Here is a 144,179-nt window from a genome sequence, read left to right as displayed (position 1 = left end):
GAGACTTCCATCTCTTCGCAAAACTATGTCTACAAATATGTGTGAAATATATTAAATCTAAGGCGCTGCATTCATAGTCTGTGCGACTGGTCCCGGCGGAGGTTCGAGTTCTCCCTCGGGCATGGGTGTGTGTGTTTGTCCTTAGGATAATTTAGGTTAAGTAGTGTGTAAGCTTAGGCACTTATGACCTTACCAGTTAATTCCCATAAGATTTTTCGCACACATTAATATATATATATATATATATGACAAATGTATGCGACATGCGCGTTTGCGGGCAAAACGCTACATAAAAAACTAGAGCCAAGCCGCTGCACCAATTTCAGCCAAACATGGTACACATTACTTAGTAATGGACCGGAATATTGTGGCGATAAGAACTAGCAATTTCGTATTTGGTTTGGGATGATACGTCGAGAGAAAATGGGAGCAGGAAGAGATGGACAGACAGAGAAAGGCAAGTAGGACGTGGACACAGCTGTGAGGGAGGAGGGGGAAATGGACAGAGAAAGAGGAGAGGAGGTGATGGACAAAGGGAGGGGGAGAAGGTGGACAAAAAGGAAGGAACGGAGAGGGGAAGAGAGCAGGTGGACAGAGGGAGGAAGAAGGAGAAGATGGGCAGAGGGAGGGGAGGAGCAAATGGATTGAGAGATGTGGAAGAGGAGATGGAGAGAGAATGGGAAGATGGGAAGAGGAAGTGGACAGAGAGAGGGGGAGGAGAGAGTACGAAAGAGACGAAAGGGGGGGGGGGGGAGGAGATGGAACACTGGGTACTCAGTTAGTTGTAAACATAACCTGCTGTATTACCAAGTTGTGCCTCAGTATGTCGGCGATGTCCTTTGCGTACAGTGGCCAGATTAGATCGTATGTTACTGATTATTTCATTTCGTAATAGGCACTAGTTTGGCACTTCCTGCCGACGTTAGTAGTACACATAGTTATCAATACAAATATTAAGGTTGAAAGTTTCGGTGTAAAACCATTCGCTGTAGAAAGAGAGCTACAGGTCGTTCAGGATTTGCTGGCCACTGTGAAAACTCGCGTGGTGGGAAGCCGTGGACATTGGCTGCAGAGGCCAGCATACGGCATTAGGAACAGCGACGCCCAACGCAAAAGGCGTCGGATACGATTTCCGAGGCTGCATGGTGCTGGAGTAATGTGGCGCCTCCAAACGGTAAAATTAAAAACTGCCACTCACTAACATTCTGCACCGCATTACTTCACCTGATGCGTCGTCACATACTTGGATCGTCCTTGCTTTGCAGCCGTCGAGGTGGAGGAAATGTTGCCCCTCAAGCCTGTCAACAGTGGTTCCCCTGAGGTCGTGCTCTGTGTAACGACGTTTGATGTGACGGAGCACTGCCAAATTCAGCTGGTCCCAAATATTTTATAATGGATTATTTTTCCATTTGTTATACCATTACATAGAATTCGTATTGTTTGTATGACTCCTGCCTCCTGAAAGAAGGCGTACATGAGGCGCGCGCTGTGTGCTTTTATGTTATAGTTTGAAAGGGGAAACCATCATCACAATGCTAACTGTACAACTGGGTAGTAGGTTGGACCATCCTGCCCTGGAACAGCCCTCAAATACTTACAGTAACAATGAGCTTTTAAGCGTCCTGTTCGTTCTCCTAAGCTCTGATGTGTACCCAGACGTATGCCCATAATAAAATTCCCTCTTACATATGAAATTTAGAGCCACGACATAATGTGATAAAGCTTTGTAACTGCATCCTGAAAGAAATATGCCAAAAGAAAAATTGGAGTAGCTTACTTTGTGTAACGTACCATTAATGGGCATATGTAGACAGTTGATTGAATTACTTGTACTAAGTTGCGGTAAGCATATGAATAACGTGAACGTAACCCACTTTGTACCAAAGCTACGTCCAAGGGGCATTCCTGGTGCAGTTTCTTAGCCTAAACCTTTCTACTGAGATATATTAAAATACAAAGACCTGACGCAATCACGTCCGCCTCGGTAGCCGTGCAGCCACAGCGGCGGATTACCTAGCGTAGGGGCCTGGTTTCGATTCCCGGACGGATAAGAAATTTTCTCCGATGGAGGATTGAGTGTTGTGTTATACTTACATGCCTATCGTCATAATAGAGGTTACTATTGAGCTGGGTAAATGGGCAAGTACCGAAAGCCAATAAACTGAAAAAAAATTCTGAGCCCTCCCCAGAATTGAAGGCTGACTTACCTTCTATTGTCTAAAACCATTCATAGGAAAATATTCGAGATTTTTCATTCTTCGCGGTTTTGGAACGGAAACGTTACGTGTAATGGCAGAAAGTACATCACACTTAACAGTTCAAAGCCTACTGCAACTCGGTCGAAAAGAGATCAGAATTTTAGATTATTGGTTAAACATCACGGATAAACCTACGAATTTTTAAATTAATATATATATATATATATATATATATATATATATATATATATATATATATATATATATATACATCCACAAGGTGATTAAGGCCACCATGACCCACATAATACCCTAGCATAAAGCACAATGAAATATTTAAAGAAGAGGTACCTTGTACAGGGTGGCTAGAAAAAGTGTGAAAAGCTTGTAATGGTGACGCAGTGGAGGTTGTGCTGAGAAGAAAGTGTTCAAAACAATTCAATAAGTTGCGACGGTTCCGAGTTATTTACGGTTATAGTTATACAGTCAGGTCACAGCGCGCGCAAATTCAAGCACCCTGCGAGAGATGGTGTCGCCGAACGTGTTCTTCGTTCTGTTTCCTAAAACGGGCTTTTGCTCACCCAGTTTAAATTTATCACTTCCGAAAAAGACACATTTTGATTGGTAATGAGTGTTTTAACGAGCAGTAACTCACGGGCCCACATACGTCTGTGTATTACTGCATTCTAGCACTTGCAAGTGCTTGAGTATTAGCGTACAATGGCCCGACTGGCTAACTTCAGTGTTAAATAACTCGGGAACAATTGTTTATCAGCACAAGCTCCCCTGCAACGTCCTTATGACACTTTCAGACTGCTTCTGATCACGCTGCATGCATCAGAAAATATAAAAATAAGCTCATTCAGTACGAGTGTGATGCATTCAAATGCACAACTATTCGGGTGTATTAGCATTAACCATATTCTGTACAGTGCCTAGAAAGTTACTCTAACTTCGAAATACGCTAAGCTTTGCAATACAGATCAACGAATTAGCATGCATGTATGACATGACATCTGTGAATCAACAAAAGACGTTGATTCAAATTCCAGTGACGTGTTACTCAAATATGCAGCTTATTGCTATGTCAGCACATCTTCCATCCATTCAAAACAGCCAATCGGTCTTCTCGCCTCTCGTTTCTACGTCGTAACCGGCATGTCAAAGAGCACCCTGCTGGCATCCTACTGACCCCAGTCAAGGACAGTCATGGTTTTAAAGATGGATTGCTAGCTACAGAGTACGATTTGCAGAATAACTGAAATTTCAAGTCACTAGTGAAAATTGCAATTTCATATACATGAAAGAAAGTCATTACTGAAAGTTGTGATCTTGACAGACAATCTTCGAGCTACGTCCGACGTTCTTACGTGATATCGTCCCAGAACGTCACTCAGTAATCTTTGGGATGAATCGGTGGGGCAGCGCTCCGGCTAGCCTCATCCACCAGCTCTACTAAGTCACTGCTGGAGTACTAATTATCATTTTCCGGGTTTTACTGTCCCCGTTACTACATATCGATAAAAGGAACATCGCACTGATTTAATTTGCGACAGTCTGTCGAATGGACATGTAAAATTCACCTTTAAAAATCATTTGGTTTGTAATAGGAAACAAACCGACGACTTCCGTCGACATTAGGGGGTCACATGAAAGACATGACGAGCAGTACTTGTTTCGGTTGAATCGAGTTACACATTGCAAAAATAAAATTACAATTATCTGGCGAAATATCAGAAGAATGCGCCAGGCGGCTCTTAGGAGAGACACCCGCTTTATACTAGCTTAGTGCCCGAACCTTCGCACACAAGGACTGTATGGTATGCACAGTTTTCTTTTTTTTATCGTCGAATTTGTATGCTTCTACGCTCATTGGACATATGTAATTCTATACATTGTGCCATAGAAGGTGTCTTTCGACTGTTCTATTATACCTAAAAATTTACGCACGTCCTGTATTGCGTTTCACCTGATTTGCACGCAGCTCACATAACGTAGCTGTCTTGCAGGTGCTCTAATCTCTTTGCAGTACGGTCGCCTGACCGTACAACATGGATACCAAAAGAGATCAATAGGGAACGCTATTCTTTAAGGTAATCAGTCCAGACGTAAATCAATCCACGATGTTCCAGATATTAGGCAATGCGTCATTACAGATGACAGTCCGTAAAGTATGTAAACTCAATTTTATTACGACAAGTGGGATTTAAAAATAACTACCACACTCATCAGAACCTGAGTTAACTAACTGTGCCACTTAAGTTATTCCAGCACGTAAAATTCACCTTTAAAAACCGTTAAATATTCTTATGAACGAGATATTTTGAGACAATACGTGGACTCCTGAAATTCTCTGACAATTCTAAGTATTCTTCTTCTTCAGCTACTGCCTTTGTCCCGCATCACGTGCAGGGTCAGCAAGGTTATGTATGGGTCTGGCATGGTTAATTTTAAGGCATGCCAGATGCCCTCCCAACCGTCACCCCTTACCCCCTGGGGTGGAATAAGTGTACCCCTGCTGTCTGTGTACAGCGTAAATCATGAAAGAGTGCGAATGAGTTTCAAATGTCTGCGAGTCGTGTAACTGAGGTGGGACGTGGGAACCATTCCGGTATTCACCTAGTGGGATGTGGAAAACCACCTAAAAGCGACATCCAGGTTGGCTGGCACACTGGCCCTCGTCGTTAATCCGCCAGCGCGCCTACCCGAGTCCAGGAAGCAACTCATTAGCGCTCTCGGCTAACCTGGCGGGTTGGCAATTCCAAGCATTATTGCCCTTTAAAAGATTCCCCCAAACCTATGAAACGTCGTTCCTGATTCGAGTTCTTTATCATAAACTGAATGTTGAACTAACCAGATAGTAACAACGCGATTAACAGCGCAAGCGCTCTACGGATACTCCAAAATTCACATCGTACCACTAGCAATTTCTGGTTCTCAGGATTGAACCTTTTTTTCCACATGTTAGAACTTCAATCGACATGACGAACATTTTTGTTCTGGATCTGGATTGAAACCAACCACCTATGGCCTGACCAAGACTCTATCACAGCAACGTTTGTCAGTGAAATATCGAAGTTTGCACCAGCATCAGTTAGCAAATAACTTCAAAATTTTTGTGCTATGCTCAGAATCATGTCAAGACTTTTATTTCCCCGTTAACTAACCAACAAAAACGTTTAGTACAATCAAGTAACAAAGCTCATGTTTAAAACGAAGTTTACGCTGCAAAGGTTTGTGAGTGGGACACGAACCCAGCACGTAATCACATTGTCAACTATATTAAGTCAGATGCCAGATGTCGTACGTTTTCACCAAAAGCGAAATGTCTGAATCTGAAATGTGGATTCAATTTTTTTGCCAGTCGCACCTGGCACCTACGACGGCTGCTTTCTATCCATGAATTGCTTGCTCACCAGTAGTGAGATGTATGCATATTTGACTACAAATCACGGCATCTACCGTTTTGTTGACAACATATGGGAAAAGACACATTAAAAATGAAATTATTTATCATTAATAGTTCAGCGTGATTTTGTTACGGCTTGAAATGAAAGCATGAATGTTTTTTTACTGCACCAGGACTCGAACCTACATGTGTGCCTTTCGTGGAGAGCTAGAGGAGTTTGAATCCTGAGGAAAACAACGAAATTATCGAATAATGTCGTTCCGTGTGGGTCAGATAACACGTAAGAGGACATCGGAATTCGAATCCCAGTCCAGCGCCAGACTTTTCAACGTGTTGAGTAATAAAGTAAGAGCCCTTTGACCTGAAATGACCATTGTCCCATTAAATAAAATAAAGTATCTACTATAAGATAGCTCACTGCCGACAGGGTTTCTGTTTGCCACGACTTCCGCCTATGCTATGCCCCAACCGAAGCCGGCTCTGCCCCGATTGGTAGCGAAGGGACGTTATGTTTATATCGCGGATTTTGAACTACGGCGCAAGTTCAAGTTGTCCACTTGGCATTAATGGAGGTATATTTGTTTAAAATACGTAACAGATGTGGGAATCGAACCTATACCACGCAAATAAGAAACTATAATCAATCCACGAGACTACAGGAGCCGACATTTTCTGCGATTATGATTGTGTCGTAACGTGCGACACGCTTAGCTTACACATTAGACGCGGTGAAGCAAATTCAGTTCTCTCTTAGCTGGTTAATTATGAGCAGGCTTCAGACAAGGAAATTATGTTAGTCTCATGTCAGACGCTTTGAGCCGTCATACCCTAGATTCGAAGCAATTTTGAAATTTCAAGAAATCTGTTAGTTCTAGAAGTACCACTGCCAAGAACGAGGTTATCAAATGCTTCGATCATTACTGCCATTATCGCTATTCCGTTTCTAATTCTGCTGCTGCTACAGGCAAGATTGGGCGAAGCATTTAATGCTTCTTGGTCATTTTTAGAAGTAGCTGCGCAGATATACGCAAATACTTGGTTCGCGTTGTATATTACAAACGCTATGTAGATGATACGTTGCTTCTTATTGATGGACAAGAAAAAGAAAAAAACGGTTCAAATGGCTCTGAGCACTATGGGACTCAACATCTTAGGTCATAAGTCCCCTAGAACTTAGAACTACTTAAACCTAACTAACCTAAGGACAGCACACACGTCCATGCCCGAGGCACGATTCGAACCTGCGACCGTAGCAGTCACGCGGTTCCGGACTGCAGCGCCAGAACCGCACGGCCACCGCGGCCAGCAAGAAAAAGAATTTGCAGAAATAGTAAATAAATTTAACAAGTTACATGATAAAATTGAAATCACTGTGGAATAAAAGAAAAATGGTGAACTGCAATTTCGCGACCTCAGTATTAGGAAACAAAATGGTAGGCATGTTTTTAAAATATTTAGGAAACCAACCACAACTGATGTGTTGGTACAAAATAATTCCTGCCATCCTAATAGCCAGAAACTTTCTGCCTTTAGATCTGTGATAGATAGAGCCTTTAGAGTCCCTATGAATGAAGAAGACAGAATGACTGAGTTGCACATCGTGAAACAACTAACCAGAGCTAACGGATATCACCAAAACGTTGTCATTAAATTAATACGACAGAAACAGCGCGCGAATGCAAGGAAGAATACCGCAAATAATATTACGAGAGTCACAATACCGTACTTCGGTGATATTTCGCAAAAAGTGGCTAACATTTTCAAACCTTTTAAAGTTGATACCGCTTTTCAGACCAATAAAACGCTGCGATTTAAACTAAGAAATAATTTACAGCAGGAAAGCTGTGGTCTATAAAATTCAGTGTAACACGTGCAAGGCAAGCTATGTAGGCCAAACTGGTAGGTTCTTTAAAGTACGTTACAAAGAACATAGCGATGCTTTCCGGCTTAGTAATTTCAAAAAGTCAGCTGTAACCACGCATATTTGGGAAACGGGACACCCCATGTTGGGAACAGATGAGGATCTCGTTATTTTACATAGACAGGACAAAGGCAAAAATCTGGATCTGCTAGAACAGCTGGAAATTACGATACATAGCGTGGATAATCATAACACACTGAATGAACAGCTAACTGGTGATACAAATAACATTTTCAAGCATTTCAATGGTTTCTTTTAGTAACTACATTTTTAACAATTGGCAGGATACCATCATTCATGAGGTCCTTGTAACATGTATACGTTATCTGTTTGTATAGACATCTCTGTGACTTCCTTGTTTACTTGCGCGTGAGCTCAATCGCCTTTCAGTGTCGTGTTTGGTTACGTGGTGTGGTATCAACGAAGACGCACGGACGGTTTACGACGATAGAGGAGAGAGCAATGTGGTTAGATGTTCAACACCATAGTTGACACCATTTTAGAGTTTTTTATATTTTGACGACTGTCTCGAGATGCACCTTGGAAGACACGGCTGCAACAAGGGAAGTAGCCACGATGTTTTAATTTTATCATCAATTTTATTGTGCGTGGTGCATATTCCATTTAGAGAGTTTTAACAGGTTCTTTTACTTTTTATTATTCTGATGATGGAAGCTTGACTTCCGAAACGCGTCAATCTTAGTGTTTTACACTATAAACAAGTGGTTGAGCCGATATATTTTTTAACATTGACGTTCACAACCACGACCTCTCATCCAGTATGGATAAAATCAAAAAACTATTTCATTTATTTGTGCTTAGCAACGCCCCTTGTAGAATGTTAGAACTGACGGTAAATACAACTCTCAAAGTCAGAGAATGTTAATATCTACAATTAAATATCACGATCTTTCTCTCCAGATGACTTGCTCAACGGCACCTATTTTAGGTACTACAAAAAGAAAATATTGCAGAAGATCAACTGTTTTCCGTTGCAATAAACTCATTTTACGTGGTCCTAGTTCCCATTTTCGCAGAATTACTGAAACTGTATCCAGTTCAACCATGCACAAAAATATCACAACGTTGCAAAACTGACATCCTTACGCTTACTCGCCAGCCAGAAATTCTAGCACTGCGGAAAACCAGTTCACTTACTGGGCTCTATAACTACACTGAAACAATAAGCAATGCAATGGATACGAATTGTAGAATTTAATAGTGGCGCGGCTTTTAGTTCTGTATACTACCGACCTAAAACGGCTCTGCATCGTTTCAGGCCCCAGGTGTTGTTGTTGTTGTTGTTGTTGTGGTCTTCAGTCCTGAGACTGGTTTGATGTAGCTCTTCATGCTACTCTATCCTGTGCAAGCTTCTTCATCTCCCAGTACCTACTGCAACCTACATCCTTCTGAATCTGCTTAGTGTATTTATCTCTTGGTCTCCCTCTACGATTTTTACCCTCCACGCTTCCCTCCAGTACTAAATTGGTGATCCCTTGATGCCTCAGAACATGTCCTACCAACCGATCACTTCTTCAAGTCAAGCTGTTCCACAAACTTCTCTTCTCCCAAATCCTATTCAACACCTCCTCATTAGTTATGTGATCTACCCATCTAATCTTCAGCATTCGAAAGCTTCTATTCTCTTCTTGTCCAAACTATTTATCGTCCATGTTTCACTTCCATACATGGCTACACTCCATACAAATACTTTCAGAAACGACTTCCTGACACTTAAATCAATACTCGATGTTAACAAATTTCTCTTCTTCAGAAACGCTTTCCTTCCTCTCTACTTCAACCATCATCAGAAATTTTGCTCCCCAAATAGCAAAACTCCATTACTACTTTAAGTGTCTCATTTCCTAATCTAATTCCTTCAGTATCACCAGACTTAATTCGACTACATTCCATTATCCTCGTTTTGCTTTTGTTGACGTTCATCTTATATCCTACCTTCAAGACACCATCCATTCCGTTCAACTGCTCTTCCAAGTCCATTGCTGTCTCTGACAGAATTACAATGTCATCGGCGAACCTCAAAGTTTTTATTTCTTCTCCATGGATTTTAATACCCACACCGAATTTTTCTTTTGTTTCCTTCACAGCTTGCTCAATATACAGACTGAATAACATCGGGGAGAGGCTACAACCATGTCTCACTCCCTTCCCAACCACTGTTTCCCTTTCATGCCCCTCAACTCTTATAACTGCAATTTGGTTTCTATACAAATTGTAAATAGCCTTTCGCTCCCTATATTTTACCCCTGCCATCTTCAGAACTTGAAAGAGAGTATTCCAGTCAACATTGTCAAAAGCTTTCTCTAAGTCTACAAATGCTAGAAACGTAGGTTTGCCTTTCCTTAATCTAGTTTCTAAGATAAGCCGTAGGGTCAGTATTGCCTCACGTGTTCCAATATTTTTACGGAATCCAAACTGATCTTCCCCAAGGTCGGCTTCTAGCAGTTTTTCCATTCGTCTGTAAAGAATTCGCGTTAGTATTTTGCAGCTGTGACTTATTAAACTGATAATTCGGTAATTTTAACATCTGTCAACACCTGGTTTCTTTGGGATTGTGATTATTATATTCTTTTTGAAGTCTGAGGGTATTTCGCCTGCCTCATACATCTTGCTCACCAGATGGTAGAGTTTTGTCGGGACTGGCTCTCCCAAGGCCGTCAGTAGTTCTAATGGAATGTTGTCTACTCCCGGGGACTTGTTTTGACTCAGGTCTTTCAGTCCTCTGTCAAACTCTTCACGCAGTGTTATATCCCCCATTTCATCTCCATCTACATCCTCTTCCATTTTCATTATATTGTCCTCAGGTACATCGCCCTTGTATAGACCCTCTATATACTCCTTCCACCTTTCTGCTTTCCCTTCTTTGCTTAGAACTGGGTTTCCATCTGAGCTCTTGATATTCATACAAGTGGTTCTCTTTTCTCCAAAGGTCTCCTTAATTTTCCTGTAGGCAGTATCTATCTTACCCCTAGTGAGATAAACATGTACATCCTTACATTTATCCTCTAGCCATCGCTGCTTAGCCATTTTGCACTTCCTGTCGATCTCATTTTTGAGACGTCTGTATTCCTTTTTGCCTGCTTCATTTACTGCATTTTTATATTTTCTCCTTTCATCAATTAAATTCAATATTTCTTCTGTTACGCAAGGATTTCTACTAGCCCTCGACTTTTTACCTACTTGATCCTCTGCTTCCTTCACTACTTCATCCCTCAAAGTTACCCATTCTTCTTCTACTGTATTTCTTTCCCCCATCCCTGTCAATTGTTCCCGTATGCTCTCCCTGAAACTCTGTACAACCTCTGGTTTAGTCAGTTTATCCAGGTCCCATCTCCTTAAATTCCCACCTTTTTGCAGTTTCTTCAGTTTTAATCTACAGTTCATAACCAATAGATTGTGGTCAGAGTCCACATCTGCCCCTGGAAATGTCTTACAATTTGAAACCTGGTTCCTAAATCTCTGTCTTACCATTATATAATCTATCTGATACCTTTTAGTATCTCCAGGGTTCTTCCATGTATACAACCTTCTTTCTTGATTCTTGAACCAATTGTTAGCTATGATTAAGTTATGCTCTGAACAAAATTCTACCAGGCGGCTTCCTCTTTCATTTCTTACGCCCAATCCATATTCACCTACTACATTTCCTTCTCTCCCTTTTCCTACTACCGAATTCCAGTCACCCATGACTATTAAATTTTCGTCCTCCTTCACTATCTGAATAATTTATTTTATTTCATCATACATTTCTTCAATTTCTTCGTCATCTGCAGAGCTAGTTGGCATATAAACTTGTACTACTGTAGTAGGCGTGGGCTTCGTGTCTATCTCGGCCACTATAATATGTTCGCTATGCTATCTGTAGTAGCTTACCCGCATTCCTATTTTTTATTCATTATTAAACCTACTCCTGCATTACCCCTAGTTGACTTTGTATTTATAACCCTGTATTCGCCTGACCAAAAGTCTTGTTCCTCCTGCCACCGAACTTCACTAATTCCTACTATATCTAACTTTAACCTATCCATTTGCCTTTTTAAATTTTCTAACCTACCTGCCCGATTAAGGGACCTGACATTCCATGCTCCGATCCGTAGAACGCCAATTTTCTTTCTCCTGATAACGTCGTCCTCTTGAGTAGTCCCCGCCCGGAGATCCGAATGCGGGACTATTTTACGTCCGGAATATTTTACCCAAGAGGACGCCATCATCATTAACCATACAGTAAAGCTGCATGCCCTCGGGAAAAATGACGGCTGTAGTTTCCCTTGCTTTCAACCGTTCGCAGTACCAGCACAGCAAGGCCGTTTTGGTTAGTGTTACAAGGCCAGATCAGTCAATCATCCAAACTGTTGCCCCTGCAACTACTGAAAAGGCTGCTGCCCCTCTTCAGGAACCACGCGTTTGTCTGGCCTCACAACCTCCGTTGTGGTTGCACCTACGGTACGGCTATCTGTATCGCTGAGGCACGAAAGCCTCCCCACCAACGGCAAGGTCCGTGGTTCATGGGGGGACAAAGTCATACTGACACAAATAGTGTGCTCGTACTGCCAACTTCATTGTTCGTTTTACTTGATTTTGTAATCACTAAAAATAAAAGTCACAAGACCTCCCAACATGCAAAATTTCATTTCGTTCCTTCTATTGCTTTTGGAAGATTAGCTTTCTGGACAGTAAGCTTTTTCCCTTCTACCCAGCGAATTGCGCCAAAGGCGGCCAGTAATCGCTTCACAAACTGTTATTTTGTGCTGATAAGAAGATTTCATTTAAAGTAGTCGTAGGTGACGGAATTTATTTTAATCTAAATATATCTTAAGCGGCTACGTTCACATATTTACCGAATAAAGCTTATTGTCCAGGTAGAATAAGGTTTAAAAACAAATTCTGCAGAGACTGGGCCAGATCGGTCATTTCTTCCGATAGCATTGTATTACAGTTAGCCAAAGACTCATCACACGTTGTGTTCCTGTAGTTGTGGAAGTCATTAGCTGAAACCGATTTTAGCATCTAAGGGTGTGGTACTGCTAAAAATACAGAACTATTAACAACCGAAGGCTGACTGGTGATCCTGAGACACAGGTGTATATGTAACAGGGAATCCAGGGGAGATCGTCTGTCTTCGCCTCCCTCCAATGACGAATGGAAGCCATATACACAAATATTTACAATACTAAGTGTACTTTGAACGTTAAAGCTGAAGCTGTCCTTGTAAACTAACAATTCTTTGTTTACAACGAATTAAAATTCGTAGAAGCGGCAGAATTCAAACCCAATAACTAGAGATTACAAACTCACCGCTTTACATACCCGTCCTACCACTTTTATGTAGCGCTGTTACAGACTTCTGTGATATAATATTTGAGGTAACGAAGCTGGCTAAAATACGATAGCAACATGACGTGGATCACAAAGGCATGAGTCTGAATTTTAACTTTAATTTATAAAAATGGTGTCATTGTTATTACTACGTATAGCAAACGAATACATTACACGATATGCTAAACAATACTCACGAGGACCTAATTTATTAAATTCTTTTTCAAAGCATGTAATCGGGAATGAATTTTACTTCTGAGGCGGAGGAAGTGCTCTCCGCCTTGTATCGCACGTCGTTTCCTCCTGCCTTGTCAGCAAGTCCTTACTTGAGAAATGACACACTTCAAGGAATTTGATAAAGATCGTGTTCTTTTGGATTATGATGGATATTGTACCAGCTCCATTTCCCGTACCCTTCGATACAAAATATTTACGATGCATCTTTAGGAGAAGAGGATGGCGGAGGAAGGCCACGTCAACAGTCATCGTTTTCCTAGACGTCCACTGAGTATCAATACCATAGTATACTCCAGTGATGTACACCCTTTCAGGACCAGCACAGAAATTAGGAACATCCTCCCGGTAAGTGCGAGGAGATCGACCATTCGTCGTTGTCTCAACGAAGGATGGTATTGACAAAAATCTGCAGTTAAAGAAATGTTGAAGGAGAAACATAAGGCTGCCAGATTAAACATCGTACCGGCGTTCTGAAGGAAATCTCTTTCGTACTGGAAGAAAAATTATATTTACGGTGGAGAATCTGTTTTCTACTGCACCAGTTACTTCAGTTCCATGTACAGCAACAAACTGGAGCGACATTCGACAGCCAATACGTCCATCAGAGGAAAAGCTGTGGCCGAACTTCAAAATGGTTCAAATGGCTCTGAGCACTATGGGACTTAACATCTGTGGTCATCAGTCCCCTAGAACTTAGAACTACTTAAAACTAACTAACCTTAGGACATCACACACATCCACGCCCGAGGCAGGATTCAAACCTGCGACCGTAGCGGTCACACGGTTCCAGACTGAAGCGCCTAGAACCGCTCGGCCACACCGGCCGGCTGTGGTCGAACTGCTGACAGAGTTGAGGGATGGACATCAGGAAGTCGTGGCGGCGTTCTGTGACAACTGGACGATCCACCTTCTAGTCATTACTGTTGCGAATTACTGGGGAACATAATGCTTCCTTCCCTTCGTCTGATAGAGTGGCGATCAGTAATAACACAATGATCTAGCAAGCAACAATTACCTCTACACACATTTTAGCAGTAAACGTGTGTGGTCAAGATTTTTGTAGCCATTCAACTGGAATTTGATGTAGTGATATGTTATTGTATGTCCTCGGTTTTCGTCTGATACACGAAAATCAGTACGAAGTATAATTATGAACAAGAAGGTTCCAGAAATACCTGTGCCCAATACCATACTTAGCATTTTATGTTACTCTTTCAACTGTTCAATGTGCTGCGTCATAGCGTTGGCATCAATCTGGCCTTGTTGTGCAGTGATAAGGACGCGTAACGACTGCAGGATGGAGGAATCAAGGGAGTTGTTTAGGTAACGCAAATTTTGAGGACCCAATAGTTGGATAGGTGTTTCTGCCCTGTAAATTAGTGGTTAAGATGAGGTGACAGTGGTCGAACTGGTTATGGTTGTGGGATAGTGAAATCTCATGCCTGAGAGAACACGTAATCCAGCATTAATTATCAGTCCACTCCCGGGGAGTTCAACATGTTCGATTGTAGTAGCTGCACCATGGTCGAAACACTGTGTAAAGATATGTCGGTTGGTTAACTGTATAAAGCCAGTGTTCTCCTACTTGCTCGAAAAAATATGGCGTAGCAGTTAGTACATCATGCGGGCAATTTGAGACTTTGTTTCGCTCAAAAAAATAGCTGGGATCCCCATTAATCGGTGTTCACTTCAGTGAGACGTGATGGGCACGTGGCAAACTGCTCTATATGTAATTATTTAATTCTGCAGCTGTAATTACTGCAGCAGCATTCGATGTATTACGGATTAGTAATACTTGACTTGTTCGAAATGGTACAAATTTTGTTAGGTTGTCCCCATTTCATTTGGAAGGAGTGCACTGTATAACAGTCACAGACATGTTTTGCCTGTCGCTGAGAAGGAAATATGAATTCGTAAGTTTACGTCATGTGTGTCCACTACTACCTTAGCTGAGTGGTATTACTGTGGCAAGTGTTCCCTATCTGGAGGGAAGATTAATTGTAGTGATTCCAGTAACTGTTTATGATTCCCAATCAATATGAATCTAAAGTTTGTTGCCGATAGTAAAATTAGCGATAAATATCCCTGTACTTCCTGGTGGATGGCTTCTTTGACGTCTTTTGTTGTTAGCCATGCAGCCCTATACTGATCGGTGAGTAATGGAAGTAACCTCGCTACAGAGATTTTTTTATTCTCTATATCTAGTCTGGTTTGTATTATCTTTAAGTCGACCTTCAATGCTACAGTGGTAGCGTGTAGACACTTATTCCATTCTTGCGTAACGTTCCTAATGACATTGGTGTTATTGAGCAATGCTTGTTCTAAGTCATTTAACCTCGTGGTGAGCCTTGTTGAGACCTGCTGTAACTGTAACGCTCTGTAATGTATTATTGAACTGCTTGATATCGTCGTCTTATGCCGTGCCGAAATTCCTTTTTAATAATTTATCACCTGCATTCATCCACCTTGTTAATCGTTTGACTGAATGTGGCACTTATCCTATTCGACGCCATTGGCCTCGTAACTGGTCGTATGAGTACCGCAGAGTTTTTATATGCACTTGCTACCTCATCTAATATCTCCGCTTTTCTTGCAACTGAGTGTAAGGTACTAAATTCTAGCTCTAATCTCCTAAGTTCAGTACGTATCTGCATACCTGCAAACAAGAAGAATAGTGCCATGACTAGGTGGTAGAAGGCGATACCTGCAATATGGCAAGTAGTGTTGCTATACGCGTCGTATGTAATTATGATTTTATGGCAAAAGAAAATTTATTTTACTCTTTGTATGACCTAGATAGCGTGTACTGGATGACTTGTACTTATTTAGGCACACAGTGTCTAATCATATGTCGGTGCTTCCTATTATTTAAAACTCAATATTCCCCTTCATGTATTTTGCTAATTCCCTTTTCTGTATCTGATTCCCTGTTACTACATTATCGCTAGAATCAGTAGTATATTAAGCTTATTTACATTTTCACTAGAATGGTAGATTTTGTATTGTGGATGCGCAATTGACTGCTTGTGGCAAAAGATTATATGGGCCAACTGCGTTTTCCGTGTTGGTGGATCAGCGGTCTTCCATGCCCGCGGTCCAGCACGCTTCAGAACAGTATTTGCTACTGTTGGTGGCATTACAGCTGTTACACCCTAAAAATATTTCAATTGGCTTGAATAAACAATGGTTGTTTTTTGGGTAACTGTAATCTGACGTTATCTGGTGATGTTATTTCGATGTTTTGGAAGGATATTTGTGGTAACATCCTATGGGACCAATCCGATGAGGTCATCACACACTATTTAATCTAACTTAAACTAACTTACGCTAAGGACGACACACACACCCATTCCCGAGGGATGACTCGAGCCTCCGACGGAGGTAGCCGCGTGGACCGTGACAAGGTACTTCAGACTACGTGGCTAACCCGCGTGGCACTTGTAAGAACCCTGGTAATTTGTCACAAATTTTTTGTCTTTTTTTAGCAACATAGGGACAGAAAAACCCATTGTCCAATTGTGAAATCTGGATACTTAGCATGTACATTGCCTAGTTTCTCTTACCGTTCTAATTAACTGGTATTTGTTATGTGTACTTTTGCCACACGACCTTAATCATTCGAGTAGTTTTTCTGCTTCTCCATTCTTTGCTTCTTTGGGCTTAATAACATCGAATAACGACGCCATATTCCTTCCATAAATAACTTCATAAGATGAACTGCCCATTCTTTCGTGTGTTTTGGCGTTGCAAGTACTTACACAGTGCTGAATGATGATATCCTAGTTTTTGTGTTGGTCATTGATAAAACAATTAAGCATCCTTTTGATAGTGTGGTGGACCCTTTCTATCCATTCCCTTGCCTGTGGGTGTGATGAGGTCATGCATAATTTATGTACCTTCAGCAAATGGAAAAGTGGCTTAGTGAGGTCAGACATGAAGTTACTACCTTGGTTGGTTGTAAGTGCTTCTAGTGCACCGAATTTTAAAATCCAGTTACTGGCCAAAGCCCATGCAATGGTGTTTGCCTGTTCATCAGGGAGACTTACCATGGTTATATATCTTGAGAAATGATCTTTAATCGTCAGTATGCACCTAGTCCTGGCTGTTGTTTTATTAAAGGGACTATAAATGTCCATTCCACCTAATTGAAATGGATGTGACGCTTCGGAGAGTCTTTGTAACTGTATAAGTTGACAGCAATACTCAGCTCGCTGGCCGCACGGTATGCAATTGCTCACATATTGTGCTACATCATGCTTTCTTGTCTCGCACAAGAAAGGTTCAGCAATGCTTCTTTCAGTATTTCTTTGGCCACCTTGACCTGAAAGAATGTAAGCATGCGCCTCCTGCATGACTTCCTGTCAGAGGTGTTTGGAAACAATGATTCTCAGTCCGAGTCTAGTTGTTTGACATAGGATCCGATCCTATAGACAAAAGTGCCATTGTGCTATGCATCTTTTGCAATATGCATCTGAAGCATGTGCTTTTGCCATTCTTCTGCATCGCAACCAACTGCTTCTAATACCCTTTCTACTCCAGTTTATGAATGACTTGAAGGTCCATTTCGGAGCACCTGGGGCCCAATGTGTCAAATGACTTGATGGGTCTTTCAGCCCAAGTAACCACTTGAGAGCAGCATGGTTCGTGATTATCTTGAATTTATTCCCATACAGATAGCACCTGCAATATTTTAGACCTTAGATGACACTCAGAAACTCATTTTCCGTTGTTTAGTAATTATTTTCTGCTGTACTTAATTGTCTGGATGTGTAGGCTACTCTACATTCTAAGCCATTAATATTTCGATCCAAAACTGCTCTGGTGTCATGTCCAGATGCATTGCGGGCCAGGATGAATTCTTTGCTGAAATCTGGATAGATTAATACAGGACTTTGTGTTAATTTGTATTTCAATATTTCAAATGCTATGTCACATTCTTCTGTACAGTGAAATTTAGTACCTTTTTTCAATAACTGTGTGAGAGATTGTGCTATTTCTGCATAGTCTTTTACAAATTTTCGATAATAATTTGAGAAGCCTAGAAATTGCTTCACTTCCTTGATACAGTGCGGTGTTGGAAAATCTTTAACTGTGGTTATTAGCGATGGATCGGTTTTGATTCCATGTTTGCTGATAACATGGCCTAAATATGTTACTTCCTTCAATGTGAAGCGACACTTTTCCAAATTTAATGTTAATTTAGCGTCCTGATACACTGGGAAACTTCTCGTAAGTGAATCACATGCTCCTTGATTTCTTTCGAAAATCCGTATATGGCATATGGGTATATCACGCATTGTCGAGGTTTTAACCCACGTAAGACACCATAAGAAATCTTGGGACTGTTGCAGGGGCATTTTTTAATCCAAAAGGCATCCTTAAAAACTGCCAATAGGCTGCAGGGATAGATAAAGCAGTTTTATGTCTGTCCTCTGGTACAACTGCTATTTGATGGTACCTGCTCCTCAAGTCAATCGTAGAGAAATATTTGTTGTTGCCGAGATGGTCAATGGTATCTGCTCTATTCGGTAATGGATACACATCCGAAACTGTTTTGCTATTTAAATCACAACAGAATCTATAACGTTTTGCACCGTTAGCAGATTTCTTTGGCACAATTACTACGTTTTCCCTGCATGGCGAATCCGAATATTCTATTATAGGATCCTTTAATTGCAGATCTAGGAATTCATCAAGTAACGGTTGTAACTGTTGGGGAATTCTGTATCGTCTCCTACAAACTGGGGTGTTGTCTCTTGTTGGAATCTTGTGTTGTGTGATTGTCGTCGCTGGTAGCGGCCCCTGTGAACTAAACAGATCCTGAACTACGTCCAACACTGCTTCTGTCATATCCAGTTCGTGTCGTGTTAAGTGTCATATCTTCAGGTGCAATGCGGTTTTGCAGATAGCTGGTTTGTCGCTAATGTCTAAGTCTGACCAATCAAAATCATCCTCCTCTGCGGCACTTACATTAGTTATTAACATTTCCTTTCGTTACTCCTTGTCTTCTGTCCCAAAATTATCCATATGCGGCGGTACATTCTGTACTTCATCAATTCTAGCGGTGCGAACAACACTCCTGCGCGCAAAACTATGTGCTGCCTCTACATCACTTTCCTCTAATGGTTCCACTACGCATAGTGTGTTTGCTGATAAAGCAGCATCAATGTCTACCGACAGTGGCTTTCCTGTAGCAAATGATATTTTATCCCACGAATCTAAGTTTACGAACATTACTCACAGTTCAGTTGATTCATCTTTCCAGGGAGAGGTATCTTACGGCAGAACGTCCTTGGCAGCTGTGCCACCTAATCGAAACAATATGCTGCTAAGTTCCACTGTTTGCTGCGCGAGGTTGATGATGGCGTGATGTTTAATCAGGGAACCTAACCCTAGGATAACATCACATTCGTCGCTACCCTTGATATGATTTCCACAACCTTCTGGAATCTTACACCCTCAATGTGAGTGACGTACAGTCTGCTGAACACCTCCACCTATACCACAAAACTTATATCTTGGAGGGTCATATCTCCTGACTTTAGTGCACTGTTTATTTATGACATATGTGAACTCCATAATAATAGTGTGCGTAATGAGATTCTCACTCTGCAGCGGAGTGAGCGCTGATATGAAACCTCTTGGGAGATTAAAACCGTGTGCCGGAACGAGACTCGAACTCGGGACCTTTGCCTTTCGCAGGCAAGTGATCTACCAACTGAGCAACCCAAGTAAGACTCACGACCCGTCCTCACAGCTTCAAGAAAAGAGGTACTGGCGTAACTGAAGCTGTGAGGATGGGTCGTGATTCGTGCTTTTTTTGTCTAAAAGGGGGCCCGCCAGATTTGTTAACCACGGATGTTGATGAGTCTGAAGTGCGCTGTAGAAATGTACGTCATGCTTCGGCTACCCGAAAGTAACGCAGCGGGTAATGTTCCTGGATATCACGCTGGCAATCTAGGATCAAATCCAGCATACATAATTTCTAGTTTTTTTAGTACTAAATTATTTTTGTAATAGTAATTTCATTAACATATCAATCATTAAATCAAACTTTCTTCGAATGTGTTTTGCTTCTGCTACAGAATAAACTACAGAATTCTCTTACCCGCTGTTGCTTGCACCACCTGCTCTGACAGAACATAATTTGTCGTAGAAGCAACCGAAAAACAAATTCGTAAAACACGACTCCTATTAGATGGAAATTATTGCCTTGCAGGCAAACCGTTTTATTCAGAAGTGCTTCCAGAAAACGAAGTTTGTTTACATTCAAAATGATTGTTATTTCTTCGATCAACTTCGATGAAAACCCTGCGTATGTGATTATTCCTGTGAAAGCATATGCACTATATTGACTTAGAATTAAGGAATTCATTTTTATGAAAGCTTCCCTGGAAACAATTTCTCTACTAGCAAGTTAGAAGCGTTTTGGAATTTTTCGAGAAAAATGTAACCTGCATATAACAATAAACATCACAGTGTTAATGTGGAGTACATTTAAATGAGATAGTATTTACGGTACAGATGGAAGCTTTTCTTTCATCTACAAGGATTTGATTGCATAGCGTCTAATCAGACTGTCCTCCCCAAGAATCAAGATAACATTATCCAAATATTTGGAATTTTAATTGCAAAACACAAACGGAGTATACCTTTGAAGAAAGTTTGTTGTAACGAAGCATTTGTTAAAGACGTTACTATGATGAGGATGATTATTTCTAAATAATTTAAAGTGATATACATTATTTAATGTTCCTCTGTAGGATGAAATTTAGAAAAAAGAGAGTACACGGGCTATGGCTGAACCTGTAGCGCCAGCGTGATGGCCGTAAACTTACCTACTGTGCTACTTCTGCGTGCCCGAAATAGTACTAATGCTGCAGGTGTAGTAGATATGCATAAAATTTCAATTTTGATTTTCTCGAAAACTAGGAGTCAACCTAATAGAAGCAGCTAGCGAGGAACTCTGGACAACTACTTATACAGTATATCGAAGATTAATCAATATCCGTCATTAACATGTATGGTCGTCCCTTTGTAAGTAAAGTATTACGGAAGTTGTCCATGTTTTAATTGATTAATAGTAATTAAAATGTTGTCTTTTAAGTGAAACTGATTACCAGACTCAAGATATACTGACCTCATGCTTCAGCTGAAGTACATCAATTGCATCAAAAGATTTTTACAGAAAAACTGTCAAAATTACGGAGAGTGCAGTTCTCATGTCAGCTTTGGCAAGAGTGGTTTATGGAAGCCATCCCCTGCAAATACCGTTACGTTATTGCATATGAGACGTAATTCAGACTTCCAGTACATGTCAGTAAAGTTGGGGATAATTTCTACAACAGAGACTAAATACGAAAACGTGAACCACGCGCAGGAAGATAATGAAGTAAATATACATATCAAAAATTTTTGCATCACCTCGGTTCCGAGAGTGCCGGAACCTGTAGAGAAAACGGGAAACTGGAAGTGAAGTTGCGCATCAGGCAGCCTATTCCGCACTTTTTGAGTCGTAACACGACGTCCTGTGGCCGCACGAAAAGCATTATTCAACATGGTGGCATTGCTGTCAGGATTCCTCTGAGCCATAATGCATAGGTAGCGGTCATCCACTGCAGTAGTAGCTCTTGGGCGGCCTGAGCGAGGCATTTCATCTACAGTTCCCGTCTCTCTGTATCTCCTCCATGATCGAACAACATTGCTTTGGTTCACCCCGAGACGCCTGGACACTTCCCTTGTTGAGAACTCTTCCTGGCACAAAGTAACAACGCGGATGGGATCGAACGGCGGTATTAATCGTCTACGCATGGTTCAACTACAGACAAGATGAGCGGTGTACTTCCTTCATGGTGGAAGGACGAACTGATAGGCTGTCTGACTCCCTCCGTCTAATGGACGTTGCTCATGCATGGTTGTTTACATCTTTGGGTGGATTTTGTGTTCAAATGGTTCAAATAGCTCTGAGCACTATGGGACTTAACTTCTGAGGTCATCAGTCACCTAGAACTTAGAACTACTTAAACCTAACTAACCTAACGACATCACACACATCCATGCCCGAAGCAGGAGTCGAACCTGCGACCGTAGCGGTCGCGCGGCTCCAGACTGTAGCGCCTAGAACCGCTCGGCCACTCCGGCCGGCCAGGATTTTTGTGTCATCTCTGAACAGTCATAGGGACTGCGTCTGTGATATAATATCCACAGTCAACGTCTATCCTCAGTTCTGGGTACCGGGGTGATGTAAAACTTTTTTTGATGTGTGTATAACAAAAAAGATCATTAGGTGTTTGGAGGATAGTTTTAAATAATTCTACGTACTGGCCGAATGTGTGTGATTCGTTTCTCAAAACCAACTTTTGTCATCTAGAATCTAAGTTATAACAAAGAAAGCAGTTTTCATCTGAAGCAATCGATTCGGAATAGACTGACTGGCCACAAATGAAATGAGCGGTGAGTTCAACAGAATTACACTCATTACAATTAATGGTTCACAAATCGGTAGACAGGATGTACATGTACAGACAAACAAATGAAGACAATTTCAGGAAAAAAAATTAATGATTTATTCAAGATAAAGAGCTCCAGAAGTTGAGTAAGTCGATAACACGAAGGTCGACCTCCGACCCTTATGCAAGCAGTTATTCTGCTTGGCAGTGATTCATAGAGTTGTTGGATGTGCTCCTGAGGGATATCATGCCATATCGTGTCCATTTAGTGAGTTAGGTCGTCAGAATCCCGTGCTGGTTAAAAGGCCCTGCCAGTAATGCTCTAAATGTTCTCGACTGGGGGTGACCCTGCGAACTTGATGGACAAAGTAAAGTTTGGCAGGCACGAACACAAAAAGTGGAAACTCTCGGCGTCTCAGGGTAGGAATTACCTTGCTGACACCTAAGTCCAGGATGGCTTGCTATGGAGAGCAACAAAACGTGGCGGAGAGGTCCTGCTGTGAAAAGAAACGGCACCTCAGTCCACTGTTCCTGGTTGTCTGGCCGTATGGCGGGCGACACTCACTCTGGTATCACACTGCCATCGGGGCGTCTCCACACACGTCTCAGCCGGCCATCGGGTCTGAGTTCAGAGCAAGACTCAACAGTAAAGACAATTCAGTCAACGAGATTCCAGGCCGAAGACGCGTCTGCAGACACCCCCGGGTGCGGTGGGGTAACAATCTATAACCCGCCAACGGTTCGAAAACCAGTAGCGAAGAATTGGGGTGTCATTTCTTTTCAAACCATGACCCCTAGGGTGTCACCCGCGGCGCCATTATAGCATACCAGTACGTTGACGATATTCTGCGCCACGTTTTGCTGCCCTTCATTTCACGTCATGCTGGGCTTACGTTTCAGCAAGATATTGCCCACCCTCAGACCGTGAGAGTTTCTACTGCTTGTGTTCATCCTTGCCAAAGTCTGTCTTGGACAGCGAGTTCGCCGGCTCTCTCCCCAGTTGAGAACATTCGGAGCGTTGTGGGCAGCGCCCTCCAACCTCCTCTGGATTTTGACCATCTAAAGCGTTAATTGGAGAGAATTTGGCACGATAACCCTCGGGAGGACCTCCAACAACTCTCTCAATCAATGCCAAGTCAAATAACTGATTTCATAAGGGTCAGAAGTTGACCAACGAGTTATTAACTTGCTCAATTTGTGAAGCTAATTCTCTTCAATAAACCACCTAATCTTTTTGAAAGTATTATGGTTTGTTTTTCTGTAAGTGTAAATTACATGTACCAATTTCCGTCCCATTTGTACAATTCCTTCCTAGTGCGTCGGTAGTTTTTTTCTTAGAGTGGATTACAATATATCTGTCCATTTGGTGCAACAGCATTCAGGTTGAGTTAGTACAGTTTTTCTTTTCTAAGGAGAGGGGAATGCTGCCGTTCTCCCCTAAAAATTGCTGGCTATGCTGTTGTTAATACTCGATTCGAGTACGGGTTTCTGTTTTGCACTACAAACGCGGGTGCAGTCGTGACTTGTGGTGGGCTGCAGAGACCTTCAGGTTTTATTGGCGGCTGCAGTTCCCGGAGCGCAAACGACGCTTCAGGAAGCGGACTCGTCCCATCCTGTCTGGGCAACCGCGGCCGAGTTCCCGGCCCCGCCTCGGCTGCTCGCAATCAGCGGAAAGCGGTCTGCCGACACGCCAGGCGCCGGTGAAAACAAGTGAACAGCGGCGAGCGAACGAGTCCTCACTCTGATTTGTCTGGTCCCAGAGCACGCTTCGGTAGACGTCCATCAATAAAGATTTCTCGTAAACTAAATTTTAGCGAAGCAACTTATATCACTTAACAAAAGCAAGTCTGCTCCAGCCTGTATACCAATTAGGTTCCTTTCAGAGTACGCTGATGCAATAGCTCCATACTTAACAATCATATACAACCGCTCGTTCGACGAAATATCTCTGTTCAATGACAGGAAAGTTGCGCAGATCACACCAATATTCGAGAAAGGCAATGAATGAAATCCACTAAATAACAGGCCCATATCACTGTCGTCGAAATGCAGCAAGATTTTGGAACATATACTGTGCCCGAACGTTATGAAATATTGATACACAGTCAACACGGATTTAGAAAATATCCTTCTTGTGAAATACAACTAGCTCTTTACTCACACGAAGTGCTGAGTGCTACTGACAAGGGATTTTAAATTGTTTTTCTAGGTTTCCAGGATGTTTTTGACACTGTACCTCACAAGCGGCTTGTAGTGAAATTCCGTGCTGAAGGAATATCGTCTCAGTTATGCAACGGGATTTGTGATCTGCTGTGAAAGAGGTAGCTGTTCGTAGTAACAGATGGAAAGTGATAGAGTAAAATGGAAGTCATTTCTGACATTCCCCAAGGTCCTCTGCTGTTCCTTATCCGTATAAACGATTTAGGAGACAATCTGAGCAGCCGTCCTAGGTGGCTTCCAGATGATGCTGTCGTTTATTGTCTAGTGAAGCCGTCAGAAGATCAAAACAAATTGCAAAACTATTTATGAAATATATCTGTATGAAGCGAAAATTGACATTGACCCTAAATAATATGGTGTCATCCACATTAGTGCTAAAAGGAATCCGTTAAACTTCGGTTACACGATAAATCAGTCAAATCTAAAGGCCGTAAGTTCGACTAAATACCTGGGAATTATAATTACGAACAATTTAAACTTAAATTGAACAGAACACACAGAAAATATTATGGGGTAGGCCAAGCAAAGAGTGTGATTTATTGGCAGAACACTTAGAAGACGTAACGGAACTACTACAGAGACTGCCGACACGACGCTCGTCCATCCTGTTTTGGAGTAATGCTGCGCGGTGTGAGATCCTTGCCAGATAGGATTAACGGAGTACACTGATAAAGTTCAAAGAAGGACAGCACGTTTTGTATAGAAGAGAGAGTGTCACGGACATGCTACAAGATTTGGGGTGGACACCATTAAAAGATAGAAAGATAGCCGTTTCTCGTTACGGCGTGATCTTGTCACCAACTCCTCCCCCCACCCCCCACCCCCACCACTCCGAAAACGGATATATTATTTGACATCGACCTACACAGGAAGCATCGATCATCATAATAAAATTGGGGAAATCAGAGCTCGTAAGGAAAGATATGTGCATCTGTTTTTTCCACGCTATGTTTGAGAGTGTAATAATAGAGAATTATGGTGAAAGTGGTTGCATGAACCCTCTGTCAGGCAGTTAAGTGTGATTTGCAGAGTATCCGTTTAGATGAACATGTAGATAACTTTGTTTTCGTTACTACATTCAGGATATACGGCTCTCTGCGCAAACAGTGGAAATGAATGCATGACCAAAGAAACCATACACTTTTTGTTTCGCTGCGTTTCTTAACTATAGAACATTAAATGGGGGAAAATGTTACGTTCCCACTAAGCCATCGTAAAGTGCATTGTTCCAGATTTTATTCAAAGGATGATATAATTCGTAGGCTGTGCATTAGATAGTTACGATTACTAGATCTCCAATGGTATCGAATGACAAAACAAATTTGCTGTTAACTGTTACTGTTTATTCATATCCACAATGCTTTCAAAGGTTAAAACCTCCATCAGGTGGCTTTATATGAGTTAACAGGACATGTGTGTATTGTCACGACACTGGATAAGTTGTGTAACTGACTAGTGGAGAAACGAAACATTTTTTCAGAACAAGGTTTTTGGGAGGTTTTTGACTGAAACTAAACGTAATTGTAAATGTGAAAATAAGAGAAGTAAACAGTCATAGTCTCCTTTCTCACTGGTAATAAGTCATATGTAAACTGTTACATTTTGTAAAGAAAGATGGTACAGTCGTGCTCAAAAGTATCCGAACGACCTGAATTGCGTTTCGCCTGATTCGCATGCAACCCACATAACGCAGCTTTCTGGCAGGTCCTCTAATCGCTCCTTAGTACAGTCGTTTGACTATTGAAAATGGTTCCAACAAGTCACCACTAGAAAACACTGCTCTGTATCGCAATAACTCAAGATGTAAAGTAATACTGCGATACTAAAAATAACAGGGACCACCTTATCACAGGTCCTTAAGGCTTGTAAGCTCACATTTATTACAAGAAATGACATACCTGAAATGTTACCACTCTCATTATTACGTCAGATAGGTAATGCACGTAGTAAGTTCGTCGTATTCATGAGTTCGTCTTCAAAGTAACATACCGTACTTATTATTTAAAACAAAATGACATTAAAAATTTAAGTTTTTCACGAGCAGCTAGTTGAGAATATGTATGAACTTCAAATGACACGACGAATCGTCTCGTTCTGCATATGGATTCAAACCCAGGTCATGTAGACTAAGCAAAGATTTCGTGACTGACGGAAACTAACAGTCATTCCTGATTAGGCATACAGAGAGTGATACACCGCGATTTTAGACAACTTAAAATTTATAACGCAAACATTTTAAACGGACGCGAATTCCTACCCAGCACTTAATGTCCCTGTTAAATATTGCTTCTCAACAAGTAACTTATTTGAAATGCCCTGAGGTAAAGCTTTGTGTTGGACAGGGATTCGAACCCAGAACCTAATCGGATAGATATCTAAGCACAATCAACTGTGACATATTGGATTTTCTCGGCAGTAGCTAGATGTTTTAACTGAAATGACGAGACGAAACATTAATTTTTTCCTTCCAAGGACTCCAACCCGGCACCTATCGCTGTTATATTCTAGGGAAAGCAAACGTTAAATATGGGTTTGTTGCACCAGCAGCGACATGTGAGCATGTTAGAACTAGAAATAATATGACGAAGAGTTCAGTGCTGACTGGGAATAGAGCCCCACACATATCGTTGTTGACTACACACAAAGAGACGTCAGCTACCGAATTTTTCTCCACCAGCAGCTCGGAATAACATCTTGAACTTACAGTGATCTCGCAAATGGTTGTGTGTCTCACTGGGAGTCAAAAACGTCAAATATCGTTAGTATTGACAACGAATGAAAATACATTAAAAATCGAAATTATTATCCACCAGCAGATAGGTGTTCTCATGCTAGAGCTTGATAATACATAATTAAATCTTTAGTGCCGGGCCAGGATTCGAACCCATTCACGCGCAATATGTGGAGATGTTGAGGAATCTGCAGTTTTGAACAAACAACAAATTGTAGCCGAGCTGTATTGTCACGAAGGGATCAAATTCCGCGTTAAGGGCGGTCTGAGTCGCATTCCCAGTTCAGAACCAATTTTATCGACATACAGAAGCTGAGATAAAAGATGGAATAAGTGTCCTGTGAGCCTACATAGCGTTTGTTTCGTCACTAGAAATAAATAACTAGTATAAGAAAGGTTACTGGCGAAAGAGTTTCTACATGTCGCCACTCCAGACTTTATTGTGGCTCAACCTAAAGTCTACTTGGTAGAGAAGGTGTTGTGTCGGTAGCTGGGCCGACACCGTGAAGTTGAGATGGCTGAAAATGAACTCTAGACTAACGCTGTAGCCGATAGGGCACGCACGGCTAAAGCAGACGGGCGTGAAGTCTGGAACATGAGAACTTATAAATGAATAAGAAGAAAAGTATGTAGATGCTTATTACTTATCTTTTATTTAGTCCTTGGAATACATCTCTCTTGAATACTCGTAAGCTATAGGCACTGATACAAATGGCGCCTTGCTAGTTCATAGCCATTAACTTAGCTGATGGCTATTCTGTCTCTCGGCTAATGAGAGAGAAAGGCTTCGTACAACTGGGTGGTAGCTAGGTTCTCGTACAACTGGGCTGTAGCTAGGTTCTCGTCCAACTGGGTCGAGTGCTCTCTCGTATCACGAGACCTGCCTTGGTGATGGCGCTAGGTCTGCGATCACAGTGGCGACACGCGGGTCCGACATGTACTACATGGACCGCGGCCGATTTAAGCTACCACCTAGCAAGTGTGGTGTCTGGCGGTGACACCACATTCCTCCCCCGCAAATCGGCGAACGGTCGTGTGATAAGGCTTCCGCCCGCCGTGGGGAGGACCACATGTTGACGTATGCGATGAGGTGGGGAGCCTAACAACAGGCGAGGCTGTGCCACCCGCACCCGGCCATTCGGTCCGAGGGGAGCAAGGAAACGCCTGCAAAACTAGTCCAGGGTCCACGTCAACATGCGGTGTATGCGCCCGTAAAGAGACAGGAGTGACCGAAGGATCAACCTCCATTGCGTCGGGGTAGCCGACGCGCGATGACGTCATGTGGTCCGGAGCGGGCGGGAGTTCCATGGCGGAGGACAGCTGGTCACGGGAAGCGATCGGCGGCGCGTGACCCTGGGAGGCGCTTGGCGGCTGCAACGAAGCGTCGAATGCGGGCGGCGCCGGCGGGAGAACAAGCGGCGGCGGCGGCGGCGGCGGCGGCTGCTGCTGCTGCTGCTGCGGCGGCGGCGGCGGCGCGTCGCCATGGGGCCAAATGGAAGGCATCGTCGGTAACACCTGGGGATGAGGCGAGCCAGTAGATGGGTCCCCAGGGCGCTGACCGGACGGCACCGTCGCTGAAAGCAGACGGGGAGCGGCAGAACCCGAGCGACGACAGAGGCGCAGCTGATTGAGATGCCGACGCACCTCACCAGAGGCCCCCAAAACCAAATACATCGCGCGGCCGAGGCAGCGAAGAATGCGCCCTGCGAGCCAACGCCGTGAACCTCGATAGTTGCGATAAAATACAACGTCGCCTGGAGCAAAAGCAGGAGTCTGCCGCTGCACAGGAACCTGATGCGGCGGATGCAGCAAAGACATCAAGGTGCGATGAGGACGACCGTGGAGCAACTCAGCCGGCGAGCGACCATCTCGGGGCTGAGAGCGATACGAAGACAAAAAGAGCAACAAAGCGTCCTCCCGAGAATGGGACGCTTTCAATTTCAACATCTGTGACTTGAAAGTCCGGACCATTCGTTCAGCGGCACCGTTGGACTGAGGCGAAAACGGCGCGGATGTCAGATGTTGAATACCATTGGCCGGGCAGAATGACTGAAATTCTGCGGACATGAATTGTGGGCCATTGTCGGAAACAATAGTCTGCGGAAGACCTTCAATGCAAAAGATAGCAGACAACGCTTGGATGGTGGCGGAGGACGTCGTGGAAGACATCCGGACAACAAAAGGAAAATTACTGAAGGCGTCGACCAGAACCAACCATCGAGCATTCCAGAATGGACCAGCAAAATCAATGTGCAAGCGTTGCCAAGGGGAAGTGGCTTACGGCCATGCAAAGACTTTCCGCGGCGGTGCGGATTGTTGTTCGGCACACGCCGGGCACGAAGAACACATATTCGTAATCGCAGCATCGATTCCGAACCAAGTACAGTGCTGACGAGCAAGTTTTTTCGTTCGCACTATACCCCAATGGCCTTGGTGAAGAAGCCGTAAAACAGAGGACTGTAACGAACGTGGGACCACGACTCTGGACTGATCATTATCAGAACGCAACAACAAAACACCACGTCGAACAAAAAGTCTCTCCTTGTGAGCAAAAAATCGGCGAACCAACGGATCCTCGATCCGAGACTTTGACAAAGGCCATTGCGTAGCAACAAAACGTAAAACAGTAGCAAGGACAGGGTCAGCAGCTGTGGCTGTAGCGACACGACGAAAATCAATCGGAAACGATTCGACCACTTCATCGGTTTCCGAAGCAATGAACATGCAAGCAAGTTCGGAAGAATCGAATGCTTTATCCTCAGCAACAGGCAAACGGGACAAAGCATCGGCGTTTCCGTGCTTAGCAGTGGACCGATACAAGATATCGTAGCGGTACTGCGAGAGGAAAATAGACCAGCGAATGAATTTCTGCGCTGTACGTGGAGGTACAGGCTTGGTCGGATGAGAAAGCGATGTCAAAGGTTTGTGGTCTGTGATGATGGTAAAGTGACGACCATACAAGAAATCATGGAACTTAGTAACACCAAACACGAGAGCCAAAGCTTCTTTCTCTATCTGTGAATAATTTCGGTGCGCAGACGAGAGCAATTTGGACGCAAAGGCAATAGGGCGATCATGGGAGCCAACTTTGTGCGCAAGCACAGCACCGATCCCGAAATCCGATGCATCTACCATCAACAAAAGGGGTTTCTGGGGATCGAATGGCGTAAGGCAAGTATTAGAAAGCAACGCCGATTGCAACTGGCGAAAGGCGCGTTCGCATTCCGTCGTCCAGAGAAACGGAACACCTGTACGGCGTAAGCGATGAAGCGGAGCTGAAATGAAAGAGGCATTGCGCACATATTTATTGTAATAATTAATTTTACCCAACACACTCTGTAGCTGTTTCACATTTTGAGGGGAAGGCAATTCCTGTATGGCACGGAGGTGCTCTGGACTCGGATGTATGCCTTGGGCATGAATGACATGTCCCAGGTATGGTAAGTCACGAGCAAAAAACACACATTTGTCCTTCCGCAAGCGAAGACCATTTTGCCGCAAGACCTGAAATAAAGTTCGTAAGTTCGCAAGATGATCTTCTTCTGTCTGTCCGGAGATCACTATATCGTCCAGATAGTTTGCTGCAGTAGGGACCGACGCACAAATAGTTTGTAAATATTGCTGAAACAAGGCAGGGGCGGATGCACACCCGAATGACAGTCTTTTGAAGCGGTACAATCCAAGATGCGTGTTAACCACCAATACGCGCTGGGATTCGTCGTCCACCGGTATTTGCAAGTACGCATCGGCTAGGTCCAACTTTGAAAAATATTTTCCCGGGCACAGTTTAGCAAAAAGATCTTCCGGGCGGGGCAAAGGAAAAGTAGCAGTCACTAGCTGTGGATTCACCGTGGCCTTGAAGTCCACGCAAAGTCTCAATTTTCCGGAAGGTTTTGGCAAAATTACTAAGGGTGAGGCCCAGAGAGAAGCTTGCACACGTTCAATTACACCCTGTGATTCGAGATCGTGTAACGTTCTTGCGACCTCATCACGCAATGCGTGGGGAACATTGCGCGCCCTGAAAAATTTCGGTTGCGCGTTTACCTTCAGTTCTAAATGTGCTTCATAGTTTTTAGCGCAACCTAAGCCCGGTGCAAAAATGTCTGCAAATTCGTCACACAGCCGAGAAACACTGTCTGTAGGCACAGTCTGATTCACTGATAGGACCTGATTTACAATAGACATGTGAAACAACTGAAACAAATCTAGACCAAACAAGTTCACTGCAGAAGAAGAACGAAGAACGTAAAATGACACAAGTTTTGTTTGTCCCTTGTATGTTGCAAGAAGGCTGCACTGTCCTAACACAGGAATTTTCTGTCCGGAATATGTAGTTAGCTTAACATTTGCGGAACGCAACGGAGGTTTGCCCAGTTGTTTGTACGTGTCGTGATTGAGCAATGAAACTGCAGCTCCGGTATCGAGCTGGAATGGTATCACTTTGCCTTCAAATTCTAAGTCCACAAAAAGTTTATTGTTCTGCTGACGACAAGAGCGACTGTTTTGTGCAATTGGAACAGACACTGGTACAGAATCACTTGCTAATTGACGTGATTTCCGGCGACGTCGACGCACAGTTTTTGTGGGACGAACACAGTTACTGTTAGAGAAAGTGTCACTGGACGAAGTGGAATTAACGACATGAATGTCCATAGGCGAAGGTCCACGAGCCTGAGTGTCCTTGGTTCGATTCCGGCGCGAAGCAAAGGGCCTGGAATGATTGTGATTGTCTGATCTGAGCTTTTTCTGGCAAACACTTTGAACATGTCCTTTCTTATTGCAGAAAAAGCAAATAGCTTGGCGTGACGGGCAATGTTCACGCGAATGTCTAGTAGCACACCGCGGGCACGATTTCACTGCATTTGTGTGCTGGCGCGGCACACCTGGCTTAGCGCGCGGCGGCAGCTGTGCGGACGGCCGCGAGGGCAGTTGACGGGGCCGCGTTGCGCGAGCGCGCCCGGCGGGCCGGTTAATGTTACACACAGCTGGCGAAGTTTCAAAAGATTCCTGAGCACAGTCAAGTGTGTCCTGTCTATCCAATATGTCTATCACTTGTTGAAGGGAGGGATTAACTAGTTTCAAACTTTGCTCCCGTATGCGAACATCAGAAACGTTCTGTGCAATTGCATCACGCACCATTGTATCGGAATAAGAAAGACCACAGTCACATTCAAAGGCACAGTCCCTAGTAAGTCCTTGCAATGTTGCTACCCACTCCCTATTAGTTTGACCGGCCGTACGTTTTGTACGAAAGAACGTATACCGTTTTGCAACCACATTAACTGTTTCTTTGAAATAGGCATCTAATGCAGACAAAATTTCCTCGTAGGACAGAGTTGCTACGTCGCGTCGGGGAAACAATTTCACTATCACACGGTATGTGGACACACCGACACAAGAAAGCAAAAACGGCTGCCGCTCATTACCTTGAATTCTGTAGGCAGCGAGGTGAAAGTTGAACTGGCGAGACCACTCTTGCCACGTCTCATCGGCTGCCACGTATGGTCGAAAGGGAGGTGCAACAGCGTTTAGTGGCAGCGGGAGCGAAGAAGCGGCGGCGGCCGCATCGGTTTGAATGGTACGTTGACCCTGGACGAGCTGTCCAAGGGCATCCAGTAACGCCTGCGTCTGCTGATTCTGCAAGCGATAAAATTCGGACAGTACATCTGGAGAATGTGGCGAAGCCATGACACAAATGTAAGCAATCAGAAAACACTTTAAATCGTCGCCAATGTTGTAAACGAATTAATACAAACTCTTTTGCTCGTCGCCAATAAATGTTGTGTCGGTAGCTGGGCCGACACCGTGAAGTTGAGATGGCTGAAAATGAACTCTAGACTAACGCTGTAGCCGATAGGGCACGCACGGCTAAAGCAGACGGGCGTGAAGTCTGGAACATGAGAACTTATAAATGAATAAGAAGAAAAGTATGTAGATGCTTATTACTTATCTTTTATTTAGTCCTTGGAATACATCTCTCTTGAATACTCGTAAGCTATAGGCACTGATACAAATGGCGCCTTGCTAGTTCATAGCCATTAACTTAGCTGATGGCTATTCTGTCTCTCGGCTAATGAGAGAGAAAGGCTTCGTACAACTGGGTGGTAGCTAGGTTCTCGTACAACTGGGCTGTAGCTAGGTTCTCGTCCAACTGGGTCGAGTGCTCTCTCGTATCACGAGACCTGCCTTGGTGGTGGCGCTAGGTCTGCGATCACAGTGGCGACACGCGGGTCCGACATGTACTACATGGACCGCGGCCGATTTAAGCTACCACCTAGCAAGTGTGGTGTCTGGCGGTGACACCACAGAAGGAATATCATTTTTAATGTGAATTTCAGACCACAATGCCATTATAACTTCTTCTTCACTTGGTGTAGCCAGAAGAGAATGGAATCTGTCTCATCCTATCTAAAATCATTGACCGAAGTTGGAATCGAACCCAGACCATAGATATATGAACCTATCATCAGCTCAACAGACCACCAAATCCTCTTCTCAGCGGCTCATTTTTCTATCATAACGCCGTTGTACCACACTGACTGAGAATTCTGACACACAGGCTCCCTGTATCAATTTGCAGCATCTTCAGTAAATTCATTTACTTGGTTGACCGAATCACCATGAACTAGCTGCCTCGGCTACAAAGTGCATGCATTCATCTTTATTTTGAAGTCACCAAAATAAAATCACGTAACTGCCACCAACACAGAACTGGCAACAGTGTAGGATGCAGAAATTTAAATAGGAAGTGTTCCTTTCCACTTGAGCTACTCTATTGCGCTATCTGTTTGTTGAAAACGTCGTGCCGTGCAAAAGAAAAGGTATAACTGTTTGTCTCTCATAAGTATTGACCTGGCGATATGCATTATCCCACAGCGCTGTGGAATGCACAAGTTCTGGATGAATTGTTGTTGACTTCTAGAGGTGTTATAGCTACGTGTCAGCTAGTGGCGTAGTGGTAAGAATCGCGCACGGTACATAAGATGTCGCGAGTTCGAGTACATTCACTGCTATATTTTTTAAAACGCAATCTTGCTGTCTGCTAAATTATCAATCTAATGGAACTTGTAACATAATTCCCTTCACTTCTCAACCCAAAACAGTCGTATGTGGAAAAAGGGCTAACTTCTGCAACATTTTGTTCATTTCAGTTTGAATAGACAGCCAGACAGTAGATGCATCTCGAAAATTTTGTATTACGTATGGGTAGAGCGCATCGTGCCAAAATTCGTCGGAGAAGTATTTTCTACATTAGCTGTCGTCTGGTAGTGGCATTTTATTCTTCTTCAAACCTTGTTTGACAGCTTTAACTCAGAACAAGTTTTCTACATGCATGTAATCTATAAACTGCATGTGCATTTTCAGACTGTTATAGATAACATCAGAGAATTCGCATATATCGTTGATGATTAATTTTTCTCTCATATTTACTATTGTTTTAATAACATTAAAGGAAACCTTGCGAAAATTGTGAACTGTATTATAAAAAATGAAATAAAACTACCCACGATAACCTTACGACGAAAGTCTGTTTTAATAAAACTGAGTATCTGTACACAAGCGTGCCTCTTTCGTCATGAATTGGTAAAATACTACTCACTTAGATTTTGATTGGGTCTGTGTTTAATTGGTATGCTGTGTCATACTCAACAGGTATGCAAATGTGGCATTTCGTAAATAAAGTTAAGTATTCCTAGAAACCCAAAATTTGCTTGTCAGCAGCGGAAAGAGGCGTTACCTGTTGTGCATCATTGTAAGTTATTCACCATTGCACTATGAGCCTCAAGTGTTTTCTAGCGATTTCCTTATCGATGTTTGATCTGACTGCTTGTAGCTCTTTCACAGGAAGGATATAAACGCTACACACAGTGATACTGGAACTGCGAACCATATCAGACGCTTTTTCACAGGTCAGCACGTTACCACAGAGCTGGCGAAGAGGTATGTGCCTCAGCTTCCTCTTACGAGACCAATAGTGGCTAGAACTCGTAAACCGCTATTTGAAGGACGAGATTATTTGCGATTTCCAAGTGCAACGACTTCCCTGGGCTGAAAACCGTAAATTTACAATCTTTTGTTACACCTCAAGCGATAATAACTCAGATTATTCAATGGAAATGACACGAGAAATCAAATGAACTTTGAGGCTTAATTCCGTGCACACCAGGAAGTAACTCGTCGATCACAGAGTTGCCAAACGTACATTGCCTTGTTGCCAAATCTCAGTTACAATACCAGCAGGAAGAAGACGAACCGATGTGATCTTACAGCGGGCTGGGAAGTGACCATAGCTGGTGTCTCCAAGTCGCGGCTGCTACGCCCTGGAATACGTAATGCGTCTGATTCGCATTTCTGTAACTATGTTTAGGGTTCAAAAATGGTTCAAATGGCTCTGAGCACTATGGGACTTAACATCTATGGTCATTAGTCCCCTAGAACCTAGAACTACTTAAACCTAACTAACCTAAGGACATCACACAACACCCAGTCATCACGAGGCAGAGAAAATCCCTGACCCCGCCGGGAATCGAACCCGGGCGTGGGAAGCGAGAACGCTACCGCACGACCACGAGCTGCGGACTAGGTTTAGGGACTGGAGCGTAGTTACTAATAATACTCAGGACTGACTGAAACTAAGCATCATACATCAGTAACTCTCATAGTTGTTTTTATATTTCTTTCGTAAGTGTACTCAAAACTAAGAAATTCATTCACAGACGTTTTCGTGCCTCGCCGATAGTCGAGCACAACAAACAAATAAAAATAAAAAAAGAATGTGTGTGTGTGTGTGTGTGTGTGTGTGTGTGTGTGTGTGTGTGTGTGTGTGTGTGAGACAGATAGAGAGAGAGAGAGAGAGAGAGAGAGAGAGATAAAAATCAAAAAGAATGAGAGAGAGACAAATAATCAAAAAGAATGAGAGAGAGAGAGAGATAAAAATCAAAATGAAAGAGAGAGAGGGTAAAAAATTGTAAAGAAATTGAATCATGATATGTAAAGGAATCTTTCATTATAATGACACGGTCCACATCATTAAGAAATATTGTATTCATGATCTATGAAACAAGAATTAATCTAATGCAATCTAATCTAATCATATCATATTGATGACTAGTGAAGAGTCATGAATTACCGATGTTTTTGCCAATACCAGTAACCAAATCTAAACTTGAAAATAAAAGGCGACAGTTTTTGTAATAAACCGGGACTTCTATCAACACCCTTACGTCCCTGTTAACTAACCACGAAAGACGTCTGATATATCTCTCTTCTGAAGTAACAAAGTGTGCATGTATTTAAAGATGAAGTGCATGATGTGGAGTTCTGTGACAGAGATACGAACCCAACACGTATTCGTATTAGTAACTAAGTAAAATCAAATGTTACGTATCGGATTTTCTTACCAGCTGATAGGTGTTTGACTCTAAAATAAGGATACAAACTTTTGTGCCTAAGCGACAATCGAACTGCACACCTACCATGCATCCATGAATGTAGCATAAGTATCAGTTGCGTGTTTGACCAGAAATAACGACACCTATTGCGATTGTTGGCAACACATGAACAGATATTAAAAATGCACGTTAATTTTCACTAACAGGCCGGTGCGCACGTGATAGGGCTTGAAATGAAATTATGAATATTTTTGTTCTGGATCAGGATGCGGACCCATATACTTACCTTTGGAGGAGACCTAGAGAACACTGCAGTCTTGAGAAAAGGAACGAAATGATTGAACTATACTGTTCCGAGAGATTTAGATCCTCGACAGAGGAGATACGAATTCGAATCACAGTCCAGCACCAAATTTTTCAACGTCTCTAGTTCAATAAAGCACAAGTAAAGTAAGAGCCCTGTTCCTTTAAATGGCTATCGGTTCACCTAATAAAATAACATTTTCTAATGTAAGTAAGTTTACTGGCGACTGTATTTCTGTTTACCATGACTTCCGCTATGTCATTTTCCAACGTAAACCGGCTCTGCCTAGTTGGTAATGAAGGATCGTGATGTTTAATGCGGAGTCTGGATTATAACGTCTTTCTCTTGATGTTACCAGGGGTAAAGTAAATCTGCTTGTGCCTCTTAAAAGTAAATGCCTGAACCCACGCATTCCACTTGTGATAGTTCGTTCCGTCAGACCATTGTGGCCACATTTCCCAGCCCCAGGAGTGTGCTGTAACAGGTGGTGTGCTTAGCTTACAAAATTAGTCACGGTGGAAAAAACACTAAAGTGGTTAAGTAGAAGCAAGCTTCTGAAGCGCAGATTATGCTATTCTAATGTCAGCAGGATGTAAAGACTCTTCCAGACATCATAGGCTCGATGTGAAGCCATTTTGAAATTTTCACAAATTCAGCAAATTTATTAATTCGATAAAATCTACTGGGATGTGTAAAGTTACCGGATAATTCGATTATTACCGTCATTATTACTATAATTTTCTTCATCCGGCAGCTGGAACACTGTACTTGAAGATCATTTGATGCCTTTTGTCACTATAGAAGTAGTTTCCCAAGAACAGGTTCTTTCCCTGTCTACGGAATCCTTTTCATGTTAATATCAAACATCAGTAATAACTCGTAGATTACATTAAAACTAAAGTAATTGATGAAGACGTTACTTGATAACAAAAACGCACTGCCTTTCTTCATTTTCTTGCGCCTAGAAATGGCTATCGAGTACTGCCAAACCAAAAACCAAGAGATCTTACTGCCTACCGATATACGTCGCTGTCAGTTCGTCCATATGATTTGGTCGACATGACCTATTTCAAGTTGTGTATGACAGACAATGTTTTAGAAAATCAATTGTTTTCCTTTTTAATAAACAGAGAGATTTTCATTCTAAGCTATCCAAGTACAAAATTTTCGCAATATTAGTTCAAATTTAATATTCGCTTCTATAATGTAGGAAAGTATTTCGCAGTTGCAAAACTCGCATCCGACTCATTGACCTTACACTTAGTCGCTGACCATATATTCTATCCCAGAGTGACACCAGTTTAAGTAACCTAATGTAGCGAAGACTGTTTGCCAGAGCTCTTTCTCGCCGGAAAATATGCAATTCACTCATTGGGCTCCATAAGTACATTGTAACAGTAATTTCTGTGTGTATGCAATGCATACGGATTAGAATTTAGTGGTGCTATCTCTTCCACTTCTATATATAATATGCCTGACCTAAACGGGCCTTTTATCATTACAGGCCCTGGACAGTGCAACATCATATTGATAAGAGTAATGTGCTTATACTGACAACCCGACTGTTCGTTTTACCTGAATTTGCACTCATTTAAATAAAACAACATGACCTTCCAGTGGGAGACATTTCGTCACCCTTTTCCTTCTGTGAAATTTGTCAGTAAGGTTTTTGTCTTCCAACCAGTGAAATGTGGTAGAGTACGGCCGGTAAATGATTCACAAACCACGATTTTGTGCCGTTAAGACGATTTATTTAAACATCACAAGACTGCACATAGGTGCAATCGATTTCGAGGTGCAAAGTGTTTATCTTACTTTTGTGACAGGTGGTCATAAGTGATTTCCAAAGACTTTTTATTGTACTGAAATAATCTTTTGTCACAAAGTAACAAGGTAAGTGTTTTATTTGTATATATTTTGTAGGAATTTTATCGTGCTGGAAGATTATACACCTGAATGTTTGACACAACTGGTAGAAGAAAACGCTGCATATTAACCAAACCCCGCGCCTCCTCCCCATATCCTCCTATGACACGAGCACGGGATTCTCCTCGTATACCGCTACAGTGCTGTTCCTAGCACAACTGAGAATTGGCAACACCGTCACAAACATTAGGCAACACTGTGACAGGGCAGTCACTTCCGCGTATGGTACTGAATTGACTCGCTAAATTCACTTGATATTCCCTTTCCATTTGAATGACTCGTGTTGTATAATCCTTATGTAAACTAAGACATTGAGACAGAAAATTCAGTTTTTGCCTAAATAAATGCTATTCTTCACATAAGTGACAACTTTTATTATCTTTCACGATGCGTTAAGAGGCTGAGCGACAAATACCATGATGAGAGCGGCGTACAGGCAGCAGTGTGTCCGTAGCCCGGTCGTACCGCCCGTGTCTCGGGTCAGAACGGCTTAATCAGTCGTCAGTTCTAACTGCGGTAGGGACAGCGTCTGTGAGCTTTTTTTCTGATATATTTTATGGAGCTGCGAATTTCCATAAAAAGTTCTGTATCGAAATCGGAAGGAAACATTTACCATCAAATCCTCTTGGTAGCTCGACTCAGTAAGTTGTGTTAATGGTCATAGATCTTGGCTTTCTGACTGCCAAGCTGCTTCGCAATACCAGCGTCTCTGAAGAAATTCGAATCGACCATCAGTGATAAGAGTTTCAATATCATTCTTCACTTAAGACTCACATGCCAGGGTGATAAGTATGAAGGAAATGAACCTCTTGATTACTATAGGGCCTCTATGCTAAATTTCCACAGTAGCAGTTAGGAACTCCCTGCAGACATTTGCTAACAGCGGCTCTAGCGACTTACTTTTTCTCTGGGTAGCTTCAAATTTGGACAATTTTGTCCCCTAAAATCCACTTGAATATTTTAAATATCATTTGTGAACAGCGTTCACTTCTCCATTAATTAAGGTACAGATTTCAAAACAAGCAATTTTCCTGAGTAGCTATATAGCACGTTGTGATAGGTATTGACACAATATTTTGCATCCATTGAAAGGTGGCTACACTGAGCCGCAGCGTCAGAGATTGCGCCGAAGAGTTTTATTCCGCCGCCTCCACTGGTAGTGCTTGTTGAGAAGTCGCAGTAGTCGGTCGTTGTTGAGATGTGGTGGTAGTTAGTGCTTTGGAGAGAGGATGTTGATACCTGTACTATTTGAGGCCATGTTGTGTGCAGATGTTTTGATGGGCTAGACACCAGATGCTGTTCGAATGGAGATATTGTAATGATCAGAGTACTTTTCGTCAACATATATAAAGGTAAAGAAATTTTTTTTATTTTTTTATTTCAAATGTGTGAAACAATAATGCCCCTTGGTCACAGGTTCAGTCAACAAAGCATTTGGCTCGTGTTCTTGTATTAGACTGTATTTCTGGTTTCGATGTGCAATTATAGTATTTCTGTTTATTTTTTTAACTACTTCAGTATAAATGGTATTTAAAATATCTTGTCTTATTGAGGAAGAACCGTGCCAGATGTGTACGTTGAATCACACTTCCACACACAGAACAGTTACACTTGTGCTTTGGTTTCGTAGGTTTTATAGTTGCTGGGGACTTAATTAATTGTGTTAACGGAAATTTTCTTTCATTCTTTGTTGTTATTCTATGCAGTCAGATTGCGGAGTAATACTAGTCAGGGCCAACCGTTTACGAGACTTCGTAGCCGGACATACAGCGACTAAAATTAAAAATATTTGCATTCTATATAATTAAGCCCCCATGCACGTGGCGACCGCTGCTTCGGATCGTCCCTTGGAATTCTTCTGATTGTAAAAATCGCAGATAGTAGTATTGTTGTAGTAATTCGTAGTTTAGTAATTGTAGTCTATATTGCATGTGTAGATTTGGTAATTGTCACTCTTCTAATGGTACTTTTTGCAGAATTTAATTTTTGTTGTCTTGTATACGGGTTTGACAATTTTGTGCAATTGTGAAGGTTTCAATTGTTCGTTAATCGTAATTGAGGGAAGCATTTCGTTAGAATGGCATTGTTGGGGATAAAGTGTCATTGTGTGTAATTTTCGTATAGTGACGAGTTCTGTATGTTTTGTAAATGATTACGCGATCGATGAAAAAGGCAAAAATGATGGATAGTGAGAATGACGAAATTGTTAACATGGCGAACTCGCCAACACAGGAGAACAGTATGATGAATAATGAAGTTGAAAACAATTTAATAAGTCGAGAAAATAGTCCGGAACCATTTCAAAATTTTTCACAATCAAAAAATTTTCAGAATACGAGATTAACGACAGAAGACTCTGGAATAGTATCGAACACGGATAGCTTTATGGCTATGCCGAAGGAAGTTAGTTTTGTGGGAAATGTTAGAGGCGAAAAGAATTTCGAACCAGTTAATATGGAGCAGTTGATGGGTGCTATATTAAATTTGGGATCACGGATGGAAACAATGGGATCACGGTTAGACTCACAAATAGGAACAATTAAAACTGATATGGGAACAATGGAAACACAGTTAAGATCTGAATTAAAAACAATGGCATCACAGTTACGATCTGAAATTAAAACTGATATGGGAACAATGGAAACACGGTTAGACTCACTGGGATCACAAATAGGAACAATTAAAACAGAGATGGAAACAATGGAAACACGGTTAGATTCAGGAATAGGGACATGTTTCAAAAACATGAAAGATGAATTAAAGAAAGAAATTAGAGAAGAAGTACAACTGATTTTGAATGCTCACAAAAATAGACTAATTTCAATAGAAATCAGACAAAAGGAACAGGATAGAGAACAGGAAGAAAGAGATCGCGTGATAATACAAAAATTTTCAGAGTTAAATTTACAACGTGCACACGATAAGGAAGAAATATTTGAGAGAATCGAGGAATCCGTACCAAATGACAGATTAAATAACCTAACACAACAGTATGAACAGTTAACTACTAAATGTGTTAATATTGAAATCCGAGTCGCGACACTTACGGAAGACGTAAACAAACAGAAAGAACAATTAGGTGACTTATCGGAAAGAGTTGAGGAGATTTCAGATAAATTGACAAGTCTTAGCTTAAATGGGGACAGAGATTCGGATGATACAGCTCCATTACCATTTGCAGGAACTGAAGAGTACCAGAACATAAATAAACATGTTGAAAATCAGGGAAAATTTAATGAACGTGTTAAAAGGGAAGTTGAGGCATTACGAAAGCAAGTCAAACAAATTGAAGGCGAAATCGTAGGAAAAGATAGCAGAAGAAATTTAGAATCACAGATAGCAGAGGAGTTTGAAGAAAATAATTTGTTTCATTTACGGGATGCAACAAGAGAGCGCCAGGCGCGCGAACTTGACAATAATCGACATTCGGACTGGGACAGACGCGGTAGGTCTTAGTCGCCACGAGGAGAAAACTTTGACTATAAACACTTCTTAACTGTTCGGAAATTTAAGATCTTTCGCAATTCTAAGAACGACATACATCCATGTTCATGGATAGATCAATTTATGTACGCACTTCCATCAAATTGGCCACTAAGTCACAAACTGGAATTTATGTGTGGATATTTAGAAAACGAACCGGCTACGCGGATGCACGCTCTTATTAGAGATTGTAATAATCTAAATGATTTTTATCATGCATTTCTATCGGCATATTGGTCCGAAAACACGCAAGACAGAGTCAAACATAGTCTTATTATGCAGCGTAATTTTAAACAGTCTGAGTTCCGCACGCCGGCAGAATACTTTGAAGACATGATTCGAAAGAATCAATTCCTGTCCAACCCTTATAGCCCGACTGAATTAATTCGCATTTGTTTAACTAAGCTGCCACAATCCATAAGACAAATTGCTTTAGCTGGAAGATGTAAAGACGACATTGAGACTTTTAAGACTTTGCTACAAGAACTTGAGTATGACAACGACGACGGGACTTCTTGTAATTTTTTCAGTAACGGTAATCACAATAGATTTTCAGAGAAAAGGGATAGTGATCGGAACGGGCGTTATATGGGTAATTTTGAGAATGACAGACGAAACAGACAGGACAATAGATACCAGCCTTATGACAATAACAGACGTTCTAACAGAAATTACACAGACAATTATAATAACGGTAATTCCAACCGGAATGATCAATCATACGGAAACAGTAATCGGTATCATCAAGACAGAAATTATTCATACAATAGTAGAAATTCTTACTACAGAAATAACCGGGGTAGTAGATCTAACAGTAATTTCAGAAGTGACAGTCGAAATTACACAAGAAGCAGTCATGCAGATAGACAGGAAAATACAAATTTTAATAACAGACACAACCAAGAATTTGCATCTAACAGATAGGAGGGACCTAATTGGCATCCTCCACGTGACAGAACTTCAGAGAGACAAGTGCAAATCGTAGAAATTGATCCGCAAAATGACGCGAATAATCAAAGACGTGACGCAAACAATCGACAATGTCTTGTAGCTTCGGCTTCTGGCAGCAATATAGACGGTTCAGAAAGTAATGACACTACGACTTTATACTAAGTACGCCTGGAAGACATGAGACATTTTGCTAGACGAAAAGGAAAATAATGTAGACGCATTTTTACATCCTGTTATTGAAGTATGTGTGGGTAAGAATAAGTTCACTGCAGTTTTAGGTTCTGGGAGCCTATTGAATGTCATTAGTGAATCAGTTTTCCGTATATGTGTAAGAACTATTGCTTGTCCTCTGTTACCTTTTTCTAAAACTACTATTCGAGGCGCTATTTCTGGAAAAAGTGTGGAAGTCAAACAACAGACCAACTTAAATTTCATTTGTCAAGGATACGAATTTTCTGCTAATTTTATTATTGTTCCATTACTTAGTACACAAATTATATTAGGTATGGAGTTTCTTAACACACATAAGGCAATTTTGAACTTTAAGGGAGGAAGTGTGAATTTGACGGTTGCCGGAATGCCGAAATGTTTGAAATTTTTCGAGTGTTTAGCAAGATCTGAATCAGATACAAAATGTTTAAGGTTTCTTACTTCTGATGTTTTCGTTGAGCTTTATGACGACAATGTGTTTATTCATGACAACGACAATAGATACAGAGACACGATGGATGATATAATTAATAGCGAAGAATTAATTAATGAAAAGGTTAAGAAAGCTTAAGTGCCAGATGACGTTGCAAGAGAAGAACTGCACCAAATTTTGACTTCACATGATACAGTATTTAGTCATCACACAGGAACTATACAAGGCTTACAATATTTATTTAAAGTAAAAGAACACACACCATTTCGCGGGAAAACGTACGCTATTCCTTTGGCGTACAGAGACAAGGTTAAGAGTGAACTTCAATACATGTTAGATCAAGGCATTATTGAGCCAGTAGTCAGTCCTTATACCAGCCCATTACATGTCATTCTTAAAAAGGATGGATCAATTCGTTTGGTTCTGGATTCCAGACAGATAAATAATATCATCATTCCTGAACCTGACCGTCCACAAAATTTAGATGAACTTCTTCAACATTTCCATGGAATTAAAGTTTCATCCACGATTGATATGCGCACAAGTTTTTGGCAAATAGAACTCCACCCTGATTGTAGAAAATACACTGCCTTTTTAGCCTTTGGTAACTGTTATCAGTTTCGGAAATTACCGTTTGGACTTACTGTATCTTCAGCAGCATTCATTCGTAGTTTAAACGAAATTTTACCTGTTTATCTTCGTGACAATATTACTTCATATGTTGACGATATTCTTATTGCTAAACATTCTTGGAGTGAGCACAACAAAATTTTGGATTCATTACTACGTATCTTTGCAAGAGTTGGCATTACAGTGAACTTGGAAAAATCTGAATTTGGTCGTTCTCAGGTGAAATTTCTTGGTCATATTATTTCTACAGACGGTATTCTTCCTGATCCAGAGAAACTAGACGCTATTCGTAATTATGCTGTTCGTACCACAAAACGTGATGTTCGTAGTTTCCTTGGTGTCTGTAATTTTCTTAGGCGCTTTGTTAGATTGGACAATTTGGCCACTCGTCGTTTATGTGAACTATCTGGAAAGAATTCTAATTGGTGTTGGGATGAGGAAGCTCAATCTGAATTTGAACAACTTCGTGATGCCTTTAGTTGCTGCTCCACTTCTTTCACACCCGGATTTATCTAAAGATTTTTGTTTGGCGACGGATTCATCATACAAAGGCCTAGGAGCACACTTATTTCAAGAGATAGAAGAAAATGGCGTTGTAGTACAGAAGACTATTGCATTTGGAAGTCGTGTTCTCTCTAAATCAGAAAAGAATTATTCGATTACGGAACTTGAAGCCTTGGCTGTTGTTTGGGCTTTCACAAAATTTCGGACATTTTTGTTTGGCAGACATACTAGGGTTTACACCGATCATCGAGCTCTGGAATTTCTTATGTCAACAAAATTAACACATGGAAGATTGTCACGATGGGCGCTGTATCTACAGGAATTTGATTTTAGTATTGTTTACATACAGGGTTTTTCAAATATTATTGCTGATGCTTTATCACGTGCACCTGTGGGTTTGAAACAAAGTGCTGAGGAGGACTGCAAAGAAAACAATTATTGTTTGATGTATATTCAAGGTGTAGCGTTTGAGAATTTTATTTCGTCTTCGCTCCAGGACATCGCTAAGGAGCAAAATAAGGATCCAATCTGGAAGGACATTAAGGAGAAGTGGAGGAGAAAGGAAAGCGTAGCGATTAGACCGCATTATTTAGTTCGCAATGATATTCTTTTTAAACGAAAATCGGTTGACAGCTCTGTTTGGTTAGTTTGTATTCCTGATGAGTGGGTCAATAAATTGATTTGGTATATACATTTCAGTTATGCACACTTTGGTCCCAGAAAATGCTTTCATAAATTACGAGAAAATTGCTACTTCAGTAATATGGAAAAACGTATTCGATCTGTTCTTGCCAAATGCAAATTATGTCAAAAGGCTAAGCCGCCAACTATTTCTCACAGAGCACCGTTGTTTCCTATCATTCCAGCGAAATTAAAGGACATGGCTGCAGTCGATTTGTTCGGTCCAGTGGTTCGTTCTACTAATGGTTTTGCGTACATTTTGGTAGCAGTGGAATTGACATCAAAATATGTGTGTTTTACACCTTTACGCAAAGCAACAGCTCGTTCAGTATCTAGTGCTTTCATCAAACATTTTCTTAAAGAAGTAGGTCATGTTGATAAGGTTATATCAGATAATGGATCACAGTTTCGTTCTAAAATTTGGCTTCGTACTCTACGGCGTCGTAAGATTAAACCAATTATCATTTCACTTTTTCACGCTCAATCTAATGCTTCAGAGACATGGATGAAGGAAATCAATAAATTGTGTCGACTTTATTGTTATCAGAATCACAGAACGTGGGATCAGTATCTTCATATTTGTCAAAACATTCTGAATGAACTCCCTAATGATTCAACTTCTTTACCGCCTATATTGATATAAAAAAATAAAGCACCGACAAATCGCATTTCTGAAATCGTTCCTTTTCCGCCTACACGGAAACTGCGGCATTCTGAAGTTGTCAACCTGGCTCTACAAAATATTGCGTCTGCGGCTGCTAGAAGAGAGAAATCAGCTAAACGTCCTGGTCGTTTAAAAACCTTGTCAGTTGGTCAAAAGGTGTTAATTTAGTCTCATCGCTTGTCTCACAAAGGAAAAGGCTTGTGTCGCAAATTTTTTCTGCTTTATAACGGTCCATATAGAGTTCGCAAAATTATTCGTGATAACACTGTCGAAGTAGAAACTCTTAAATCTCGACGCTCTAAGGGAGTACATCATATATCTAACGTTAAAATTTTTGTGGAATGACATACTTTCGAGAAACCAACAGTTATACGTAAACATGCGGAGAGTACAAGGATACTGCGCTGTGTTTTGGCGGCGGCACATACTCAAAGCAACAGTCAAGTCTGCGCGCCGCACAAGGCAGTCGTTGACCGCAAACAACTGCTTCCTACGTCACGCGTACCTACAGCTGATCGAGCGCTCAGTGCGAATGCACTGACAGCCGTAAATACACAGTCTAATTTCTCCGATTAAATTCAGTATAAAGCTATAGTGACTTGATAAATTATGTTATTAACGTTCAGTATTTTTCAGGATACGGTTGTATAAAATATTTAAGACCTTCAGGTAAATTCTGTGTGAGTCCCACGTTAAGAGGACTTGCTATCGAGAAATTTTCAGGAAGAATGTAATTTCGAAGAAGAAAGTAATAAACTAAAAAGGTAACTATTAATTGAGTTTATTTTTCAGGTAACATATTTCCACTTAGGTACGTACTTTACACGTAATTTGCTGCTCGCGATTACGTGAATTATACTTCGTGTTAACTGATTTGACAATGATTGATTAATGAACAGGGTTGTTAATTATGTATATTATGCATGGCTTGGCTGCACTGCTTTTTCACTGATGTCACATTTTTTTTATTATGTGCCTGCTGTGCTTATTTATTTAAATTATAATTGTCACCTGATTAATTTTGCTGATAGGGTTATGTATGTAGATTATACTTTGTGATTTATCTGCTTGCACCTTCATGTTTACTTATTAAGATTACATATGAACATTTATTTGCTTATGCTGATATGATGCTAATGACCTGTTTATTATGTAAGATATATATTTGCTGCTTTGCGTATGGATTGCATATTTGCACATTTCTTTTTTTTTTTGTTGTCATAGATACACTCTAATTTGGTATATAGAAATGCTGATATACTGTGTACGAACATAGAGTTTAGGTCACACTATGGTATTAATTATAGATTGTTCGCTTAGCAGAGCCTCGTTGTAGGAATTGTGCTGCATCCACTTGACATTCTGTTCTCCACTGGTATATTTAGTCGCTATTGCATGTTTTGCTTACGCTTAGTGCCTTATATTTTAAGATAAGAAAATGAACTGCTATAATTCGACGAACGACATTAGTACAAGAAACTTCATTGAAGTCACATGAGCTGGAGGTTTTATCGAAGCTGTATAAATTTATGCTAATAGAAAGGAAGCTAACAACATGAAATACCAACACTAGGTTTAGACCATTGACAGTTATTACACTGTATTCTTCGTGAGCAATTGAAATAGTAAGTGACACTTGACACAAGAAATACTCCACATGTTTGCTTCTGTTTTGCCATGATTCTTGAAGTGGTGTACACACTGTGAAATATTATGATTTATTCATTCAAAGTCTTATGTGATCTTTCACACTACGTACTCGCACCTACTTACTGAAAGTTATTCAAACTGAAGGCTGTTAGAGGTCATGTATGCATTTCTTTTATTTTATGATGGACAAGGTAACCAAAATGTATTTTATAATCCATAATGAGTAGAAGATTTGGCTCAGGTGGACTACACAGAGGTTGTGTGTGGACATTATGTCTTCGGATTGTATGGGATGATGAATTGAAGTTTGCACTAGGATTTTGTTTGTACTTGTTCGAGGAGACTGACTAGAGGAAAGAGTTGTTATGGAAGTGAAATGATATTGGCGATAAGGTTTATATGTGTCGACGTATTGAAGAGGTATTATTGAAGTATTATGATTATGTGATGCTGATGATTATTGGAGTTTTGGTGGATAAGAGGTAAGGTAAATGATATTGATGATGAGGTTTATATGTATCGACGTAAGAGGTATTATTGAAGTATTAAGATTATGTGATGCTGATGATTATTGGAGTTTTGGTGGATAAGAGGTAAAGTAAGTTGGTTTATATGGAACAAGGAGGATGAAGATAGCAGACCAGAACACTCAAGTGGAAGGAAGATTGTCTACACACACACTTTGTTAAATCACTAAGCAGTATATACTTTTTTTTGGAGAGAGGAAGTATTTGCATATCTTGGCACACTGACAGTTGTTCAGCAACCGTACATTTTGATTTGGCTTGGAAAACATTGGTCTTGACATGATGACTATGATGTTGACTAACTATTGTTGACTGTTATACATTGCTGCCACTACTACTTGATACACAAGTTGAACATAAAATTTTGGACAGAACTGCATTTACACAGTTAACACTATTCAGTTACACAATAGTACTTAATGTGGATGAAAGATGAGTGAGTGTGTTTGTGTGTTTTCCTTTCCTAATCCCAAATAATTGGTACCGACCTACCTCCTAAATGTTATTTTACTTGTTTGTTGTAGCTTGCACTGACACCCATAAATATTATAGGTTTACTGATATTTGTGTATTTGTAATATTTAATATGACAATTATCTGATATCATTTGTGTGTTTATTATAATTTGTATGTTTAGTGTAAGAGCATTGAGATTAATTTTGTAAAAGCAATTGTGTGTGCCTTCAAACTGTTGTTCGTGCTTGCACCTATTCAACATTGCTGGGTGCCACTTGGAAATGTTTAATTTCTGCTGATAAACTCTGATGAACAGTGTGATTAGTGATAGTGAATATTATGGACTGCTGTCTGCACCTGTTTAACATTGCTGGGTGCCACTGACGGAGCTGCTTCTACTGAAATAATGTCACTTGTTGGTGCTTGCACCTGTTCAACATGATAGGTGCCACTAATGGAACTGCTTCTACTGACATAATGTCACTTGTTGCTGTCTGCACCTGTTCAACATTACTGGGTGCCACTGATGGAACTGCTTCTACTGACATTATGTCACTTGTTGCTGTCTGCACCTGTTCAACATTGCTGGGTGCCACTGATGGAACTGCTTCTACTGACATAATGTCACTTGTTGGTGTCTGCACCTGTTCAACATTACTGGGTGCCACTGTTGGAACTGCTTCTACTGAAATGATGTTACTTCTTACTGTCTGCACCCGTTCAACATTGCTGGGTGCCGCTGATGGAACTGCTTCTACTGAAATGATGTCACTTGTTGGTGTCTGCACCTGTTCAACATTGCTGGGTGCCACTGATGGAACTGCTTCTACTGAATCAAAGGAAGAAACCAAACACATTACATTGCATTTACTCTCTGTGCCTTGACTAACACATATGAATCCGTGACAATAATAAATTATTTGAGGAACCTTCCGTGAAAGGAAAAAGAACAGAATGTGACGCTTTAATTGTCGTGCACTGGATCAGAAACAATGAAATTAATTCTGTGCCACATTGATGTATTGCATTCTAGTGTAATAAAGTAATCATAAAAAAAAACGGTTTTGTGACTCCTTTGCTATAAAGAGTGAATTACAAATCGTAGACAGATTTTATGGGTCACCACTCAACAACATTAAAGCATTTTACATGGTCGAGAGTGCGTAGTGGAGCAGACATTGTCGGCAGAAGGCGAGACAATGCAGTGCCTCAGCCCCCGCCGGTAGGCAGTAAACGGGTCCCAGAGAACGAGAGGAGCACGACTGTATTGTCCACCTTACGTGAACGACTCGGTGGTCAATTTTTTGCTCTAAGACTGTATCTACAACACATATTGCATGCTGAAGACCCAGAAGAATTAAAAAAGAAAAGAAGTTTATGCGAGCAACTTAACTATAGCATTCGAAGTATTCATAGTATTGTATACGTGTGAGTAAATGTCTTCCAATGCCCACTCAAGGAAGACAAGGATACACAGTCTAGCTACGATATTATAAATTCGCCTCAGTTTGAGGATGAACTCGGACTTAGGTTGATAATCATTTTGAATGTTTAGCAGTACTGTACCCATTGGTGTTAAACTCGTTTTCAACCAATGATTCCCATAGCTACAGGAACTCAGACGAAAAGATCAACCTGACACAAACTGTGGGAAGTTTGTTTTACAACCTTCGTACCTGGATAATGAGTTTTTTTCCTATTGGAGATCTCTGTGAACGTTGCTGCTGTAGAGACGATTTAAGACGAAACTAAATTCCTTCAGCTACGACAATGTTAAAAGAAATCGTTTTAACGGCACTAAATCGTGGTTTGTCAATCGTTACCGGCCGTACTCTGCAGCATTTCGCTGGCTGGAAGGCAAACACCTTACTGACAAATTCCACAGAAGGAAAAGAAGGACGAAATGTCTCCCACTGGAAGGCCATGTTGTTTTATTTAAATGATTACAAAATCAGGTAAAACGAACAGTCGGGTTGTCAGTATAAGCACATTACTGTTATCAGTATGATGTTGCACTGCCCAGGGCCTGTATTGATAAAGGGCATATTGTATATAGAAGTGGAAGAGAGAGCACCACTAAATTCTAATCTGTATGCATTGCATACACACAGAATTTACTATTACAGTGTACTTATGGAGCCCAATGAGTGAATTGCATATTTTCCGGCGAGAAAGAGCTCTGCCAAACAGTCTTCGCTACATTAGGTTACTTACACTGGTGTCACTCTGGGCTAGAATTTATGGCCAGCGACTAAGTGTAATGCCAACGAGTCGGATGCGAGTTTTGCAACTGTGAAATACTTTCCTACATTATAGAAGCGAATATTAAATTTGAACTAATATTGCGAAAATTTTGTACTTGGATAGCTTAGAATGATAATCTCTCTGTTTATTAAAAAGGAAAACAATTGATTTTCTAAAACATTGTCTGTCATACACAACTTGAAATAGGTCATGTCGACCAAATCATATGGACGAACTGACAGCGACGTATATCGGTAGGCAGTAAGATCTCTTGGTTTTTGGTTTGGCAGTATTCGATAGCCATTTCTAGGCGCAAGTAAATGAAGAAAGGCAGTGCGTTTTTGTTATCAAGTAACGTCTTCATCAATTACTTTAGTTTTAATGTAATCTACGAGTTATTACTGATGTTTGATATTAACATGAAAAGGATTCCGTAGACAGGGAAAGAACCTGTTCTTGGGAAACTACTTCTATAGTGACAAAAGGCATCAAATGATCTTCAAGTACAGTGTTCCAGCTGCCGGATGAAGAAAATTATAGTAATAATGACGGTAATAATCGAATTATCCGGTAACTTTACACATCCCAGTAGATTTTATCGAATTAATAAATTTGCTGAATTTGTGAAAATTTCAAAATGGCTTCACATCGAGCATATGATGTCTGGAAGAGTCTTTACATCCTGCTGACATTAGAATAGCATAATCTGCGCTTCAGAAGCTTGCTTCTACTTAACCACTTTAGTGTTTTTTCCACCGTGACTAATTTTGTAAGCTAAGCACACTACCTGTTACAGCACACTCCTGGGGCTGGGAAATGTGGCCACAATGGTCTGACGGAACGAACTATCACAAGTGGAATGCGTGGGTTCAGGCATTTACTTTTAAGAGGCACAAGCAGATTTACTTTACCCCTGGTAACATCAAGAGAAAGACGTTATAATCCAGACTCCGCATTAAACATCACGATCCTTCATTACCAACTAGGCAGAGCCGGTTTACGTTGGAAAATGACATAGCGGAAGTCATGGTAAACAGAAATACAGTCGCCAGTAAACTTACTTACATTAGAAAATGTTATTTTATTAGGTGAACCGATAGCCATTTAAAGGAACAGGGCTCTTACTTTACTTGTACTTTATTGAACTAGAGACGTTGAAAAATTTGGTGCTGGACTGTGATTCGAATTCGTATCTCCTCTGTCGAGGATCTAAATCTCTCGGAACAGTATAGTTCAATCATTTCGTTCCCTTTCTCAAGACTGCAGTGTTCTCTAGGTCTCCTCCAAAGGTAAGTATATGGGTCCGAATCCTGATCCAGAACAAAAATATTCATAATTTCATTTCAAGCCCTATCACGTGCACACCTGCCTGTTAGTGAAAATTAACGTGCATTTTTAATATCTGTTCATGTGTTGCCAACAATCGCAATAGGTGTCGTTATTTCTGGTCAAACACGCAACTGATGCTTAAGCTATATTCATGGATGCACGGTAGGTGTGCAGTTCGATTGTCGCTTAGACACAAAAGTTTGTATCCTTATTTTAGAGTCAAACACCTATCAGCTGGTAAGAAAATCCGATACGTAACATTTGATTTTACTTAGTTACTAATACGAATACGTGTTGGGTTCGTATCTCTGTCACAGAACTCCACATCATGCACTTCATCTTTAAATGCATGCACACTTTATTCAGAAGAGAGATATATCAGACGTCTTTCGTAGTTAGTTAACAGGGACGTAAGGGTCCTGAAAGAAGTCCCGATTTATTACAAAAATAATATGACACATTTCCGTTGGTCATCCCACGTAAATTTTTGTGCAGAAACAAAATAGAAAAGTATGAGACAAATTACTCTTACATATACCTTGTATTAATGGCGTCGCCTGCTCTCATGGAGGACATTTACCAGCATGATTGACTTGATGATAAATTTGTTCGTTGCGGAGAAATGTACACATTTTTTTAATGTCACCCTACATTTGTTATTCGGTAACACTCTTCCCCTCCTAAAGACATGTTAACAACTATCACAACGTGCCATTCATTCTCGAAGGCGTAAGTCAGTAGGTGCTGTCTTAGGTAGCAATACTCAATGAAATCTTAAGTATTTTTAAAGTTTAAAAATGCGAAGAGTAAGGAAGTGTTCGCAAGCGACGCCATTAGTACAGCATCTTTATATATCTTTATATAGCACAACAGCCTCTCCCATTGGTCGATTCAGTACCACACTAAATTGATACTCTCCAAGTATTAGGACACTGACATCTTGCATTCGTATCCCCTACGAAAATTTCAAAAAATCTTTTTTCCTTTTGGCATTCATGCGTGCATAAGTGAAGGAAATTGTGTAATAACATACAGACATTGTAAAACACAGACACTGTAAATTAAAAAGCGTATTATATGCCTCAACGGGCTTAGACAACGATAACAACAATGTCCCTCAAGTGAAAGTTTCACTGTGCAGTGGTGAGTGCGCTGATATGAAACTTCTTGGCACATTAAAACTGTGCGGCGGACCTAGACTAGAACTCGTGACCTTTGCCTTTGGCGGACAAGTGTTCTATCCACTGAGCAACCCAAACACAGCAAGTAGGACTTTGTGAGCTTTCTAGTCCTTTAGTAATACACAGGGTGTTAAAAAGAGGTGTCGAATATTTTGAGACGTCATCGTAACCATCAAAACGCGAAAAAATTCCAATAAATGTCGGCCGTAAACTATGAACCTTAAGGGTTATGAGCACTTGTTCATTTTCAATGCTGTGAAACATACCGTTTCTACTGCCAGCTCTTTGCGTTCTACGCTTTAGAAGGAGGTAGTATGAATCAAAACAGGAAAAAAAAAAATCCTTAAACGTAGGCTTTAAACGCATACCTTAAGAGCTGTTGTTCAATAGAAGAGATGTGTTACTCAACAACGAAGATGAACAGGTGTTCATAAGTCTTATTAAAGTATGCTATTTATAACGCACTTTCACTGGGGATTTTTTTTCTTAATTTGATGGTTAATGTCAAGTTTCAGAATATTCGACAGTGTGTTTAGCATTCTGTAGGTACTCTACACACGCAGCAACAGACGAGTGCACTGGATTAAAAACGTACGGAAGTCTGGCAATCTTCAAAGACGATTTCCCTTATATATAGTTGCGCTGTTCTGCTTTAGAGGATTAATGTCTAGGTGAGGTCAGAGCTGTCCTGTGATATCGCCATCGTGGCACAAATCGAGCCACGGTGTATTTTTTCGTCTCGGCTGTATGTGGAGTGGCCCGCCTAAGCTGCCTCACCCTGTAAAGTTACAATTGCGAGTTACTAGAGGTCTTCTTTATTGCCCAAAATCTTTGTATTCTTCCTCCGGCAGCCTGTCTTCCTTCTCTGTCCACTCCCTGTCAAGTCTGTTTTTGCTATGGGAGCTGTAAGGCTTGTACTGTATACGGCTGAGTTTTCTCCTGTAGTAAATTCAACCTTTTCATGATACTTTGCTATGTCTCTCTGAACCATTCGTTGGTGCAGTCCATGACTGCAACGCCCTAGACTGTTCGGCTAATCCCGCGCGGCGACGACGGTTCAAATCCGCATCCGAACATCCTGATTTAGGTTTTCCGTGATTTCCCGAAATCGCTCCAGGCAAATGCCGGAATGGGTCCATTAAAAGGGGACAGCCGACTTCCTTCCCCATCCTTCCCTAATCTAATGAGACCTATGACCTCGCTCTTTGGTTCCCTCCCCCAAATCAGCCAACCAAACCACTTGTCATTCATCTAAAACCTATGTCCGTAAAATTATATTCTTTTCCTAACTGAGTCGATCAGTCTTTCATCTCCCCTTTCTTCCTAATTGGTTATCTCGAATTTCTCGGCTTCGCTTAGTCTGGACATTCCTGCCATTGTTTTAATCATCGAACTGTAGTGTCAGTTCATTGTGTCCTCCGAAAAACAGTGGGAATTTTCTCTCGCCTGGTGTTGTCTGCGCATCTTTCGTCAGGTTTCCTTTACGAGAAGACATTTTAAGCTGTCAGCCCTTTCTTCCTCACCATGCTCTCTCTTCAAGTGATAAGGCGCTGCTTTCATGACGTTTAAGTATTTAATTTTTTCCAAGAAGTATTAGAATGCAGTACATTTTGCCTGCTGTTTTCGTAAATTTATCTGCTCTGTAGTTTTGTTAGACTTTCTGGACACAGCAAGAATCTGGTCTTGCAGCCTCCAATTAAACATACTAGTTTGGTACCTGATCGCGTCAGAACTTCATTGGAAATCAGCTCCCCATGAGTTCAGATAGACAATGTAAAATTTTTTTAAAAAAAATTTTCAGAATGAATAACACAAGAGTCCACTCAAGGGAAACACAGATGCCGAACTTGCACAATCCTTGAAATAAGAATATGAGCAGGGATGGTCTAAGCTATGAAAAAACATAATAAGTCCAAGTTACCCTATTTATTTGCTCTCATGAGCACACACATGAGATAGAAACATTAAAGGTATTTAGATGTGGAATAATACAGAGAAGGAAAAAAAACAATCATTAATAAACACAATCGAAAATTACTTACTTACACTTTAAACAGTGTCGAATCGACTCCTTGAAAGTGGGAGAACGGTCATTCACGAAGATCTTACTCAAACCACCGCTTGCCGGTGGGACAGAAACAGTTGCACCGATAATGCTGTACAGCAGTAATCAATCTTCGAACGAGTTGATTGTTTGGACTGGACATCGTATGAGCCACATTACCAAGAGATGCGTGGACAACTGTCCACCAGGATAAGTTTAATAGGAAATTAAAAAGTTGAAAGACAAACATTATCGTTGTACTACAAGGAATCGTGCGTCCTCATAAAGTCCCTCATGAAATTTCCAACATGAACTCTGATTCATATCCTAACACTTTTCCATATCTATATCGATCATGGAGCAAAGCAGCGCCCACCAATGAAGAGATGCCTTTAGGGATGTGAAGGCAAAGTCCACGTCCATCATAGTCTCGCTCCCATCACAATCTGGCACTATAGAGCAAACATCTGCGTCAACCGCAATCTCGCAACCAAGTGTTGGAAGTATTCTCCCCTCAGATATTACTGTCAGACATAAGGGAATTAGAGGCATTAGCTGCCAGTGGGTTCAAAATGGTTCAAATGGCTCTGAGCACTATGCGACTTATCTTCTTAGGTCATCAGTCGCCTAGAACTTAGAACTAATTAAACCTAACTAACCTAAGGACATCACGCACATCCATGCCCGAGGCAGGATTCGAACCTGCGACCGGAGCGGTCGCTCGGCTCCAGACTGTAGCGCCTAGAACAGCACGGCCACTCCGGCCGGCCTGCCAGTGGGCATTTGATTTCTGTCAATGGGGTATATGTCCGAAAGAACAGACACTACGTATACTGCTGTCAAGGTTGGAACTCTTCTGTCCTTGATAATTACTACCAGACGGACTATAAGACTTTGCTCCTCTGTCGTCATCGACATTCAGTAAAAAAGCAGCTCCAACAGAGACCTCCTCAGCCAATAAAAACTACTAACGTGTTGTCAGTCAGCTACGAGCAGAGCCTTCTCAATCTCCTCCTAGCTAAATTTTGAGAAAAAAAAGGCAGAGCGCAAATTTCCGCACATGAAAGACGTGAGAGGAAGGAGGAGAGAGGGGGAGGAGGGAGGGAGGGAGGGAGGGAGGGAGGGAGGGAGGGAGGGAGGGAGGGAGGGAGAGAGAGAGAGAGAGAGAGAGAGAGAGAGAGAGAGAGACCTGTTTTAAAGCTGAGATGTGGTGGCATGTTGCGGCATTCTGGGGTTCAGAAAGCCTTAACATTCTATTGTCAGTTTCTGTCGGCTAAAAATGAAAAGTACCCCTTGCATGGCCACACGCCCGTTTTCATAGCCCCACCAGCAAACGCCAGTACCTCGACAAGAAAGACCGATTTTAGGCTCAGTAAGAGTTCCAGCTCACACCCAGGTATTCAAAGCCGTTCCCTTGAGAGTCTTTCCAATGACAGAGAAACTAGTCATTTATAAGTGCCATGGCGTCGTTTCCTGCACACATACCACTACGTAATCAACTCTCGTACTTGTCACTGGCAAGCCCTTTTATGCCCACAAGAGGGGAGGGCATTCCTCAGTCTGGCTCGCGTCTAGGGGGTGCCAGACGACAGCCACCTGAGGCATCAGCGTTTGTTTCCAGACCACTTCACTCCACAGTGTTTGAGAGCAAAACAAAATGCCTATTGTGAAAGGAGCTCCTTTGCGGTTCCGGGCTGTTCTTGCGTTATCTTTTCACAGAGTCCGTGGAGAGCAAGAATATATTCCGTGCCACTGGCCACGAGTAGGCCAACGGCTGCATCAAGTTAAGCTCAGGCCAAATCCACGACCAAAGCACACATTTCGTTGGCAAGTGGACACTTATTTCTCTATTCTGTTTATTATAATCGGTGTTATATTAAATGAGTCATCGAGAGAAATGGAAAATGTGTTTCAGCATTTCATAAGATCGTCGGCGAACGCAGACAGATGAAGCTGATACCATGTCTGGACCATCCGATGGGTACTTGTTGGGGAAGACCTGTCTCGTGCAGTTTTTTTGCCTTATTCGTGGATGATATTCTCCAAATCTCTATTGTAGAGAATGTTTTAGTAACATTAACGAGTGCCGACTCATTTGGCAATCATGATATCTCAATGATACAGAGTGCACGTAAAACGTTATACTGAAGTCACGCAACTGTAGGTCTGAAACGTACCGTTGTTGAACTAATGCCGTAAAAGGGCAGCAAATCCGCGACGAGCGAGCGACAGTGTGTGAATTTAACATAACTCGTGCAGCTAATACCAGTTACGCTAATGAGCGCACGTCTTGCTTAAACTCTTCCTCTTCCTCTTTTTCTTGTGCTTAATCCCTTATAATCACGTGCTTGGCTTTTTAAATATGGATTTGGCATTGCTAGTGGAACTCTGTGGCCGGATGCCCCAGCCGGGCGGAATTTGTGTTTCTAATCTGTTTGCGTCCAGTGCTATCCGTGTGAGAGTGTGAGAACGGCTTCGATACGTTCGCGAATCGTGTGAATAACGTGGGAGGCGGGTATCAGCCCGGTATTCATGTAGTCGGATATGGGAATACACCTAAAAACCATATCGAGACACCACCCATTCGCCGTTATTCGCCGGGCAGATTCCACTGGGGGCCGGTACATCTTCCAGAATCGCGAAAGCAGCATCTCGCGCTTGTAGTTCCTCTTTAAATTAACGTAACTGAATAAGCTAGAAAGTCAAAGTTAGGGAACCTTTCTATTACTTTTCACAGCTTATTTCGTTAAACGCGACTTTTCTCTTACGTTCACGGGTTAAAGGTTTGCTATTAAATTACATCAGCAGTAACTCAATTCCATTAATGTATTAGTAAACTTCGTTACAGAAACAGAATTTTTATTTTTGAGTCATCAGTCTTGTGTGTCGTTTGATGCGGCCAGCCACGAATTTCTTTACTATGTAAACCTTTTCATCTCAGAGTAGCTCTTGCAACCTATGTCCTCAATTTTCACTGCATGTATTCCAATCTCTGTTATCTTCTACAGTTTTTACACTCTGCAGCTGCCACTACTACCATGGAAGTTATTCCTTGATGTCTTAACAAATGTCCCATCATCCAGTCCTTCCTTCTTGTCAGTGTTTTCAACACATTCCTTCCCTCTCTGATTCTGCACAGAACCTCCATATTCCTTATCAGTCCACCTAATTTTCAACATTGGTCTTTAGCATCACATTTCAAATGCTTGAATTCTCTTCTATTCCGGTTGTCCCAGGGTCCATGTTTCACTACCAAACGATGCTGCGCTCCAAATATACATTCTCAGAAATTTCTTCTAAAATTAAGGCATATGTTTGATGCCAGTAGACTTCTCTTGGCTAGTAATGCCCTTTTTGCCAGTGCTAGGCTGCTTTACTGCCTAGGTAGTAGAGTTCCTTAGCTTCATCTTCCTCGTGGCCATCAATCCTGATGTTAAGTTTCTCGCTGTTCTCGTTTCTGCTAATTCTCAATACTTTCGTATTTCTTCGATTTACTCTCAATCCATCTTCTGTGGTCATTAGATTGTTTATACCATTCAGCAGATCCTGTAATTCTTCTCCATGTTGACTGAGGACAGCAATGTCTTCAGTGAATCGTATCATTGATATCCTTTCACCTTTAATTTCAATTACACTCTTGAACCTTTTTTTTATTTCCATCATTGCTTCTTGGATGCACAGATTTAACAGTAGAGGCGAAAGACTACATTCCAGTCTTACATCCTTTTTAGTTCGAGCACTTCATTCTTGGTCTTCCACTCTTATTATTCTCTCTTGGCACTTGTACGCATTGTATGTTACCCGTCTCTACCTACAGCTTACCCCTATTTCTCTCAGAACTTCAAACGTCTTGCACCACTTCACATTGCCTAATGCTTTTTTTCAGGTCGACAAAACCTATGAAGGTATCTTGATTTTTCTTCAGTCTTGGTTCCATTAACAAGAGAAACATGAGATCTGCCTCTCTTGTGCCTTTTCCTAAAGTCAATCTGATCCTTGTCTACCAAATCCTCAATTTCATTTTCAATTCTTCTTTATATTATTCTTGTCAGTAACATGGACACATAATCCGTTAAACTAACTGGGTGATAATTCTCGCAATTGTAGTCTCTTGTTGTACTGAGAATTGTGTGTATGATGTTCTTCCGCAAGTCAGATGGTATGTCGCTAGTGTCATACATTCTACACTTCAATGTGTACAGTTGTTTTGTGGGCACTTCCCCAATGATTTTAGAAATTTTGATGGAATATTATCTCTGCTTTCTGCGTTATTTGATGTTAAGTCCTCCAAAGCTCTTTTCTATTCTGATTCTAAAACTGGATCCCCTACCTCTTTTATATCGGGTCCTGATAGTCTCCTGTCACATCAGGCAAATCTTCCCCCTCTAAGAGGCCTTCAACGTAGTCTCTCCATCTATCTGTTCTCTCCTCTGCATTGAACAGAGGAATTCCCGATGCACTCTCCATGTTACTACCATTGCTTTTAATTTCATTGAAGGTTGTTTCGCTTTTCCTATAATGCTGAGTCATTCCTTCCCACAGTCACATTTTAATCGATTTCTTCACATTTCTCATGCAGCCATTTCGTCTTAGCTTCGCTGCACTTCCTATTTAGTTCATTTCTCAGTGACTTGTATTCTGTATTTCGGAATTTTCCTGAACGTTTTGTGCTTCTTTCATCGATCAACTGAAATGTTTCATCAGTTATCCACGGTTTCTTAGCAGTTGCCTTTTTTGTACTTGCGTTTTTCCTTTCAACTTCTGTGACTGCCTTTTTAGAGGTATTCATTCCTTTCAACTGTACTGCCTACTGAGCTATTCATTATTGCTGTATCGGTATCCTTAGAGAACTTCAAGCGTACCTCGCATTCCTTAGGACTTCTATATCCCACTTCATTGCATGTTGATTCTTCCTGACTAATCTCTTAAACTTCAGCCTACTCTTCATGACTACTAAATTGTGATCTGAGTCTATATCTGCTCCTGGGTACGCGTTACAATCCAGTATCTGATTTCGGAACTTTGCCTGACCATGATGTAGTCTAACTGAAATCTTATCATATCTCTCGGCCTTTTCCAAGCACACCTCCTCCTCTTGTGGTTCTTGAATGGAGTATTCACTATTACTAGTTGAAATTTACTGTATAATTTAGTTAATCTATCTCATTCCTAGCACCCAGCCCATATTCTCCCGTAACCCTTTCTCCTACTCCTTCCCCTACAACAGCATTCCAGTTCCCATTGACTATTAGATTTTCATCTGCCTTTACGTAGTGAATTGCCCGTTCAGTATCCTCGCATACTTTATCCATCTCTTCATCTTCAGATTGCGACGTCTGCATGTATCCCTGAGCTACCACATTCAAACTTCTGACATCCCACCCCTCGACTTGTAGCGTTATCCTTTCGTTGCTCACCCAGTCTATTTCTCATGGTCACCTCGCTCTTGGCAGAGAAGGAGGTGTACTTGGAAAAGTCCGGGAGGTACAGGAAGATTTAAGTGAGAGTGCATCATGGTCAGGCAGATTCCGAAATAAGATACTGGTTTGTAAGATGTGCCCAGGAGCAGATTTAGATTCAGATCACCCCTCCCTGAGAAAAGAGACTACTTAGGAATCTTTTGCCAGTGGAAAAATCAGTTAAAGGCCACACGTCCTGTGGATACACATTACGTATCTTTAACGCAGCAGTTTCCATTGCCTTCTGCATTCTCATGCCGTTGATCATTGCTGATTCTTCCGCCTTTAGAGGCAGTTCCCCGCCAAAAGGCCATTGGCAGAATGAGGGTGACTTATTGTGCAGGAAGTCTTTGGCCGCCAGTGTTGATGACTTTTTATTCAAAATTTGAGTGGTGGTGGGGTTCGAACCCGGGACCGAGGACGTTATGATTAATAATGAAAGACGTTATCCCTTCTTTTTATTGATGCTGTCAAGACACTTCAGAAAATAATTGCCGAAAAATCATATAATATAAGCGGCAAATGGGAGACAATATTGATTATGGTAACGGAATAATAAATAAAAAGAGAAAGGAAAAAAGACAGTGCATACTCGACAGAACACTGCCCAGTGTCAACTATTTTTTATTACTTTTCTTTATATTTCATTAATTTTTAAAATTTTCACTTATTTTGTATCTTTTACTTATTTTAAATCGAATCTAAAAACAGATAGACAACGAAATCAGATTACAATGCGCATCGCAAACTAAGCATTCCGTCTACAGGAAAACTCCAATTTAATTTCAAGGTTTATATACGCTCATGAGTCTATGTACTTGATCTATACACAATATACGGGGTGAGTCACTAACTATTACCATCAAGAAGAACTCCGAAAGATTGATAGGAGCTGAAAACTTGTGGGACAAAAGTTTCATGGAACAACGGGGGTCATAATGTGACATTGGTTTTTTGTAGGTGGGGTCGCTTCAGAGATAAGATCAACTTTGTTTTTGTAAATGGGATGCTATAGTTTGGTACTTATTTTCTGATAGCGGCTATCGAGACGAATCCAATTATGTGTAACAGTAAGGTCTTTGAAGGTCAACGAAGGTCACAAACGTGGCATGAACGTTCATTTACAGAAGGTGTTCGAAGTGATGACCATACGTATCAATGTAGTGCTGCAGTCCTCTAATCATCGATTGAGTGGTATTCCTTATCACATAGGCACTTATTGAAGCACATGCTCTGATAATTCTCACCATCTCGTACCATAAGGTAAAGATACTGCATGTTATTTCCATAAGACACGACTAGTCAACTCTTGTAGCTTCTTCGTCATCGTCGAGGTTAGCGGATAACCTTGGGCTACGTGATAAGCTTTGAATAAGACACATGTATCCAGTATTTGGGCTTTGTTGAGCAGCTTAAGAGAACGCTGTTCATGCTCTAGTATCGCTCCATGGATTTCGTCCGAAACACACTCCCAGTTGAGCGTCGCCATTTTGAGTGGACAACGATCAATGATGATACCGAGAGGCATATGCCGATCCACTGCTGTAGCCCACAGAACAACCGTGTCATCAGAATCTCGCAAAATAAGAAGCCTGCATTTACCTTCATTAAGTAGTGCTCCAGAACTCTAACAGTAATCATCAGTTACAGCGTTCAGTCAAGGTATCCCCGCACGACTGCAGAGTAGAACCATCACGTCATCTGCATATGCCTGAATAGCAATAGTCTCTCCAGAAAGTATCCAACATTTCAGCTGGGATACCAGCATCAGAAGTGGGGCTCCACAGTCACTGACAATCGGATTCCTTGAGGCACTCCTTGACGGATATTTACCGGGGGCGTCAGCTGACCAGTAATAAACAACAAAGCGGAAATACCCGTAAACAGATTTTAGAACACTCGCTGTGTGTTACAGCAGTGACCGAAACAACGTCACGACACTCGACTATAGGTGCAAGAATGGTATGACCTGGTGCAGTTTTGATGTCTTGCCCAAATTGTCTCCATCAGAGCCGACATCCTACTATCAACTGGCCTCGCCACAGTCTTATAACCAAAGTTTAACAAAAAAAATGTCGTGTGACTAGTGCCTCCAGTCGCGTAGACCGTTCGCCGGGTGCAAATCTTTCGATTTGACGCCACTTCGGCGACTTGAGCGTCGATGGAGATGAAATAATGATGGTTAGGACAACACGTAACGTGTATCCACAGGACATGTGGCCTGTAATTGAAGAAGTGTCATGAAGATCTCTCCATTGGCAAAAGATTCCGGAATAGTCCCCCATTCGGATCTCCGGGAGGGGACTGCCAAGTGGGAGGTTACCATGAGAAAAAGAATGAATAATCTACGAAAGGATAACATTCTACGAGTCGGGGCGTGGAATGTCAGAAGCTTGAACGTGGTAGGGAAACTAAAAAATCTGAAAAGGAAAATGCAAGGGCTCAGTCTAGATATAGTACGGGTCAGTGAAGTGAAGTGGAAGGAAGACAAGGATTTCTGGTCAGATGAGTATCGGGTAATATCAATAGCAGCAGAAAATGGTATAACAGGTGTAGGATTCGTTATGAATAGGAAGGTAGGGCAGTGGGTGTGTTACTGTGAACAGTTCAGTGAGCAGGCTCTTCTAATCAGAATCGACAGCAGACCAACACCGACAACGATAGTTCAGGTATACATGCCGACGTCGCAAGCTGAAGATGAACAGATAGAGGAAGTGTATGAGGATATTGAAAGGGTAATGCAGTATGTAAAAGGGGACGAAAATCTAATAGTCATGGGCGGCTGGAATGCAGTTGTAGGGGAAGGAGTAGAAGAATAGGTTACAGGAGAATATGGGCTTGGGACAAGGAATGAAAGAGGAGAAAGACTAATTGAGTTCTGTAACAAGTTTCAGCTAGTAATAGCGAATACCCTGTTCAAGAATCACAAGAGGAGGAGGTATACTTGGAAAAGGCCGGGAAATACGGGAAGATTTCAATTAGATTACATCATGGTCAGACTGAGATTCCGAAATCAGATACTGGATTGTAAGGCGTACCCAGGAGCAGATATAGATTCAGATCACAATATAGTAGTGATGAAAAGTAGGCTGAAGTTCAAGACATTAGTCAGGAAGATTCAATATGCATGAAGTGGGATACGGAAGTACTAAGGAAAGACGAGATATGTTTGAAGTTTTCTAACGCTATAGATACAGCAATAAGGAATAGCGCAGTAGGCAGTACAGTTGAAGAGGAATGGACATCTCTAAAAAGGGCCATCACAGAAGTTGGGAAGGAAAACATAGGTACAAAGAAGGTAGCAGCGAAGAAACCATGAATAACAGAAGAAATACTTCAGTTGATTGATGAAAGGGTGAAGTACAAACATTTTCCGGGAAAATCAGGAATACAGAAATACAAGTCGCTGAGGAATGAAATAAATAGGAAGTGCAGGGAAGCTAAGACGAAATGGCTGCAGGAAACATGTGAAGACATCGAAAAAGATATGATTGTCGGAAGGACAGACTCAGCATACAGGAAAGTCAAAACAACCTTTGGTGACATTAAAAGCAACGGTGGTAACATTGCAGAGGAGAGAGCAGATAGGTGGAAAGAATCCATTGAAAGCCTCTATGAGGGTGAAGATTTGTCTGATGTGATAGAAGAAGAAACAGGAGTCGATTTAGAAGAGATAGGGGATCCATTATTAGAATCGGAATTTAAAATATTTTCTAAAATCATTGGGGCACGTGGCAACAAAACGACTATTCACGTTGGTGTGTAGAATATATGAGTCTGGCGATATACCATCTGACTTTCGGAAAAGCATCATCCACACAATTCCGAAGACGGCAAGAGCTGTTTACAAGAATAATATACAGAAGAATGGAAAAGAAAATTGAGAATGCGCTAGGTGACGATTAGTTTGGCTTTAGGAAAAGTAAAGGGATGAGAGAGGCAATTCTAACGTTACGGCTAATAATGGAAGCGAGGATAAAGAAAAATCAAGACACTTTCATAGGATTTGTCGACCTGGAAAAAGCGTTCGACGATATAAAATGGTGCAAGCTGTTCGAGATTCTGAAAAAAGTAGGGGTAAGCTATAGGGAGAGATGGGTCATATACAATATGTACAACAACCAAGAGGGAATAATAAGAGTTGACGATCAAGAACGAAGTGCTCGTATTAAGAAGGGTGTAAGACAAGGCTGTAGCCTTTCGCCACTACTCTTCAATCTGTACATCGAAGAAGCAATGATGGAAATAAAAGAAAGGTTGAGGAGTGGAATTGAAACACAAGGTGAAAGATATCAACGATACGATTCGCTGAAGACATTGCTATCCTGAGTGAAAGTGAAGAAGAATTAAAAGATATGCTGAGCGGAGTGAACAGTCTAATGAGTACACAGTATGGCTTGAGAGTAAATCGGAGAAAGACGAAGGTAATGAGAAGTAGTAGAAATGAGAACAGCGAGAAACTTAACATCAGGATTGATGGTCACGAAGTCAATGAAGTTAAGGAATTCTGCTACCTAGGCAGTAAAATAACCAATGACGGACGGAGCAAGGAGGACATCAAAAGCAGACTCACTATGGCAAAAAAGGCATTTCTGGCCAAGAGAAGTCTACTAACATCAAATACCGGTCTTAATTTGAGGAAGAAATTTCTGAGGATGTACGTCTGGAGTACAGCATGGTATGGTAGTGAAACATGGGGTGTGGGAAAACCGGAACAGGAGAGAATGGAAGCATTTGAGATGTGGTGCTATAGACGAATGTTGAAAATTAGGTGGACTGATAAGGTTAGGAATGAGGAGGTTCTACGCAGAATCGGAGAGGAAAGGAATATGTGGAAAACACTGATAAGGAGAAGGGACAGGATGATAGGACATCTGCTAAGACATGAGGGAATGACTTCCATGGTACTAGAGGGAGCTGTAGAGGGCAAAAACTGTAGAGGAAGACAGAGATTGGAATACGTCAAGCAAATAATTGAGGACGTAGGTTGCAAGTGCTACTCTGAGATGAAGACGTTAGCACAGGAAAGGAATTCGTGGCGGGCCGCATCAAACCAGTCAGTAGACTGATGACCAAAAAAAAAAGACAACACAACACCCACTCCCTAAGCGGAGAAAATCTCTGACCCAGCCGGGAATCGAACCCGTGCCCTGAGGATTGACATTCTGTCGCGCTGACCACTCTGCTACTAGGGAGGACAGTTAACGAAGTAATTGGGCAAAAGCTGTCAGGAGCAGCCGGCTCAGAGCGTTTCGGGATTAAAACAATTTTCCCCACTTTCAACGTGGTCGTCACAACTCTACCCTGTAACACTTCATTCAAAACGGACGTGAATGTATCACCCAACAGCGGCCAAAAGCGCACGGTAAATTCTTTGGGAAGTCCATGTAGACCCAAGGACTTTTGAGAAGCCGATCCCACGATAAGTTTATAAATTTCTCTGCAGGCTGAAAGGCACCTAAGAGAGTTTCATTATGTGGAAATGTCGTATTCAAGGCGCTGAGTAGTGGGTCGAAAGAGGTATGTCAATGGTAGATATCTACATAGGACTGGTGTAAAACACGCACTATATCAGTTTGCGCCATTACGATACGTCCATCATTTGCCGTGAGAGAACGAATGCAAGTGTGCTGGCGATTGGTCTGATGCCGAAGCAAATGATATAAGGAAGTCAGTTCTTCCGTCACCAATGAATGTGGCTTGGATAGCAGTTTCAAACCTTCCATTTGTATCCTCTCCAAAGTCAACAATTTCGCCTTTTCACGCCTAACATCCCCAATTCGCAGAGAGGCGTGATCCGCAGAATCATAAGTTCCCACAGGATGTAATAGTAAAATTCTCAAGTTCACCGGAAGTCCTGTGCTTTGGCAGCATAAAAAAATATCAAAGCTTGCCTGAGCCCCGGTTTTGCGAGTTGTGCGCACCAGTCAAGGGCGGACGAGTACTTCCCAGTGCACCGTAGACTACGCTCCCACACGGCTTGCATCACGTCATCGAGAGAGCAGTCATCAATTTGAGTGTCGTTTAACATCCACGGGGCGTGAAATTATTTTACTGGTTGCTGTACAAAAGTGAGAGTTGCAGTCGCAGTGCTGTGATCCGTGAAGGAAGCAGAGACGACGTGAACATCAGGAATAGTATCGTGCAGGCAGTCTGATAAATAAACTCCATCCAGTCTGCTGCTAGAAGCCGTAAAGTGGGAAAATTTAACTAACGTTGGGTATTTACATATGCAGACTTCCCTCAGGCTTAAAGAGCGGACCACTTCATGTAATTCACGACAGAAATTAAAATTTGGAGATTGATCTGCAGAACTTAACACACAGGTATAAAAATCACCCAACAGATTACGTGGAGGACTCACTCTTACGCAATAGATAAACAATTTCCTCTTTATGAAAACGCGAACGATCCACTGTACGACCAGTGCCAGACGGGACATATAAAATAACTAACATTTCCACGACAGCAATAGGAATTCCTTCTCGAGAAAATAAGGCGATCCCCGAATCATATTCGAGTGTTATATTAAAGATCAAATTGAAACCAGTTAAGGACAAATGCCTTAATAACGCCTCCTGTAACAAAACTATGTCCGCACATGAATCATAAAGGAACTGGTGCGACGAAACAAATCGCAGTTCTGGTTCCACACGATTAACGTTTAAGGAAAGGAACGTGTAGGCTTTGGTCATTGATCACAGCTATACAGGGATGTACGAACGTATCGAACAGAATTATGTAGACAACTGAGCGTCAAGGTCGATTACGGAGTGAACGGATGAATCAGACATCGGGGGACCAGTGCCCCCATCATCGGAAACTTTCTTGGATTTCTTTCGTGCCACCGTAAGGTCAGACTGTATACCATGTTTCTGTTGGCTACGTGGCATGGCGGTCTCTGCAGACGGAATTGTGGGAGGGGTCATAGGCACAGCTTCCTGCCCCTCACAACAAGGGACATGTAATGCAGGTCCAGACACTAAGGTGGAAACGTTCTGTGGAACTGCCAATGCAACAGGTGATACTTTGTCGCTAATATTATTCTCCTCTGGAGTTATTTTGGCAGCAAATGCAGGAAATCGTCGGCGGCTGAAGACGAAGGAGGAGGGGGACACCGGCACATCGCAGAATGTAAAGAGGAACACAAGGACCCCCTCCCTATCCATACAGAGGCAGCTCGGAAGGAGCCACTTGGCGAGCAGCAGGGATGCTGGAGATAACTTCTTTGCCACTCACCGCACCACGGACGGGAGGTATCGTATCATCGGGAGTAACAGAGGAGAAAATTGATGTGCAGAATGTTGGGGTAAAATAAGGCCAAACCAAATCCACGTCCTCACAGTTGTGAATGGGACGTCACATGTTTGTCACTGTTGCAGGTACTGTCCTGGGGCAATAAGGTTCTGATTCTGCCACGGAGCCAAAAGAGGATATTCATTTACACTATTACCATGTTGTTGTTGTGTTGTTGTCTTCAATCCTGAGACTAGTTTGATGCAGCTCTCCATGCTACTCTATCCTGTGCAAACTTCTTCATCTTCCAGTACCTACTGCAGCCTACATCCTTCTGAATCTGCTTAGTGTATTCATCTCTTGGTCTTCCTCTACGATTTTTACCCTCCACGCTGCCTTCCAGTACTAAATTGGTGATCCCTTGATGCCTCAGAACATGTCCTACCAACCGATCCCTTCTTCTGGTCACGTTGTGCCACAGACTTCTCTTCTCCCCAATCCTATTCAATACTTCCTCATTAGTTACGTGATCTACCCATCTAATCTTCAACATTCTTCTGTAGCACCACATTTCGAAAGCTTCTATTCTCCTTTTGTCCAAACTATTTATCGTCCATGTTTCACTTCCATACATGGCTACACTCCATACAAATACTTTCAGAAACGACTTCCTGACACTTAAATCAGTACTCGATGTTAACAAATTTCTCTTCTTCAGAAACGCTTTCCTTGCCATTGCCAGTCTACATTTTATATCCTCTCAACTTGGACCATCATCAGAAATTTTACACTCCAAATAGCAAAACTCCTTTACTACTTTAAGTGTCTCATTTCCTAATCTAATTCCTTCAGTATCACCAGACTTAATTCGACTACATTCCATTATCCTCGTTTTGCTTTTGTTGATGTTCATCTTATACCCTCCTTTCAAGACACTGTCCATTCCGTTGAACTGCTCTTCCAAGTCTCTCACAGAATTACAATGTCATCGGCGAACCTCAAAGTTTTTATTTCTTCTCCATCGATTTTAATACCTACTCCGATCTTACCCCTTGTGAGATAAGCCTCTACATCCTTACATCTGTCCTCTAGCCATCCCTGCTTAGCCATTTTGCACTATTACCATAATGCCCCCCCCCCCCAAGAACCATGGACCTTGCCGTTGGTACAACCACAACGGAGGGGTATCTGTTGAGAGGCCAGACAAACGTGTGGTTCCTGAAGAGGGGCAGCAGCCTTTTCAGTAGTTGCAGGGGCAACAGTCTGGATGATTGACTGATCTGGCCTTGTAACAATAACCAAAACGGCCTTGCTGTGCTGGTACTGCGAACGGTTGAAAGCAAGGGGAAACTACAGCCGTAATTTTTCCCGAGGGCATGCAGCTTTACTGTATGATTAAATGATGATGGCGTCCTCTTGGGTAAAATATTCCGGAGGTAAAATAGTCCCCCATTCTGATCTCCGGGCGGGGACTACTCAAGAGGATGTCGTTATCAGGACAAAGAAAACTGGTGTTCTACGGATCGGAACGTGGAATGTCAGATCCCTTAATCAGGCAGGTAGGTTAGAAAATTTAAAAAGGGAAATGGATAGGTTAAAGTTAGATATAGTGGGAATTAGTGAAGTTCGGTGGCAGGAGGAACAAGACTTATGGTCAGGTGACTACAGGGTTATAAACAAAATCAAATAGGGGTAATGCAGGAGTAGGTTTAATAACGAATAGGAAAATAGGAATGCGGGTAAGCTACTACAAACAGCACAGCGAACGCATTGTTGTGGCCAAGATAGATACGAAGCCCACACCTACTACAGTAGTACAAGTTTATATGCCAACTAGCTCTGCAGATGATGAAGAAATTGAAGAAATGTATGATGAAATAAAAGAAATTATTCAGATAGTGAAGGGAGACGAAAATTTAATAGTCATGGGTGACTGGAATTCGAGTGTAGGAAAAGGGAGTTGTACAGAGTTTCAGGGAGAGCATAAGGGAACAATTGACAGGAATGGGGGAAAGAAATACAATAGAAGAAGAATGGGTAGCTTTGAGGGATCAAGTAGTGAAGGCAGCAGAGGATCAAGTAGGTAAAAAGACGAGGGCTAGTAGAAATCCTTGAGTAACAGAAGAAATATTGAATTTAATTGACGAAAGGAGAAAATATAAAAATGCAGTAAATGAAACAAGCAAAAAGGAATACAAACGTCTCAAAAATGAGATCGACAGGAAGTGCAAAATGGCTAAGCAAGGATGGCTAGAGGATAAATGTAAGGATGTAGAGGCTTATCTCACTAGGGGTAAGATAGATACTGCCTACAGGAAAATTAAAGAGACCTTTGGAGATAAGAGAACCACTTGTATGAACATAAAGAGCTCAGATGGAAACCCAGTTCTAAGCAAAGAAGGGAAAGCAGAAAGGTGGAAGGAGTATATAGAGGCGATGTACTTGAGGACAATATTATGGAAATGGAAGAGGATGTAGATGAAGATGAAATGGGAGATATGATACTGACGGCCTTGGGATAGCCAGTCCTGTCAAAACTCTACCATCTGGTGAGCAAAATGTATGAAACAGGCGAAATACCCTCAGACTACAAGAAGAATATAATAATTCCAATCCCAAAGAAAGCAGGTGTTGACAGATGTGAAAATTACCGAACAATCAGTTTAATAAGCCACAGCTGCAAAATACTAACACGAATTCTTTACAGACGAATGGAAAAACTAGTAGAAGCCGACCTCGGGGAAGATCAGTTTGGATTCCGTAGAAACACTGGAACACGTGATGCAATAGTGACTCAACGACTTATCTTAGAAGAAAGATTAAGGAAAGGCAAACCTACGTTTCTAGCATTTGTAGACTTAGAGAAAGCTTTTGACAATGTTGACTGGAATACTCTCTTTTAAATTCTGAAGGTGGCAGGGGTAAAATACAGGGAGCGAAAGGCTGTTTACAATTTGTACAGAAACCAGATGGCAGTTATAAGAGTCGAGGGACATGAAAGGGAAGCAGTGGTTGGGAAGGGAGTAAGATAAGGTTGTAGCCTCTCCCCGATGTTATTCTATCTGTATATTGAGCAAGCAGTAAAGGAAACAAAAGAAAAATTCGGAGTAGGTATTAAAATCCATGGGGAAGAAATAAAAACTTTGAGGTTCGCCGATGACATTGTAATTCTGTCAGAGACAGCAAAGGACTTGGAAGAGCAGTTGAATGGAATGGACAGTGTCTTGAAAGGAGGATATAAGATGAACATCAACAAAAGCAAAACGAGGATAATGGAGTGTAGTCGAATTAAGTCGGGTGATGCTGAGGGAATTAGATTAGGAATTGAGACACTTAAAGTAGTAAAGGAGTTTTACTATTTGGGGAGCAAAATAACTGATGATGGTCGAAATAGAGAGGTTATAAAATGTAGACTGGCAATGGCAAGGAAAGCGTTTCTGAAGAAGAGAAATTTGTTAACATCGAGTATAGATTTAAGCGTCAGGAAGTCGTTTCTGAAAGTATTTGTATGGAGTGTAGCCATGTATGGAAGTGAAACATGGACGATAAATAGTTTGAACAAAAGGAGAATAGAAGCTTTCGAAATGTGGTGCTACAGAAGAATGTTGAAGATTAGATGGGTAGATCACATAACTAATGAGGAAGTATTGAATAGGATTGGGGAGAAGAGATGTTTGTGGCACAACGTGACCAGAAGAAGGGATCGGTTGGTAGGACATGTTCTGAGGCATCAAGGGATCATCAATTTAGTATTGGAGGGCAGCGTGGAGCGTAAAAATCGTAGAGGGAGACCAAGAGATGAATACACTAAGCAGATTCAGAAGGATGTAGGTTGCAGTAGGTACTGGGAGATGAAGAAGCTTGCACAGGATAGAGTAGCATGGAGAGCTGCATCAAACCAGTCTCAGGACTGAAGACCACAACAACAACAACAACAACAACACCATAATGTCTTTTATGTCATTATGGTCCAAAGCATAAGTAGCTCCGACTTCGGGAATGGAAGGAACAAGAACATCAACCGCTAATTTTCGACGCTGCACTAATGACGGCTTTCCCGCAAACACCGTCCGCGGGCAGTTAAACCAAATGTGTCCACTTTCATTACATAGGAAGCAGGTTTCCTGTTACCCAGTATACGTGAGACGAACGCGATAACCTCTCACTTGTAAATGTGATGGAATTTTACATTTGACACGCATTTCCATGGAACGAATTCCACTATAACACTGTAGTCTGTGCTGAATAGATCAACGTTCACGACGGGCGTTTTTCACGTAACTATAAGGAGTCAATATGCCGTTTAGAAAGTTGTCATCTGCCTCCAGCGGGAGGTCGAACACTCGAACTTCGGTACTGTCAGTTTAAGTATCTGCGAGTAACAAAAATTACCGGAATTATCGCCATGCTTGAAAGGGAATTGAGAACCATGTTGCGACAGAAAATTTTCAACGTGAGAGGGATCCATAAATTTCACGTAAAACACGTACTCGTCTGCGTCAAAATAAGAGTTTGGACCTGACCAGAGTTCACATGAATTACATCTACCAGTCAGTCGTGGATTTCTAGAGACCCGGGCTGCTCGTGTGGTGTTGTTTTATCGAAAGTAAAGCTCACAGTACCTTCTCGTGGGTATACAAGTGGAAACCACGGTAGCCATAGCGGAGAGACCGACGCCGCAGCAAATAGACGACAAAGACTTACAGCAAGGGGGAGCGGACGTGCTACGACTCACTCGACAAACAGAACACCACTAACGAGGATAACTTCAGACAAGCGATGCTGCCACAAGTGAGATAAACAAGGACCTCGGCGCTCAAAACAGAACTGTAACCCGTGGACCACGGGCACGGCACTAGAGTTTGGTAATAAGCTTGTAGTACTGCTAATTGCTATGCTTTTAATTCTGACATCCACAGTACGTGTTTGACATCTGCTCATGTTCTGTATGCATGAATGAAAATTTGTTCTAACAGTCAGATCAGTAAGCCTTTACTAACATGTGAACTACCCCTGGTCGATCAGCTAAAACAGAACAAGAGTAGCGAGGAGTTCTCGGGCTTCCAGCCGGGTGGCGGTGTCTTCAAACTGCGACGTTTCGACAAGTGACAGCCAAATACTGCCAACCTTCGGATACGTGTTTATATTGACAATACACTCGACAGTGGACTTCTGTTTACTTCAGGCACTTTCAAACTGATAAACCACGGGTCATACTGAAAGCCGTCTGTTAGATAACGCCTTTCACATTAACTATCACGACATGTGTTGTAAGGTGCAAAGAGTCTCTATGTACTGTTCTCGTCTGCCAGGGAAGTCACATGTAGTAAGAGACTGTCTGTATGCTGGGCTATGCCTACTGACTGGCCAGATGACTGGACGATTAATATTTCAGTTATAGTGTCCATGGGGATGGTCGGATAAAACATCTCAGCATTTCTCTTCCCCTGACCGCTGGTTTTAGTCATACACGTGCCTTCGTGTGACCGCTACATGCAGCTTCCCTGGCTCGTTTTCTTAAGCTCAGATGACTTTTGTCAAGTGAACTGCCAAGCTGATCATTTCTAAGGTGCAACATTCAGGAATTTACGGCGAGAGCACTTCTTGCTTGCGTGTGTTGGTGTGACATTATATCAAATGACTTTCCAGTCTGAAGATGTGTTTGATTTGTGAGCAAAGTTAAATATGTTTGTTCCAATCGAGGCTTTGTTCCGCGTACAAGAACTAATGTCAGTCAATCATTATATACTGAAGCACCAAAGAAACTGGTATAGGCTTTCATATTGAAATACAGAGATACGTAAACAGGCAGAATACGACGCTGCGGTCGCCAACACCTACATAAGAAAACAAGTGTCTGGTGCAGTTGTTAGATCGGTTACTGCTGCTATAATGCCAGGTCCTCAAGATTTAAGTGAGTCTGAACATGGTGTTATAGTCGGCGTACGAGCGATGGAACACAGCACCTCCGAGGTAGCGATTAAGTGGGGATTTTCCCGTACGACCATTTCACGAGTGTACCGTGAATATCAGGAATCCGGTAAAACATCAAATCTCAGACATCGCCGCGACGGGAAAAACATACTGCAAGGATGGCACCAACGACGACTGAAGAGAATCTTTCAACGGGACAGAAGCGCAACCCTTCCGCTAATTGCTGCAGATTTCAATGCTCGGCCATTAACAAGTGTCAACGTGCGAACCATTCAACGAAACATCATTGACATGGGCAATCGGAGCCGAAGGCTCTCTCGTGTACCCTTCGTGACCGCATGACACAAAGGTTCCCGCCTCTCCTGGGCCGGTCAACGCCGACTATGGACTGTTGATGAACGGAAACATGTTACCTGGTCGGACGAGTCTCGTTTCAAATTGTATCGAGCAGATAGACGTGTACGGGTATGGAGACAACCTCACGAATCCATGGATCCTACATGTCAGCGGGGGACTGTTCAAGCTGTTGGAGGCTCCGTAATGGTGTGGGGCGTGTGCAGCTGGGGTGATATGGGATACCTGTGATACGTCTAGATACAACTCTGACCGGTGGCAGTGCGGCGGCGCTGTTTCTCTTCGTCCTTTTACCTGCACCTAGCTGTGAACTCGCTGCAGCAGATCGCCTGTAGGAAAGCCGAGCAGAAACCTGCCGCACAGCAACAAGCACCAGAGTGCATACAACGTAACTATCCCAAGAATCCGGAAAAGGTCTTAATTTTGAATGAAAGTTGGAAGTACTGACAAAACTTGTGTTTATTGTGAACTTTGATAATGTACACTTTCACTGCCAAGCCCATGCTAATCTTAACACAGTCATGCACAAACCCTTTCATTCACGTTAGCAAGTTTATGGTGACGTATTTCCCGAAATCTGAACAGCTACTAAGCACGGATTGTTCTTAAATGAAAATGCTCGCCATAATATTAAGTTTATCGATGTCTAATGGTTCAAATGGCTCTGAGCACTATGGGACTTAACAGCTATGGTCATCAGTCCCCTAGAACTTAGAACTACTTAAACCTAACTAACCTAAGGACATCACACAACACCCAGTCATCACGAGGCAGAGAAAATCCCTGACCCCGCCGGGAATCGAACCCGGGAACCCGGGCGCGGGAAGCGAGAACGCTACCGCACGACCACGAGCTGCGGACTCGATGTCTAATGCGCTGAAGTATGTTCAATAGGCCGCGTCGAATTGCTATCTTCTTCTCACACACAAAATTACTTAAAAATCCGTACTTTTTAAAAAATACACCAGAAGAAGTGTGCCTTCTCTTTAAAACACCTCTGAAATATGTAGCACAACTAAAACCGGCAAATTATAACTCCGTACCGTTGAAAGGATGGGCTCCGACTACTTTAGACTGATGTAAGCATTCTCTATCTCCAAGAGAGAGGACGCGCGAAGAATACTCCATTCTGATTGGTCAGCTTGCTTTGGGGCCAATAGCAAAATGTTATTCTCCCGCGTTAGTCCGCGCTTTTCATGACTAACCAATCAACAAATAACACGCTTTCGAACTGTACTTTTACCCTAAATAAATATTTATCATTCTGGTATTTTGTTTATACTTAACGTTATTAACTATTTTCATTTGCACTCGAATTAGGTTTCCTTTTACCATAAACTTACTTAACATATTATGACACAATATTACCTGTCATCTGCACTCACACTAGAGATGGGCAAACTCGTTGGTCATTGGGAACTAGTTCACTGGTGATCGCTCTTTTTTGGGAACCGTTCATTTTTACCCGTCAACGTTCATTTGTGCATGGCACATGGTTCTTATGAAAAATTGAAAATTGGAGGCATAGATGATTGTAGATGGAAGGTGCCAAGAGGGAGCAGTTGCCTCCCCACTGGAGTTCAGAGTTTTTATTGATTACAGAATTCTCACACACCTGTAGAAGTAATTTTCGTGATTCTGCAAAACCTCTCGTTTAGCCAACTGCAGCGTTACGTGACTGATCGCGGTGAAGTAATATAAGGTGGCGCACGAAAAACCGGCCCCGGATACAGACTGCTCGGCAAATACGCACCATTTGTTGACCGCTACGAGTAGAATAGATAAACATGTAATTATTAGGCAGTAAAAAATAACAAACTAATGCAAACAACAACATCGAAACAATAGATGACGATTTGTGGGCGACAGTGAGCACTTTATTACTCGGAGCCGATATTTCGTGCGACTCCCTGTAGTACTGAAATAATATTATACAAGTTATCGTATTCTCTTTACAAAATGTGACACCAGACACTCGATTATGGAGCGCGGGCCTCATTCGGCTGCCTTCCATAACAATGAGCATGATGTTTTACCTTGGATCAAAAAAAAAATGAAAAATGGCCACTCGTGCCGAATTCCTCTTGTACTTTTATGTCTTCTGCTGTTTATCGAAATAGTGAATTAAGCTGATATGCCCTTTTGTTACCTGAAAAGATGAACCACGTAATTTTTATGTAATTTACGTAACTATAAAATACATTTTAATTCCCCGTCGTGGACGCTGAATAGAATACGAAAAGAACCAGAGTTCAAAAAAGGTTTGAAACATATCTAGAATTGGTGGGAGCAGCCAGAGAAACGAACAACAACTCGATACTGAACTAACTAGGAGCAGTTGGCAGTTGAACTGAGACGAGTGGCCACGCGAAGAAGGACGAGTCCGGCCGAGCGAGACCGAGATGGATGGGAACGGGACCGAGGATGGAACGAGACCGGCCGACGTGCCGTTGCGTGAACGAGACCGACAATTTCCCGTTCCCGGGAACTATGAGTAGAAAGCCTCGACCGAAGTTAACTATGAAAGACCTATAACACTACCGTCTGCTACTGCTGTACCATAACCCTAAAGCTGGAGGCAGGTTGTGAAATAAAGCTATCTTCTTAAAGCAATTATGGCATAACGCAGCAGAGAAGTGTTACCCTCTGAGAGGAATTTTGCTATAATGACCGCGTTTTACCTAACGGAGGTGGCTTATCGAAAGTGAAAGTCAGAATTGCGTAAACGTTCAGACAGTAACAAATAATGTTTTACCTAGCTACACTGTTTAAAGAATAAGGAAAACGGTCGCCAGCTTAATTAGGCAAGAGAAAGATTAAGATTCTTGTTTAAGAAAGTAGGTATGAGTAACTTCAACAGACAAACACAACCTATACTTTGCCACACGCGAGTGCAATGAACTCTGACACCTACCTATGTTTACGGTAAGACTGAAGCTAACAGCTATAGCAGCACAAACTATTTGCATAAATATAACAAATAACGAAACACACTATTACTTTCAGTGCTTATTCAAACTGAATGGTCTTTATAACGTAATTACTACTGTTCACTGCAGAATAATTAATTGGACATAGGTTCAGTATTATTGTTCAAATATTTTCCTAGCTGACATAAAATTATAAATGCAGTTCACTGCATTTTTATGAACTGGTCACAGATTAAATATCTCTCAACTAAATACTATTCTATTTAGAATGAAAGTTAAATGGAATTCACTAACAGGTTACTTCTCACTATCTTTTGAATAAAGATATTATGGTTTCCATAAATTGTGGTCTTCTCGTTACTTGTTACCTAGCATTAGCACAATAGACAAACTGTGGATCCTGTTATACTATTAATGTTCACTTCCGATACACAAGAGAGACAAACACTTAGCAATCATGAACATATAATTTTCTACTATTGCAGTTTTCCACTTTTACTGCAGTGAAACACTATGTTGACAAATTTGCAAGAAAGTGACTCACCTTTTAAAATTTACTACAGGTAGCACTATGATCATTAACTAAGCAAAACTTTATAAGCCTCAATTTTAAGAACTTTACTTTATAAAAGAAACAGCAAATTGTCTTTATTACCACAGACTTCTACTTTCAAGTAAATGATTAAATAGGTGACTTTGAAACTTCACAAAACTGCTGCACTTACTGCCTCCCACAATTTTACTAAATCCACAGTAAATCTGAATATTCCCTTCTCATCAAAGATCAAACAACATTATGTAATTAACTGTCTAACTTTGAGGCTTTCATTTTTTCCACAAAATAGGACACTCGGTAATCATAGTTCAAATGGAGAGGAACCTGAGAGGTGTTGTGATAGGGAAAAAATCGAGGTAGGTGCATAAATTCGGTTATAAGTTACCTTAAATTTGTGCACACTAAATCGCCCAATAAGCTGATCCTTCACTGTACATTACTATAGTACTCCTTTACAGTGATTGCGCAATGTGGTGGCAACTGCATGTTGGTAGGTGGATTCGCAGACAGAATTGCTGGACTCTTGGCCCTTCTTGGTGGCGATAATGAATACCAATTCCAGAATCGTTCCAGCTATTAATCCATCCATCCGAGGCATTGGAAAATAGCAGAAAAAGCCTCTCTCGGAACCAGCACAATATGCAACTTTTACATGGCAGTGCACAGTTTGGTAGCTCGTCCCCGACTCACTCTTGTTCCACCTTTTCTACCTAGGCCAACCACAATTTGCGCGCGCTACACAGTTACGTTCCCCAGGGGAACCACTACACCTTTTATATACTAAAAAACTAAGAACCCTAAGTCAGGATCAGCAGTTTACATAATAGCAAACAATCATTTTAAACAAAACATATCATTTGCACATGTTAGGATTTCTACAAAAAAATTATTCACCCAAATTCCAAATGTATACAGCAAGTTTTGTCTCCCTCCAATTGAGACAAAGAATTTAAATGACAGATATACTACATTGCATAGAATCAAATCATGACATCAAAGTTTTTTACACAGGAGCGATATAATTCGCCGCGCCTCAACAGGTACGTAAGCATCGTGTCTCATCATCTGCATCCATTCATGTCCATCGCGCATTCCGACAGACATGGGCAACTGCAGCAGGACAATCCGACACCCCAAACGTCGAAAACTGCTGTTGGAATGTTCGTACATTTATATCGATATAGGGAATGCAACGAAGAGTGATATATCTTTATAGCACAACCGTTTTGTTCTTTGCGTGTTTTCTCACTCACTGTAAAAAGATGGATGAGTGTAGTTGTACCATGATTTGTACTTAAACTTTGTTCTGAATAAATATTATCAACAATTTCTACAGAGTGGCTCCAGGAACACTCTTCTGAGTTTAAACACTTCCGCTGGCCACTAAACTCGCAAACATGATTATTACTGAGCATATCAGGGATGCCTTGCAACGTGGTGTTCAGAAGAGATCTCCACCCTCTCGTATTGTGGACAGCCCTGCAGGATTCAAGGTGTCAGTTCCCTCCTTCACTACTTCAGACATTGGTCGAGTCCATGCCACGTCGTGTTGCGGCTCTTCTGCGTGCTCACAGGGGTCTTACACGATATTATCAGGTGTACCAGTTTCTTTATCTCTTCAGTGTATCATACGTGAATGTAGGTCATGGTATCCGTATGTCACATATATTACACATACCTACAGTGTGTCTTTCCTACGGATCATTAGACGCATTTTCTCTGGTTTTTCAGCAGATATTTGAAGTTTCGTTTTTGCATTGTGTAACTGGGATCATCCCAAACGTGTGCTGGCTGTCACCGCTATCTTGCGAACGTCTGTCGCCGACGGGAAACGTCGGTTTGTTTCCCGTCACAAACAAAATTCTTTTTGAAGTGGTATTTAACGAGTCCACTCGATATTAGTCTTCAAGTTGTATTCTATTTGTCGATATGTATTAACATGGACAGTAACAAAGAAATTAACCAGAACTCGAGGAGTGGCTGAGCAGCGCTGTTCCATAGCGGTAGCAGACATCGGGCAGCGCAGCCGAACACGAGGCAGGGCGAGTCTGGCAGGGAAGACATACAGGGGGTAGGCAAAACAGTGTCAACACCCGTACTTGCTTGGGAATTGTTTATGAATAAGGTTCAAATGGTTCAAATGGCTCTGAGCACTATGGGACTTAACATCTGAGATCATCAGTCCCCTAGAACTTAGAACTACTTAAACCTAACTAACCTAAGGACATCACACAACACCCAGTCATCACGAGGCAGAGAGAATCCCTGACCCCGCCGGCAATCGAACCCGGGAACCCGGGCGCGGGAAGCGAGTACGCTACCGCACGACCACGAGCTGCGGACTATGAATAAGGGATTGGACCCCCAACTTCCCGTAATACAGCTGTCATTCTTTTTGGAATACTGGCATATAATGATGGTATAGTCCCCAGTGCAATATTATGCCAGTCTTCGATCAGAACCTCTTCTAACTCCTGTCGTGAGTTGAAGGCGGACAATCTGCTCCAGAGTGTGCTGCACAACATCGCCCACAAGGGTTCCCCTATCCGGGGACTGGGCCGGACAGGGAAGACGCTGCAGTTCAGTTGCATGCTCCTCATACCACGATTGTGCTGTCCTGGCTGTGTGAATGGGTGCATTATCGTCCTGAAATATGGTTATTGAGGAACAACATTTGAATCATGGGATGCACCTGATCACCTAAAATGTTCACATAATCGTTGGCGGTAACACGGCCTTTGAGAGTAATAATAGGACCAGTAGAATTCCATTATATGGCTGCCCACACCATCACACTTCCACCTCTTCCTTAACCGTTGGTATCAAGCAATCAGGATTGTAGGCTTCTTTTGGCGTTCTCCAGACGTAAACCCTGCTCGATGTTGGAAATAACGAAAGCGTTGATTCGGCGGACCATATAACGTGTTTTTACTGATCAGCCGTCCAGGATTTATGCTCCTGGCACCATGTTTTACCCTTCTTTGTGTTGGTTGTCGTCAGCAATGGTTTCGATGTAGCAGCTCGACCACGAACATTGACTTTACGTATTCTCGGTGGACAGTGTCGATAGATACGGGGTCTCTAAGATAGCTATTGAGTTCTGCAGTCACTTTAGCCGCCGTAGTTTTGTGCTGTTTCTGCACAATTCGTGTTAACGTCGAGAATCACTGTCATTTAGTTTTGAATTGCGCCCACTATTACGATTAAACCATGATGTTTTTTCCATGTTCTGTGTAGGCTGACTGTTGAACGGTTAATCTTGAAACATTCAATAAGTTGGCTGTCTTGGTTAGAGATGCTCCAGCGAATGGAAACTCTGTTAGGCCTTTCATTGCGCGTCGACCTCGGCCGCTGAATGTAAATACGAAGTGTGCACTATTCGTGAACAACCTGCAATAGTGCTTAGACCGTACTGGACACACACAGTCCAGCGCCACACGTGCCTCACCTGCGTTGTTGACCGTCAAACACAAGCAACCCACTACAATCACTATTCACATTATTTTGCCTATCCCCTGCATGTAGCCCACAAACGTTCACCGATCCTTCCGTGTGTGATGTGGGTATCACATGCATTGGAGACCGTGTGAGAGCAATCTACGTAGCCACAACAGTAATACAGCCCAACATAGTAATATTTTCAAGACGATTTCACGGAACGACATGGTGTTTGAGTTTACACATCCCAAATACACTATTGGCCATTAAAATTGCTACACCACGAAGATTTGCGAAATTTAACCGACAGGAAGAAGATGCTGTGATATGCAAATGATTAGCTTTTCAGAGCATTCACACAAGGTTGGCGCCGGTGGCGACACCTACGACGTGCTGACATGAAGAAAGTTTCCAAGCGATTTCTCATACACAAACAGCAGTTGACCGGCGTTGCCTGGTGAAACGTTGTTGTCATGCCTCGTGTAAGGAGGAGAAATGAGTACCATCACGTTTCCGACCTTCATAAAGGTCGGATTCTAGCCTATCGCGATTGCGGTTTGTCGTATCGCGTGATTGCTGCTAGCGTTGGTCGAGATCCAACGACTGTTAGCAGAATATGGAATCGGTGGGTTCAGGAGGGCAATACGGAACGCCGTGCTGGATCCCAACGGCCTCGTATCTCTAGCAGTCGACATGACATGCATCTTATCCGCACGGCTGTAACGGATCGTGCAGCCACGTCTCGATCCCTGAGTCAACGTTTGGAAGACAACAGCCATCTGCACGAACAGTTCGACGACGTTTGCAGCAGCATGGACTATCAGCTCGGAGACCATAGCTCCGGTTACCCTTGACACTTCTGCATCACAGACAGGAGCGCCTGCGATGGTGTACTCAACGACGAACCTGGGTGCGCGAATGGCAAAACTTCATTTTTTCGGATGAATCCAGGTACTGTTTACAGCATCATGATGGTCGCATCCGTGTTTGGTGACATCGCGGTGAACGCACACTGAAAGCGTGTATTCGTCATCGCCACACTGGCGTATCACCCGGCGTGATGGTATGGGGTGCCATTGGTTACACGTCTCGGTCACCTCTTGTTCGCATTGACGGCGCTTTGAACAGTGGACGTTACATTTCAGATGTGTTACGACCTGTGGCTCTACCCTTCATTCGTTCCCTGTGAAACCCTACGTTTCAGCAGGATAATGGACGGCCGCATGTTGCAGGTCCTCTAGGGGGCTTTCTGGATACAGAAAATGTTCGACTGCTGCCCTGTCCAGCACATTCTCCAGATCTCTCACCAATTGAAAACGTCTGGTCAACGGTGGCCGAGCAACTGGCTCGTCACAAAACGCCAGTCTCTACTCTTGATGAACTGTGGTATCGTGTTGAAGCTGCATGGGCAGGTGTACCTGTACACGCCATCCAAGCTCTGTTTGACTCAATGCCCAGGCGTACCAAGGCCGTTATTTCGGCCAGAGGTGGTTGTTCTGGGTACTGATTTGTCAGGATCTATGCACCCAAATTGCGTGAAAATGTAATCACATGTCAGTTCTAGTATAATATATCTTTCCAATGAATACCCGTTTATCATCTGCATTTCTTCTTGGTGTAGCAATTTTAGTGGCCAGTAGTGTACAATTATATCCACCGAATTTTGCGAATGTTTGAGATTAATAAAACACACCACAAAGTAGACAAAACACCTTTAATTTATATTAATTACTCTACTTACTAAGTGCCAAGACTATACATTTACAAAGCAATTCCTGACCAACTAAACACTCAAGAAATTACTTAGTAGTTACCAAAGCAATTTTTTGTAACTTATTTCCATTCTATAATCAACAATGAGCTTATTTTGCCACTTTCTTATTAATTCTTCGTTGTAGACACGTAGCCTACTTCATTAATAGTCCATATAATATTAAAAAATCCTGAACTCTTCTCAAAATAAAGTATCATCAGAAGCTTCGAGGAAAATAAAGTAGACCAAATGGAAATAGGAAAAAAAGAAACCCGTAAGTAATTACTGTTTCACTGGGTCAGTGCCTTACTGAAGGTGTTCAAAAAAGGACCGTTTGTTCCCAGCACCGCCCCAGTGTAGAACGGATGCCAGCTGTAACACGCAGTGTATCACACGACTCACCAAGTGCGGAAAAGGCCTGCCTGATGCGATTTTCCATCTCGTCACTGTTTTCACATTCTTCTCCGTATACTGTATCTTGTATTGTGTCGCGGAAACACAAGTCGAAGACAGACATACTGGGCGATCTAGTTGACCATTCGTCATGCTTATGTCTGCCTGCTGTTTTATTGGGAAAAGGTACCGTGCAGCTTGGTGCGCAGGTGCAGTGCAGTGGCTGGGTGCTCCATCCTTTTACATCCATATCACTTGCGTCGTTCTTAAACCAACACACCTAGCAGAGCAAACAGGTCATTCCGAAGGAAACTGATGTATTTTCTTCCTGTTCAACGTGCCTGCAAGAAAATGGGAACCAACAACACGCTTACCGATTAATGCCACCCCGGCAACTGACAGTCCACCTGTGCTGGTAAATAGCCTCCCGCGACCGACAGGGGTTCGCGGGGCACCCACTAGTGTTAGGCAGTTCGATTTCCTAGACCTGTGCTGAAAAACGTTCTCTCATCTCTGAATAAAGTCTTTTTAAAGAACTCAATAAGTTCGCTTAAGGCCGAATCACAGAAAGTTATACTGTTGGTCGTGTCATTCAGTGAAATTCTTTGTGCACATGCCGGCAGTATGTGGGCGTGTTTGAGTCTTTCAAAGTGCGATGCACCGTCCAGAGCGAAATCTGTAACGCCCTAGCGAGCATCCTTGGAATTCTACGTGCGTTTGTGTGTACAATATTCAGTGCAGTGGCATTGTTTCTGTTGCGTACGACTTCGTACACAATGGTAAGGGGAGTTGGCTTACAGAGTGGTGTGGCAACGGCCGTCGTCGGATAGCTGGACAGGAGAAGAAATGATTAGAGAAAAAGTTAACATAGCAAGCAGACGATTTACTTAACTTGTATTTCTCCAAGTGAACGAAGACTCATTACAAATATTGCAGCAATAAATAAGGTACAGCTCTCAGCGTTAGCAAGGATGAGGCTCTCTGTACTAAAGCACAAACGATGGAATCAGAGCGGCATCTGCGTAGCTTCGTTTAGCGAAGAGCCTCCAAGTGCAAGTGGACCATGTCATTGGTGCTGGCCATCCTACTCCGCGGCAGCAAGCTCATGATGCGGAACTGCTGCCGGTGTGGCTCAGTGGGCATCATGCAGCCTTGAGTCTGCCGGATGCTGCACGGTTGCTACCGCCGTCGGATGGAATCTTGTAATTGCGTTGAAAACTGTGTGACGCCAATGGGGTGGTACTCATACATCCCTCCCTCCTGAAACCACCTCATCGTCGTCGTGTAGTACATATGAGCGAACGACGTCAGGGGGAGGGGGGGCTAGATGCGTGTGGCAATGAAGACACGGGAGCCGAAACGGAGGCCGTGCCGAACTCCCACCCAAGCCCCAGCACACACCCTGATTCTGCCCAGCAATGCCAGCCAAATGGGCACGCACTCATTTTCAGGGATGGATCAGCAAACGAAGACGGAGGTATCTCGGTGACTGCAGAGGCGGCACATGGAAGAACCGCCAGGAAGAGGCGGCCCACCATGAATTCCTCTCCTGTGCCAACAGAGTAGCCTACGTCCTCAATTATTTACTGAATGTATTCCAGTCTCTGACTTCATCTACAGTTTTTGCTCTCTACACCTCCCTCTAGTACCATGGACGTCATTCCCTGACCTCTCAAAAGAACTCTTATCATCCTGTGCCTTCCCTTGTCGGTGTTTCCACATACTCCTTTCCTCTCGGATTCTGCGCATTACCTTCTCATTCCTTACCTTATCAGTCCACCTAATTTTCAACATTCGTCTGCAACAGCGCATCTGAAATGCTTGGATTCTGTTCCGGTTTTCCACTCAGCCCATGTGTCACTACCATACATTGCTGCGCGTCAGACGTACATTCTCAGAAATTTCTTCCTCAAATTAAGGCCAATGATTGATACCAGTAGACTTCTCTTGGCCAGGAATTCCCTTTTTGCCAGTACTAGTCTGCTTTTGATGTCGTCCTTGCTCCGTTCGTCAATGGTTAATTTTCTGCCTAGGTAGTACAATTCCTTACTTCATCTGCTTCGTGGTCATCACTCCAGATGTTAAGTTTCTTGCTATTCTTATTTACCCTACTTCTTATTACTTTCGTCTTTCCTCGGTCTCAGACCATATTCTCTACTGAATAGACAGTTCATTCCGTTCAGTACATCATGTAATTCTTCACATTCACATAGGATAGCAGTGTCATCAGCGAATGGCATCAATGGTACCCTTTCACCTTGAACCTTTCTTTTATATTCATCATTGCTTCTTCAATTATAGATCGAACGGCAGGGGCAAAGACTACATCCCTGTCTTATACCCTTTTTAATCCGTGCACTTCGTTCTTGCTCGTCCACTATTACTCGTATTATTCCCTCTTGGCTCTTGTACATATTTTATATTACCCACCTCTCCCTATACCCTTCCCCTATTTTTCTCAGGTCGACAAATCCTACGTACGTGTCTCGATTTTTCTTTAGCCGTTCTTCCCTTATCAGTCACGACGTCAGAAATAGTTATTTGGTGCCTTTACCTTTCCTAAAGCCAAACTGATTGTCATCTAACACATGCTCAATTTTCCTTTCCATTCTTCAGTAGATTATTCTTGTAAGCAACTTGGGTGAATGAGCTGTTAAGCTGATTGTGCGATAATTCTCGCACTTGTTAGCGCTTGCAGAATTGTGTGGACAATACTTTACCGAAACACCGAAGGTTGTTGTGACTTTCCCGTATTCTGATTCAGTCCTTCCGATAATCACTCCTTTTTCTATTTCTTTACATTTTTCCTGACCATATTTACAAAAATTTTATAAGTTCAGGATCACGATTAAAAATAACTTGAGTGCACTAGCAATTTAGAAACAGAACGATAATCAGGTTTTTATAAAAAAAATACAGTTTCAGCATTTCACCAAACTGGAGGAGATCTTTGACATTAGGAACTTTTCAAGCAGCAAGGTAACAACATGCAAAATATTCCAACTTTTACAAGATCCTCATGTGACAATCTGAAGTTCCTTAGGCATTAGCAGTTTCTCAGACAGACACGTCAACAAAATTTTTAAGATATACATGTTCAGTATTTTACTAATCTGGAGAGTCTCTTCGGCATTAGCAGATTTTCAAACAGGAAAAGCAACAGTATTTTAAAATTAACAGATTCAGAATTACGATAAAAAGATTTGGAGCGCCGTTTGGGCACTAGCAATTTTGGAACAGAAAGGTAAGAACGATTTTAAAATTTGCAGTTTCAGCACTCTACAATTAAAGGATTGAAAGTTCTTCAAATCAAAGCAAATTTTAAGCACTAATAACAAGACAAGGCCGGGCTAGCGGCTGCTGGTGGATAACACGCCGGGGCCAACGGCTCCAGCGCTACGAACAGCTCGGGAAGCCGAAGACAGACAGACAGACATATGATTCACGCAAGACCGAGCATCAAAAATAAGTACATTCTGGAGGCCCGACATAAGAATAACAAATGCAAACCCCGCCCCAGACACCGACCAAACTCTAAGTTTTGCAATGACTGCATAGTTAAAATAAAGGCGATTAACCGGTTAATCTTTTAAAAATAATGACCAAACTAACAAATAATTTGATTAAGCAGCCAACTGTTAGCAAGACCCCCTCCACCACAAAAAAAATTACCCAAGTAAACCTATAAGATGCTTGAACGCTAATACTTAAGCACGTGATCATTGTAGTAATAAAATATAAGAGAGTAAACAATAAATTCCTTCTTTCAAGTCAAGTGCTGATTCTCAAAAAGTCCTTCCAACGTGAGTACAGTAAACGAGCCAACATTCGTCGTGCCGCTGGTATGGTGCACCATACCGGATGTTACAATTCATGCACGAGTCGGGCATGCGAGAACTTGCCACCTTACGGGCCAGGCTCGATATTCGACCACAGCGGTCACTAGTATACGTGATTCCCTAGAACATATTACAACAAACTAATTTCACACGCAAGCAATAATGAAACGCTGAACAACTTGCAATAGAAAGGAAAACAGTTTAAATACACTCGAATACCTCACCCATAAAGAGACTTCACACAGAGGTGGCGGGGCGAATTTAATAGCGTGAGTACGGAGTGAGGGAGAACAGATGGCAACCCAGCTGAACAGGGGTAATTTCAGCACCGGAGCACAGGTGCTAAAATCCATAAGCCGAAATATGTTACCCAAAAGTAAGGCAGGGCGGGCAGCTACTATAGAAAATCAATATCATCACGACGCCCATATCAGTAGACAGTCACTCCCGAATCCAGATGGGCAATCGGGGGCAAAGGTAGAGCCCACCACTCCACACCAACAGGGCCCTGCACAAATAGCTGCCCACTTGGACGGGCAACCCCCCGTCAGGCCCGCAGTCACGTCCGTCAAAAAAGCGCTACCCGCTAACGTAACAGGAGAACGGACTGCGCCAGTAAGCAAAGATGTAACAGCTCGGGAAAAGATCCGACAAGCCTCAGTCCTGAGTACTTAACTCAAACAAATCAGAAGAGTGCAGACCAAAAATATTATCACTGTCTCTGGAAGAAAACACTGTGAATGTCACAGTCTTCATCAAATTACTGGAAATTTCAGGAAGGAATATCTTGGCTGTTATACACCATCACCGTATGGCGCAATGTACACAACCTAGGTTTGTCAAGCAGTTCCGAACTGCTGTTGGGCAAAGTCACAGAAGCTCCAGTACAAGTTGCAAATGGACTGATCGTCCAGGGGTGGTAAGTTTAATGTCTTCGTGCAGCAGTGCAGATGAGATGGGAGCATTTCCTGCCTGAAAGGCTATTGCACCGTTCTTCCACACTAACGGCACTGTGGAGCTTTGAAGGTAGGAGGGCAGTTCAATAAGTAATGCAACACATTTTTTTTCTCGGCCAATTTTCGTTGAAAAAACCGGAAATTTCTTGTGGAATATTTTCAAACATTCCCGCTTCGTCTCGTATAGTTTCATTGACTTCAGACAGGTGGCAGCGCTCTACAGAGCTGTTAAAATGGCGTCTGTAACGGATGTGCGTTGAAAAACAACGAGCAGTGATCGAGTTTCTTTTGGCGGAAAACCAGGGCATCTCAGATATTCATAGGCGCTTGCAGAATGTCTACGGTGATCTGGCAGTGGACAAAAGCATGGTGAGTCGTTGGGCAAAGCGTGTGTCATCATCGCCGCAAGGTCGAGCAAGACTGTCTGATCTCCCGCGTGCGGGCCGGCCGTGAACAGCTGTGACTCCTGCAATGGCGGAGCGTGCGAACACACTCGTTCGAGGTGATCGACGGATCACCATCAAACAACTCAGTGCTCAACTTGACATCTCTGTTGGTAGTGCTGTCACAATTGTTCACCAGTTGGGATATTCAAAGGTTTGTTCCCGCTGGGTCCCTCGTTGTCTAACCGAACACCATAAAGAGCAAAGGAGAACCATCTGTGCGGAATTGCTTGCTCGTCATGTGGCTGAGGGTGACAATTTCTTGTCAAAGATTGTTACAGGCGATGAAACATGGGTTCATCATTTCGAACCTGAAACAAAAAGGCAATCAATGGAGTGGCGCCACACCCACTCCCCTACCAAGAAAAAGTTTAAAGCCATACCCTCAGCCGGTAAAGTCATGGTTACAGTCTTCTGGGACGCTGAAGGGGTTATTCTGTTCGATGTCCTTCCCCATGGTCAAACGATCAACTCTGAAGTGTATTGTGCTACTCTTCAGAAATTGAAGAAACGACTTCAGCGTGTTCGTAGGCACAAAAATCTGAACGAACTTCTCCTTCTTCATGACAACGCAAGACCTCACACAAGTCTTCGCACCCGAGAGGAGCTCACAAAACTTCAGTGGACTGTTCTTCCTCATGCACCCTACAGCCCCGATCTCGCACCGTCGGATTTCCATATGTTTGGCCCAATGATGGACGCAATCCGTGGGAGGCACTACGTGGATGATGAAGTTATTGATGCAGTACGACGTTGGCTCCGACATCGACCAGTGGAATGGTACCGTGCAGGCATACAGGCCCTCATTTCAAGGTGGCGTAAGGCCGTAGCATTGAATGGAGATTACGTTGAAAAATAGTGTTGTGTAGCTAAAAGATTGGGGAATAACCTGGTGTATTTCAATGCTGAATAAAACAACCCCTGTTTCAGAAAAAAAATGTGTTGCATTACTTATTGAACTGCCCTCGTACACCACACACAGTTTGTTACTTAGATTTGCGTGAAGTTGATGCCTTACGCTTCTGTAAGCACTCAGCACTCTGCAGCAACAAACAAAAACAAAAAAAAAAACAAAAAAAAACCTGCAGAACCACTTGCAAGGAAGGGTCCGGGTATTTAAGAATCCGCTCCCTACTTCGAGAGTCAGCTACACTATACTTGATGGCATCACGAATCATTGCATCACTGCAGTATTTGCCACAGTCACATTTGAATCTACACTGTCTGCTTAGGCGTTGCAATTTAGTAGCGCACTGATGGTATTTCTGTCCTCGTGGCTTACGCAAACCTAAGGAATTTGTAACGGGCAACTGCCACTTGAAGCATGTCTACGTAATACGCGAATCAAAAAAACGTTTTGCATCACCCTGGTTCCCAGAACTCCTGAAGATAGACGTTGTATCACAGACACAGACCCTCTGACAGTTCAGAGCTGTCACTAAACCCGCCCGCCGGCCGCGGTGGCCAAGCGGTTCTAGGCACTTTAGTCTGGAACCGCGCGACGGTCGCAGGTTAGAATCCTGCCTCGGGCATGGATGTGCGTGATGTCCTTAGGTTAGTTAGGTTTAAGTAGATCTAAGTTCTAGGGGACTATTGACCTCAGATGTTAGGTCCCATAGTGCTCAGAGCCATTTGAACCATTTTTGAAACCCGTCCAAAGATATAAACAACCACGCATGAGCAGCGTCTATTAGACGGAGGGGGCCCGACAACCGATCAGTTCCAGTCGTTCCACCAGGAAGGAGGTACATGGCTCCTGTTGTCTGTAGTTCAACCATGCCTAGACGGTCAATATCGCGGTTCGATCGTATCCGCATTGTTATTTTTTGCCAGGGAGGGCTCTCAACCAGACAAGGGTAGTATCCAGGCGTGTCGGAATGAGACAAAGCGATGTTGTTCGGACATGGAGGAGATACAGAGAGACAGCAACTGTACAGAGAGACAGTAACTGTACAGAGAGACAGCAACTGCCGATGACATGCCTCACTCAGGCCGGCCAAGGCTACTACTGCAGTGGATGACCGCTACCTCCGGATTAAGACTCGGAGGTACCCTGACAGCAACGCCATAATGTTGAATAATGCTTTTCGTTGAGCCGCAGGACGTCGCGTTATGACTCAAACTGTGCGCAATAGCCTGCATGATACGCAACTTCTCTCCCGGCGTCCACGGCGTGGTCCATCACTGCAACCACGGCACCATGCAGCGCGGTACAGATGGGCCCAACAACATACCGGGCACCACGTTGTCTTCACAGATAACTGTCTTATATCCATTCAACCAGACAAAGGTCGGAGACGTGTTTGCAGGCAACCCGGTCAGGCTGAACACCTTAGACACACTGTCCACCGAGTGCAGCAAGGTGGAGGTTCCCTGCTGTTTTGGGATGGCGTTATGTGGGGCCGACGTACGCCGCTGGTGGTCATGGAAGGCGCCGTAACGGCTGTACGATACGTGAATGCCGTCCTCCGAGTCATAGTGCTGCCATATTGGCAGCACATTGGTGAGGCATTCTTCTTCATGGACGACAATTCGCGCTCCCATCGTGCACATCTTGTGAATGACTTCCTTCAGGATAACGACATCGCTCGACTAGAGCGGCCAGCATGTTCTCCAGACCTGAATCCTATCGAACATGCCTGGGATAGAGTGGAAAGGGCTGTTTATGGACGACGTGACCCCCAACCACTCTTAGGGATGTGCATCGAATCGCCGTTTGTGTTTGGGACCATCTGGACCAACAGTGCCTTAATGAACTTGTGGATAGTATGCCACGACGAGTGCAGGCATGCATCAATACAAGAGGACATGGGTATTAGAGGTACCGGTGTGTACACAAATCTGGGCCACCACCTCTGGAGATCTCGCGGTATGGTGATACAACATGCAATGTATGGTTTTCGTGAGCAATAAAATGGACAGAAGTGATGTTTATGTTGATCTCTGTTCCAATTTTCTGTACAGGTTCCGGAGCTCTCGGAACCGAGGTGATGCAAAACTCTTTTTAATGTGTGTAGTTCGTAACTGCCTGCAGTAGGTCCTCGTATAGGCCGTGTAATGGGACACAACTTCGGCACAGCCGATACATGTCACTACCACCATGGACAAGAATATTTGTGGGCACATTGTAATTAATGCGCTGCGATGTGTGCGTTGAACTGTGTGAGGTACTCTGTGTGGTCTTCCTTCTTCACGTCAAACTCCCGAAATGGCGGCACGTGAGCAGGTGGTGGCGCTGCCGTTGGGTCTGGTATCTGGTGTGCGAAGTCTTCTGCGCCGACAGGAGCCGATTCATTCCGTCAAGCAATTGCGCCATTTGTTGACTCAAACTGCACGACGAGTTTGAGTGGCCATCCTCCGCTGCAAGCACAGAAATATCTGTTTTGTAACAATAAACGCCTTCCTTCGCTGCCCTGTATTTCATTTCTCCCAGACGCGGTTCACCGTTTTTCGCTTCATCTTCACTGGGAAGGCTCTTCACGGTTTTGGTTGGCATCTGCGTTTCCTCTGATCTTCTCACATACTGGAGGTCGCACAGACACACAGTGAACGCAAAGTAGTCACTTCTTGAACTCATAGTTTTCGGTCAAGTAGATAGCGCACCAGAACTTGAAAGGCAAACAAGATGAAAAACGGGAAGAAAAAAGTTGGTAATAGAAATAAATGTTTATATTTCTTAAATAAAACTGTAAAGTTGGTAATAGAAAACATGTTTATATTTCTTAAATAGAACTGTAATACGATCTCCACCATGTGACCATGTAATAGAAATACATGTTTATACTTCATAAATAAAACTGTAAAGTTGGTAATAGAAAACATGTTTATATTTCTTAAATAGAACTGTAATACGATCTCTACCATGTGACCATGTGAGAGAAAATTCGAGGAACTATCCCACTGATTATCATTTAAAGTAAAAAAAGCAAAACACGTCTGCGAGAAATAAAATACAGTGACAGCAACAGAAGGCGCTTTTTATCTACAAAACAAACATGAACAAAATGAGGTGGATCAAGCACGGGTGGCGCAGCAGGCGATTCCATCGTAATAGCCACAGAAACTACAATGTGCAAAATAGCAATACAAATAACCACAGAGAGAACTAGAAGTGGAGTAAAACAGCATCCACAGAACCTAGGACATAAAGAGCAAGCAGTCCGCTGTGGCCGAGCGGTTCTAGGCGCTTCAGTCCGGAACCGCACGACTGCTACGGTCGCAGGTTCGAATCCTGCCTCGGGCATGGATGTGTGTAATGTCCTTAGGTTAGCTAGGTTTAAGTAGTTCTAAGTCTGATGACCTCAGATGTTAAGTCCCATGGTGCTTACAGCCATAAAGACCACAAGCAAGGCAAACATTAGGGATACAGACGAGAATAACACAAAAAACCAATCAAATAGAACAGGAAGTAGTCAACTCGAAGACTGCCACACGCAGTTTCAACCGCTGGCCACCAAATGTGTTGTTTACGACTTCGTACACAACGGTAAGGAGACCCGGGCCTCACAGTAGTGCAGCAACCGTCGTCGTAGCAAAATTGACGGTGCAGAAACGGTTAGCGAACCAATAAACAGAATACTCATTACAAATATTGCAGTAAGAAATGGAGTCCAGCTCTCAACATCAACAAGAATGACACTCACTGCAATAGAGCATGCACGACAGAGTCAGAACCGCGATTAGGTGGTGGCTGCTTAGCTTCACTTAGCGAAGAGGCGCCACCGCTGTCGACGCCGGATAGAAATTTTCAATTCCATTGGCAACTGCGTGACGCTCTGGGGATGGTATCGATACGTCATACCACAGTTTCGATTTCACACGGGCGTGCATCCCTGGAGTTTCACGAGGCGCAAATTCCCAGTGTCTCGAGCTTCGGAACGTGTCAACACAAGGATGCCCCCTTCCTCGTTCTGGTTTACCTTTCAACATACTGCCATATTGCGTCTCTGGCAACCTCACTACACGCGCCTGAACAGATAAAATAAGTAATACAGAAGCCTCTCACGAAAATTCAGTGCACTAAACGGGAGCCTCGTGTAGGTTGGGGCAAATAAAAGTAGCCCAGACAAAAGAGATCCAAAGTACAAAGAAACACAGTAGGGGAAATGAAATACAATACTAATCTGACTGCCGGCCGGTGTGGCCAAGCGGTTAAAGGCGCTACAGTCTGGAACCGCGTGACCGCTACTGTCGCAGGTTCGAATCCTGCCTCGGGCATGGATGTGTGTGATGTCCTTAGGTTAGTTAGGTTTAAGTAGTTCTAAGTTCTAGGGGACTGATGACCTTAGAAGTCCCATTGTGCTCAGAGCCATTTGAACTAATCTGACTATATATCAGGTGTTGAAAGTGATCGCCTTTCATCTCTTGGCACGTTTCGGCTCTGGTCGGGAAGTTGCTGAAGGCAGATCGAAGCTGGACTGCTGGAATTGCTGCAGTCTCATCCGAGATGTTCTGCTGCAGTTCTTGAAGCCTGTGAGAGTTGTTCTGATACACTTTAGACTCTAGGGCTCCGCACGGAAAAGTAATCGCCCACTGACAGCTCAGATGACCTGAGTTGCCAGCTAGGGCCACAGCCAGACTGATCTCGGCTATCAACTCTGTGAATGCGTAAAGATGTGCTCGAAGGTTTTGCCAGCTGTACAGGCAGTTGTTCCATCCTGTTAGGGTGTGGTTATATGCATACATTAATGTCGAATTGTATCCACCTGACTGGACCACTTATTTGCTCACCTTGTACAAAGAAACTCAGCATCACGTACCCATAATCAAAATCGTGTCTGTTGCTTCCGTACATGTAGTATTGAGCAGAGTTGTCATGGTCTAGCAGTTGTCACATTGGTAAACATTTGTTGGCCACGTCTTCCTTGTCTGACTTCTTATACCTAGTGTGCCGCCATTCTGCGTGCTGTCAACAACCACCATGCAGCAGGGCTGCTCAGCTGCTGTTGGGGTACTGCTTGATCTTCATGTTTTACTGTCCTTGTCAATACACATCGCTAAACCGAATATCACACTAAATTAATATGGGAGTGCTCTATGGAATGGACTCCTTAAATCCCACTTTAAAATTCATTAGTAGTGGTACAAATTTCGTTCTGAGACAATTTATTAATGCGGGTTGCATACATTCAGGGGCAAACTTGATTGATTTATGACCCCTCCCCCTCCTCATAACCTAATGCTCTGATAAGTGGTTTATGATTCCTGGGGGTTGATTTATGACCCCCTGGGGATAATCCGTTCTTCCAAGAAATCCCCCCACCCCTTCCCCTCCCCCTTCTCCATCCCCACCGCTGTGGGAACTCCCTCTCTAATCCAAACACACTTCTGATATCAAACTAATAGACTAAATAATTAAATCGATTAATTAATTAACCCCTCTCCATCTGGGAAATCCTCCAGCACTTCATCTCCCCTCCCCCGCCTGGAAATAGGTGAGTCTGCGCTGGAGAGTGAGGATCTCACTAGAAGAAATACAGTTCGTAGCAAAGAATATACTGTTTATGTTTGCTTCCACAGACAGAAATCTGAATCATCAATTTTACCAGAGGACCAGGAATTTTAAGGGCTATATAATGGCTCATATGCATTTGGATTGCAATGAATGAAAACACATCTAGAGAAGTACTTGTTACTGAAAACAATCACACACAAAGAAAGTACACATATTCGCCCCTTAGCATTAGAGGTGCTTGGGCTCTGACTTTCGGCAGCTGCCCAGCCAACTGTCTTTACAACTGCTCTCCCTCTCGCTATGTCGTGTCCCGTTAGCTGCCCTTAGAGGGGTGGTATCCCGGCCATTGCCCCTCAGGTACAAATTACTCAAGAGGGGGGGCAGCACTCTCCAGTGAGTTGGAAGAGTGCACCGACTGCACATACTGGCTGCCAAAGAAATATAACTTCTTTCCAAAATGATACAAGTCCTGCTAACCGTAAGGGCAAACTACAGTTTGTAACAGCCACCTGAAAAACAAAATCTCATAAACAATAAATACACTGAAACACAAAAAAATGATGAAATTCACTCAGTCTGCTGCAAAGTAATTACACAACAAGAAAAAGAAAGCATGCCAAGAAAGAAAAAAACACAAATAATGTATTGATTGACGACTCCATAGAGTGCTGTGAGCACAACGACCATATGATAAATAAAATTAGAAGGAAGGTCAGCATTGGCCGTAATTTTGATGATTTATTAACAGCAAAATCGATTTTCGATCACATAATGATCATCTTCAGTGCTTTAGCGCACAAATTAAAGCTCTTAGGCACGGGTGTCTAGTTATTAGCAGTAGCAGAAGCTATGAAATGATCACAATAACTCTTATTGTGATCGTTTCATAGCTAATGGCTGAACACCAGTGCCTACGAGCTTTAATTTGTGCGCTAAAGCACTGAAGATGATCATTATGTGATCGAAAATCGATTTTTCTGTTAATATTGATCAAAATTACGGCCAATGCTGACCTTCCTTCTAATTTTACAAATAATCTATTCACTTCTGTGTTACTTCACTCAGTAAAGGACACAGCTTGCAGATTGGTCTCTTGAAAACCTCTTGTGGTGAACAGATAGTGGCCACTGGCCCATGTCGTCATGCACAGGATGTACTCCTTCAATGATGGCCAGCTTCCACATAAGGGAGGCAGGTTACCTGCGCTTATTAGACCAATGCACCTGGCTGCACATTATGACTGGGAGCTGTCCACTTGCCCACTGTTGCAGATGATGTAAGTAGTCAGATGACCTACGCTGCCAAAAGATTTGGGTTCCTTGCTGTAGTATTTCCCACTTTGTTCACAAGTTCAGTTCGGCTGTACCTTGATCTCGCTGAGGGATACTTGTGCTAGCAGATCCAATCAGGAAATGACTTGGGGTGAGGAGGGTCAGAAGAATCTAGTGGTGTGAGAGGACGACATTTCAAGCAAGCCTCAGTTTGACAAATCAGGACTGTCAACTCTTCAAATGTTGGACATAGGTACCCATCGTTCGCCGCAAGTGGTACTTGAAGGGCTTCACTCCTGCTTACCATATTCCGCCAAAGTGTGGTGACGCTGGAGGAATGAACAACCAGTCGACAAAATCTTCATATATGAAGTTTCTCACCCGTGACTGCTGATAATGACTGCTCACAGCAGCTTGTAACTCACGGAATTCCAACTAGCTCAGACAAAGTTTGTTACATTGTCGCTGTGGCAATTTTGGCATCCACCCCGTCGTGACAAGTCTTCTAAGAGCTGACAGAATTCCTTCAGTATTCGTGTTGGCAACTACCTTCAGATGCACTGCTAGTGTCTCCAGGCACACAAACAGGAAAACTCAGCACTTTTTTCTTTAATTTGGATCACCGTGAGCCAGTTTTCACATAGAACGGTCCTGTGTGATCAACGCTGCAGTTCAAGAAAGGCCTCGCAGGCTCTACACGTGGTGAAACGTCGGTTAGATTCGTTTCATACTATTTAACTTGTATTTCATGCTGTCACGCTGAGTCATTTGTTAATTAGTTTGTCCTTTATGTTTGTCCCCATCCAGTGGTACACAATTACACTAAAGTACCAGTTTTTCCAGTAAGCAGGTACTCCTATGTACATTACCTACATTTTGTGCTCCCAAATTTCCTTCCTCTCTTTAGTATCTGTATGGGTGTGTATGTTGAATTAGTCAATTTTATGGTAGCAGTACAGCCTCTGGCTGTCTGTTGTGTTAGCAACAGTGTAGCCAACGTAGCTTTCTCAGTCAAGGTAAAGAGATCTGTACCCTTTCGGTAGTCATTCGACAGTAGTTAAGTTGGTGGCGGGAAGGGCCCCTCTGGTCTCTTCCAGCTACTTGGGCGAAGTTCGTTGCAGGGAGAGCGTGCTCTTGGCACTTGGGACTGGACCTTTGGTGAGTGTAGACGGTATTCTTAAGAGCCACTTGGTGCTGGTGAGTGTATTGATGTGTGCAGGTGTGTAGCTATTGTAACAGATGTATACATTTGAACTGCTAGGTCATCTTCAAGTTCGATTTCTTGTATTTTTCAGAGTGCAGTCACGAACATATTTTCTATACTTGGTAAGTTTTTTCCGACACTTGCTTTGTGTAACCAGAACAATTGGTGTAGGAAGTTCGTCACTGAAGCACGGGTTTAAAATTCAGTTGTCTGACTTTTCTTTTAACTTGGATGTATTCATGAACTTTTCTCGTGCCTATGTGTTTTATTTCTTCTACGTTTCATTTCGTCCCAGTTTTAAGATTATGTAGCTTTGTTCATACCACGTGGTGGTGATCTCACCTTGTGTAATTTCAGTACCATCTTGAATATGTTTTATTCTTAATTCTGCATGATATCTTACTGCTATTTGTGTCTATACAGTTTACATTTGTCTTCCTGAGGTTTTCGCGAGTCTTAGTAATTTTGGTTTCTTCATGAATATTCAACGACATATGCGGGTGTTTCACGCCAGCGTAGCTTAGTTTCACGCCGAATGTGATGCAGGTAAATTTCTTTGTCGGAAAATATTCCATACTATTCGTATTCACGATAATTCAATCGTAGCGATAGGGATGAATCTCTGAGCCTTGGACATAATTGCGACGGGCAATTTTTTTTATCTCTTTTCTTGTGTATGTGAATCTAGTATGTTTGAGTGAACTTTTCCTATCTGCACGTAAGATTTCCTTTACATTTATCATCACAATGTACCACAGAATTCAATATAATAATAATAATATAAGTGAGTTAATTAATTAAATAGCAGGTACTTGTGAATTCTTAATATGGTAGTTTATTTTAATTAACTATGTTACACTGTGATGACTGTTTCTCAGATAAATCCCTCTCCTTTTGTAAGATAATTTTTAAAACGTCCCACCTGGGGTTTCTGAAGCCCAAAAGGCAGACCTTACATTTGTAGATTTTTGTCTGATTATCTTATTCTTTTTGTTGAGGCTTAATCTCCTGCTTGCTGTGAATTATTTGATTTAACCTTGTTCTTAAACTGTTTCCATATGCTCATTTCATATATTCACTTGGATCTTTTTATTAATATTAGCACTTTGGTATACTTAGCAATTCAGTGATTAATTCCGTTCTTATATTAAATGTTCACAATTTTAATTGTGGCAAGACAGTAAAATTTTGTGACAACGAAACTTACAGTAGACTGCAGAGTTTCACATTGACCGACTTCCCTCAGTTTCTGTTTGCAAATCACTTTCCAGATAACCATTTAGTTGGTGTGGAAAATCTCTTACGACCGGATGTGCAGGCCTTGCCTCTAATCGCTGACAAGTCACTGATGCGAAACACGCCGGGTGTCATTTCGCTCCTTAGGTATTCAATATCGCTTCCTGAGAGGTGTAAGCAAAAGTTGAGAGCCATTGTGGGAGAGACGACGATGTTCACTTTCCACTATAAGCCTTGTGATATGATGATAAGTTGGCAGTATGAGTTTATGCCTCTCCAAATACAACAGATCAGCATTTCGTAGGTTGACACCAACCCTTAGCAATCTCGTTGCAATGATTTGAGATGCTATTCTGTTCTACTGGCATCTTAGTCTCCAATTAGTAGATTTCTGCTGTTTGTGTGGCTTCTTGCGCTATTCTGACGCACCGTAGCAAGGCATCCTCCAGCTCATTGCGAGACAAGTCAGCAGTTACTCTTGTTTCCCTTGCAGGTTTGCAGTTATTAAAAAATCAAAAACAACATGACATTATCCCCTGTAATCGTGACAAATTCGAGAATCCACAGATAAGATCATCCTGGATTACTCTGCCGATGTGACAGAGGACTTGAGCTCTTTCTTCCGGCAACTCCTCAGATTCATGACTCCTAATCTAATACAGGTCATGAAGTGACGTCCTTTTTTTAAGCCAGACTGTTCCTTCTCACCACAGTCTGGGTACCGAACCGCACAATCACCCTGGGTTCGGTGTGGGGCGGCGGTAGGGTGAGTGGACTGCTGTAGTCTGTTGTGGGATTGTGTACCACTGAGGCGACGGCGGGGACGAAGCCTCTTCCTCGTTTCTAGGTCCCCATTTCCACCTTACCATACAACACAATACAAGGGTGCATAAGCCATTCCATACGTGACTAATTGGTATTCCTTCAGTGATGCAGATCTATCATCCCTCCAAAACAGTCGTTGGTAAGTGCGATCTTCATCCGCTGCTAGAACCTGTCGATGCACCTTCGCTGTATCTGCTCTGAAGTCAATGCGATGCGTGCAGAAGCGTAATATTATGGGCCACAAATTCTGTTGAATGGTTGGACCTACCATTAGCAAAGTGTTTAGTGGTAAATTCTTGTTAGTTTTGGCGGAACAGTCAAACACTACTCTTGTTTTAGTAGTCGAGCTGGCTTCTTTATGAGCAGCATGATGTGGCATGAGTATTGGTTCCATACAGCGTAAGTCTTCATACTCCCTCGTAAGTTCTGTGTAGCTTTCCTTAAGCTTCAGTGTCTCTCTAGTTTCTGTTCCATCTGAGAGATGAGTTTTTCTGCAGTGTGGAAAAAATTGCGTAATTGACTCGGCTCTTCACGAAACGGAAGACGAACAACGAATCTGCCTGTGGAATGTTTAGTTTATGATCGGCAGAGTGTGCTTCTTTCGTCATTACAACACGATTTCTTTCTTGTATCTCCAGAATTTCTTCAAGGATGTTCGAACGTCAGTGTCGATTTTTGCAAAGCACGACACGACCGGCCGCCTTGACGAAGTGTTGTGCTCTACCGTTTGATACTGCCGTGACATAACCCAACCTAGTTCTGTCTCCTGAAGCACAGGATGATCAGTTCTTATGGAGATAGTACGGACAAACTTCTGCTCCCAACTAGACGACAGTCTCGCCAGGTGATCAAAATTCTGTATCAGCGAAGTGTATGCCCGACAAGTCCCACGTACTGGGTTCAATTGTTTGCTCCAGCAAGACGTCAGCTATCTTCGGCGAAAGTAAGCTTTCAGCAGCTAACATGAAGTTGTTCATAAAAGAGCCGACCTGAATGGAGACGCGGTGTTTTGTTTCTGAGAGGGTTGCACCTATTTCTTGAACCTGCACTCTGCTGTGCTATCTTTAAAGTCTGGGACGTTGTGCGCGTGCTTCCGACATAAAGCATGACTGCGACCCAGAATTTAAGAGAGCACCCACCTTAAGTTTACCATTTGTCACTGCTATCTTACAACCTTATTTTCCCTCTCGTAGGCGCCAGTCGTTTGCTGGAACCGACTTTCAATGAGCAATAGCTAGATGTACTGGACGGATGTATGACATTGTGTTCTTGTTGCATGTCACTTGAACAATCTTTGCTTGTTCCATCTCGTGTGTGTTGTATTTGTGCGTATAATTACGTGTGGTGTCGGTTTAGAGAAGCTTGACAGCAGACAGATCTGGAATTAGAAGCCCTATGGTCACCGTTCAGACAGTTGTAACACAAATTGTGCATCACCACGGCCTTGTGTTCGCTACATGCGGCCTGCCTGAATCTGCTGCGCTTGTGAAACGCGTGACGCACGCTATCACATGACACATACAGTACTAATAGCGACATAAGTTAGTCTCAAATGCCGGAAATTCTTGGCGATAGAGGCGTTCTGCTGTTTGTTCTCGAATTTGCTGTGCCGTGATGGTACTGTTGCCTTCACAATTTGTAATGATTTACATTTATCTAAGTAGAGCACGAAGTTCACTTGCACATGCCCTTGTCACTGGCTGCAGCATCAACAGTTTCTTCAGACGTGCCGACGCAACCATTCGAGAGTTATTGTGTCTGTTGCAAACCATATCAAAAGCTACCTTAAAATCATTGCTAGTTACCGGAAGATGAGCAATTACGTTGTGAGCTTCAACTGTTAATGAACTACTCCAGCGGTGATATTTAGTAGTGTCCTCTAATTCCTCATTATGTACTACAAGTGTCTGGTGCAGTTGTTAGATCGGTTACTGCTGCTATAATGGCAGGTCCTCAAGATTTAAGTGAGTCTGAACATGGTGTTATAGTCGGCGTACGAGCGATGGAACACAGCACCTCCGAGCTAGCGATTAAGTGGGGATTTTCCCGTACGACCATTTCACGAGTGTACCGTGAATATCAGGAATCCGGTAAAACATCAAATCTCAGACATCGCCGCGACGGGAAAAACATACTGCAAGGATGGCACCAACGACGACTGAAGAGAATCTTTCAACGGGACAGAAGCGCAACCCTTCCGCTAATTGCTGCAGATTTCAATGCTCGGCCATTAACAAGTGTCAACGTGCGAACCATTCAACGAAAAATCATTGACATGGGCAATCGGAGCCGAAGGCTCTCTCGTGTACCCTTCGTCACCGCATGACACAAAGGTTCCCGCCTCTCCTGGGCCGGTCAACGCCGACTATGGACTGTTGATGAACGGAAACATGTTACCTGGTCGGACGAGTCTCGTTTCAAATTGTATCGAGCAGATAGACGTGTACGGGTATGGAGACAACCTCACGAATCCATGGATCCTGCATGTCAGCGGGGGACTGTTCAAGGTGCTGGAGGCTCCGTAATGGTGTGGGGCGTGTGCAGCTGGGGTGATATGGGATACCTGTGATACGTCTAGATACAACTCTGACCGGTGGCAGTGCGGCGGCGCTGTTTCTCTTCGTCCTTTTACCTGCACCTAGCTGTGAACTCGCTGCAGCAGATCGCCTGTAGGAAAGCCGAGCAGAAACCTGCCGCACAGCAACAAGCACCAGAGTGCATACAACGTAACTATCCCAAGAATCCGGAAAAGGTCTTAATTTTGAATGAAAGTTGGAAGTACTGACAAAACTTCTGTTTATTGTGAACTTTGATAATGTACACTTTCACTGCCAAGCCCATGCTAATCTTAACACAGTCATGCACAAACCCTTTCATTCACGTTAGCAAGTTTATGGTGACGTATTTCCCGAAATCTGAACAGCTACTAAGCACGGATTGTTCTTAAATGAAAATGCTCGCCATAATATTAAGTTTATCGATGTCTAATGGTTCAAATGGCTCTGAGCACTATGGAACTTAACAGCTATGGTCATCAGTCCCCTAGAACTTAGAAGTACTTAAACCTAACTAACCTAAGGACATCACACAACACCCAGTCATCACGAGGCAGAGAAAATCCCTGACCCCGCCGGGAATCGAACCCGGGAACCCGGGCGCGGGAAGCGAGAACGCTACCGCACGACCACGAGCTGCGGACTCGATGTCTAATGCGCTGAAGTATGTTCAATAGGCCGCGTCGAATTGCTATCTTCTTCTCACACACAAAATTACTTAAAAATCCGTACTTTTTAAAAAATACACGAGAAGAAGTGTGCCTTCACTTTAAAACACCTCTGAAATATGTAGCACAACTAAAACCGGCAAATTATAACTCCTTTTTAGCTCATACTACCCAACGGCCGTACCGTTGAAAGGATGGGCTCCGAATACTTTAGACTGATGTAAGCATTCTCTATCTCCAAGAGAGAGGACGCGCGAAGAATACTCCATTCTGATTGGTCAGCTTGCTTTGGGGCCAATAGCAAAATGTTATTCTCCCGCGTTAGTCCGCGCTTTTCATGACTAACCAACCAACAAATAACACGCTTTCGAACTGTACTTTTACTCTAAATAAATATTTATCATTCTGGTATTTTGTTTATACTTAACGTTATTAACTATTTTCATTTGCACTCGAATTAGGTTTCCTTTTACCATAAACTTACTTAACTTATTATGACACAATATTACCTGTCATCTGCACTCACACTAGAGATGGGCAAACTCGTTGGTCATTGGGAACTAGTTCACTGGTGATCGCTCTTTTTTGGGAACCGTTCATTTTTACCCGTTCACCGTTCATTTGTGCATGGTATATGGTTCTTATGAAAAATTGAAAATTGGAGGCATAGATGATTGTAGATGGAAGGTGCCAAGAGGGAGCAGTTGCCTTCCCACTGGAGTTCAGAGTTTTTATTGATTACAGAATTCTCACACACCTGTAGAAGTAATTTTCGTGATTCTGCAAAACCTCTCGTTTAGCCAACTGCAGCGTTACGTGACTGATCGCGGTGAAGTAATATAAGGTGCCGCACGAAAAACCGGCCCCGGGTACAGACTGCTCGGCAAATACGCACCATTTGTTGACCGCTACGAGTAGAATAGATAAACATGTAATTATTAGGCAGTAAAAAATAACAAACTAATGCAAACAACAACATCGAAACAATAGATGACGATTTGTGGGCGACAGTGAGCACTTTATTACTCGGAGCCGATATTTCGTGCGACTCCCTGTAGTACTGAAATAATATTATACAAGTTATCGTATTCTCTTTACAAAATGTGACACCAGACACTCGATTATGGAGCGCGGGCCTCATTCGGCTGCCTTCCATAACAATGAGCATGATGTTTTACCTTGGATCAAAAAAAAATGAAAAATGGCCACTCGTGCCGAATTCCTCTTGTACTTTTATGTCTTCTGCTGTTTATCGAAATAGTGAATTAAGCTGATATGCCCTTTTGTTACCTGAAAAGATGAACCACGTAATTTTTATGTAATTTACGTAACTATAAAATACATTTTAATTCCCCGTCGTGGACGCTGAATAGAATACGAAAAGAACCAGAGTTCAAAAAAGGTTTGAAACAGATCTAGAATTGGCGTGCGCAGCCAGAGAAACGAACAACAACTCGATACTGAACTAACTAGGAGCAGTTGGCAGTTGAACTGAGACGAGTGGCCACGCGAAGAAGGACGAGTCCGGCCGAGCGAGACCGAGATGGATGGGAACGGGACCGAGGATGGAACGAGACCGGCCGACGTGCCGTTGCGTGAACGAGACCGACAATTTCCCGTTCCCGGGAACTATGAGTAGAAAGCCTCGACCGAAGTTAACTATGAAAGACCTATAACACTACCGTCTGCTACTGCTGTACCATAACCCTAAAGCTGGAGGCAGGTTGTGAAATAAAGCTATCTTCTTAAAGCAATTATGGCATAACGCAGCAGAGAAGTGTTACCCTCTGAGAGGAATTTTGTTATAATGACCGCGTTTTACCTAACGGAGGTGGCTTATCGGAAGTGAAAGTCAGAATTGCGTAAACGTTCAGACAGTAACAAATAATGTTTTACCTAGCTACACTGTTTAAAGAATAAGGAAAACGGTCGCCAGCTTAATTAGGCAAGAGAAAGATTAAGATTCTTGTTTAAGAAAGTAGGTATGAGTAACTTCAACAGACAAACACAACCTATACTTTGCCACACGCGAGTGCAATGAACTCTGACACCTACCTATGTTAACGGTAAGACTGAAGCTAACAGCTATAGCAGCACAAACTATTTGCATAAATATAACAAATAACGAAACACACTATTACTTTCAGTGCTTATTCAAACTGAATGGTCTTTATAACGTAATTACTACTGTTCACTGCAGAATAATTAATTGGACATAGGTTCAGTATTATTGTTCAAATATTTTCCTAGCTGACATAAAATTATAAATGCAGTTCACTGCATTTTTATGAACTGGTCACAGATTAAATATCTCTCAACTAAATACTATTCTATTTAGAATGAAAGTTAAATGGAATTCACTAACAGGTTACTTCTCACTATCTTTTGAATAAAGATATTATGGTTTTCATAAATAGTGGTCTTCTCGTTACTTGTTACCTAGCATTAGCACAATAGACAAACTGTGGATCCTCTTATACTATTGATGTTCACTTCTGATACACAAGAGAGACAAACACTTAGCAATCATGAACATATAATTTTCTACTATTGCAGTTTTCCACTTTTACTGCACTGAAACACTATGTTGACAAATTTGCAAGAAAGTGACTCACCTTTTAAAATTTACTACAGGTAGCACTATGATCATTAACTAAGCAAAACTTTATAAGCCTCAATTTTAAGAACTTTACTTTATAAAAGAAACAGCAAATTGTCTTTATTACCACAGTCTTCTACTTTCAAGTAAATGATTAAATAGGTGACTTTGAAACTTTACAGAACTGCTGCACTTACTGCCTCCCACAATTTTACTAAATCCACAGTAAATCTGAATATTCCCTTCTCATCAAAGATCAAACAACATTATGTAATTAACTGTCTAACTTTGAGGCTTTCATTTTTTCCACAAAATAGGACACTCGGTAATCATAGTTCAAATGGAGAGGAACCTGAGAGGTGTTGTGATAGGGAAAAAATCAAGGTAGGTGCATAAATTCGGTTATAAGTTACCTTAAATTTGTGCACACTAAATCGCCCAATAAGCTGATCCTTCACTGTACATTACTATAGTACTCCTTTACAGTGATTGCGCAATGTGGTGGCAACTGCATATTGGTAGGTGGATTCGCAGACAGAATTGCTGGACTCTTGGCCCTTCTTGGTGGCGATAATGAATACCAATTCCAGAATCGTTCCAGCTATTAATCCATCCATCCGAGGCACTGGAAAATAGCAGAAAAAGCCTCTCTCGGAACCAGCACAATATGCAACTTTTACATGGCAGTGCACAGTTTGGTAGCTCGTCCCCGACTCACTCTTGTTCCACCTTTTCTACCTAGGCCAACCACAATTTGCGCGCGTTACACAGTTACGTTCCTGAGGGGAACCACTACACCTTTTATATACTAAAGAACTAAGAACCCTAAGTCAGGATCAGCAGTTTACATAATAGCAAACAATCATTTTAAACAAAACATATCATTTGTACATATTAGTATTTCTACAAAAAAATTATTCACCCAAATTCCAAATGTATACAGCAAGTTTTGTCTCCCTCCAATTGAGACAAAGAATTTAAATGACAGATATACTACATTGCATAGAATCAAATCATGACATCAAAGTTTTTTACACAGAAAAAACACTCTCATGATATTGATTCAAACACATTTACAGATACTCAATGTTATAACATTAAATAAAACAAAAGGCAAAATAAATCAGTAGAGCATTAGAACTATGGTGTTACAGAGTGTTCCTTAGAATTCGTTCCTCGCTCCTTCTGCTCAGCTTGGTGAACCGTTCCTTTGGACCCGTTAGTTCGCGAACGACCCATCTCAAATTCACACTGTCTTAAAATTTTCTCACGGTAGTTCACGCAGCGTTCATCAGAAGAACAATGATCTACATATTTACTTTAGACCACATTCACACTACTAAAAGCATATACAAAACAGTGCAAACATAAATAAGCAAAAAAGCCTTCAAGAAATAGACAGAATAATTCACAAAATCATTCTCTTGACCTGTTCCTTGAACGTCTCTGTGCACTACTGTCCTCTAGCTGATGAAAATTAGAACTACGTACTCGACTGAACTCGCTCCAGACCATCTCTCACTGCGCACGCATGAGTCATTCTCCCGATAGACAGACTCTAGACAGGAGCGATATAATTCGCCGCGCCTCAACAGGTACGTAAGCATCGTGTCTCATCATCTGCATCCATTCATGTCCATCGCGCATTCCGACAGACTTGGGCAACTGCAGCAGGACAATCCGACACCCCACACGTCGAGAACTGCTGTTGGAATGTTCGTACATTTATATCGATATAGGGAATGCAACGAAGAGTGATATATCTTTATAGCACAACCGTTTTGTTCTTTGCGTGTTTTCTCACTCACTGTAAAAAGATGGATGAGTGTAGTTGTACCATGATTTGTACTTAACCTTTGTTCTGAATAAATATTATCAACAATTTCTACAGAGTGGCTCCAGGAACACTCTTCTGAGTTTAAACACTTCCGCTGGCCACTAAACTCGCAAACATGATTATTACTGAGCATATCAGGGATGCCTTGCAATGTGGTGTTCAGAAGAGATCTCCACTCTCTCGTATTGTGGACAGCCTTGCAGGATTCAATGTGTCAGTTCCCTCCAGCACTACTTCAGACATTGGTCGAGTCCATGCCACGTCGTGTTGCGGCTCTTCTGCGTGCTCACAGGGGTCTTACACGATATTATCAGGTGTACCAGTTTCTTTATCTCTTCAGTGTATCATACGTGAATGTAGGTCATGGTATCCGTACGTCACATATATTACACATACCTACAGTGTGTCTTTCCTACGGATCATTAGGCGCATTTTCTCTGTTTTTTCAGCAGATATTTGAAGTTTCGTTTTTGCATTGTGTAACTGGGATCATCCCAAACGTGTGCTGGCTGTCACCGCTATCTTGCGAACGTCTGTCGCCGACGGGAAACGTCGGTTTGTTTCCCGTCACAAACAAAATTCTTTTTGAAGTGGTATTTAACGAGTCCACTCGATATTAGTCTTCAAGTTGTATTCTATTTGTCGATATGTATTAACATGGACAGTAACAAAGAATTTAACCAGAACTCGAGGAGTGGCTGAGCAGCGCTGTTCCATAGCGGTAGCAGACATCGGGCAGCGCAGCCGCACACGAGGCAGGGCGAGTCTGGCAGGGAAGACATACAGGGGGTAGGAAAAAACAGTGTCAACACCCGTACTTATTTGGGAATTGTTTATGGATAAGGTTCAAATGGTTCAAATGGCTCTGAGCACTATGGGACTTAACATCTGAGATCATAAGTCCCCTAGAACTTAGAACTACTTAAACCTAACTAACCTAAGGACATCACACAACACCCAGTCATCACGAGGCAGAGAGAATCCCTGACCCCGCCGGCAATCGAACCCGGGAACCCGGGCGCGGAGCGAGAACGCTACCGCACGACCACGAGCTGCGGACTATGAATAAGGGATTGGACCCCCAACTTCCCGTAATACAGCTGTCATTCTTTTTAGAATACTGGCATATAATGATGGTATAGTCCCCAGTGCAATATTATGCCACTCTTCGATCAGAACCTCTTCTAACTCCTGTCGTGAGTTGAAGGCGGACAATCTGCTCCAGAGTGTGCTGCACAACATCGCCCACAAGGGTTCCCCTATCCGGGGACTGGGCCGGACAGGGAAGACGCTGCAGTTCAGTTGCATTCTCCTCATACCACGATTGTGCTGTCCTGGCTGTGTGAATGGGTGCATTATCGTCCTGAAATATGGTTACTGAGGAACAGCATTTGAATCATGGGATGCACCTGATCACCTAAAATGTTCACATAATCGTTGGCGGTAGCACGGCCTTTGAGAGTAATAATAGGACCAGCAGAATTCCATTATATGGCTGCCCACACCATCACACTTCCACCTCTTCCTTAACCGTTGGTATCAAGCAATCAGGATTGTAGGCTTCTTTTGGCGTTCTCCAGACGTAAACCCTGCTCGATGTTGGAAATAACGAAAGCGTTGATTCGCCGGACCATATAACGTGTTTTTACTGATCAGCCGTCCAGGATTTATGCTCCTGGCACCATGTTTTACCCTTCTTTGTGTTGGTTGTCGTCAGCAATGGTTTCGATGTAGCCGCTCGACCACGAACATTGACTTTACGTATTCTCGGTGGACAGTGTCGATAGATACGGGGTCTCTAAGATAGCTATTGAGTTCTGCAGTCACTTTAGCCGCCGTAGTTTTGTGCTGTTTTTGCACAATTCGTGTTAACGTCGAGAATCACTGTCATTTAGTTTTGAATTGCGCCCACTATTACGATTAAACCATGATGTTTTTTCCATGTTCTGTGTAGGCTGACTGTTGAACGGTTAATCTTGAAACATTCAATAAGTTGGCTGTCTTGGTTAGAGATGCTCCAGCTAATCGGGCCCCCGTAATCTTCCCTCTTGGAAACTCTGTTAGGCCTTTCATCGCGCGTCGACCTCGGCCGCTGAATGTAAATACAAAGTGTGCACTATTCGTGAACAACCTGCAATAGTGCTTAGACCGCACTGGACACACACAGTCCAGCGCCACACATGCCTCACCTGCGTTGTTGACCGTCAAACACAAGCAACCCACTACAATCACTGTTCACATTATTTTGCCTATCCCCTGCATGCAGCCCACAAACGTTTACCGATCCTTCCGTGTGTGATGTGGGTATCACATGCATTGGAGACCGTGTGAGAGCAATCTACGTAGCCACAACAGTAATACAGCCCAACATAGTAATATTTTCAAGACGATTTCACGGAACGACATGGTGTTTGAGTTTACACATCCCAAATACACTATTGGCCATTAAAATTGCTACACCACGAAGATTTGCGAAATTTAACCGACAGGAAGAAGATGCTGTGATATGCAAATGATTAGCTTTTCAGAGCATTCACACAAGGTTGGCGCCGGTGGCGACACCTACGACGTGCTGACATGAAGAAAGTTTCCAAGCGATTTCTCATACACAAACAGCAGTTGACCGGCGTTGCCTGGTGAAACGTTGTTGTCATGCCTCGTGTAAGGAGGAGAAATGAGTACCATCACGTTTCCGACCTTCATAAAGGTCGGATTCTAGCCTATCGCGATTGCGGTTTGTCGTATCGCGTGATTGCTGCTAGCGTTGGTCGAGATCCAATGACTGTTAGCAGAATATGGAATCGGTGGGTTCAGGAGGGTAATACGGAACGCCGTGCTGGATCCCAACGGCCTCGTATCTCTAGCAGTCGACATGACATGCATCTTATCCGCACGGCTGTAACGGATCGTGCAGCCACGTCTCGATCCCTGAGTCAACGTTTGGAAGACAACAGCCATCTGCACGAACAGTTCGACGACGTTTGCAGCAGCATGGACTATCAGCTCGGAGACCATAGCTCCGGTTACCCTTGACACTTCTGCATCACAGACAGGAGCGCCTGCGATGGTGTACTCAACGACGAACCTGGGTGCGCGAATGGCAAAACTTCATTTTTTCGGATGAATCCAGGTACTGTTTACAGCATCATGATGGTCGCATCCGTGTTTGGTGACATCGCGGTGAACGCACACTGAAAGCGTGTATTCGTCATCGCCACACTGGCGTATCACCCGGCGTGATGGTATGGGGTGCCATGGGTTACACGTCTCGGTCACCTCTTGTTCGCATTGACGGCGCTTTGAACAGTGGACGTTACATTTCAGATGTGTTACGACCTGTGGCTCTACCCTTCATTCGTTCCCTGTGAAACCCTACGTTTCAGCAGGATAATGGACGGCCGCATGTTGCAGGTCCTCTAGGGGGCTTTCTGGATACAGAAAATGTTCGACTGCTGCCCTGTCCAGCACATTCTCCAGATCTCTCACCAATTGAAAACGTCTGGTCAACGGTGGCCGAGCAACTGGCTCGTCACAAAACGCCAGTCTCTACTCTTGATGAACTGTGGTATCGTGTTGAAGCTGCATGGGCAGGTGTACCTGTACACGCCATCCAAGCTCTGTTTGACTCAATGCCCAGGCGTACCAAGGCCGTTATTTCGGCCAGAGGTGGTTGTTCTGGGTACTGATTTGTCAGGATCTATGCACCCAAATTGCGTGAAAATGTAATCACATGTCAGTTCTAGTATAATATATCTTTCCAATGAATACCCGTTTATCATCTGCATTTCTTCTTGGTGTAGCAATTTTAGTGGCCAGTAGTGTACAATTATATCCACCGAATTTTGCGAATGTTTGAGATTAATAAAACACACCACAAAGTAGACAAAACACCTTTAATTTATATTAATTACTCTACTTACTAAGTGCCAAGACTATACATTTACAAAGCAATTCCTGACCAACTAAACACTCAAGAAATTACTTAGTAGTTACCAAAGCAATTTTTTGTAACTTATTTCCATTCTATAATCAACAATGAGCTTATTTTGCCACTTTCTTATTAATTCTTCGTTGTAGACACGTAGCCTACTTCATTAATAGTCCATATAATATTAAAAAATCCTGAACTCTTCTCAAAATAAAGTATCATCAGAAGCTTCGAGGAAAATAAAGTAGACCAAATGGAAATAGGAAAAAAAGAAACCCGTAAGTAATTACTGTTTCACTGGGTCAGTGCCTTACTGAAGATGTTCAAAAAAGGACCGTTTGTTCCCAGCACCGCCCCAGTGTAGAACGGATGCCAGCTGTAACACGCAGTGTATCACACGACTCACCAAGTGCGGAGAAGGCCTGCCTGATGCGATTTTCCATCTCGTCACTGTTTTCACATTCTTCTCCGTATACTGTATCTTGTATTGTGTCGCGGAAACACAAGTCGAAGACAGACAGACTGGGCTATCTAGTTGACCATTCGTCATGCTTATGTCTGCCTGCTGTTTTATTGCGAAAAGGTACCTTGCAGCTTGGTGCGTGGGTGCAGTGCAGTGGCTGGGTGCTCCATCCTTTTACATCCATATCACTTGCGTCGTTCTTAAACCAACACACCTAGCAGAGCAAACAGGTCATTCCGAAGGAAACTGATGTATTTTCTTCCTGTTCAACGTGCCTGCAAGAAAATGGGAACCGACAACACGCTTACCGATTATGCCACCCCGGCAACTGACAGTCCACCTGTGCTGGTAAATAGCCTCCCGCGACCGACAGGGGTTCGCGGGGCGCCCACTAGTGTTAGGCAGTTCGATTTCCTAGACCTGTGCTGAAAAACGTTCTCTCATCTCTGAATAAAGTCTTTTTAAAAAACTCAATAAGTTCGCTTAAGGCCGAATCACAGAAAGTTATACTGTTGGTCTTGTCATTCAATGAAATGTTTTGTGCACATGCCGGCAGTATGTGGGCGTGTTTGAGTCTTTCAAAGTGCGATGCACCGTCCAGAGCGAAATCTGTAACTCCCTAGCGAGCATCCTTGGAATTCTACGTGCGTTTGTGTGTACAATATTTAGTGCAGTGGCACTGTTTCTGTTACGTACGACTTCGTACACAATGGTAAGGGGAGTTGGCCTACAGAATGGTGTGCAACCGCCGTCATCGCATAGCTGGACAGGAGAAGAAATGATTAGAGAAAAAGTTAACATAGCAAGCAGACGATTTACTTAACTTGTATTTCTCCAAGTGAACGAAGACTCATTACAAACATTGTAGCAATAAATAAGGTACAGCTCTCAGCGTTAACAAGGATGAGGCTCTCTGTACTAAAGCACAAACGATGGAATCAGAGCGGCATCTGCGTAGCTTCGTTTAGCGAAGAGCCTCCAAGTGCAAGTGGACCATGTCATTGGTGCTGGCCATTCTACGCCGCGGCAGCAAGCTCATGAAGCGGAACTGCTGCCGGTGTGGCTCAGTGGGCATCATGCAGCCTTGAGTCTGCCGGATGCTGCACAGTTGCTACCGCCGTCGGATGGAATCTTGTAATTGCGTAGAAAACTGTGTGACGCCAATAGGGTGGTACTCATATATCCCTCCCTCCTGAAACCACCTCATCGTCGTCGTGTAGTACATATGAGCGAACGACGTCAGGGGGAGGGGGGGCTAGATGCGTGTGGCAATGACGACACGGGAGCCGAAACGGAGGCCGTGCCGAACTCCCACCCAAGCCCCAGCACACACCCTGATTCTGCCCAGCAATGCCAGCCAAATGGGCACGCACTCATATTCAGGGATGGATCAGCAAACGAAGACGGAGGTATCTCGGTGACTGCAGAGGCGGCACATGGAAGAACCGCCAGGAAGAGGCGGCCCACCATGAATTCCTCTCCTGTGCCAACATCTCAGAGTAGCCTACGTCCTCAATTATTTACTGAATGTATTCCAGTCTCTGACTTCATCTACAGTTTTTGCTCTCTACACCTCCCTCTAGTACCATGGACGTCATTCCCTGACCTCTTAACAGAACTCTTATCATCCTGTCCCTTCCCTTGTCGGTGTTTCCACATACTCCTTTCCTCTCGGATTCTGCGCATTACCTTCTCATTCCTTACCTTATCAGTCCACCTAATTTTCAACATTCGTCTGCAACAGCGCATCTGAAATGCTCGGATTCTGTTCCGGTTTTCCACTCAGCCCATGTGTCACTACCATACACTGCTGCGCGTCAGACGTACATTCTCAGAAATTTCTTCCTCAAATTAAGGCCAATGATTGATACCAGTAGACTTCTCTTGGCTAGGAATTCCCTTTTTGCCAGTACTAGTCTGCTTTTGATGTCGTCCTTGCTCCGTTCGTCAATGGTTAATTTTCTGCCTAGGTAGTACAATTCCTTACTTCATCTGCTTCGTGGTCATCACTCCAGATGTTAAGTTTCTTGCTATTCTTATTTACCCTACTTCTTATTACTTTCGTCTTTCCTCGGTCTCAGACCATATTCTCTACTGAATAGACAGTTCATTCCATTCAGTACATCATGTAATTCTTCACATTCACATAGGATAGCAGTGTCATCAGCGAATGGCATCAATGGTACCCTTTCACCTTGAACCTTTCTTTTATATTCATCATTGCTTCTTCAATTATAGATCGAACGGCAGGGGCAAAGACTACATCCCTGTCTTATACCCTTTTTAATCCGTGCACTTCGTTCTTGCTCGTCCACTATTACTCGTATTATTCCCTCTTGGCTCTTGTACATATTTTATATTACCCACCTCTCCCTATACCCTTCCCCTATTTTTCTCAGGTCGACAAATCCTACGTACGTGTCTCGATTTTTCTTTAGCCGTTCTTCCCTTATCAGTCACGACGTCAGAAATAGTTATTTGGTGCCTTTACCTTTCCTAAAGCCAAACTGATTGTCATCTAACACATGCTCAATTTTCCTTTCCATTCTTCAGTAGATTATTCTTGTAAGCAACTTGGGTGAATGAGCTGTTAAGCTGATTGTGCGATAATTCTCGCACTTGTTAGCGCTTGCAGAATTGTGTGGACAATACTTTACCGAAACACCGAAGGTTGTTGTGACTTTCCCGTATTCTGATTCAGTCCTTCCGATAATCACTCCTTTTTCTATTTCTTTACATTTTTCCTGACCATATTTACAAAAATTTTATAAGTTCAAGATCACGATTAAAAATAACTTGAGTGCACTAGCAATTTAGAAACAGAACGATAATCAGGTTTTTATAAAAAAAATACAGTTTCAGCATTTCACCAAACTGGAGGAGATCTTTGACATTAGGAACTTTTCAAGCAGCAAGGTAACAACATGCAAAATATTCCAACTTTTACAAGATCCTCATGTGACAATCTGAAGTTCCTTAGGCATTAGCAGTTTCTCAGACAGACACGTCAACAAAATTTTTAAGATATACATGTTCAGTATTTTACTAATCTGGAGAGTCTCTTCGGCATTAGCAGATTTTCAAACAGGAAAAGCAACAGTATTTTAAAATTAACAGATTCAGAATTACGATAAAAAGATTTGGAGCGCCGTTTGGGCACTAGCAATTTTGGAACAGAAAGGTAAGAACGATTTTAAAATTTGCAGTTTCAGCACTCTACAATTAAAGGATTGAAAGTTCTTCAAATCAAAGCAAATTTTAAGCACTAATAACAAGACAAGGCCGGGCTAGCGGCTGCTGGTGGATAACACGCCGGGGCCAACGGCTCCAGCGCTACGAACAGCTCGGGAAGCCGAAGACAGACAGACAGACATATGATTCACGCAAGACCGAGCATCAAAAATAAGTACATTCTGGAGGCCCGACATAAGAATAACAAATGCAAACCCCGCCCCAGACACCGACCAAACTCTAAGTTTTGCAATGACTGCATAGTTAAAATAAAGGCGATTAACCGGTTAATCTTTTAAAAATAATGACCAAACTAACAAATAATTTGATTAAGCAGCCAACTGTTAGCAAGACCCCCTCCACCACAAAAAAAATTACCCAAGTAAACCTATAAGATGCTTGAACGCTAATACTTAAGCACGTGATCATTGTAGTAATAAAATATAAGAGAGTAAACAATAAATTCCTTCTTTCAAGTCAAGTGCTGATTCTCAAAAAGTCCTTCCAACGTGAGTACAGTAAACGAGCCAACATTCGTCGTGCCGCTGGTATGGTGCACCATACCGGATGTTACAATTCATGCACGAGTCGGGCATGCGAGAACTTGCCACCTTACGGGCCAGGCTCGATATTCGACCACAGCGGTCACTAGTATACGTGATTCCCTAGAACATATTACAACAAACTAATTTCACACGCAAGCAATAATGAAACGCTGAACAACTTGCAATAGAAAGGAAAACAGTTTAAATACACTCGAATACCTCACCCATAAAGAGACTTCACACAGAGGTGGCGGGGCGAATTTAATAGCGTGAGTACGGAGTGAGGGAGAACAGATGGCAACCCAGCTGAACAGGGGTAATTTCAGCACCGGAGCACAGGTGCTAAAATCCATAAGCCGAAATATGTTACCCAAAAGTAAGGCAGGGCGGGCAGCTACTATAGAAAATCAATATCATCACGACGCCCATATCAGTAGACAGTCACTCCCGAATCCAGATGGGCAATCGGGGGCAAAGGTAGAGCCCACCACTCCACACCAACAGGGCCCTGCACAAATAGCTGCCCACTTGGACGGGCAACCCCCCGTCAGGCCCGCAGTCACGTCCGTCAAAAAAGCGCTACCCGCTAACGTAACAGGAGAACGGACTGCGCCAGTAAGCAAAGATGTAACAGCTCGGGAAAAGATCCGACAAGCCTCAGTCCTGAGTACTTAACTCAAACAAATCAGAAGAGTGCAGACCAAAAATATTATCACTGTCTCTGGAAGAAAACACTGTGAATGTCACAGTCTTCATCAAATTACTGGAAATTTCAGGAAGGAATATCTTGGCTGTTATACACCATCACCGTATGGCGCAATGTACACAACCTAGGTTTGTCAAGCAGTTCCGAACTGCTGTTGGGCAAAGTCACAGAAGCTCCAGTACAAGTTGCAAATGGACTGATCGTCGAGGGGTGGTAAGTTTAATGTCTTCGTGTAGCAGTGCAGATGAGATGGGAGCATTTCCTGCCTGAAAGGCTATTGCACCGTTCTTCCACACTAACGGCACTGTGGAGCTTTGAAGGTAGGAGGGCAGTTCAATAAGTAATGCAACACATTTTTTTTCTCGGCCAATTTTCGTTGAAAAAACCGGAAATTTCTTGTGGAATATTTTCAAACATTCCCGCTTCGTCTCGTATAGTTTCATTGACTTCAGACAGGTGGCAGCGCTCTACGGAGCTGTTAAAATGGCGTCTGTAACGGATGTGCGTTGAAAAACAACGAGCAGTGATCGAGTTTCTTTTGGTGGAAAACCAGGGCATCTCAGATATTCATAGGCGCTTGCAGAATGTCTACGGTGATCTGGCAGTGGACAAAAGCATGGTGAGTCGTTGGGCAAAGCGTGTGTCATCATCGCCGCAAGGTCGAGCAAGACTGTCTGATCTCCCGCGCTGCGGGCCGGCCGTGCACAGCTGTGACTCCTGCAATGGCGGAGCGTGCGAACACACTCGTTCGAGGTGATCGACGGATCACCATCAAACAACTCAGTGCTCAACTTGACATCTCTGTTGGTAGTGCTGTCACAATTGTTCACCAGTTGGGATATTCAAAGGTTTGTTCCCGCTGGGTCCCTCGTTGTCTAACCGAACACCATAAAGAGCAAAGGAGAACCATCTGTGCGGAATTGCTTGCTCGTCATGTGGCTGAGGGTGACAATTTCTTGTCAAAGATTGTTACAGGCGATGAAACATGGGTTCATCATTTCGAACCTGAAACAAAAAGGCAATCAATGGAGTGGCGCCACACCCACTCCCCTACCAAGAAAAAGTTTAAAGCCATACCCTCAGCCGGTAAAGTCATGGTTACAGTCTTCTGGGACGCTGAAGGGGTTATTCTGTTCGATGTCCTTCCCCATGGTCAAACGATCAACTCTGAAGTGTATTGTGCTACTCTTCAGAAATTGAAGAAACGACTTCAGCGTGTTCGTAGGCACAAAAATCTGAACGAACTTCTCCTTCTTCATGACAACGCAAGACCTCACACAAGTCTTCGCACCCGAGAGGAGCTCACAAAACTTCAGTGGACTGTTCTTCCTCATGCACCCTACAGCCCCGATCTCGCACCGTCGGATTTCCATATGTTTGGCCCAATGAAGGACGCAATCCGTGGGAGGCACTACGTGGATGATGAAGTTATTGATGCAGTACGACGTTGGCTCCGACATCGACCAGTGGAATGGTACCGTGCAGGCATACAGGCCCTCATTTCAAGGTGGCGTAAGGCCGTAGCATTGAATGGAGATTACGTTGAAAAATAGTGTTGTGTAGCTAAAAGATTGGGGAATAACCTGGTGTATTTCAATGCTGAATAAAACAACCCCTGTTTCAGAAAAAAAATGTGTTGCATTACTTATTGAACTGCCCTCGTACACCACACACAGTTTGTTACTTAGATTTGCGTGAAGTTGATGCCTTACGCTTCTGTAAGCACTCAGCACTCTGCAGCAACAAACAAAAACAAAAAAAAACCAAAAAAAAAAACCTGCAGAACCACTTGCAAGGAAGGGTCCGGGTATTTAAGAATCCGCTCCCTACTTCGAGAGTCAGCTACACTATACTTGATGGCATCACGAATCATTGCATCACTGCAGTATTTGCCACAGTCACATTTGAATCTACACTGTCTGCTTAGGCGTTGCAATTTAGTAGCGCACTGATGGTATTTCTGTCCTCGTGGCTTACGCAAACCTAAGGAATTTGTAACGGGCAACTGCCACTTGAAGCATGTCTACGTAATACGCGAATCAAAAAAACGTTTTGCATCACCCTGGTTCCCAGAACTCCTGAAGATAGACGTTGTATCACAGACGCAGACCCTCTGACAGTTCAGAGCTGTCACTAAACCCGCCCGCCGGCCGCGGTGGCCGAGCGGTTCTAGGCACTTCAGTCTGGAACCGCGCGACGGTCGCAGGTTAGAATCCTGCCTCGGGCATGGATGTGCGTGATGTCCTTAGGTTAGTTAGGTTTAAGTAGATTTAAGTTCTAGGGGACTATTGACCTCAGATGTTAGGTCCCATAGTGCTCAGAGCCATTTGAACCATTTTTGAAACCCGTCCAAAGATATAAACAACCACGCATGAGCAGCGTCTATTAGACGGAGGGGGCCCGACAACCGATCAGTTCCAGTCGTTCCACCAGGAAGGAGGTACATGGCTCCTGTTGTCTGTAGTTCAATCATGCCTAGACGGTCAATATCGCGGTTCGATCGTATCCGCATTGTTATTTTTTGCCAGGGAGGGCTCTCAACCAGACAAGGGTAGTATCCAGGCGTGTCGGAATGAGACAAAGCGATGTTGTTCGGACATGGAGGAGATACAGAGAGACAGCAACTGTACAGAGAGACAGTAACTGTACAGAGAGACAGCAACTGCCGATGACATGCCTCACTCAGGCCGGCCAAGGCTACTACTGCAGTGGATGACCGCTACCTCCGGATTAAGACTCGGAGGTACCCTGACAGCAACGCCATAATGTTGAATAATGCTTTTCGTTGAGCCGCAGGACGTCGCGTTATGACTCAAACTGTGCGCAATAGCCTGCATGATACGCAACTTCTCTCCCGGCGTCCACGGCGTGGTCCATCACTGCAACCACGGCACCATGCAGCGCGGTACAGATGGGCCCAACAACATACCGGGCACCACGTTGTCTTCACAGATAACTGTCTTATATCCATTCAACCAGACAAAGGTCGGAGACGTGTTTGCAGGCAACCCGGTCAGGCTGAACACCTTAGACACACTGTCCACCGAGTGCAGCAAGGTGGAGGTTCCCTGCTGTTTTGGGATGGCGTTATGTGGGGCCGACGTACGCCGCTGGTGGTCATGGAAGGCGCCGTAACGGCTGTACGATACGTGAATGCCGTCCTCCGAGTCATAGTGCTGCCATATTGGCAGCACATTGGTGAGGCATTCTTCTTCATGGACGACAATTCGCGCTCCCGTCGTGCACATCTTGTGAATGACTTCCTTCAGGATAACGACATCGCTAGACTAGAGCGGCCAGCATGTTCTCCAGACCTGAATCCTATCGAACATGCCTGGGATAGAGTGGAAAGGGCTGTTTATGGACGACGTGACCCCCAACCCCTCTTAGGGATGTGCATCGAATCGCCGTTTGTGTTTGGGACCATCTGGACCAACAGTGCCTTAATGAACTTGTGGATAGTATGCCACGACGAGTGCAGGCATGCATCAATACAAGAGGACATGGGTATTAGAGGTACCGGTGTGTACACAAATCTGGGCCACCACCTCTGGAGATCTTGCGGTATGGTGATACAACATGCAATGTATGGTTTTCGTGAGCAATAAAATGGACAGAAGTGATGTTTATGTTGATCTCTGTTCCAATTTTCTGTACAGGTTCCGGAGCTCTCGGAACCGAGGTGATGCAAAACTCTTTTTAATGTGTGTAGTTCGTAACTGGCTGCAGTAGGTCCTCGTATAGGCCGTGTAATGGGACACAACTTCGGCACAGCCGATACATGTCACTACCACCATGGACAAGAATATTTGTGGGCACATTGTAATTAATGCGCTGGGATGTGTGCGTTGAACTGTGTGAGGTACTCTGTGTGGTCTTCCTTCTTCACGTCAAACTCCCGAAATGGCGGCACGTGAGCAGGTGGTGGCGCTGCCGTTGGGTCTGGTATCTGGTGTGCGAAGTCTTCTGCGCCGACAGGAACCGATTCATTCCGTCAAGCAATTGCGCCATTTGTTGACTCAAACTGCACGACGAGTTTGAGTGGCCATCCTCCGCTGCAAGCACAGAAATACCTGTTTTGTAACAATAAACGCCTTCCTTCGCTGCACTGTATTTCATTTCTCCCAGACGCGGTTCACCGTTTTTCACTTCATCTTCACTGGGAAGGCTATTCACGGTTTCGGTTGGCATCTGCGTTTCCTCTGATCTTCTCACATACTGGAGGTCGCACAGACATACAGTGAACGCAAAGTAGTCACTTCTTGAACTCATAGTTTTCGGTCAAGCAGATAGCGCACCTGAACTTGAAAGGCAAACAGGATGAAAAACGTGAAGAAAAAAGTTGGTAATAGAAATACAAGTTTATATTTCTCAAATAGAACTGTAAAGTTGGTAATAGAAAACATGTTTATATTCCTTAAATAGAACTGTAATACGATCTCCACCATGCGCCCATGTGAGAGAAAATTTCTCAAATAGAACTGTGAAGTTGGTAATAGAAAACATGTTTATATTCCTTAGATAGAACTGTAATACGATCTCCACCATGCTCCTATGTGAGAGAAATCGCGTAGAACTATCCCACTGATTATCATTTAAAGTAAAAAAAGCAAAACACGTCTGCGAGAAATAAAATACAGTGACAGCAACAGAAGGCGCTTTTTATCTACAAAATAAACATGAACAAAATGAGGTGGATCAAGCACGGGTGGCGCAGCAGGCGATTCCATCGTAATAGCCACAGAAACTACAATGTGCAAAATAGCAATACAAATAACCACAGAGAGAACTAGAAGTGGAGCAAAACAGCATCCACAGAACCTAGGACATAAAGAGCAAGCAGTCCGCTGTGGCCGAGCGGTTCTAGGCGCTTCAGTCCGGAACCGCACGACTGCTACGGTTGCATGTTCGAATCCTACCTCGGGCATGGATGTGTGTAATGTCCTTAGGTTAGCTAGGTTTAAGTAGTTCTAAGTCTGATGACCTCAGATGTTAAGTCCCATGGTGCTTACAGCCATAAAGACCACAAGCAAGGCAAACATTAGGGATACAGACGAGAATAACACAAAAAACCAATCAAAAAGAACAAGAAGTAGTCAACTCGAAGACTGCCACACGCAGTTTCAACCGCTGGCCACCAAATGTGTTGTTTACGACTTCGTACACAACGGTAAGGAGACCCGGGCCTCACAGTAGTGCAGCAACCGTCGTCGTAGCAAAACTGACGGAGCAGAAACGGTTAGCGAACCAATAAACAGAATACTCATTACAAATATTGCAGTAAGAAATGAAGTCCAGCTCTCAACATCAACAAGAATGACACTCACTGCAATAGAGCATGCACGACAGAGTCAGAACCGCGATTAGGTGGTGGCTGCTTAGCTTCACTTAGCGAAGAGGCGCCACCGCTGTCGACGCCGGATAGAAATTTTCAATTCCATTGGCAACTGCGTGACGCTCTGGGGATGGTATCGATACGTCATACCACAGTTTCGATTTCACACGGGCGTGCATCCCTGGAGTTTCACGAGGCGCAAATTCCCAGTGTCTCGAGCTTCGGAACGTGTCAACACAAGGATGCCCCCTTCCTCGTTCTGGTTTACCTTTCAACATACTGCCATATTGCGTCTCTGGCAACCTCACTACACGCGCCTGAACAGATAAAATAAGTAATACAGAAGCCTCTCACGAAAATTCAGTGCACTAAACGGGAGCCTCGTGTAGGTTGGGGCAAATAAAAGTAGCCCAGACAAAAGAGATCCAAAGTACAAAGAAACACAGTAGGGGAAATGAAATACAATACTAATCTGACTGCCGGCCGGTGTGGCCAAGCGGTTAAAGGCGCTACAGTCTGGAACCGCGTGACCGCTACTGTCGCAGGTTCGAATCCTGCCTCGGGCATGGATGTGTGTGATGTCCTTAGGTTAGTTAGGTTTAAGTAGTTCTAAGTTCTAGGGGACTGATGACCTTAGAAGTCCCATTGTGCTCAGAGCCATTTGAACTAATCTGACTATATATCAGGTGTTGAAAGTGATCGCCTTTCATCTCTTGGCACGTTTCGGCTCTGGTCGGGAAGTTGCTGAAGGCAGATCGAAGCTGGACTGCTGGAATTGCTGCAGTCTCATCCGAGATGTTCTGCTGCAGTTCTTGAAGCCTGTGAGAGTTGTTCTGATACACTTTAGACTCTAGGGCTCCGCACGGAAAAGTAATCGCCCACTGACAGCTCAGATGACCTGAGTTGCCAGCTAGGGCCACAGCCAGACTGATCTCGGCTATCAACTCTGTGAATGCGTAAAGATGTGCTCGAAGGTTTAGCCAGCTGTACAGGCAGTTGTTCCATCCTGTTAGGGTGTGGTTATATGCATACATTAATGTCGAATTGTATCCACCTGACTGGACCACTTATTTGCTCACCTTGTACAAAGAAACTCAGCATCACGTACCCATAATCAAAATCGTGTCTGTTGCTTCCGTACATGTAGTATTGAGCAGAGTTGTCATGGTCTAGCAGTTGTCACATTGGTAAACATTTGTTGGCCACGTCTTCCTTGTCTGACTTCTTATACCTAGTGTGCCGCCATTCTGCGTGCTGTCAACAACCACCATGCAGCAGGGCTGCTCAGCTGCTGTTGGGGTACAGCTTGATCTTCATGTTTTACTGTCCTTGTCAATACACATCGATAAACCGAATATCACACTAAATTAATATGGGAGTGCTCTATGGAATGGGCTCCTTAAATCCCACTTTAAAATTCATTAGTAGTGGTACAAATTTCGTTCTGAGACAATTTATTAATGCGGGTTGCATACATTCAGGGGCAAACTTGATTGATTTATGACCCCTCCCCCTCCTCATAACCTAATGCTCTGATAAGTGGTTTATGATTCCTGGGGGTTGATTTATGACCCCCTGGGGATAATCCGTTCTTCCAAGAAATCCCCCCACCCCTTCCCCTCCCCCTTCTCCATCCCCACCGCTGTGGGAACTCCCTCTCTAATCCAAACACACTTCTGATATCAAACTAATAGACTAAATAATTAAATCGATTAATTAATTAACCCCTCTCCATCTGGGAAATCCTCCAGCACTTCATCTCCCCTCCCCCGCCTGGAAATAGGTGAGTCTGCGCTGGAGAGTGAGGATCTCACTAGAAGAAATACAGTTCGTAGCAAAGAATATACTGTTTATGTTTGCTTCCACAGACAGAAATCTGAATCATCAATTTTACCAGAGGACCAGGAATTTTAAGGGCTATATAATGGCTCATATGCATTTGGATTGCAATGAATGAAAACACATCTAGAGAAGTACTTGTTACTGAAAACAATCACACACAAAGAAAGTACACATATTCGCCCCTTAGCATTAGAGGTGCTTGGGCTCTGACTTTCGGCAGCTGCCCAGCCAACTGTCTTTACAACTGCTCTCCCTCTCGCTATGTCGTGTCCCGTTAGCTGCCCTTAGAGGGGTGGTATCCCGGCCATTGCCCCTCAGGTACAAATTACTCAAGAGGGGGGGCAGCACTCTCCAGTGAGTTGGAAGAGTGCACCGACTGCACATACTGGCTGCCAAAGAAATATAACTTCTTTCCAAAATGATACAAGTCCTGCTAACCGTAAGGGCAAACTACAGTTTGTAACAGCCACCTGAAAAACAAAATCTCATAAACAATAAATACACTGAAACACAAAAAAATGATGAAATTCACTCAGTCTGCTGCAAAGTAATTACACAACAAGAAAAAGAAAGCATACCAAGAAAGAAAAAAACACAAATAATGTATTGATTGACGACTCCATAGAGTGCTGTGAGCACAACGACCATATGATAAATAAAATTAGAAGGAAGGTCAGCATTGGCCGTAATTTTGATGATTTATTAACAGCAAAATCGATTTTCGATCACATAATGATCATCTTCAGTGCTTTAGCGCACAAATTAAAGCTCTTAGGCACGGGTGTCTAGTTATTAGCAGTAGCAGAAGCTATGAAATGATCACAATAACTCTTATTGTGATCGTTTCATAGCTAATGGCTGAACACCAGTGCCTACGAGCTTTAATTTGTGCGCTAAAGCACTGAAGATGATCATTATGTGATCGAAAATCGATTTTGCTGTTAATATTGATCAAAATTACGGCCAATGCTGACCTTCCTTCTAATTTTACAAATAATCTATTCACTTCTGTGTTACTTCACTCAGTAAAGGACACAGCTTGCAGATTGGTCTCTTGAAAACCTCTTGTGGTGAACAGATAGTGGCCACTGGCCCATGTCGTCATGCACAGGATGTACTCCTTCAATGATGGCCAGCTTCCACATAAGGGAGGCAGGTTACCTGCGCTTATTAGACCAATGCACCTGGCTGCACATTATGACTGGGAGCTGTCCACTTGCCCACTGTTGCAGATGATGTAAGTAGTCAGATGACCTACGCTGCCAAAAGATTTGGGTTCCTTGCTGTAGTATTTCCCACTTTGTTCACAAGTTCAGTTCGGCTGTACCTTGATCTCGCTGAGGGATACTTGTGCTAGCAGATCCAATCAGGAAATGACTTGGGGTGAGGAGGGTCAGAAGAATCTAGTGGTGTGAGAGGACGACATTTCAAGCAAGCCTCAGTTTGACAAATCAGGATTGTCAACTCTTCAAATGTTGGACATAGGTACCCATCGTTCGCCGCAAGTGGTACTTGAAGGGCTTCACTCCTGCTTACCATATTCCGCCAAAGTGTGGTGACGCTGGAAGAATGAACAACCAGTCGACAAAATCTTCATATATGAAGTTTTTCACCCGTGACTGCTGATAATGACTGCTCACAGCAGCTTGTAACTCACGGAATTCCAACTAGCTCTGACAAAGTTTGTTCCATTGTCGCTGTGGAAATTTTGGCATCCACCCCGTCGTGACAAGTCTTCTAAGAGCTGACAGAATTCCTTCAGTATTCGTGTTGGCAACTACCTTCAGATGCACTGCTAGTGTCTCCAGGCACACAAACAGGAAAACTCAGCACTTTTTTCTTTAATTTGGATCACCGTGAGCCAGTTTTCACATAGAACGGTCCTGTGTGATCAACGCTGCAGTTCAAGAAAGGCCTCGCAGGCTCTACACGTGGTGAAACGTCGGTTAGATTCGTTTCATACTATTTAACTTGTATTTCATGCTGTCACGCTGAGTCATTTGTTAATTAGTTTGTCCTTTATGTTTGTCCCCATCCAGTGGTACACAATTACACTAAAGTACCAGTTTTTCCAGTAAGCAGGTACTCCTATGTACATTACCTACATTTTGTGCTCCCAAATTTCCTTCCTCTCTTTAGTATCTGTATGGGTGTGTATGTTGAATTAGTCAATTTTATGGTAGCAGTACAGCCTCTGGCTGTCTGTTGTGTTAGCAACAGTGTAGCCAACGTAGCTTTCTCAGTCAAGGTAAAGAGATCTGTACCCTTTCGGTAGTCATTCGACAGTAGTTAAGTTGGTGGCGGGAAGGGCCCCTCTGGTCTCTTCCAGCTACTTGGGCGAAGTTCGTTGCAGGGAGAGCGTGCTCTTGGCACTTGGGACTGGACCTTTGGTGAGTGTAGACGGTATTCTTAAGAGCCACTTGGTGCTGGTGAGTGTATTGATGTGTGCAGGTGTGTAGCTATTGTAACAGATGTATACATTTGAACTGCTAGGTCATCTTCAAGTTCGATTTCTTGTATTTTTCAGAGTGCAGTCACGAACATATTTTCTATACTTGGTAAGTTTTTTCCGACACTTGCTTTGTGTAACCAGAACAATTGGTGTAGGAAGTTCGTCACTGAAGCACGGGTTTAAAATTCAGTTATCTGACTTTTCTTTTAACTTGGATGTATTCATGAACTTTTCTCGTGCCTATGTGTTTTATTTCTTCTACGTTTCATTTCGTCCCAGTTTTAAGATTATGTAGCTTTGTTCATACCACGTGGTGGTGATCTCACCTTGTGTAATTTCAGTACCATCTTGAATATGTTTTATTCTTAATTCTGCATGATATCTTACTGCTATTTGTGTCTATACAGTTTACATTTGTCTTCCTGAGGTTTTCGCGAGTCTTAGTAATTTTGGTTTCTTCATGAATATTCAACGACATATGCGGGTGTTTCACGCCGGCGTAGCTTAGTTTCACGCCGAATGTGATGCAGGTAAATTTCTTTGTCGGAAAATATTCCATACTATTCGTATTCACGATAATTCAATCGTAGCGATAGGGATGAATCTCTGAGCCTTGGATATAATTGCGACGGGCAATTTTTTTTATCTCTTTTCTTGTGTATGTGAATCTAGTATGTTTGAGTGAACTTTTCCTATCTGCACGTAAGATTTCCTTTACATTTATCATCACAATGTACCACAGAATTCAATATAATAATAATAATATAAGTGAGTTAATTAATTAAATAGCAGGTACTTGTGAATTCTTAATATGGTAGTTTATTTTAATTAACTATGTTACACTGTGATGACTGTTTCTCAGATAAATCCCTCTCCTTTTGTAAGATAATTTTTAAAACGTCCCACCTGGGGTTTCTGAAGCCCAAAAGGCAGACCTTAAATTTGTAGATTTTTGTCTGATTATCTTATTCTTTTTGTTGAGGCTTAATCTCCTGCTTGCTGTGAATTATTTGATTTAACCTTGTTCTTAAACTGTTTCCATATGCTCATTTCATATATTCACTTGGATCTTTTTATTAATATTAGCACTTTGGTATACTTAGCAATTCAGTGATTAATTCCGTTCTTATATTAAATGTTCACAATTTTAATTGTGGCAAGACAGTAAAATTTTGTGACAACGAAACTTACAGTAGACTGCAGAGTTTCACATTGACCGACTTCCCTGAGTTTCTGTTTGCAAATCACTTTCCAGATAACCATTTAGTTGGCGTGGAAAATCTCTTACGACCGGATGTGCAGGCCTTGCCTCTAATCGCTGACAAGTCACTGATGCGAAACACGCCGGGTGTCATTTCGCTCCTTAGGTATTCAATATCGCTTCCTGAGAGGTGTAAGCAAAAGTTGAGAGCCATTGTGGGAGAGACGACGATGTTCACTTTCCACTATAAGCCTTGTGATATGATGATAAGTTGGCAGTATGAGTTTATGCCTCTCCAAATACAACAGATCAGCATTTCGTAGGTTGACACCAACCCTTAGCAATCTCGTTGCAATGATTTGAGATGCTATTCTGTTCTACTGGCATCTTAGTCTCCAATTAGTAGATTTCTGCTGTTTGTGTGGCTTCTTGCGCTATTCTGACGCACCGTAGCAAGGCATCCTCCAGCTCATTGCGAGACAAGTCAGCAGTTACTCTTGTTTCCCTTGCAGGTTTGCAGTTATTAAAAAATCAAAAACAACATGACATTATCCCCTGTAATCGTGACAAATTCGAGAATCCACAGATAAGATCATCCTGGATTACTCTGCCGATGTGACAGAGGACTTGAGCTCTTTCTTCCGGCAACTCCTCAGATTCATGACTCCTAATCTAATACAGGTCATGAAGTGACGTCCTTTTTTTAAGCCAGACTGTTCCTTCTCACCACAGTCTGGGTACCGAACCGCACAATCACCCTGGGTTCGGTGTGGGGCGGCGGTAGGGTGAGTGGACTGCTGTAGTCTGTTGTGGGATTGTGTACCACTGAGGCGACGGCGGGGACGAAGCCTCTTCCTCGTTTCTAGGTCCCCATTTCCACCTTACCATACAACACAATACAAGGGTGCATAAGCCATTCCATACGTGACTAATTGGTATTCCTTCAGTGATGCAGATCTATCATCCCTCCAAAACAGTCGTTGGTAAGTGCGATCTTCATCCGCTGCTAGAACCTGTCGATGCACCTTCGCTGTATCTGCTCTGAAGTCAATGCGATGCGTGCAGAAGCGTAATATTATGGGCCACAAATTCTGTTGAATGGTTGGACCTACCATTAGCAAAGTGTTTAGTGGTAAATTCTTGTTAGTTTTGGCGGAACAGTCAAACACTACTCTTGTTTTAGTAGTCGAGCTGGCTTCTTTATGAGCAGCATGATGTGGCATGAGTATTGGTTCCATACAGCGTAAGTCTTCATACTCCCTCGTAAGTTCTGTGTAGCTTTCCTTAAGCTTCAGTGTCTCTCTAGTTTCTGTTCCATCTGAGAGATGAGTTTTTCTGCAGTGTGGAAAAAATTGCGTAATTGACTCGGCTCTTCACAAAACGGAAGACGAACAACGAATCTGCCTGTGGAATGTTTAGTTTATGATCGGCAGAGTGTGCTTCTTTCGTCATTACAACACGATTTCTTTCTTGTATCTCCAGAATTTCTTCAAGGATGTTCGAACGTCAGTGTCGATTTTTGCAAAGCACGACACGACCGGCCGCCTTGACGAAGTGTTGTGCTCTACCGTTTGATACTGCCGTGACATAACCCAACCTAGTTCTGTCTCCTGAAGCACAGGATGATCAGTTCTTATGGAGATGGTACGGACAAACTTCTGCTCCCAACTAGACGACAGTCTCGCCAGGTGATCAAAATTCTGTATCAGCGAAGTGTGTGCCCGACAAGTCCCACGTACTGGGATCAATTGTTTGCTCCAGCAAGACGTCAGCTATCGTCGGCAAAAGTAAGCTTTCAGCAGCTAACATGAAGTTGTTCATAAAAGAGCCGACCTGAATGGAGACGCGGTGTTTTGTTTCTGAGAGGGTTGCACCTATTTCTTGAACCTGCACTCTGCTGTGCCATCTTTAAAGTCTGAGACGTTGTGCGCGTGCTTCCGACATAAAGCATGACTGCGACCCAGAATTTAAGAGAGCACCTTAAGTTTACCATTTGTCACTGCTATCTTACAACCTTATTTTCCCTCTCGTAGGCGCCAGTCGTTTGCTGGAACCGACTTTCAATGAGCAATAGCTAGATGTACTGGACGGATGTATGACATTGTGTTCTTGTTGCATGTCACTTGAACAATCTTTCCTTGTTCCATCTCGTGTGTGTTGTATTTGTGCGTATAATTACGTGTGGTGTCGGTTTAGAGAAGCTTGACAACAGACAGATCTGGAATTAGAAGCCCTATGGTCACCGTTCAGACAGTTGTAACACAAATTGTGCATCACCACGGCCTTGTGTTCGCTACCTGCGGCCTGCCTGAATTTGCTGCGCTTGTGAAACGCGTGAGGCACGCTACACATCTACATCTACATCTACATCTACATTGATACTCCGCAAGCCACCCAACGGTGTGTGGCGGAGGGCACTTTACGTGCCACTGTCATTACCTCCCTTTCCTGTTCCAGTCGCGTATGGTTCGCGGGAAGAACGACTGTCTGAAAGCCTCCGTGCGCGCTCTAATCTCTCTAATTTTACATTCGTGATCTCCTCGGGAAGTATAAGTAGGGGGAAGCAATATATTCGATACCTCATCCAGAAACGCACCCTCTCGAAACCTGGCGAGCAAGCTACACCGCGATGCAGAGCGCCTCTCTTGCAGAGTCTGCCACTTGAGTTTATTAAACATCTCCGTAACGCTATCACATGACACATACAGTACTAATAGCGACATAAGTTAGTCTCAAATGCCGGAAATTCTTGGTGATAGAGGCGTTCTGCTGTTTGTTCTCGAATTTGCTGTGCCGTGATGGTACTGTTGCCTTCACAATTTGTAATGATTTACATTTATTTAAGTAGAGCACGAAGTTCACTTGCACATGCCCTTGTCACTGGCTGCAGCATCAACAGTTTCTTCAGACGTGCCGACGCAACCATTCGAGAGTTATTGTGTCTGTTGCAAACCATATCAAAAGCTACCTTAAAATCATTGCTAGTTACCGGAAGATGAGCAATTACGTTGTGAGCTTCAACTGTTAATGAACTACTCCAGCGGTGATATTTAGTAGTGTCCTCTAATTCCTCATTATGTACTACAAGACTCTCCAATATGCGATAAAAATACTTGAATTGCGTTACATTACGATTAAAAGATGATAGCTTTCTGGTGGGCAACATAAAGCTGCGTTTTGATGCAATCAAGGTAAATCCAGCATCTGACGAAATCTGCGTTGACACGATTCATTGGCATTGCTCTAAGTTTTCTCGAAACGTCTGAGACCATATGGAGCCGTGCGTGGCTCGCGTTCGTGCCATCTCTTATTTAACATCTTGTTTTTTTTTTTTTCTACCGTACTACCACCTTGTTATGTTAATGCTCATTTACTGGTGTCACTGAGTTGCTGCCTTGCCTGCCGTGAGCGGCTGCAGCAGCGCTTGTCGATATAGGCCCTCCCGTATTATCTTTGCTGGATTGCTATTACTACTCGGTCGTCGTGTGTTGTTAGTTAGTTTGGACCTGACAGTGTTTGAGCTGGAACGCGGCACAAGTTCAGTCAGGTCGCGACAGCAGTGAGGTCCGGACCGCCATGACTCGCCGGACGGCTGCCGACACACGTGATTGGAGTGGCGACGACTTTGGTTGGTCGTTTTGCCGGACTACGTGTATTTGGCCGGCGATCGCTTATGGGTTGGCTGTGTGTGCCGACTCGTGATTCGTCCCTGTTATTGTACAGTCACTGCCGTTAGCATTGTCTGGTTCTTCGTGCAAGTGTTCGTGAAACCGTGTGTAGTTTGTGTGATTTTGACAAACAAGTTATTTTAAATGTTGTCGGCATACTGGCTCTGAGGAGTCGGTAGCTTGGCGTGGAGCAGTGAGGAATTCTCGGCGGGGCCTAGTTTGTCCGGGGCCCGCTGGCGGTCTCTACGCGGTGCCGGAGAGTGTGGGGCTGTTCCCATTGCTACGAGATCCGTGGCTCACCGACCCTGGACACGAAAGTTGAGTTTTGATTTAACCTACCAGCAAGTCAATACTGTTCACATTGTGTCGTTTGGGGTTAATTGTCGGCTGTTGGGATATTGCCGCGAGCAACAGCGTGGTTTTCAAGTTGGAAAATTCTAGCCAACCTCCGGTGGAGTTTCACTGTATTTGGTTATTTGAATTGAAGTGCACCAGCGGGATCTTCTGCCTTGTGGCCATTAACGTTCCGGTTACCTGCCCTGGACGTTGACGTAAGTTTCAGGCATTGTAGTTTCCTCATCGAGTTGTTGCTGTCCAGCACGGTGCGTAGTTTGACAGCTCGGCGTATGGTTGGTTGTGGGCGCCAATATCTTCTACGTGGTTCCGTTGAACTCCCTGTTGTGCCCTGGTCGGGTGAAGTGGATGTTATCTTGTCGGTGTGTCCGCTGACCTTCGGTCGGTTGGGTTATCGTCGGATCGTGAATGGTTGGCCCGACTGCCTGTCTCAGCTAAGCGAGCGTTAGTGTTTGAATTACAGGCCGACCCTTGAACATCTGGGCGCCCTTGTGTCGACTGCCTAATTTTTTTTATTTGTTCTTGTTGTTGGTACTTTTATGGCTTCTAGCCGGTTTTGTGTTTTAAATTAGAGTTGTTTTACGCTTAAGGCCTTCAGCCTAGTTTAAGGTATTGTTTTACGTCAGCCCTTCAGCATTTAAAAAAAAAATTGAATTTTTAAGTCTACGGCCTTCAGCCCATTTGAATTTAACTTGTTTACTTCAACCTATTGAATTTTTAAGTCTTCGGTCTTCAGCCGGTTTGAGTTTCACTTGGTCTTCAGCGTAAATGAAAGAAATGTTTCACGTAAGGACTTTGGTATTAAAAAAAAAATTAATGTTTTGGAGTTTTAAGTGTACTGCCTTCAGCAGATTTGAATTTAACTTGTTTCTTTCAGCCTAACTAAACAACTGTTTTAAGATAAGGCTTGCCCTTTAAATTTCTGATTATGCTTGCGTTTTAAGTTATTGGCCTTCAGCTGTTTTTTAAATTAAAGTGGCTTTTAGCCGGTAATTAAGTCCCAAAGATCGAAGCTGTGTGTTCAAAAAATTTTTTGGGCTCTTGTAATGTTTGATCAAATAATATAGTTGTATGTTCGAGTGTAACTGACAGCCCCGTATTTTGGCCCCTTTCCACAATTTATTCTATTTGTCCTGTCCCGTGGGTTAAGCAGGGCATTTCACATATATTCGAAGGTTTCTTTATCGGCAACATGTATTTCTATATCTTCAAACAGTTCGAGCATTAACAGCGCGTCTTTCTACTTCTCTACGATCTTTGAATACTATTCTAGTCTGACAGTAATATCCAAAGTGTCTGATTTCCCTGTTATATCAAATTCATTTGCAAACTTTAACAACTGCGTGAGGCTTGCTGTCACCACTGAGCGTGTAGTGATAAGTTTCTTTCTTACAGTTCATCCATCATTGAGGATTAGCGGTGGCATGCAAGAGCAGAAGCAGCAGTTAGAATTAATGGGAATTTACAGGGTGCAGGGTAACCAGTCCAGGCACTCAGCTTATAGATGCGCCGTGTCGGTACCACTGACTGCGTGCCGGTGCTACTCCGTTGAAGTTCGTCACTTCCGTTCCACCCATGGCTGGCTGCCGCTGCACGCTACTTCATCAAATCCATCATAGTCCAGCCCGGTGGATGTTAGCGCCCACAGATGAAAATTTAAATCGTCAATTTTAAAGGAGGACCAGGAATTTCAAGAACTGTGTAATGGTTTGGATCCATTCGGGTTGTAACGAATGACAACACATGTAGAGAAGCAATATTGAAGACAGTTACACACAAAGAAAATGTACGTATTCGCCCGTTAGCATACGAGTCCAGCGGGCCCCAACCTACGACAGCCGCCGGATCGAGAGTCCATTAACAACTGCCCTCCCCCTCGCCATGGCGTGTCCAGTTAGCCGCCCCTGGAGGGATGGCGTCCTGGCCATTGACCCTCAGGTACCAATAACGCAAGAGAGGAATCATCACTCTCCAGTGACTCGGGCGAGTGTAGCGACCAAACAGTTTATAAATAAAATGCAGTTAGCGGGGGCTGGATCTCTTTTGCTCATCATTCTGTACTGTACTGGAAGATGCAAGTCTTTTAGAATACATCGAAAAGAAGTAATTAAATAGATCGTTTCTTTTCAGTCATGCAAGACGCACAGCCAGCCACTTGCGCGGTGCGCAGATCGGGAGCTACGCTAACTAAAGCTTGAGTCGGCGGTAACCCTTTGACAATTGACACCTAACAAATTCTTGTCCAGACACAAGCTCCGCACCTCTCTCTCTCTCTCTCTCTCTCTCTCTCTCTCTCTCTCTAGTGCATGGTTCAAATGGCTCTGAGCACTATGAGACTTAACATCTGAGGTCATCAGTCCCCTAGAACTTAGAACTGCTTAAACCTAACTAACCTAAGGACAGCACACACATCCACGCCCGAGGCAGGATTCGAACCTGTGACCGTAGCGGTCGCGCGGCTCCAGACTCAAGTGCCTAGAACCGCTCGGCTACAACGACCGGCCTAAAGTGCATGCTTCCTGTTTCTGTGAACCAACGTATACGATCAAACACAGACCAAGATGTTCCCTAGCCTCCCTCCCTCCCTTCCATTGCCTCCCCTGGGCCCTTCGTCACTCATGCAGACCTGGCGTTGGTAGTCGGTACACCCCTTTTACCAGTGCTCTAGGGGTTGCGTCTCTGATTCATAATCAAAAATTTTTCGGTCCCGGGTTGAAATCCCGGCGTTGCTCAAACTTTGATTAATAATCAGCGTTGGCGGCCGAAGGCTTCCGGCATAACAAGTCGTCCCTCATTCTGCCAACGGCCTTGTCAAAGAGGGCGGAGGGGCTGACACAGGTTCAGGGCCCTCTCTTGTCCTAGGTGTGGGAAACTGCCCCCCAAAAGCCGAAGAATCAGCAATGATCAACGGCATGAGGATGCAGAAGGCAATGGAAACCACTGCATTAAAGACACTTAACGTGTATCCACTGGACATGTGGCCTGTAATTGAAGGAGTGTCATGACGATCTCTCCATTGGCAAAAGATTCCGGAATAGTCCCCCATTCAGATCTTCGGGATGTGTCAGGCAAGGGCGAGGTTACCATGAGAAAAAGACTGAATAATCAACGAAAGGATTACGTTCTAAGAGTGGCGGCGTGGAATGTCAGAAGCTTGAACGTGGTAGGGAAACTAGAAAATCTGAAAAGTGAAATGCAAAGGCTCAATCTAGATATAGTAGGGGTCAGTCAAGTGAAGTGGAAAGAAGACAAGAATTTCTGGTCATATGAGCACAGGTTAATCTCAACAGCAGCAAAAAATAGTATAACTGAAGTAGGATTCGTTATGAATAGGAATGTAGGGCAGAGAGTATGTTACTGTGAACAGTTTAGTGATAGTGTTGTTCTTAGCAGAATCGACATCAAACCAACACTGACAACGATAGTTCAGGTATACATGCCGACGTCGCAAGCTGAAGACGAAGAGACAGAGAAGGTGTATGAGGATATTGAAAGGGTAATACAGTATGTAAAGGGGGACGAAAATCTAATAGTCATGGGAGACTGGATTGCAGTTGTAGGGGAAGGAGTAGAAGAAAAGGTTACGGGAGAATATGCGCTCGGTACTAGGAATGGGAGAGAAGAATTACTGATTCAGTTGTGTAACAAGTTTCAGCTAGTAATAGCGAATACTCTCTTCAAGAATGACAAGAGGAGGAGGTGTGCTTGAAAAATGCAGGGTGATACGGGACGATTTCAGTTAGATTACATCATGGTCAGACAGAGATTCCGAAATCAGATACTGGATTGTTAGGCGTACCCAGGAGCAGACATAGACTCATATCAGAATACAGTAGTGATGAAGAGTAGGCTGAAGTTCAAGACATTAGTCAGGAAGAATCAATACGCTTAAAAGTGGGATACGGAGGCACTAAGGAATGACGAGATGCGGTTGAAGTTCTCTAAGGCTATAGATACAGCAGTAATAAATAGTCGGCTATGCAGTTGAAGAGTAATGGACACATCTAAAATCGGCCATCACAAAAGTTGGGAAGGTAAACATAGGCACAAAGAAGGTAACTTCGAAGAAACCATGTGTAACAGAAGAAATACTCGTACTTCAATTGATCGATGAAAGGAGGAAGTACAAAAATGTTCCGGGAAACTCAGGAACAGAGAAATACAGGTCGCTGAGGAATGAAATAAATAAGAAGTGCAGGGTAGCTAAGACGAAATGGCTGGAGGAAAAATGTAAAGACTGTTGTGTTGGCAGAAGTGCCAACACCGTGTTACTAGAGGAGACCGAAATGTAGGCGTTTTAGCTCTCTCAGGCTGGCGTGAGGAGGGAAGAACTATACTGACGTGAGGTCCGGAACATGACAAGGAATTAGATTAGATTAGATTAGATTAGATTAGATTAATACTAGTTCCATGGATCATTAATACGATATTTCGTAATGATGTGGAACGAGTCGAATTTTCCAATACATGACATAATTAGGTTAATTTAACAACATACTTAAGTTAATATAACAACTTTATTTTTTGTGTTTTTTGTTTTTCTTTATTTTTTATTTTTATTTTATTTTTTATTTTTTTAATATTTTTTTTTCTTAATTTATATCTAAAAATTCCTCTATGGAGTAGAAGGAGTTGTCATTCAGAAATTCTTTTAATTTCTTCTTAAATACTTGTTGGTTATCTGTCAGACTTTTGATACTATTTGGTAAGTGACCAAAGACTTTAGTGCCAGTATAATTCACCCCTTTCTGTGCCAAAGTTAGATTTAATCTTGAATAGTGAAGATCGTCCTTTCTCCTGGTATTGTAGTTATGCACACTGCTATTACTTTTGAATTGGGTTTGGTTGTTAATAACAAATTTCATAAGAGTATATATACTGAGAAGCTACTGTGAATATCCCTAGATCCTTAAATAAATGTCTGCAGGATGATCTTGGGTGGACTCCAGCTATTATTCTGATTACACGCTTTTGTGCAATAAATACTTTATTCCTCAGTGATGAATTACCCCAAAATATGATGCCATATGAAAGCAACGAGTGAAAATAGGCGTTGTAAGCTAATTTACTAAGATGTTTATCACCAAAATTTGCAATGACCCTTATTGCATAAGTAGCTGAACTCAAACGTTTCAGCAGATCATCAATGTGTTTCTTCCAATTTAATCTCTCGTCAATGGTCATACCTAAAAATTTGGAATATTCTACCTTAGCTATATGCTTCTGATTAAGGTCTATATTTATTAATGGCATCATACCATTCACTGTACGGAACTGTATGTACTGTGTCTTATCAAAATTCAGTGAGAGTCCGTTTACAAGGAACCACTTAGTAATTTTCTGAAACACAGTATTGACAATTTCATGAGTTAATTCTTGTTTCTCAGGTGTGATTACTATACTTGTATCATCAGCAAAGAGAACTAACTTTGCCTCTTCATGAATATAGAATGGCAAGTCATTAATATACAATAAGAACAACAAAGGACCCAAGACTGACCCTTGTGGAACCCCATTCTTGATAGTTCCCCAGTTTGAGGAATGTGCTGATCTTTGCGTGTTACGAGAACTACTTATTTCAACTTTCTGCACTCTTCCAGTTAGGTACGAATTAAACCATTTGTGCACTGTCCCACTCATGCCACAATACTTGAGCTTGTCTAGCAGAATTTCATGATTTACACAATCAAAAGCCTTTGAGAGATCACAAAAAATCCCAATGGGTGGTGTTCGGTTATTCAGATCATTCAAAATTTGACTGGTGAAAGCATATATGGCATTTTCTGTTGAAAAACCTTTCTGGAAACCAAACTGACATTTTGTTAGTACTTCATTTTTACAGATATGTGAAGCTACTCTTGAATACATTACTTTCTCAAAAATTTTGGATAAAGCTGTTAGAAGGGAGATTGGACGGTAATTGTTGACATCAGATCTATCCCCCTTTTTATGCAAACGTATAACAATAGCATATTTCAGTCTATCAGGGAAAATGCCCTGTTCCAGAGAGCTATTACACAGGTGGCTGAGAATCTTACTTATCTGTTGAGAACAAGCTTTTAGTATTTTGCTGGAAATGCCATCAATTCCATATGAGTTTTTGCTTTTTAGTAAGTTTATTATTTTCCTAATTTCAGAGGGAGAAGTGGGTGAGATTTCAATTGTATCAAATTGCATAGGTATGGCCTCTTCCATTAACAGCCTAGCATCTCCTAATGAACACCTGGATCCTACTATATCCACAACATTTAGAAAATGATTATTAAAAATATTTTCAACTTCTGACTTTTTGTTTGTAAAGTTTTCATTCAATTTGATGGTAATACTGTCTTCCTCTGCTCTTGGTTGACCTGTTTCTCTTTTAATAATATTCCAAATTGTTTTAATTTTATTATCAGAGTTGCTGATTTCAGACATGATACACATACTCCTGGATTTTTTAATAACTTTTCTTAATATAACACAGTAGTTTTTATAATTTTTGATAGTTTCTGGGTCACTACTCTTTCTTGCCGTCAGATACATTTCCCTTTTCCGGTTACAAGATATTTTTATACCCTTAGTAAGCCATGGTTTGTTACAAGGTTTCTTACGAGTATATTTAACTATTTTCTTGGGGAAGCAGTTTTCAAATGCATTTACAAAAATGTCATGAAATAAATTATTCAGAAAGCGGACGGAATTAGTTTGAAACTTAACTTTAATCCATTAATGATGAACGTCGCTCTTGAAGGTACATGAGTCACAATATTATCTGTTTAGAAGACATAGTAACTGAATATGGCGCCTTGCTAGGTCGTAGCAAATGACGTAGCTGAAGGCTATGCTAAACAGTCGTCTCTGCAAATGAGAGCGTATGTAGTCAGTGAACCATCGCTACCAAAGTCGGCTGTACAGCTGGGGCGAGTGCTAGGAAGTCTCTCTAGACTAGACCTGCCGTGTGGCGGCGCTCGGTCTGCAATCACACGGGTCCGACGTATACTGACGGACCGCTGCCGATTTAAAGGCTACCACCTAGTCCGGCGGTGACACCACAAAGACATTCAAAAAGAAATGATTGTCGGAAGGACAGACTCAGCATACAGGAAAGTCAAAATAACATTAAAAGCAAGGAGTATAACATTAAGTGTGCAACGGGAATTCCACAGTTAAATGCAGAGGAGAGAGCGGATAGGTGGAAAGAATACATTGAAAGCCTATATGAGGGGGGAAGATTTGTCTGATGTGATAGAAGAAACAGGAGCCGATTTACAAGAGATAGGGGATCCAGTATTAGAATCAGAATTTAAGAAAGCTTTGGAGGACTTAAGATCAAATGAGGCTGAAGGGATAGATAACATTCCATCAGAATTTCTAAAATCACTGTGAGAAATGGCAACAAAAGGACTATTCACGTTGGTGTGCAGAATGTATGAGTCTGCCGACGTACGACTTTCGGAAAGGCATCATCCACACAATTCCGAAGACGGCAAGAGCTGACAAGTGCGAGAATTACCGCACAATCAGCTTAACAGCTCATTCATCCAAGTTGCTTACAAGAATAATATACAGAAGAATGCAAAAGAAAGTTCAGGATGCACTAAATGACGATCAGTTTAGCTTTAGGAAATGTAAAGGCAGTAAAGGCACGAGACAAGGAATTCTGACGTTGCGGCTAAAAATGGAAGCAAGACTAAAAAAAAATCAAGTTACGTTCATAGGATCTCTCAACCTGGAAAAAGCGTTCGACAATGTAAAATGGTGCAAGATGTTCGAAATTCTGGAAAAAGTGGGAGTAAGCTATACGGAGAGACGGGTCATATACAATACGTACAACAGTCAAGAGGGAATATTAAAAGTGGACGACCAAGAACGAAGTGCTCGTATTACAAAGGGTGTAAAACAGGGATGTAGCCTTTCGCCCCTACTGTTCAATATGTACATCGAGGAAGCAATGATGAAAATAAAAGAAAGGTTCAGGAGTGGAATTAAAATACAAGGTAAAAGGATATCAATGATACGATTCGCTGATGACATTGCTATCCTGAGTGAAAGTGAAGAAGAATTAAATGATCTACTGAACGGAATGAACAGTCTAATGAGTACAGAGTATGGATTGAGAGGAAATCGAAGAAATGTGAAAGTATGAGAAGTAGTAGAAATGAGAACAGCGAGAACTTCGCATCAGGATTGATGTTCACGAAGTAGATGAAGTTAAGGAATTCTGTTACCTAGGTGATAAAATAAACAATGAAGGGCGGAGCAAGAAGGACACCAAAAGCAGACCAGCACTGGCAAAAAGGTCATTCCTGGCCAAGAGAAGTCTACTTATATTAAATATCGGCCTTAAATTGAGGAAGAAATTTCTGAGGATGTACGTCTGGAGTACAGCATTGTATGGTAGTGAAACATGGACTGTGAGAAAATCGGAAAAGAAGAGAATCGAACCATTTGAGATGTGGTGGTACAGAGGAATGTTGAAAATTAGGTGGACTAATAAGGTAAGGAATGGGGAGGTTCTCCGCAGAATCGGAGAGGAAAGGAATATGTGGAGAACACTGATAAGGAGAAGGGACAGGATGATAGGACATCTGCTAAGACATGAGGGAATGACTTCCATGGTACTAGAGGGAGCTGTAGAGGTCAAAAATTGTAGAGGAAGACAGAGAATGGAATACGTCAAGCAAATAATTGAGGACGTAGGTTGCAAGTGCTACTCTGAGATGAAGAGAGAAATTCGCAGCGGGCCACATCAGACCAGTCAGAAGAGTGATGAGAAGAAGAAAAGAAAAGAAACATCCGTTTGTTCTCACACGTCGAATGCTATGGAAACCTGTAGTGGAAGGAACAAAGACATTCGTGAAGTAGTAGGTAGTGTGTGTCGTCTGCCACACTAATTCCACATTTTAGCTGAACAAAATAGTGGATACCTCGGAAACCCCCCACTGTGGGTGTCTTGGAAATATATTCTCAATCTATCAGATTGATTGGCTAATTAAGTCGATACCTATTGTATGCAGTCAGTTTTTCTTGCATCCTATTGGTGGATACTAGAACTGGTATATTTGATGACCTGTTTTCAGATCCTACTGGATTTTTTCCCTTGCCTCCTATTGGTGGATACTGGCACAGTTAGGTCATTTGATATAAAGCCCATTACGTTGGAGGTAGCTGAAAGTTTCAAATTTCAGCTTAATTGCACGCTGTTTCCTTAAACAACGTGTGGGAAGGCCTAGATTGGGGTGTGTGCTCGCAGTCGATCGATCAATCAGGAATTTGACGTTGTGGCTGGGTTTTAAAAGCAACATGGAATCCCTAGATAGCTTCTCTCCACTGCTCCAGGAGGAGGAGGGGCCTACTGTGTGATAGGATACAAATACCTCTGCAAGACAGAGTCCACTGTGATGTGTTGAGAAGCACTAGACACGACACACTTAAACCATGACCCAATCCGGAATAGTAGTAGTAGTAGTAGTTGTTGTTGTTGTTGTTGTTGTTGGCGTGGCTAACTGTCCATAGACTGCTGTCAATCGGGAACTTGACGTTGCGATTGGGTTTTTAAATCCCCGTGGAATTCCTAAATTGTTTATCTCCACTATATTCGGAAGGTAGGGCCTACTGCGTGATAGAATAGAGACAACAGCAAATAACACTGCAAAAATGAGTCCACTGCAATGTACTGAGAAGCACTAAACATGACGCAGATAAATCACAATCCAATCCTAAGCAGAAGCTGTCATGGCTAGACGACGGAGATCGCTGAAAGACTCGCACATCCCACTCTTGTCCGTAAGTCCGCACAAAGCTCACCAGTCCCCTCACACCGCCATCGCCAGACGTCAGAGAAAACTGCCGCCACAACCACAGCCACAGCCAGAGTCCACCACCCCCAGCCATAGAGGGCGTCCAGGAATCATTGGAGTTCAGATGTTATCAATACGTCCAGTGACAACACCTGGCAGTAATCCATACTGTATCACTTAAATTTCCAAGGAGAATGCATGCAACACACGTGATTGCGGAGACAGCCCAAAGCATACTTAGTATTAGTTCGCTGGTCAGATATCCAGAGAGCACCTCCACGGGGACTTGCCCTTGCAGCTGCAGGTAAGCACCGACTAGTCGGCTGACTGGAATTTTTCTTTGGATCCCCCACTCACAAGAACCTTAAGCCAGAAATGCCCATTCGTTACAATCTCAGGCGACCCGTGCCACACACTCCGCATACCAATCGGTGTTGTCTTAGGAAAGCAGCCACATCACTGTAATTACGGTTAAATATTATGATTGCAGCCACAATCTGATGACATTCAACAATGACCAAAGTATCGGGAATACCTCCTCCTGATGGCTGTGGCTCTGGAAATATCAATATATATGTATATACTCCTCTTATGAATGGACATAATTTTCCATGTAAAACCCTTTATATCTCTTATGACTGTTGATGCACTGAAATCACAATCTCCCACATCAAATACACACTTCGCTTACAACTAGTTTTCTCTGCAAAGAGAAACTTGCAGGGAGACTGAATGTCACGTGTTGCAAAAATGTTTCCTGCATTAGAGTACTGAGAGCGTTGCATTCCACATGACTAATTGGTCGGTAACAACACAGCTCTAGCATGGTAGTATGTTTAAGTACAGAACTGTGTAGCCCTTGGAATGTGTCTACGTTCCATCATCATTTCTCTCTTTCCAATATCTTCTTGGTGTGGACACCAAACACTTGAGCAGTACTTCAGAATTGTTAGCCGAAGCGATTTACGTAAAATTGTTTCAAACTCGTTTTCTAAGTAAGTGAAAGAGTTTGGGAGCACTGGGAGCTATACACATCCGGAAAATATATTGTTTTTCTTTGGTGTATGTCAGATTTGGATGTATGTCAGATTTTGGATATATATGTCCTGCATTAGAGTATTCCCGCGCCCTTGTTCCCAAGTTCGATTCCCGGCGGGGTCAGGGATTTTCTCTGCCTCGTGATGACTGGGTGTTGTGTGCTGTCCTTAGGTTAGTTAGGTTTAAGTAGTTTTAAGTTCTAGGGGACTGATGGTTCAAATGTAAGCACTATGGGGCTCAACATCGATGGTCATCAGTCCCCTAGAACTTAGAACTACTTAAACCTAACTAACCTAAGGACATCACACAACACCCAGTCATCACGAGGCAGAGAAAATCCCTGACCCCGCCGGGAATCGAACCCGGGAACCCGGGCGCGGGAAGAGAAAACGCTGCCGCACGACCTAGGGGACTGATGACCATAGATGTTAAGTCCCATAGTGCTCACAGCCATTTGAACCATTAGACTATTCAGAACACTGCACTCCACCATGGCTTTAACATTATAGTGTGTTTAAGAGCAGAACCATATAGCCTAAGGAGTGCATGTGTTTATGCTCTACGATCATTTCTCTTTTGCCGATACCTTCTTGGTGCCGATCCAAGACTACGGAATAATATTACAGAATTGATAGCACAGTTGACTTCTGTAAAATGCCCCGCACTCCGTCCGTCTGGAGCCCCATCATGCATAAGCCACACAGTTCTTTTTAACTGTCTGTTATATCACCACAATACTCTCGCACCTACTCTACACCGATAGGGGTGAGGGGGGAGGGGGGCGGCGTGCTGAGTTCCTCGACATGCCAGCATCTGGAGAGATCTTGTGCACTTCGATGGATGCTGTGAGGCGGCAATGTTGCAGGGAGGGTTGGTCAAAGACAAAGATCTCCAACTTCAGCCTAAGAATGCGAGAATATTCTGTGACTCTCATCCACATAGGGAAAGATGAGCAATCTTTATCATAAATTCGGCACTATGACCGAAGTGCTAGAAATATGAAGAGAAACTAACTGCATTGGTATAGGACGCTGTCTGGTATACTTTGGTGTACATGTCCGAGAATTAACAATGAATGGACGCACAGCACAGTCAAAAAAAAATGGTTTAGATGGCTCTGAGCACTGTGGGACTTCACTTCTGAGGTCATCAGTCCCCTAGAAGTTCTCTCTCTCTCTCTCTATTCGTTTAGTCGGTTCCGACTCTTCGTGACCCCATGAACCAAATCACGCCACTTTTTCCTGTCTTGCACTTTCTCCCGTAGACCTTCCAGGTTGGAACACATTGCTTCTGTGATGCCATCGATCCATCTCATCCTCTGACGTCCTCTTCTTCTAGTTCCTTCAATCTTCCCCAGCATTAATGTTTTTTCCAGCGAGGCATGCCTTCGCATTGTGTGTCCAAAGTAGGTCAGCTTTTGTTTTAAGATTAGACCTTCCAGGGAGAAATCTGGTTTAATTTGCTCCAATATTGATCTGTTGGTTCTCTTTGCAGTCCATGGAACTCTAAGAAGTTTCCTCCAACACCACAATTCGAAGGAGTCAATTCTTCGCCGTTCAGCCTTTCTAATGGTCCAGGTCTCA

The sequence above is a fragment of the Schistocerca piceifrons genome, chromosome 3, assembly GCF_021461385.2.
Source record: "Schistocerca piceifrons isolate TAMUIC-IGC-003096 chromosome 3, iqSchPice1.1, whole genome shotgun sequence".
Classification (NCBI taxonomy): Eukaryota; Metazoa; Arthropoda; class Insecta; order Orthoptera; family Acrididae; genus Schistocerca; species Schistocerca piceifrons.
Note: the sequence above shows the minus strand (reverse complement) of the source record.